Source organism: Kogia breviceps, chromosome 3 (genome assembly GCF_026419965.1).
Source record: "Kogia breviceps isolate mKogBre1 chromosome 3, mKogBre1 haplotype 1, whole genome shotgun sequence".
Taxonomy (NCBI): Eukaryota; Metazoa; Chordata; class Mammalia; order Artiodactyla; family Physeteridae; genus Kogia; species Kogia breviceps.
This window is the reverse complement of record NC_081312.1, coordinates 161,049,080-161,191,854: the sequence shown is the minus strand read 5'-3', so window position 1 is coordinate 161,191,854 and position 142,775 is coordinate 161,049,080. Positions and strand designations below refer to the sequence as shown.

At 49.9% G+C, this 142,775-nt stretch overlaps 2 protein-coding genes across 3 annotated transcripts; one reads left to right on the top strand and one right to left on the bottom strand.

Moving 5' to 3' along the window:
- Positions 1 to 25,455: 25,455 nt before the first annotated feature.
- PITRM1 (pitrilysin metallopeptidase 1) lies at positions 25,456 to 56,295 on the top strand. 2 transcript variants are annotated; one of them, XM_059056349.2, is made up of 27 exons: positions 25,456 to 26,099; positions 28,250 to 28,355; positions 30,313 to 30,419; positions 30,572 to 30,723; positions 31,265 to 31,379; positions 31,457 to 31,553; positions 32,211 to 32,371; positions 34,599 to 34,725; positions 34,978 to 35,066; positions 35,769 to 35,897; positions 36,426 to 36,539; positions 36,694 to 36,790; positions 37,304 to 37,438; positions 38,639 to 38,777; positions 47,177 to 47,293; positions 48,626 to 48,758; positions 49,491 to 49,611; positions 49,727 to 49,803; positions 50,042 to 50,207; positions 50,503 to 50,603; positions 51,938 to 52,058; positions 52,355 to 52,411; positions 52,891 to 53,003; positions 54,370 to 54,495; positions 55,294 to 55,439; positions 55,676 to 55,778; positions 55,861 to 56,295. In XM_059056349.2, exons 1-27 carry the CDS (start codon positions 26,047 to 26,049, stop codon positions 55,952 to 55,954), a joined length of 3,096 nt encoding a protein of 1,031 aa, XP_058912332.1. In that variant the 5' UTR covers positions 25,456 to 26,046; the 3' UTR covers positions 55,955 to 56,295. The 2 variants fall into 2 exon arrangements, 1 of the variants encoding a protein (XP_058912332.1); XR_010839875.1 differs by lacking the exons at positions 52,355 to 52,411; positions 52,891 to 53,003 and having other exon boundaries at positions 25,993 to 26,099.
- Positions 56,296 to 56,867: 572 nt separating this feature from the next.
- Positions 56,868 to 136,737, bottom strand: PFKP (phosphofructokinase, platelet). The gene is made up of 22 exons (XM_059056919.2): positions 136,348 to 136,737; positions 121,987 to 122,060; positions 103,477 to 103,554; positions 100,474 to 100,663; positions 98,821 to 98,986; positions 97,747 to 97,791; positions 97,452 to 97,560; positions 93,793 to 93,888; positions 92,404 to 92,496; positions 91,657 to 91,782; positions 89,895 to 89,959; positions 89,324 to 89,393; positions 88,884 to 89,030; positions 86,361 to 86,431; positions 84,722 to 84,809; positions 83,978 to 84,130; positions 63,450 to 63,614; positions 62,229 to 62,290; positions 61,794 to 61,905; positions 60,703 to 60,802; positions 57,286 to 57,388; positions 56,868 to 57,192 (listed from the first exon to the last, which is right to left on the bottom strand). The coding sequence occupies exons 1-22, from the start codon at positions 136,460 to 136,462 to the stop codon at positions 57,045 to 57,047; spliced, it is 2,376 nt and encodes a 791-aa protein (XP_058912902.1). The 5' UTR covers positions 136,463 to 136,737; the 3' UTR covers positions 56,868 to 57,044.
- Positions 136,738 to 142,775: the final 6,038 nt, after the last annotated feature.

Genomic DNA, 142,775 nt, shown 5'->3' with positions numbered 1-142,775 from the left:
CTATGCACCAGGAAGCAGCAGGTCCTCACCAGACACCACATTTTCTGGTGCCTTGATCTTGGACCTATAGGCTCCAGAACTGGGAGAAATGCACATCCGTCGTGTGTAAGCTGCCCAAAGGGACTGGGACCACAAGGTTACACAGGTATAGAAAGGCTACAAATGAGAATGAGTACACGACAGAAGGCAATTTTGGGGGCTGCTTAAACAGGTCTGCAAATACATGCAGCTAAGAGACAATAGTCATTGACGATGTTGTGCCACAAAGATTAGCATTTCAATGTTCATTAATTTTTTTCACCTGATTGAAAAAGCAGTGTTTTCAATTTTCTTATCATACACCAGACTTCTATTTCCTTAAGTCAGTATATCCGCTTGCCCATAGCCCAGGCGGTCCAAAGTATGTTTTAATAATGATGTAAACATTGCACAGGTCTGTGGGGTTGGCATGTGTATCCCTCCTCACAAGCGAAGAGGAGGATATCTTTTCTCTTTAGTGCTTGAAGCAAACCTGAACCACAGGTTAATATCTCTATTTTATGTTATTAAAGGTAATCTTCTTTAATTAACATAATCAGAGGAAAATAATATACCTTGGAGGTCAAAAAAGTGGCATATCTTAGATCAAAGATTCTTCCTGGTGGTTGTGTTTGATTATCTTTTAAAAACATGCATCGTAAGAGTTTCTAGATTGTGGTAATTTGATTCTTGGCTTTATTTACTTTCCATAGTACTTATTCTGATTTTTAAATCGTAGGACAACAGGGGGTTTCCTTTTATAATGTTTATATGGTTGGTAATTCAGAGGGGAAACTATATAAGCTGTACATTTTCTTAATGTTTATGGATAGAATTATACCTTGACCTGAAATTACTTTTTTGTGAACAACTTCACTGAGAAGAGAGCTTGCCCCCAGCTGCCCCTGTGTTCCTGGTGCCTCCCTTCCTTCCATCTGTGGGAGAATAAAAAGAAAAAGCCGTAGCTCCCACACTTACGATGCTCATGTGTGTCTGTGTCTGTGTGTCTCTGTGTGTGTGTGCATGTGTGTGTCTGTGTGTGCACACGTGTGTGTGTGCTTTGAAGAACTGCAAGCCCCAGTGCGGTTAGGACTTTGCACGTCCCATGGAAGATCCTTTGCGTGAGGCCCCTGCATAGACTGTTGCCTTTCAGAGTCCCTGAGCTGCTGGCCTTCCTGAATCTCAGTTTTTCAGGTGCGGCAGGTGCAGAGAAGGCCGTTGCTAAAATGAGATAACACACAGGAAGTGCAGGCGGGCCCCGGCTGTGTGCCATCAGAGTGCCTTCGGGGTGGTCCTGGTGAGCGCCCTCTTCCCGGCCTGGCCTGCAGACGGTGCCTCCTCGCTGAGCCCTGACCAGCGGGGAGCCAGCTCGCGGGTCCCTTCCTCTTGTTATAAGGGTCCTTTCAGATCAGGGCCCCACCCTCATGACCTCATTTAACCTTAATAACGCCCTAGAGACCCCATCTGCAAATGCCTTCACGTTGGGGGTCAGGGCTCAGCAAGCATGTGAATTCGGGGGGACACAGTTCAGCACCTAACAGGGGTCCCAGGGACTCCGTTGCAGCGTCCTCGTCTGTGTTTTGCTGACGTGCCTGTCCTGATGGGACAGTGGGAGAGGGTGTGTGGGACACAGAGACCCGACCTCAACTTGAGACCTGGGTCCCGCTAAGTGGGGCAGCGAACACTGAGGTGGTGACTGCTGGCCCAGCCAGGGTCTGTTCTGCACTGAAAATCCTGAGCACACGTGAATGCCGTCACAGGACACCACTCGTGTCAGCTCGTGCACACAGAGTCCTCGGGACCTCACAGGACACCACTCGTGTCAGCTCGTGCACAGAGTCCTCGGGACCTCACGATACTGGGGCTTTTCAGTGCACATTGAAAGAACTCACGAGGGGCTTCCCTGGTGGCGCAGTAGTTGAGAGTCCGCCTGCCGATGCAGGGGACACGGGTTCGTGCCCCTGTCCGGGAAGATCCCACATGACACGGAGCGGCTGGGCCCGTGAGCCATGGCCGCTGAGCCTGCGCGTCCGGAGCCTGTGCTCCGCAACGGGAGAGACCACAGCAGTGAGAGGCCTGCATACGCAAAAAAAAAATAATAATAATAAAGAAAGAACTCACGAAAAGAGCAAGGTTTTGGCAAAATCGTAATAGAGGGGGAAGCCTTGGCTTTGGAAGCTAAACCCGCCCTTGACTATAAGCCTGGGCAGTGTTTTCTGTTATGGGGTAACCTCGGGGCTACACGTCGTGGAAAACCCCGAGGTCCGACAGTGCATCCGTAATAAACAGGGTCACCACTGTGAGTGACCATGACAAAGCAAAGCACGTTCTTCCTCTCGCGTGAGACCAGGTGTCATTGCTGACGGGCCCCAGGTTTTCCTACGCACCTGTCCAAGGACGGGCAGCGCCGACCTACTGAGCCAGGCCATCGGCAGGAGCGGGGCTGCCGACCACCAGAGACCGCCGCTACACACGCCCATCTGGAAGCACAGCCGATGTGAAAGCATTTGAGTGAAAGCTTTGAACAGAGCAGAGTGCGAATGTGAGGAAGGAGGGATTTTATTTTATTTTATTTTATTTATTTATTTTTTGTGTGTGGTACGCGGGCCTCTCACTGTTGTGGCCTCTCCCGCTGCGGAGCGCAGGCTCCGGACGCACAGGCCCAGCGGCCATGGCTCACGGGCCCAGCCACTCAGCGGCATGTGGGATCCTCCCGGACCGGGGCACGAACCCCTGTACCCTGCATCGGCAGGCAGACTCTCAACCACTGCGCCACCAGGGAAGCCCAGGAAGGAGGGATTTTAGATTTCAAAGGTGGTTGGAGGAAGACCTTTCTGTGCCACAGAAAAAGGGTGAAATTTATTATCCCAGGTGTAACACAAGGTAAACATACAAATGTCCTGAAGGCGTCTTTGTGTAAGACAATGATTGCCCCATGACCGATTGCTGTAGGTAGGTAAGGATAGGTATTCCGAGGATGCTGGGCTGGACCATCCGCTGAGCCGTTGCCAAGACAGTCCTCTGCTGCTTTAGAGTCACGGCTGAAAGCAAACTGGTTCAGCTGCAGCTGTGTCTCTACTGTCACAATGAGACATGGTGCGTGAACTACGTGATCCCACATGACATATGAGCTTCTAACCCGTCCGATTCACACGGCAGTCATGTAGACGTGGGTTCATGATTGATTTGGAATGCATTAAATATTTCTTCTTCCATATATACTTTTTCTTCTTCAGCAAGTTCTCTCAATGTCCTCATTTATCTTTGGCTTGTTTTCTTTCAAAGGGGTTCTATATCCCGTCTTCCGTTTTCGTAATACTTTCAGTAGACGTGACCCCAGATTTGAAAGAAATAAAGAGGTAATCACCATCTGTCTTAGGGAGGGCTGCTTGGGGCCCTCCCTGTGCTGGCATTTCCAGTGAAGGGGTCCACTAGGAGAAAATGCTCTCCCTCTTCAACCATGGACGTGCCCTGAGTCCTTGGAACAGCTCTTCACTGCCCTGTCCAACCAGACAGCGAGGTTCCCAGGACAGTGGAACCTCCAGGGTTCTGACACAACCCCTACGATGCCTTCCTGGGAGGTCAGCACCCAGCGGCTAGTACACCTCTTAGCTGCTGTAAGTCTAGCCCTTGCTGGGGTTTGGCTGGGATGCACTGCAGCCTGCTTTGTCAGAAACCTAGTTTTCCTTTTATTGTCTGGAATTCACACTCTAATTTCCTGTCTATTGTCTACACCGTAGGGAGTCCTTAGAGCTCTGGGCTTTTTATAACAAAGAATGTGATTAAAGCTATTTGACCCTGTTCTTAGAAAAAAACGTGGATATAGATACATGCAAAAAAAGTTGCAGCTGACTTTAGAAGGTCAAAGTCCATAGAAGCTTGAATAACTCTTGAGATTTCCAGGTTGAAACAAGGTGAGCAAATAAATTCCAAACCCCACAAAACCATTAGGAAAATTTTGGCTAAGGAGTTTTTTGTGGACTTGGAGATTACAGTAAACTGTTCACTTGTTCCATCCACTAATTTACCCCCATTCCCAATGTACCTGGGAGGTCTTAGAACCACCCCCCTGTCCAGAATTACAGCCCTGAGCAATGTTTCAATGCAGAGTTATTGAAATGTTGTCTGGGGATGCTGGAGTGTGTGTTCTTTATTATGCTATGATACAGCATTTACTGTACGTCAGTCAGATCAGGTTGGCATCCCGGGGCAGTGCCCACCGGGTTACCAGTACCTGTCTGATCACACAGGGATTCCGGAAGCAGCCTGTTCTATGTTTTCTGCTGCCAGATCTTCTTCATGGCCACAGAGTTTTAGGTCTTCTATTTATGACCTTAAGATATTCTCAGATTGGGAGACAAAAAGATCACGGGGGTGGGGTGGGGTGGGGGGGAATTGGATCCCTGACTCTCGGGGGATTTGAAGAGTTCTTCTAACCTAAGAAAGAAGCCTTTAGTAATATTCTAGCACAGTTCTTACTTGCCTGGTTCCTGATAAGAAGTTAGGACTTTGTTTTTAAGAAAGGTGTTGAAGACTGCAGCTTCAGTTAGTAATATATTTGTTTTTAATAAAACTCAACAAAATGCATCTCAGCATCTCTCTAAGGACATTATTTTATATTTTGCTCTGTTTGGTTTCTTAATTTTCTTTTGTGGCGTGGAAGGATGGGGGAAAGCTTTCATTAGCAGAGAGAAAATTGGACAGATAATCAACTGCATTCCTGGAGGTTGAGTCATCTGACAGGCCTGACCTTTGAGGAGGGCACTCTTCATTTTGAGCTTATCTTCTTCAATTTCTGCCTCGTTCGTTAATAATGCCTGATTTTTGTTTGCTCCTGTGGGTGCACCGGCTCCGGGTCTTTACTGCGGTCAAAGGTTTCGGATATTCCATTGTTATTGCCCCAAAGAAACAGTCTCGCTATTGTGCCGAACTTGGAACACAGAACAATGAACATTTTTCAAAGAGGAAGAAATCTGGGAGATTTCTTTTCATTTCGCTAACTTCTTAGTGGCCATTTCAGGAAATGGAGTCTACCCAGGTGACAGGAATTCAAGGGAAAAAAAAACTTTTCTGAGAAGCAAGTAAAGAGAGTGTTTGGGATACAGGAGAGCTTGGCTGAAGCGAAGCCATGAAGATGTGTCACCAGGGCCCTGCATCCTCCATCTTCCATCAGGTGACGAGAAATTACCTGCAAGTGTCAAGAGTCACTCAGGCTGTTTGCCTGGGATCCTTTGAAGACCAAAGCATGAGTGCATTTCAGATGTCATGGCAAGTATTTCCAAAATTATTGTGCAGGTTCTCCCTGGGCTTACGTATCAGATATCTTATTCACATGTTGGCTTGAAAGCTTGTCGTGTAATAGCTGGATAAGAACGACAGGAAGGAATACATCCAGGATACCTGACAGAGGTGAGCACTGGACAGTGATTGCTCTGAAGCTCTCTGAATAGGCCACCTAGGATACTTTTCGTGGGATGGTATGGACCAGGCTCTCTGTGAAGCAGCAGCTGGCTCTTGCTGTCACCGAGTTACAGTAACCAGCACAAATAGGAAGGTCATTATCATTGGTGCTTTTTTTTTTTTTTGGCCACACCGAGCATTATGTGGGATCTTAGTTCCCCCAGGGATTGAACCCGTGCCCCCTGCAGTGGAAGCATGGAGTCCTAACCACTGGACTGCCAGCGAAGTCCCTCATTGGTGCTGTTTGCAGGGGTTTCAGCACAGACACTTTCTCCAGGTTAATCCCAACCTTCTCAGCTCCCAAAGCACGGAACACATACCTCCCACCTTCCCTCTCCTGCTGGGATACAAACCACCGCACCCCGGAACTAACCTATTTATGTCTGTATTTTCAGAGCTTCGTGCATGGCCTGACACACTAATTTCTATGCCCCGAACACGTGTTTATTGAGTGAATGAATAAACGAATGTATGAATGAAAACTAAGTGATTCGTTGTGTTTCAAAAGTACCTCTGCCACGTGTGCATTATTTAGAGGTAGAGGCACCTCTGAGGCAGTTCCTTTCCCACCCTTTACTGTAAACCGTGCACTAGGTCAGGCTGCAGTCTGACAGCTACCCTCTCTCCACTCAGTATCCTTCTCCCCACTGTGTCTGGCATCCTTCCTTCTTGAGTTGAACAGGTTGTGATGCTACATCTCCCTCAGACCATGTCCTCCTGTTTCCCACCTCTCCACGCCCCCCACCCCATACCACTACCCCTGGCACCAGCTCTGACCTGAAGTCACCAACCATTCAACTCACTCTGAGCTGTCACTGCTGACCTGATTTTCACAGCAGAGCAATGCAGCCTTGCTTCACGTGGTTGTGAGTCTCCGCGTGTTACCTGCCCAGCAGACCGCTGCCAAGGGGGACCAGATCTGTCTGTGGATCCCCCCTGCCCTCCCTCTGAAGTCAGTCTTTCCCATCTCGCTCTCCCCCAGCCCTTCAGAAGGTTCCTGTGGACGATGGGAAGGAGCTGCCGGCTGCAGGGAAAGTGAGGATTCCACATGGGATGGCTCCGCAAGAGTCTGGATCTTTTCGTTCCAGTTAGCTTCCATGTTCAGGGACATCAGGGATTGCCCCCATCTCCTGCCCCAGCCTCCCCAGTGCTGGGTCCCCGCTAGGCTGTACAGCCTGAGCCACGGCCAGGTACTCCCACTTCTGGGAGCCACAGTTGTGCTGGGATCACCAGGTGTGGTTCCTGTCGCCGCCTCACTTTGCCCTCAGGGTCACACAGGGTCACACAGGTCCTTTTTAGGGTTTGCTGAAGATGGCGGTATGTAGACTGGAGTAGCAAGGGTTCGTGAGGTTGATCGGGGTTTATCGGTTACAGAACAGGCTCCTCTAGAGGGGTATGAAGCACCGCCAAGTCCTTTGAGTTTCAGGCTGTTGCTAGTAGTACTCTGGCGAATAATCTTGTTCTATGTCTATTTAGGTTTACGGCTAAGCATAGTGGGGTATCTAATCCCAGTTTGGGTCTTAGCTATCGTGTAGTCAGACTGTATTAAAGTCACTTTCGTAGTCTATCTTGGTTTTGACTATGGCTTTTTACAGCTTAGTCAAAGCTTGGCTTTATTTTGTGTGATTCCTAGACACTCTTTACGCCGTACGCTTATTAGCTTGGGTCAATCGTATGACCGCGGTGGCTGGCACGAAATTTACCAACCCTAGTTAACATGACTTAGTCGAACTTTCATTCATGGCTTAATTTTTATCACTGCTGTGTCCCATGGGGGTGTGGCTAAGCAAGGTGTTGTGAGCTGCTGGTATAGCGTGCTTGATACCTGCTCCTTTTGATCTTTGTGATTTGGAGGGCATTTTCACAGGGGTGTGGATACTTGCATGTGTAAATCTGTTAAGAGCTAATGAGAAGGCTGGGACCGCCTGTTCTGTTGGTGTGTTACCTGCCTGCCTCTGGGAAAGTCGCTCTGGTTTCTGCTAAAACGAAATGCAGCCAGCTTTCCAGCAGGCGGGAGCGTATCTGGGGCTCTGCAGGAGTGGAGGGGAAGCAGCAGGTCTGGGGGCTTTGGCTCTGGCCCCCCAACCCCCTGCCCCTCACAGCCTTTCTGCTGCTTCTGTACAGGCTGAGAGATCCTCCTGCCGGGTTGGGGGCGGTGGGGAGTGACCTGTGTCGTGAGCTCGGGCGGTCGTTAACAGGTGCCACGTACGGAAGCTTGTAGAAGGCTGACATTTATCTCTCTCTCTCTCCTGGAGGCTGGATGTCCAAGATCAAGGTGTCAGCAGAGCTGGTTCCTCTGAGGCCTCTCTCCTTGGCATGTAGACGCAGTCTTCTCCCTGTGTCCTCACGTGGCATCCCTCTGTGTGTGTCTGTGCCCTAATCTCCTCTTCTTGTAAGGACACCAGTCAGACTGGATCAGGGCTCCCCCACTTGACCTCATTTTACCTTAATCACCTCCTTTAAAAGCCCCATGTCTGAATACAGTTACGTGGGTTTAGGGCTTCAGCATATGAATTTGAGGGGGTGTGAATCAGCCCATAACACAGGCACAGGGTTCACCACTGCCATGGACTGAATTTATCTCCCTGAAAATCCATATATTGATGCCCCAACCCCCAGTGTGACGGTGTCGGGAGGTGGGGCCTTTGGGAGGTGATGATGTCATGAGGATGGAGCCCCATCACGTGAGGACACAGGACACAGTGAGAAGGTGGCCGTCTGCAGGCCGGGAAGTGGGTCCTCACCAAGGACTGGATACACTGGCCCCCGGATCTCTGACTTCCTGCCTCCAGAACTGAGAGAAGTAAGTGCCTGTTTTTCCAGCCCCCAGTCGGGTATTTTGTTGTAGCAGCCCGATATGAGTGAGACACCGAGACCACCTTGTAAACTGGTTTCCATGATAGAACAAGTGCTTCCTGGAGCAGAGGTTAGCCCTGAGTCTTGTTCTGAAAAACTGGTTATTCCACTCCCAGATAATAGAGTTGACTCTACTTTAGACTGTGCTCGAATGCCAGAGAATAAACAAGGAAATGCAGTGTTTAAAAAGAAAATAAGGTTTGAGTTATATCAGTGACCCACATGTATCCAATTGACTGGGTTTTCACCTTCTTAAGTATGTATTTGCAGAGATGCACAAGGAAAACTGTATTCCTACGTGTCACCTGAGGAGACAGTTTGTGGGGTCTCATGACCTGCACAGGCTTTAGAGTCTCTTTGCTCAGTTGAACACAGAGCTCCCCAGCCCCCCAAGAGCGACCGGCCCTGTCACAGGGACAGGACACTGAGCTCTTTCCCGAAGCCCTTCTCCTTGCTGCTTCTCTCCAGTGACACCAAGCACAGACCTTTGTCCCTGATAAGCCTTGTTAGTCACAGAAATACCCAAACAGGGGCATGTCCCTACGTTACCGTGCTTTCGAGAAGATCCCAGAGGACGTGTGGAGCCGCGGTTGCTCCAGCCACTTCCTGAAGGGCCCGTGCTGACCTCTGGCCTTGTAGGAGGAACCCGCACAAGCTGGCCAAAGAGCAGCAGAGGTCCCACCGGAGAGCTTCCAGGCGTTTCCCTGCAGTCACCCTGGTCGGCACGTCAGCTGGGCCTCTGCTGCCACCCAGTGTCCCTCGGCTGCCAGGTTGATGGAGGTGGGGCTGCAGAACCTGGTCAGGGCTGCTGGGCTGTCTCCCCCGGTGAGGGCCCGGTGCCCCCAGGATGTGGAAGATTCACAGGAACCACTGAGCCCTCGAACTCCGGTTCTCCCTTCTCCCAGCACTTTTCTTTCTTGGTAAAACCAGGTGAAAAGAACCCACAAAGGCAGCCTTCAAGGTGGGAGACTGCAAACAGAAGCCTTGGAAGACAGTGTAAGGATTAACCCTTTATTCTCGGCTTTCTTCTTTCCTTCCACGTGCCCCTCAGGGGGTGGGACCTTCTAGTATAAAACACCAAGGACACCTGCCCCCGGGTGTCTGGGATTGAGACTGACCTGCAGTACCCTCTCCTCCGTGGATGAAAACGAGTCCACTGGGCCCCAGCGGGCAGGATGTCCCCCATCACTACAGATACAGTGCCCGCTATTGTTCCTGGACGAAAGCGTCCCCAGTGCTTGCCGGGGTGGGTCTTGGGAAACCGCCAGAAAGTCAAAGAAGGTTACGGAGACCACGCTGAGGTTGGAATGCCATACTCAGAGTTCACCGACCGGAGGAAACGTGACTGAAACGAGAATGGGAACCACACCCTCTTTGGAAAGCTGACCAACTGGAAAGCGCCCAGATTCTGAAGAAACTCAAGGCGCATCTCCCAGGGGAGAGAGGGCCGTGGTGGGCAGGCCAGGATGTGGCTGCACCTCAGGCAGGTGTTAGACCCACAAGACCGCGCTGCCTTCTTCCCCCAACTGGGGGAGCCCTCAGGGCACAGCTTTGGGGCAAGCAGATCACCAAGATGGGTACAGCCTGCGGGCCACCTCCCAGGCCCAGCCTGGGGCCTTGTCTGTGTGTCTTGCAAGTGTGGCCTTAAAAGATCAAATGTCAACGCCAGGCGGCCTCTGTAGCCCGGAATAGAGTATTCCACTTTGGGCGTGGTTGCGATAAACTGACTTCAGAGAAACAGTGCATCAGTAAATGGAGCAAATTGAGTTTTGGCAAAGTGGACATTCTAGAAATGGGTCAACCGTGAACTGATTTTTGGTGGGTTGTCCGGTTTCTGGATTCATGACCAGTGTCAGGGGTCAGGTGAGCAGAACCTGTTCTCAGTCCCACTAGAATTATTATGTCAAAGGGAGGACTTCCAGGAGCAGCGGAGGGACCCTGGCAATGGCGGGGGGGGGGGGTGGCATCCAGGCAGGGCGCGTGCAGGGCAGGTCACAGGAAGTGACAGACAGGAAACACACTTGGGAACCACTCACGGATCCTCACTCACCATCGAGGATTCACCCAGGACACGGGGACATGGCGGTTTCTGTGCCAGCTGTGGGGCTAGGGATAATAGTAACGGGAGCAAACACTTACATCTCAATTATTCTGTGCCGGGCACTTTGCATAAATTTACTGACTGATCTTCACAACAACCCTTGAGTTAGGGGCTGCGATTCCTGCCCTGTTTTGCAGAAGAGGAAACTGAGTCACGGGGTACGTGACTCCCCGGGGCCAAACTCTCTCGGTGGCAGAACTGGATTCCAGCCCAGGCAGGGGGCAGGCATCCTGGGAGACCACCCTCTTGAGCCCTCTGTCAGACCACCCCCTGCCACCCCCGTCTGAATGTCCTAGCTCAGTCTTGGACTATTTTAACAAACGTCTCTGCAGAATCGCAATAAAATCTCTCTTCAAGGGAATTTATGAGAGCTTCCTATTTCCTCCACCTGTTCTCTCAAGCCGTTTTCCCTCCAGTCACTAGCTTTTCCTGAGTCAACCAACATTTCTTTCAGGAAGGTATGAAATATATAGGAAAGATGCAATATTGATCCTTCTCTATGTGATTGCTTTGATAGGCAAACATAAAGCAATCAATAAATATTTACGGAAACCTGACGATAAGCATGGACCTACATGGCATGTTTGATAAGATCTTCGTGTAGCAGAAGTTCACAAAATGACGGTCAAGTTCATATGACCAAGTACCAAACACATGTCCCTACATTTTGTACAGGAAATATGTGGTTACTTTATAAATTTATTTATTATTTTTGGCTGCATTGGGTCTTTGCTGCTACGTGTGGGCTTTCTCTAGTTGTGGTGAGCGGGTTCTACTCTTCATTGTGTTGCACGGGCTTCTATTTTGTGGTGGCTTGTCTTGCTGTGGAGCATGGGCTCTAGGTGTGCAGGCTCAGTAGTTGTGGTTCATGGGCTTAGTTGCTCCGCGGCATGTGGGATCTTCCCAGACCAGGGCTCAAAACCGTGTCCCCTGTACTGACAGGAGGACTCTTAACCACTGCGCCACCAGGGAAGCCCCGAGAATCAACTAGGCTTCTAACTCTAATAAATTATAGAGTTTATTAATTTGTTTGTCTAAAGTAACCACGTAGGGACTTCCCTGGTGGCACAGTGGTTAAGAGTCCTCCTGTCAGTACAGGGGACACGGTTTTGAGCCCTGGTCTGGGAAGATCCCACATGCCGCGGAGCAACTAAGCCCATGCACCACAACTACTGAGCCCACGTGCCACAACTTCTGAAGCCTGCACGCCTAGGGGCCGTGCTCCTCAACGAGAAGCCACGAGAATGAAAAGCCCGCGCAGCACAACGAAGAGTAGCCCCCGCTCACTGCAACTAGAGAAAGCCCGTGCACAGCAACGACGACTCAACTGTCAAAAATAAAGAAACATAATTGAGGAAAAACGAGACAATAGTCATGGGCTAACATAAATTGAAGTGTTGTCAAACTCCATTTTCTACTGTAATAAGGATGAAAACCTGGAGATGGAAATCGCCACAGCATTTTCATTAATTGGGAACCCTTAAATACCAAAATGTTAACTCTATTTAATTTTACTCACCTAATATTCAATTCTTGTTATAATCTCCAGTCTCCTGGGAGAGGTTTCCCAAGTGTGATTTTGTAAAACAGTTCACAATTCACCAAGATATTCAACACAAAATCCAATCTCAAATTAATGTAAGTGCCTGAAATGAATTACCCATGACAAATGGAGAAATGAACCGAGAAATGAATGATGTTCTCTGACCAAAGAGAGCACGGGGTGCTGTTGTCAGCCTCCTGCCCCGGACGGAGGAGCTGCCTATGGTGGAGGATGTGTGGGCACCGCTTCTGTTTGCAGGTGAGGGTGCGGGGGCACCGTTCTGTCTGCAGGTGAGGGTGCGTGGGCACCGTTCTGTCTGCAGGTGAGGGTGCGCGGGCACCGTTCTGTCTGCAGGTGAGGGTGCGCGGGCACCGTTCTGTCTGCAGGTGAGGGTGCGGGGGCACCGTTCTGTCTGCAGGTGAGGGTGCGCGGGCACCTTTCTGTCTGCAGGTGAGGGTGCGCGGGCATCGTTCTGTCTGCAGGTGAGGGTGCGCGGGCATCGTTCTGTCTGCAGGTGAGGGTGCGCGGGCATCGTTCTGTCTGCAGGTGTGGTTCAACTTGTTGCCAGAGGTAAATCCATTCATGACTCCCTGTTAGCATATTTTCTCCTCAAAATAATTGCAATCTGAAGAGTTCTTTACTGGTAGGAAAAATCTCTTATGTTAGAAAAGCCAGTGGGAGCTTCCTAGGGTCATTTAAGGCTGTTTTTTAATATTCAAAGTTATATTGTGAATCTCTGGATGAGGGTATTCTAAGAGACAAACTGATATTCAGAAGTTCTGACAATGGTGATGTAGGAGAGGCAGGCAGAGTGTGAAGGGGTAAGTAGTCTGATTGTAGAATGGAATGCTGCACAGCCATTCAAGATTATGACATAGCAGAATATATAAGAGCATAGAAATACTAAGTATGACTGTATGTTTACAAACATGTACATAGAGAAGTACTGAAGCATATGGGTAGCAGGAAGAGAGGGGTCAGGCTTAGGGGTTGTTATAATTAAAGGAAGTCCCTACGGCTGGGAGAGCCCTGTACGGGTGAAGGAGGAGCCAAGGGTGTTTGGGAAAAGACTGTGCTGCGTGAGGGGACAGCGAGCATGGGGCCAGGTGCAGGGTGCGCTCCGAGTAAGATCCTGATGCACCTATCATGTTATTTTGAAGACCTGAGCTGGTACCAGGAAGTGTGAGTGCAGAGGGCGGTTTTCGGCTGTCACTCAACTGACAATCAAGGGCTTATGAGATAAAGACGCAAGACCCAGAAAACAAGCGCTCCCGTGTAGAGGATGTATTTCAGCCTCTGTACCCTCACCTCTCGACATCCCCCTCTTTTCATGGAATGTTAAGCTACCAGGGTGACAGGAAGAAGCCCTGCCTGAACCATCCTGAGTCCTCACACCCTTGGGTCGGAGAGATGGGCGTGCTGTTTCTTGAGAGCCGGCAGACAGAGCCGCGGCTACGAAGTCCGATGAGAAACTGTCGTCCCAACAAGAAGGCGCCAGGCTCTGTCCCCCAGCACACACCAGGGAACCTCAAAAACACAAAGTGAGTGAAGATGGGGTGAGGTGTATTTCCAACATCACAGCTAGAAAGCAGGTCAGAAAATCGACAAATGAATTTTGACTTTGTTTCTCCAGGAGTCTGGGCTGCCAGTAAAAGGAGATTGCTTAAAATCGGGAAACTGCCCAAACTCCAAGAACACAGAGCGCTTCGGAGCACAAAGGCCGCGCGGTCCCGCTTTGCCTCTGCTTCTTCCAGTAGGGACTCGGACTCTGTTCTCTTCCCCCAGGTGAAGAGTGCAAATATCCTTCCGTAGAGTCCAAAAAAGTTCTAAGAAATGAGTTAATTGCTTGAGTGTTTGGCCTATTCCTTAACCACTTTCTGTAGCTGGAGGCACAGAACGCTCCGGCAGGCCTCGGTGAGGAGAAGGATGAGTCCGTGCCGAGCTGGAGGGCACAGGGGGGAGTTCACGGATGCCCTGGCAGCCAGTAGTGCAAGACTTACTCCTCCATCATGAGGCACTGCTTATAATTTGTTTATTGTAAAAGCACATAAAGCACAATAGAAATTCCTTGTGGTTCTAAACTCCCTGTTACTTTTCATTTATTTACAGCGACCGTGGCTTGTCCTTTTAACAGTGCCAGCCAAGCAGGCTGAAGTGGTTCTAAGTGTGAATAACTGCCATGAAAGCAATTTCAGTGAAAATAAATAAACCGGGTAAAGGAGTATTTATGCAAAAGCAAGATCCTTGCCACAGGAACGGTGAAATTTAAGGAAAGGTCACCACCTAGTGGCTGCCTCTGTTCACACTGTCGCTGGAAACCAAATTGAAGGCTTTGGGAAGACAGCTCTGTTTGCGAGGAAATTATTTTATCTTTTCCGTGGATGAGAGTCATTTCCAGGTGGCTGAGGGACCCTGGAAGATGTGTCTCTGGCTGCACTGAAATCACTCCTCCAAATCACTGCTTCCCAAACTACCTGTGATGAAGGACAAGTTCTGTTTTTTTCAAGTGTCCAATCCTGATGGGCTGATGCTTTTTAAAAATTAAAAAAGGAATTATTTTAAAAGGGCAAAATAAATACGGAAGAGGAATCTTGAATTTTTTTATTTTTATTTTTTATTTTTTTTGCGGTATGCGGGCCTCTCACTGTTGTGGCCTCTCCCGTTGCGGAGCACAGGCTCCGGACGCGCAGGCTCAGCGACCATGGCTCACGGGCCTAGCTGCTCTACGGCATGTGGGATCTTCCCGGACCGGGGCACGAACCCGTGTCCCCTGCATCGGCAGGTGGACTCCCAACCATTGCGCCACCAGGGAAGCCCTTGAATTTTTAATATTAGATTTAAAGAAGCGTTTCTGAGTTAGAATGTTATAAAAGCTTCTAAACTTCCGAAACTCAATTTCTACACTTAATTTCTTCAGTTTCTAATCTCTTAATTTCAGAACGTTAACTTCTAAACTCTCAGGTTTTGAATTTACCTTATTTCAGACCAGAAGCAGCTCATGGAGCACAGTGAGTAGCCCAGAACGGGACACCTCTTTGCAGTGATTTGAACTTGGCAGAGCATGGGGCAGGTTCACGGTTTAATTCTGTCATGTCAATTTCATGAAAGTTACACAATTATATTTCATATCCTTAGAGACCAGGCCTACTGAATAAGAATAAATTAAAATTTTGAAGCCCAGTTTTATTTCACATGATCATGAACAAGCCATTGAATCCTAACCTGGTTTTCCAATTCAGTAAATTTATCTATAACCACTGCCTATTGATTTGGAGGCTAAGTCTTTGCAAAGCAATGCATGAACTCTGTTGGAATTCACTCAGAAGATTGTAAGGCAATTAATCAGATCACCAAGTAGTTGATCCGAATCATTTATAATGACAACCAAGACAGCAGGCTCACCTGGTTCACCCTTAACATATATTGTTTTCTCTGAATATTAGGTTTAATGTTCCCCTTCGAATATTCTAATAATTTGAATATTCAAAATGTCTCCTAAATGCCCGAATCTGTTTAAATCATTTATATATAATTTTTGTTGAAAAAGATAAAAATATAAATGAGAGACTTTAATTCAATGGTTAGATTATCTGATACAAATGAATAATAAACACACAACAATGAACATGATGGTTCATGTGATGGAATTAGTAGGGAAAATTACATATTTATTCCTAGTGGGAAATAAATGTACTGATTCTGGATAGCTTTCTAAATATGCCCTTCTGTAGTATCACACAATTAACAGCATAACTGTAGTGTGAGAGAATAATTCAGAAGCTTTGGTAAAGGTACTTATTGAGTGGATAATGTCCTGACAAACAGAAGTGCTGGAAGAAAGGGTGAAAACAATGAACGGTGAACTTTAAAAAAGAGCTTTACTCTTTTTATCAGAGTGACAAAATTATTACGAGAACTATTTGTGGGACACTTTGATGAGTGCTTCAGATACATTATCTCCTTAAATTTTAGCTAAATCCCATGAGATGAATTCTATTATGATCAGCCCCCGTTTCATTTCACAAAGGAGAGTAGTTTTACCTGATGTGAGTTAAAGGGCTAATCATACATCCCGACAAGTCCAGGGTAATCTATTCTGCTGGGTTAATTGAAACAATCTCTAAAATATCAATTTCCAATTTAAATATTTCCAAGCTAAGAAATCTGTTTATCACTTGTGAAGAAACAACAGATTGTAAACTCTTGTGTTCTGTTTGTATGTATTTTAAAGTGACATTTCTTTACTAAGGAGTAGACCCTTTAAGAAATGTGTTTAGAGTAAGTTAGATGATTAGAATGACGATTATCATTATAATGGTAGTAATTGGTAATGTCAACTTTAAAGCTTTTACGGTACCATTTATTCAGTTCCTACTATGAAAAAGACACTATGCTAAGTATTTTTATATTTTCTATGAGGTAGGTGATATTATTTGTCGATTACAGAACATTGAAATTTAAAGAATTTAGGTCATGTGCTGAAGGTCAAATGGCTGTAAGTGGTAGGACAGAGATCTAAATCCAGATGTTTCTAACTAAGAAACTGTATTCAATACAACAGCTTCCTCTCAACTTAAAGGATAATCCTCAGCAATTTGATGGAAATTATATTTTATGCAGGTTGAAGTCAGATGAAGAATTCTTAGGGGAGTAAAGGCCGCGTGATAGAATTGAGGCACAAAGATGCCTCTTTTCTGGCTGAAGGGAAACAGGAGAGAGAAAGTGAGTGACAGTGAAGAAATGATCTCCTCTGCAAAGCAGAGGCTGTAGAGGTAGGAGTTACTCACAGCCAAAGTGATGTTCTCAGGGATTGGCCAAAACAGCCACTAACAACAGAAAACACTCAGCACTGTCCACGTTCTAGAAATGGCATTAGGCACGGATGACATGAATATAAATTATGCACCACCCCTGCCTTCAAGGAGCCCCCAGACAAATGAATGAATATTGTTCTTTCCGGGGAAAATTAATGCAGAAAATCAGAAGCTGTGAGCAGCACACCTTAAATTCAGCCAGGAAAGGAGCTGGGTAGAAGCCTGAGGCGTTTCTGTTTAACGTTTTCTATTAATCTGTTGGAAAGCATATCGATGGCAATTGTACACATTCTTATTCATTGTTATTACTGAAGTAATATACAGTTCTGAAAAAAATAACCAGTTGAGAAAGGTGTAAAGTAAAAGGAAAATGTTCTCTGATCCCGACATTTCACGTCTACTCCTTTTAGATAACCATTATTCATGGATTTGTATGCTTCCAGACGTTTTTGATTGCTGTGAGGTCTGCGTCTGTTCCTATATTTTTATTTTAAACATTTTTATTCTAAAAAAGGATCATACTGGTGGTTTCTCAGAAAATTAAAAATAGAATTACCATACAATCCAGCAATTCTACTTCTGGGCACGTACCCCAAAGAATTGAAAGGAGAGACTCAAACAGATATTTGCATACCCATGTTCACAGCAGTGTTATTCACAATAACCAAAGGTGGAAGCAACCCAAGTATCCATGGACAGAGTAGTGGATAAACAAAATAAAGTAAATACAGACAATTATCAGCCTTAAAAAGGAAGGAAATCGTGACATTCTACAACATGGATGAACCCTGAGGACAGAATGCTGATTACAATAAGCCAGATGCAGAGAGATGAATATTGTATGATTTTATTCATATGAGGTACTCAGAGTCATCAAGATCATAGAGACAGAAGTAGATGGTGGGTACCAGGGGAGGGAGAATCGGGAGTCGCTATTTAATGGGTACAGAGTTTCAGCTGGGGGAAGATGAAAACGTCCTGGAGATGGATGGTGGTGATGGTTACACACAGTGTGCATGTCCTTAATGCCACATAATGTACACTTAAAAGTGGTTAAAATGGTCAATTTTAGGTTATGTATATTTTGTCACAATTAAAAGTTAATTTAAGAAAGTAAAGATACTTTTCAGAAGTTGCAGCGTTTACATAACACAGTGGATTGGCCATCTTGTCGCGTGGGCACAGGAAGCCCTGCCCCATTGTTATCGTAGGAGGATATTGATTGGGTTTTCCTGTCTCCTGAGAATCTGTAGGAGAACGTCTGTCCCATGTCAGGGAGATGACACACCGCCCACTCCCCCTCAGCAGGAGCTTGATGGAGGTTTCATTAGAGGAACATAAAATAACCTGTTGGAGGACATTTAGGCGTATCTGCATTTACAGCTTCCATGCATGTATATTTTTCCGCGATCTTTTGTGAATATATGCACGTGGTAAGCTGTGAGAGGTAAAACTGCCACTCTCAGGAACGTGTATTATCTTACCATTTGAGTAACATGCCAAGTACTGCTCTAAAATATTCTTAGCAATTGATATTCCCACCAAATTATGTGGAAGGAGTTACTCGAGACAGCGACCGTGTTCAAACCTTAAATCTTTGCCAACTGGATTGGCTAAAAATGGTTTCACATTTTAATTTTCTTAGTTCTGAGTCTGAGAGTCTTTCTTTTTTGTTGGTCATTTGTAATTCTGTTTTTGAACCAACTCTCCCAGTTTTTTGATTGGCATTGTTCTAAGAGATTTGTAAGAATTATTTGTATACTAAGGCCTTTTTCTGTCATGAAATTTGCAAATTTCTTTTATGGTTTGTTGGTCTTTTGTTTGTAATGATACTTTTGTTGCACACATATTTGAGAATTTTTACTGACAAATATACCAGTTTTTTCTTCATGGATTCTGCATTTTTATACCATACTTATAAATAATTCCTAAATTATGTTTTACATTTACTCATCTTTTATGTTTTCATGAGCCCATTTTATATTAAACGCATTGATCTATCTGGAATCTCTTCTGGTGTAAAGAATGGGTCAGTATTGAACTGATTTATCTCAACTTCGTTTCTTAAACAATCTTTTCCTCAATGATTTAAAATGCTTCCTTTATCATATATGAAATTTCATATGTTCTGGGTTTCTTTCTGGACACAGTATTCTGGGTCCCTGAGATCAATCTGTCTTTCCCCTCTTGAGCAGTAGCCATCTATGCTGGTTTCCTAGGGTCGCAGGGGGACAAATACAATACCCTAGGTTCTTAAACAACAGTCATTCATTGTGTCTTAGACCTGGAGGCTGGAAGTTCGAGATCAAGGTGTCGGCAGGGCTGGTTTCTCTGGTGGCCTCTCTTCTTGGCCTGTAGATGCTTTCTCCCTGTGTCCTCACATGGTCATCCCTTTTAAGGATACCAGTCAGCTTGGATTAGGTCCCAACCCCCCTAAACAAATTTATGTTAATCACCTCATTAAAGATCCCATCTCTAAGCACAGTTACACACTGAAGTCCCAGGTGGGGGGGCGGTCAGGGCTTTACAATATGCATGGGTGGGGGGGACACAATTCAACTTCTAACAGCATCTCATAACCATAGACAAAAGATGGGTCCAGCAGAAGCTAAAATCAGTTAGAATATAAACTCCTGTCTCTTTAATCCGTGGTGACTCGGGTCATTGTCAACTTTCAAAGCACTACTAAACGATCACAAATGGATAGTCTAACTTTTCGTTTCCCTAGAAATACATTAGACAAGAACACAAGGGTAGAAATGGGGCCATGAGTCACAGTGGACAGAATCTGCTTCCAGCTTATCTCTTAGGACCAGAGTCCCCCACTGCACACCATACACTTGCGGGGAAGCAGCACAGTGGAGAAGCACGTGCCGAGATCCCTCAGCAGCCTGTGCTTTGCCTCTGACCGACTTCTTTCTGCTCCAGTCGCTGAACTTTAGTTCTCTCTCTCCTTGGGCGTGGATTTCATGTTGGAATGTAGTCCTTCCCAACTTTGTATTTTCAAACTCAGGTGCCCTAAAAACCCTCACGTTAGAAATAAGACCGGTTCTGCTCTTCCCACTTTGGGAATATTATCAGTATTCCCCCAATTTGATATTATCTAACATTTGATAATTATCAGTTCCCAAATTGATAATATAGATAACATTATCAATATTATTGATACAAAAGTAATTTTAATGATTAGTACGTTAAGAGATCTGTTGAAATCAATCTACTTGAATGATGATATGGTCTCTGAGTTTAAAACAGGACCAATTGAGAATTAATTAAAAACAGCTTTTCCCCATTGAGCTTTTTATTGTATAAGTATCCTGTTGCCTCTGGCTTGTTTTAAAAAGCCATCACACTAATGAATATTTATTTCACTGCCACAAACAATAATACATTACAATGCTGTATAAATGCTATCATGTGTATTCTTTTCCGTCCTTCAACCTGCAATAGTACTCATCTATTCTTTCTCTGACAGATTTTGTATCAAAGCTCCAAAAAGTGATGTGTGAAAATTCAGTTACAATATATTTTTTTCTATTTCTGGTGTTAAAACTCCCCCTTCATACAAGTAAGCTAGAACGTTGTAGAACGTTTTGCTGAAAAAAACAACAATTTTGGAATAAACTTCACATTTGTTTCATGAAATAATGATTTTGACCAATAAATAAAGTCAAGAAAGCAGCTCTGGGGAAAAACAAAAAAGAGCGAATGGATATCAACAGACTGCCTCTTTTTAGGAATAGAAACCTGACAATTTTGTTCTCAAATATCAACAACAAATTAGTAATACATTAAGTTTTACAACTAAGTATTTTAAGACTTCTGGCATTTCATAATATAGGAGATGATTTATTTTAACATTGTAGTAGGTAGCATAATGGCCCCAAAACATGCCATTTCCCAATCCCTGGAACCTGTGAGTCTGCTCTGATTTGTGGCAAGGGGGAATTAAGGTTGCCAATCAGATGACCTTAAAATAAGGAGATTATTTTGGATTGTCTGGGTGGGCCCAGTGTAATTACAAGGGTCTTTAGATAAGGAAAAGGGAGGCAGAAGCATCAGATCCAGAGAAATGGCATCAGAAGAAAGACTTGGACCAGCCATTGCTGCCTTTGAAGTTGAAAGGAAGGTACCATGAGTCAAGGAATGTGGGCATCCCCTCTGGAAGCTGGAACAGGCAAGAAAAAGGATTCTCCCCAAAGCCTCCAGAGGAAACACACCCCTGCTGACACCTTGATTTTAGCCCAGCTAGACCAAAGTTCCCATAAAAGTAGGGGCCATGTCTTTAATCTCTGCCTGAAGAGCTAATTTCTAAAAATTTACCCAAAATTTAGCAGCAGAAAAGTACGTAGCCTGTCCTAGGAGCTGAAAAAAATTATCCAACAAGAGAGTGATTATGAACACATTGCACTCCTACCTTGGAAACCGATTATAAAATTATTATAAAGTGTTACAAGTATTGTAAAATGATTTATCACATAAAGCAAGTAATTCATGACCATGGAGCAGATAAAAGGTCAGACATGGAGCCTTGAACTGGATGGTTCTGTGTTGTAACCAACTGGGTAAACCGTGGTTTCGTTTCGCAAGTTACCAAATCGTTCACAAGGAAACAGTAGCTTTTTTTTTTTGCGGTACGCGGGCCTCTCACTGTTGTGGCCTCTCCCGTTGCGGAGCACAGGCTGTGGACGCGCAGGCGCAGCGGCCATGGCTCACGTGCTCAGCTGCTCCGCGGCACGTGGGATCTTCCCGGACCGGGCCACAAACTCGAGTTCCCTGCATCGGCAGGCGGACACGCAACCACTGCGCCACCAGGGAAGCCCAAACAGTAGCTTTTGAGTTGCTGTTAAAACATCTGAAACATAAAACGATTAAAATTTGAGTAATGGCTACCCTTAGAAAAGAAACATTTGAAGAGAATAAATGTTGTCTTTGGCAGTTTCTAGGTTATATATTTTTCCCTCTTCATTTTCTCATTTCCACCTGGCGATGAACCCTTTTCCCACATCCTTCGACATTCTTTCTGTATCCCGTCAGTCATGTTCCTTACACATGGTCAAGAAAAGTCATTCACTCTCAGTGTGATTTTAAGAAAATGGGTATTGCATTTTAAGCATTTTGCTGAATTTGGAACATAATTTTCTCCCACTGCGGTATTTCAGGCATCAGTGCATGAATAATGAGGATGATGGGGTGGGAGCGAAGGTCCTTTCTTGCTTCGACTCCAACTTAAAATTGCACCATGAGTCAGGGGGCCAACCTAATGACTCATTCTGCGGACATTTTAATCTTCAGGATTTTTCTATTACAGGGAGCAGAAACAAAATTCAAACTACATGTATTAAAAGCATAAGTGAGAAAAGTAAAACTTTTAAGCCCTTAGAAGAAGTATAATATCACTGTGGCCTTGAGGTATGTATAAAGTGATTTGAAGTAGCAATTCCACATTTTTCCCATGTAATTTACAAGATTTATTGAATCTGTTCTCCCGTGACCTATTCTAGGTGTCTATTCCTGGATTTTTCTAGATTCCTTCAGCCTCTTTGCCTCTCTCTCCCTCTGTGTTAATTCACACTATCTTATTTGCTATAGCTTTGTAGACTTAGTAAGTCTAAAAGTCCTTAATAAGACTTCTAAAAATTCCTGCTAAAATAAGTTTCCCACACTGTGCTTCAAAATTGCTTTGCCTGTTCTTCAGTCTTTTCTCCTTCATCTCTGTCTCAGGATCACCTTGTGCTCCTAATCTGTTGGGATTTTTATCAGAATTGCATTGCATTTTTGGAGGGGAATGACATCCTTATCATACTGAGCTTCCTGTCCATGGAAACAGAACCTCTTGCCCTTTATTTAGGTCTTTGTTAAATGCCTTTTGTTAAAGTGTTATATTAGGTTCACAATTAAGATCTCCTTTTTGACTCATTCCACTCAAATGCAAGTATATTTTCCCCACTCAAGTGAGAGCTTCAGCATGCATCTGGATTTTTTTTTCTTTTTTTTTTAACTTATTTGTGCTAGATAGATAGATATAGGTGTAGATATAGATATATGAAAGATAATGCATATCACATTTCTACTATCTGTGTAGTATTTAATTATATAAATGTGTTACATTTTATTTAAGAAAACTGTTGGTAGACTTGTACGTTGTTCAATATTTGTTGTGGTCAGAAAGTGCTGCAGGGAACATCTTTATTTATACATCATTGTGTCCATGTGAGAATATAGCTGTAGGGTAATTTTCATGAAGTGAAATTTCTGGTGAATGAGTACATGCATTTAAAATATGTATATGATGCCAAAGTGCTTTCCAAAAGGTAAATATATATAGTATAGCTCCCAGAGCATAAAGATACCTGATCCCTGTAACTTCACAGACCTCACTAGCCTTGAGTTTTATCAAACTGTTACATTGGATAGATAATATCTCATTGTTATTTTAATGTACCTTTTCTTAACCATTAATCCTGGCCTTTTTGTCTCATAGTTTTATGTAAATTTGTAGGGTTTTTTTAAAGTATTATTATTACGGATTTTAGCCAAGAGGAATCTCAACATCTTAGGTTTTCTAAAACAACTACTTAAAACACCCAAAGTTAAACTAATTTCAGGAGAAGAGGTGATGTGCATCAGGGGTAGACATCAGGGAATGTACCTAGAAGTAGAAATGAAATCAAAATCTGCCAAATTATGTGAATTTCTGAATGGGTCATTTTAAACAGACAAAATAAAACAGAAGGCTGAAGTCAGTGTGTGACCAACGTCAAAATTAAGACGTAAGATGAAAAAACTATAGGACCTTAGGGTTGAAAGTCAACTGGGAGAAAATTGGGACCTCTTTCTCTTTACAGACGATCCCGTTTTTACAGGCTCAACAGAAAGATGAAATGCTTTATGCAAACTTATCTGTAGAAATGTTCAGTGGTTGCAAACAGGTGACACAGAATAAACATTTATTGAGTGAAAAAAAATAAAGAGTGCTAGGATTGCAGTTTGGGTTTTAGTCTGAGGCTGTGTCCCTTTATTTCATGTTATCAGCACTGAGTCTATTGACATTTTATACCTTTCCTTCATGCCAACTTTGGAGACACTTACTTTGCATTTCCAGCAGTCATCACTTGATTGCTATTTATGAAAGATTCAGAAATAAGGGATTTGCAAAAGCATGCATTTTATCGATGGCATGCAATCCTGGAAAACAACATATTCAGTTAAACTACTTCATATTTTTCTTCTGGAGGTAAAAGAACCTTGACATCTTGGTATTAGTTTGCTAGGGCTTTGTAACAAAGTACCACAAACTGGTTGGTTTAGCACAGCAGAAATTTACTGTCTCATCATTGCGGAGTCCAGAATTTGGAGATCAAGGTATTGGCAGATTGGTTCATTGTGAGGCTGTGAGGGAGAATCTGTTCATAGCTCTCCCCCAGCTTCTGGTGTTGCTGGTAATCCTCGGGTACCTTGGCTTGTAGAAGCATCACTTCAATCTTTGCCTTCATCTTCACGTGGTCTTTTCCTGTGTGTGTCAAGGTGCCTAACTATCCCCTTTTAAAAGGACACCAGTCATATTGGATTATCATTTTAACTTGGTTACCTCAGTAAAAGCCCTATTTCTGAATGAGGCCACATTCTGAGGTTCTGGGGGTTAGAACTTCAACATATCTTTTTGGGGAGACACAATTCTATGCATGACACTCCGATATTCACTTGATTGCCTTTCTATGTCCCAGGCACAGTCTATTCAGAGAATGCTCACTTGCTAATCTTACTAACACAAAGTTTCATTATAACATAGCATTTTTTTTGTAACACAGGATATTGCATAGACAATTTTTGATGTTTCTTTTCTACCTCGCAAAGATTTGTGTTAATGTAAATTGAGATTACATATGAAAGTTAATATTATGTTGCTGCTGCTCAAAATAATTATGTATAAATTCTTAGTGTGTATTTGTGGGTCAGCCATCAGTGAGGTTTATCCTGTGGAAACATTCTACTAAGTGGCAATGACTGGATTTATGTAGCATTTATTCTTCAGAGATCAAAATTCTAGAACCTTCCAGGGCCTCAGTTTCCTGCACAATCACAGCAGGGTTAATAACACCCAACTGTCTCCCCCAAGATCACAGAGATGTTGTGGGTCTAACATTTATCACCCAAATTCTCATCAGAGGAAAGGTATTTGCACGGAGTATGTTTGTGTCGGTACCTTCTCATCATTACCCTTGTTTGTCCTGGTTCAGCTGGATTCTCCTCTGAATAACTGGTTAACTGCAGAATCCTCTGCATTGTGAAGAGGTTTTTGTAGGCTTTGGTGACTTTTCCTTGTCTTATTACCCTTTACGTTGCTGTCAAAGCGTTTCGTGTTCAAATCAATTGCACCTGTCTACTTAGTGTTCTTTCTTTAGAGCCTGGAGGAAGGGGCAGGGAGATATGAGTCCCTTTGAAGTCGTGGGATGGGGGAGGGGGTGGGTGGGATGCGGGAGTTGAGAATGGAGGAAACAAAAGCTCTGAGAAACTAAGGTCAGTCTCGGGTCCTGCATTCTTCCAAGTCCCTCCCATACCGTGCCCAGTTGTGTTTAATCCCAAATGCCCTTGACAGCCCACAGCCGCCTGCCGGCCCACCCACTCATGCTCTGCCCTCCTGGAGCCAATCCCTGAGGTTCGAGTAGGCCACGTGTGTAGTCCCCCCCAGGCACGAAATGCCGGTGGGGAGCTGCCCTGCGATTTGCTGGGGATATTCTGGTTGGGACCGTTCATAAGTAAGAGCATGGCATCATGGAATCGTGGCCGTGGAAAGCAGGTGATGCAGTCCTCGAACCTTATCCACGAAGCTACACAGCCCGGGTCTAGGGCACCGGGCAGGAGCCTGAAGCTGGACGCCCTTCTCACTTCACTGCCCGAGACCTGATAACGGACGCCCGAGTACGCACAACCTCCATTCCGGAGACCAGAGCCCACCTGTGGCCAGAGGACCATGCAATTCACCTGGCTCAGCGTAAATCCGCCCCTCCCCTGCGCAGGCCCCGCCCCTCCCTACGCCTGCCCGTGGCTCTTAGCCCCGCCCCTCCGTCTCCTCGCCCTCCCCGCCCTCGAGTCCCGCCCCGCCGCAGCTGGGCCCGCCCCCTTCCTCGCCAGCCTATTGGAAGAGCCGTTGCCCTGGGCGCTGACCAATAGGGTGGCGGCCGGCTCGTCCCGCCCCGCGCCGTGCGTTGGGTTAAGTGGGGTCACGGCCGGCGCTGCGCTAGTCATAAGCCATGTGGCGCAGCGGGTGGAGAGCCAGGAAAGCACTGCGGAAGCTGAGCGTCAGGTGAGAGGCGGCGGGGAGAAGGAAAGGGGGAAGTTTGTGGGGAGCGAGGAAGGGGAGGGGAAAGTGAAGCAGGGAGGGAAGGTGGGCGGCGAGGGCGCCGGCCGCCCGGCGGGCGGGCGGGTGGGTGCTGGAGGCCTCGGGGTCTCTCTCTGGCCTGGGGTGCCGCACCTCAGTTCCTTGTTCTGGGGCTTCCGGCGTCCCTCCGCCTGGGGTCTCCGGCACCCCGGAGCCCCTCTGCTGGGGCCTCCCGCACCCCCGGCCCCCTCGTCTGCTGGCTCGTGCACCCCGGGGCCCCTCGCCCGGGACCTCCCGCTCTGAGAGCCCTTCGGGATGGCAGAGCAGCCCCTCCAGTGGCCTCCCCCCAGAGGAAGGGAGTTCCTGTCTAGTTACCAAGGTTGGAGTGCTGCAGCCAGGAAAGACTGGGGTACAGCCGTCGAGGACCTGGCCTGACCCCACTCACTCCGGGCCTCCCAGAGCGGTGGCCTTGCGTGCAGGTTGTCGGGGCTTTTGAGGCGAAGACTGTCGTTGGTGTGGATTTTAATGCGAGAATAAAAGTAGACGGCAGTTACGGGTCTCATTAGGCGTTAACTCCATTTCCCTGTGTGTAGTTGTGGGCAAGGAGGCCTCAGGCTCCGCACCTGCGCTTACTTACCTGCGGCCTTGATGAGAGTGGCGCCTCCGGGAGTGGAGGAGTTTTGTAGGTTTATGGAAAAAGAGTGTTTAGCTGCAAACCATGAATGAGTATCATTTGTTTCGAGTTTGTAAAATAGGACAATATTTTTTAAACAAAGATAAATTGTTTAGTTTCATGCTACTTCACAGAATCTTGTTGAGTTTGTAAAATATCACATTTTGCGTTTTGAAGAAAGGTGAGTTGTTTAGTTTCACACTGATTCACAGAATCTTGTTGAGTTTGTGGTGGAGTTTAGCTGCTGTTAGCCCAGGGGAGGGAGCAGGGGTGTGTCTGTTGTTGGGCTGCCCTTATTGGTATTTTGGGTTAAAATCCTTTATCTCATAATTCTAAGAGTGGCTAAATCGGGGAGGGAAATGTTGGTTGTTTATAGAACATCCCCGTACTATTACCTGATATTGAATGAGTCAGTGTATTCTGTGCTTATCTTATATAAAAGAAATATTTTTGGGATACATCGTTAATGTAGAAAACACCATAAAATGTACAATGCAGTTGAGAGAAAAATTATTTAAAAATAAGCTGTGTCACCATTACCCAGTTTAAGATTACCACTTACCCATCATACGTCATAATTCTCCTCCCTCTTAAATGAAATCGCCCTTCTGGTTTACAGAAATAACCTCCTTATTTTTCTTTGTGTTTTTACCATCCACCTATACTCCCACGATACAGCGTTAACTGATTGAACAGTACCTGTTTAGACTAATATTGTGTCTGTCCTTTGTAATTTTTTTTGGTTTAGCATCAGGTGCCCACATCTTTGATACATGTAGTTGTAGTCCATTCATTCTTCAGACTAAGTTTATCAACTGAATAGTCCACAATTTATGTGTTCTCTGTTGCTGGACATCTGGGCCGCTGGGTTTGGGGCTCTTGGGAATGGTGTATTTATTTTGTGTGTGTTTGCGTGTGTGTGTGTGTGTGTGTGTGTGTACGTGTACACGGGCGCGCGGGCCAGGGCATGAGCGCAGGTCTCCAGGGCACATACATCCATGGGAATGAACTGCTAATCTGAATAAGGCCAGTGCTCTAACGCAGTCTCCATTCAGTGTGCACACCCAGCGGCTGTGTGTGAGTCCCTGGTAATAAATAGACTTCTTGGTTTTCACCCATTTGGTAGGTACGTAATGGGACTTTATTGTAGACTGAGTTTATTGGGATACTGTGATTTTGACGTGAGTTGTTTTTTACACAAGGGAAATGGGTGTCATAATTGTAGTTATTTATGGACATGTACAAATAAAAGCTTTTCAACATTTATTTATTAGTTGACGTTGCATGAGTTGAGGTAAAACTGAAAGAACTTTAATGGAAATTTCCTGGAATGTGTTTAGAAGATGCAGGTTTTCATTTTTCTTTGAATTCTTTATCCCATGACAGCGTTTTCATATGTTGCTGAATTATGTTAGCCAATCTCCCTGCAAATCATGTAACTTTGATTACTTTCCTTAAACAGCAGCGCCAGCCTCGGAGCATGGAGGTGGGCGAGCACCACGGCCTGTGAGAGGGCGCTGCTGCGGTACCGGGTCGGAGAGAAGATCCACGGCTTCACTGTCAGCCAGGTAGGCCCTGTGTGCTCTTCCTGTGTCAGGTCCCAGAGCAGAGACCTCAGGGGTTTTCATCTGTGTCGCCGCACCCTGGCTTCCTCCCGTTTCACAGCAGGTGCTCAAAGGAGCGGAGTTTGCAGATGAAGGGATTTTCTGACTCTTAAATGAGTACAGATCCCTAACCCCTTCTCTGAACCCCTAGACGCTTCATATCTTTTCAGAGCTCAGAAAGTAAATGAACGCATTTTTGTTTCTGCATAAGTCGTGACCAGTAATGAAGACTGAAGGCCCCACATCTATTCAGGTCAAGTTTCACCATCGGCTGAGTTTGCTCCAAACTTAGGCAAAATCTTTCTGTTTTTGAGCCGTTTGGGTTTCAGGATTATAGAAAAGCGATTGTGGGCCTATAGGTACTTAAGTTTATGTAAAAATGGATTTTATTTGGTTATTGCTTTGTTTGGCTTAAACTCTCACATTGTTTTTTTCTTTAATGCTATAATTGAAAACAATGTACATCATATAATTGACTGGTTGCTGGTTTCACACTGCGCTTGACACTAATGAAAACAAAGGCAAGCAGCTCACAATCAGAAGGACACGTGTGCAGCTGCAGGACAGGGAACAGCTTGCTGAGGCGCAGAGAGCAAGGGGAAGATGCAGGAGAGGGGGCTGCTGGGCGCTGGGTGGGGACGGGTTTGTGGAGCAGGAAAGAAGAGCCGCCATCTGTCTCCAGGAAACGGGAGTGGGCCCAGCGCAGGGGCAGGGAGTGTTCAAGGCAGGGTCCAGGAGCTTTGAGCCACTTAGAGGGGTTCACGACTGTGGGCAAGAGCATTTGTGAGGCCCCTAAAGACTTCTCAGGGGACTTGGGATTTCTAATACAGTTGTGGTTAATAATGCATTGTTCAGAGGCTGATTCTTTCCCTTTATGTTTCAAGTTTTGTAGAAACTTGGTTTATGATAAGCTATCGTGCTTTTTAGAAACACTTACTGTGAAATCTGTCTATGAGGCAGACTGGTTTTAAATTCATTGATCACATCTTACAAAGTACAGTTATGAACTCTGAGGTATAAATGATTTCGAGACATAAATGATTTCATAGGTATAATTTACGTGGGCATCAGTAGAACACTTGAAGCACATAGCTTTTGTGGCAGGGCCCCCAGAGCAGGCTCAGGACACCCGAGTTCTAATCTCTGCCCTGCCAGTAAGTTGTCAGCGAAGACAAGTCACTCTCATGGCTGTGTGGTGGTTACGATGACGTGGTGCCGCGGTTGAAGGAGAGGGGCCTTGACACAGTTGCTTTAGTACCAAGGACAGTGGAAGTTACGGAAGCACGCACGCTCACACACACAACCTCCACCAGGGGTGAGAATGGATTTGCCTCTGTGGGGAGTGATCTGTACCCTCATGGACCCTCCCACTAAGAACAAGTAACTGGTCATAGCCCCAGCTCACCGCCAGGAACTGATAAACCAGTAGAAGCAAAGTTTAGTCCCAAGAGCATCCTTCAGCTGCCCCAGGCTCAGGTCCGTCCCCGTGTTTACCTCCTGGCGGGGCTGTTCTGAGCATCCCCGGGGATGAAGTGTGCGAGAGACACCACAGACATTCCAGGCGAAAGCCTGATCTCCTTCGGGGCAGCCCGGTGTGACAGAAGGGGTCTCAATCCAGGCTCTGTGGTCTTAGCAAACTGTCTCATCACCCTGATGGGGTGGGAATGCTTGCTTCCCAGCGTTACCTGTGGCGCAGTCAGGAAATCCCTAGCCAACAGTGAGCATTGAGGAGAGAAGGTGTGCCTTTTCCTCAGCCCCAGGCCCCGCCTTCCTGGTCTGCGGGCTCTGGTCACGGTGGTTCCTGCCAGTACTGCCTTAGCCTCAGGCAGACGAGCTGGTCCCGCAGCCATGGATGCACTGTCACCGTCCTGGACACCGTTCCAGCCGAGTTGAGTTGTTTCTGTTTTCCTCGTTGGTTCAGGTAACGTCTGTTCCTGAGCTGTCCCTGACCGCCGTGAAACTCAGCCATGACAGCACGGGAGCACAGCACTTGCACCTGGCCAGAGAGGACAGAAACAACCTGTTCAGGTGTGTGCTGTGTCCTGAGGTCTCGATCTGGATGCTCTGTTTGGAGCATCTACTGCACCTTCAACAGTTTAACAGGGAGAGTAGAGGAGTTTCACTCCTCTGCTTCCCACGGCCAGGCGGTGGCTGACCAGGTGCGGACCCTGTCCCCGCAGTGTGCAGTTCCGCACCACCCCCATGGACAGCAGCGGTGCCCCGCACATCCTGGAGCACACGGTCCTGTGCGGCTCTCAGAGGTACCCCTGCCGGGACCCCTTCTTCAAGATGCTGAACAGGTCGCTGTCTACGTTCATGAATGCCTTCACGGGTGAGACGTGGTCTGGGGACACAGCCCTGCCTTCCCGCAGTTTCTGAGATGGCGGGAGGGGTGGGGTGTTGGCACTCAGGAGACTGGGGTAGATTTCCCATTCCCTGTCTGGAGGACGTTAAAAGCTTAATCATTTGGGAAAGTCAAATTGTGGTTGATTATTAAACCTGGAGTTTTAGGAAGAATGTCTGAGTTTTGTCTGGAAAAGGTGATAGCCATTTTCTTTGGGGAGTAATGTTATAAAGCTCAGCCTCTGGATCTTAGGTGAGCGGTGATGGTGCTGGTGTCTGGGTGGTGACTGCAGGAAGCCGGGCAGTGATGGGCTGGCGACGGGGGCGGCTGGGCACACACAGTGTGCTCCGTGGGCCAGGCCGTCCTCTGGGCCCGCAGTGACCCCGGCGCCAGACCTGCCGCCCAGAGTGGGCGCTGCTGCCTCTGTGCCCCTGCCAGGTCAGGCCTGCCTTGAGGCTGAGACGGGGATGAAGTGGAGGAGTCCTGCGGGAACTGCTGTATTTAAAATCGCCCTCTTCATTGTGTCTAGCTAGTGATTACACCCTGTACCCATTTTCCACACAAAACCCCAAGGACTTCCGGAACCTCCTATCCGTGTATTTGGACGCAGCCTTCTTTCCCTGCTTGCGGGAACTGGATTTCTGGTATGCTGTGATTGGTTAATTGATCTTTACCTTAGTGATAGAGTCACCATCCCATGTAATTGTTTGTTACTCTTTAGTCAGGAAGGATGGCGACTGGAACATGAGGATCCCAGTGACCCCCAAACGCCGTTGGTCTTTAAAGGAGTCGTCTTTAACGAAATGAAGGGAGCGTTTGTGAGTGTTTTCCTTTTTCATGTTGGGCTAAATTATCTTACTGTATAAAGTGTTGAAGTACAAATAGGCTCGATAGCTAGGTGGCGTCCTGCCATGTCACAGTTTTCTCACTGAGAACTGGAATTAGCGGGCACAGCGCCGTGAGCAGGGGCCACAGCACGGTGAGCTGGACAGCAGTTTCCAGCTGTGGTGTGGGTGCCACAGTGACCTGTGACCTGCAGGGCGTTAACCAGGTGAAGACCGCATTCCTGATGATCCTGAGACCGTGTCTTTTCCACTCTCTCTTGCCCGAGTATACGGTGGGGTTTACAGATCTAATTACAAATCAAGTTATCAGTAAAGACCACTGCATAAAGTGAATGTCTCGGTAAGGCGGGTCTCAGGGTTTTTTGGCTCCCGGTGCATGTAAAAGTTATGTGTACACTTTACTGTAGGGCTTAAAAGTGTGTGGTAGCACCATGCCTGAAAAAACCGTACACACCTTAATTAACATCACTTCATGGCTGAAAGATGCATCGGTGGGCGTCCTCATGTACCACAAGAACAGTTGTCCTTGCGGGATGTTGGTGGGTGTGCTCCCAGGACGTGGCTGATTTGTTGAATTACACGAACAGTGCCTCCGTTGGTCTTCACGTACACATGTACTTTTACTTGAAGACAGATAACGAGAGGATATTCTCGCAGCATGTTCAGAGCCGCTTGCTTCCTGACCACACATACTCAGTGGTCTCCGGAGGGGACCCCTTGTGCATCCCGGACCTCACGTGGGAGCAGCTCAGACAGTTCCACGCCACACACTACCACCCCAGCAACGCCAGGTGACTGCCTTCTTAAGCTCGGTGCCAGGTGTTTGCTTTCCTTGCACTGTCATGCTTCTCTCCAGTTCGGCTTGGAAAGCTTTGCTTAACAATTGTGTGCGTTTAGACACTCCTTCGGGTCTGCAGCGGTAACTCTCACACGCCCAGCACGGTGAGGGCCAGGCCTGCCTTCCCGCCTTCTCTGCGGCTCAGCTTTGTGCTGAGGGGGTGACGGGAGGCTGGCAGGTCCTCCTCGCAGGCTGACACGGGCCCTGGAGAGGTGCCCCCAAAGTGGCGGCTGCATCAGTAAACCTCAGAGATTTACTTCCTGATAGATTGCTTGTGTAAGATATCGTTAATAATAAAACGCTAATAGCCGTGTTTGCAAATACATTAAGCGTTCATGTAAAGTCATACTTGCAAGATTATTTTAAGTGCAAAATTTTTAAATTTAAATTATGAAAAGTCTAAAGCATCCAGGAGAGTGTAGAGAGTAGAACAACGAACTCCGTACACTTACCACGTAGCTTCATCCTTTGGACGTGTACGTAGGTACACGTAGATACACGCAGATATGTTCGAGGATGTTCTTTTACGTAAGATAATACCATTTTCATGTTTAACAAAATCAAAAATAATTTATTAAAACCACCTATACCTCAGCCCAAATTGATTTTCCAGTTGTCCCCGAAATGTTTGATCAGATGAGGCCCACAAACTGCCTTTCCCCGCCGTGTCTCCTAAGCACCCTTTCTAGTGGGACAGTGCCCCCTCCTCATTCTCATGGACCAGTTGAAGACGTTAGGCCAGGCCCCCTCTTGACTTTCTCACCTCCTGGGGTATCTCGCCGCTTCTCTGGTATCGGCAGACGTGCTCCCGTGTTTCCTGATAGCTGGACGTGGGTCCAGGGACTGCCTGCACCCTCGTAGGTGATGCCTGCATGCCTGCTGCACCCAGCGGGGATGCCAGGGCTGGTGGGATGGTGATGGCGACCTCGCTCCACTGAAAGCCCGTCCCCCCTGCGGACCCAGGCCGTCTGCTGGGTGGCGTGCTGGCCCTGAGAATATTCAGGCTCCTCACAGCCTGGGAGCGGCTCTTAGGTTCATTGATAATTGTTGCCTGGAGCAGTTCCTGGGCTAGGGTTTGAACATTTTCTAAAGAATTCTGTAATTCTATATTTACTGGCTGGGTTTCTGTAAAGAAGAGTGTACCCTAAAGTACGGTTCTCCTGGGAAGGGTGGGGGGTGGGCAGTGCGAGTGAGGTTTCCCTTGGCTGTCCAGTTTTGGGGGCTGACACTCCTCCAATGACGACAGAAAGGACTTTTTTTTAGTCTTGTTTGAATTATTTCATTTTTTAAAATATTGTTACAACCTCACGGAAACGTTTTCATATATGTATATATTTAAGGTGTGATCAAGTGAAATTAAAATAAATTTTAATGCTCAAATTTGCCCCACTGTGGCCTGAGGAAGTTCCTTGACAGTCATCCTGTCTTTCTGAAGGTCTTCAGTAACTTCATTGGTTTCTGCCCCAGCCCCAAATCCAGGCTCATCCTGCTCCCAGTCCGTAGCTGGCCTTTTCCCCAGGGAGTTCTGGAGCTAAATGCAGGCGGGCATATAGAGACTGTTTAGACGGCGCTAGGGGTGCTTGTTGCCACTGGATTATCACATTCTAAATTACGAGTGGGAAATGTGACGGGATCTTTAGGATGCTACTTCCGCAGCCCTTAATCGTAGCTCACACAGCATTCTGTTACAAAGATGAAGTCTGTCATTGTCCTCTTAATCCCCAGTGAATAATATGTTGTCTTAAAAACGTGTGTGACCTGAAACTTGTAGCCTAAGTTTGAAGTTTGTGAATTAAATTTTGTTTGCCAGTCTTAGGTGGATTATTGTGTTACTGTAGCTAAGGTCTTAAGTATTTTAGTGTGCAACTTATTTGGTTTTTGAAACACCTTTATAGTAGATTAAAAATGAGCAATTTTTGTCAGAGTACATTTAATTAATCCCTTTTGTACAATTAGTGTTTTGTTTGAACCACATCTTGTAAAAAGAGCAAAAGCCTCTTTGGTGTTTGTGGTTAAATTAAGTGAAAAACGGTGTTCCTGTGTGAAGTTCAGTTCAGTGTGGAAACTGGCTTGTCATCGGCTGTCATGTCTTGCACACCCTCCAGTTCATACAAAGCTGTCTGTGTTGATTTCTAAACTTTTAACCTAAAATAAACTAAGGTGTTCTCTCAAAATTTCAGGTTCTTCACTTACGGTAATTTTCCGCTAGAACAACATCTGAAACAAATTCATGAAGAAGCACTGAGTAAATTTCAGAGAATCAAGCCATGTACCGCAGTGCCAGCCCAGAAGCCTTGGGATAAGCCTGTAAGTGCTGGGTCCAGAGTCACCAGTGTCACCAGGCCTGTCAGATACATGATATGGAGGCGCGGGCATGTGTTAATAGGGTTTTCAGATGCCGTGGGCTGTGCCATGTACGTAACAGCTTCTCAAGCCTGAAGAGCAGTTATTTGTTTGGGAGGAAAGTTAATCTAGTGAAAAGTATCCCGTGGACCGTTTTATACATCAGGTAACCTGTGCTTGTTTGAAGCCCTTCACACACGCTCTGTCCTCTTCCAGAGGGAGTTCCAGATCACGTGTGCCCCGGACTCGCTGGCTGCTGGCTCCTCAGAGCAGATGACCATCAGTGTCAGCTTCCTCCTGCCAGAGTGAGTGTGCGTGGAGCTCACGCCACCGACCCAGTGGGGACGGGGTAGCTGGGAGGTCAGGGGTGGAGGACGCTCCACTTGGGCGTAAGTGAGTGGATGGTAAGCATTCGGGAGTCCAGCAGTGTTAGGTGTGAGGTGTTTTTAACAACGGGTGGGATGGTTTGGGTTTAGCGTTGGGGTCGGGGTTGCCTCTGCACGTGAGAAGAGCACCGTGAACTGTGGCCTTGAAAGAACATTGTTCACATGAGACTCTAATCCCAGAGGCCTGGGCCCGCAGGGCGTGTGGGCAGGAAGGGGTCCTGCCGCACTGTTGGTGTCTGCCCTCTGCAGCTGCACAGCCTGACCGAATGGCCCTGTTTCCTGTGTGTCTCTCATCTGCGTGTGGGCGGTACGGTTATACTGACACAGTGCACGTCAGAGTGCTGGGCACCCTGTTGTGTGACACCATGCGATGTGCAGCTGTGTTAGCCTCAGGGTTTGGGAGCCCCAGAATCCCAGCATATGAGAGCTTTGAATATCAAAAAATACTCTCTTTACCCATGTAACTGTTAAAATAGAGTTTGAAATGCAAGAATTTCTAGTAGAATTTAAGTTTTGGGGGGAAATAAGTGTCAATTTAGTATTGATTTTAATAATTTTGAAAACGTTTATAAGGACCATTTCCCTTTTTTTTACTCCCCCCTCCCGTTTTTATAAATGAAGCATCACTGACACATTTGAAGCCTTCACGTTGAACCTTCTGTCTTCACTCTTGATCAGTGGCCCCAACTCCCCCTTCTACAAAGCCCTCATTGAATCTGGACTCGGCACAGACTTTTCCCCTGACGTTGGGTATGTTTTATTATCAGATCAGCTCATTAGTTCACGATTAGGGGCAATTTTGACATTTCACAATGTCTGGACACATTTAAGGTTGTCACAACTGGCAGCTCATGGGCAGGGGTCAGGGGTGTAAGATGCTCCACATCCCATAGTCACACGACGGCCCTCTTCCCACCACAGCTATGGTTCCAGGACAAGCTGTTCGTGTCCCCTGCAGGGGACATTCTGCTTCCTGTTTTAAAAATCAGGCCATTAAATATTCTTTGAAATCTTAAGATTTTGTAAAACTCTCTAGATTTATTCTGCCTGAAATCTAAAATTTAAATTGTGGTGTATTTTAGAAATGTTAAAAGGACACGAATGTAAAAATGACCAGTTATATCTGAGCAGCAAATACCCGAGGATGCTGCTTTACTGGTTTCTCATGGGGGAGTCCTTGCCTGTGTCCTGTAGAGGATTTGATCTCAGTAAAGCATCTTATAAACAAGTGATGGAGGCTGTGTAGATCCTAACGCATTACCTGCTTTTGTGTCCTAGGTACAATGGCTGCACACGGGAGGCCTATTTCAGTGTGGGCCTGCAGGGTATCGCAGAGAAGGATATTCAGACAGTCCGGGACCTTGTGGATAGGACACTGGATGACATCATCGAGTATGTGTGGTGTCTGTGGGGCTGGGCTGGAGTCGTCCCCCCTCCTGAGTGCAGGGGGCACTTTACGTCACAGAACACACACTCCTTCATGGGAGCTGCCTTGTTCAGAAACATGGATTTCTTCTCAACATCTGAGTTCTTGATGTTTCTATAGGAAAGGATTTGAAGATGATCAAATTGAAGCATTACTTCATAAAATTGAGATACAGATGAAGCACCAGTCTGTCAGCTTTGGACTCGCCCTGACGTCTGTGTGTATTGCTCAAACACTTCATTTCTCTTTTTTTGTTACCTTTATAATTAGTGGTTCTCGAAAATATAGATTGTTATTCACAGCACCTTTCATTTGAACCTTGAAAGTTATGGTGTTTCGGATCAGATATAAAACTACTGTTAATTTAATTTTAATAATACATTGCTTGTCTTTTTACTAGCTTCTTTAGCTTTTCGATGTCTTATTTTTTAATAGATTTATGCAGAGTGCTTTAAACAGATAGGGATTTATGGTAACTATTAGTAATTATGTTTTCCAAAAAGTAATTTTTAAACCTGTGCTTTTTAATTTGTTAGGGAAAAAACTCAAATAAAATGAGTTTAATTTTCCTTCTTCTAGCCAAAGAATGACTTAATTTTTGTCATGAACAGTCATCTGTGGTATTTTTAAATATAGAAACTGAGTCTTAATGAAAAGACAGGCTTGGATGTTGGCTGAGCCAATGCAGAGTTCACAGGTAACATGCTGCATGTTGTGACCCCCGTTGCAGTACGTAGCTTCCTGCTGGAATCACGACGGGGACCCTGTGGAGCTCCTCAAGCTCGGGAGTCAGGTGGCTCGGTTCCGGAAGTGCCTGGAGGAAAATCCAAAGTTTTTGCAAGAAAAAGTAAAACAGTATTTTAAGGTAAGAAACTTGAAGGATTTACGTCTGTAGTTTTTAAGTTGAATTTTATAACAATTAAGGGAACATTAGGAATATAATCTACATTGTGTAAGTCCATTTCTGCTAATAGGTGACATAATTTCTTACTAATTAAAATTGTAAATGGTCATATTAGCTTTAAAAATTCAATTTTCCAGATTCTTAGGCAGGTTGGTTTTTATATGAATACGTGCATGTGTTTTTTTTACATAAGAATGCATGTAGGTATGTGTATAACAAAACATCTGCCTGTGTTTTTGTCGTGTTTTGTTAATAGGATGGATATACAGAATACAAGAAGAGTTGCCTAAATATGTAAATGTTCTGGTTGTTTTTACCAAGGTGTTGTCTGGTGCTTGCTTGTTTGTCTCCACAGGTTTGTGTGCTTTTGTGCTTGGTGTGTGTTCCTTGGTGGATGGTCACTGATAGGACAGAATGTCATCTACCTCCCTTGCCCCAGGGGTCGGGGGGTGGGGGGACGACACTGTTGTGCCATGAGTGGGAGCCACGTTCCTGTGCACCAGCATTTGGGGCCATTCAGCCATCAGTCTCTCTTGAGTTATGAGTTATTTCGCATGAAGTGCTTGTCGTGCTGTAATTCTCCCACTCTGTATAGTGTCTGATGAGCCTTTTGCGTGTGTGTTTCTAGTGGCTGCGTAAATCAGGGGCACATTAAGTCAGCTAACATTTATTTTCACGTTAGGGCAACATCTGTTTTGTCCTCATAATTTACAAAATACTAAGTGTAGAATTTAGTCCCAGCCTTTGAAAAGTTAACAGTATAATGAAGACTAGATAAAAATTAAATTACTTTATTCTACATTATTTTCGATTTAGACTAAAGCCAAAGTTTTATAATATTTAAAAGTGCAAGCAGTTTCTTTGTACAACCAGCGTGTAAAGGGAATGTTGAATGTCAACGCGTTTGTGGTTAAGACATAGTAACCACAGTCGTCATGTAACAGCACCGGCCTGTGTGGAGCACCTGGTCCCCGCAGAACACACGGACCTCGAGGATTGCGTGTGGCTCACAGGCTCTCCGCACACAGCCCTTTGGGGCGAGTTCTGTCATGACTGTGTAAAACGGGAAAATGGAGCTACAGGGCCAAGAGCGCCCTGCTCGAGGCTGGCTTGGTGCTGGACATGGTAAAGCCTTGTTTTAATTTGGCTTTTTTGTTGCAGAATAATCAGCATAAGTTGACTTTATCAATGAAACCAGATGACAAGTATTCCGAGAAACAGATGCAGCTGGAAACAGAAAAACTGAAGCAAAAGGTCAACTCTCTTTCCCCGGAAGACAAGCAGCAGATCTATGAAAAAGGTCAGGCCTGGTAATTCCCTCGCCTTCACCCAACCTCAGTGAGCTGTTTGGGGATAAGTGTCGTTTCAGCCAGCAATCCTTTGTTGGGTGCCTACGGAGTTCTCTGTTTGGTGCAGTGGGTTCAACCCCAGTAGGATTGACCCTGTTTTTAGAAAATCCACCCTGTGATTCTGCAGGAAAGGCAGGCATACTGGAAAAGAGGTGGCTTTATAAGGTTTATTCATTCACAGATTTTACAAATGCGTTTTCTATACCAGGGGCTGTAATAGGCCACTAAATGTGTGTTGTGTTGCAGTACATAGTTAACTGCAAACAGGCCCTATGGACAGTGTGAGCTGTGGATTCAGGAGAGGCAGGTCTCGGGGCAACACAGGCCTTGAGTTCCTCATGGAACCCCCCCACCCTGGTCCCTGTGGTTCAGGCGCTATGAGCACAGAAACGGGTCTGTGGTATCTTCCAGTGCTAACCTGCACTGCCTGTAAAGCCAGGTGGTCCTACTCCTGAGCGTTTACCCAAGAGAAGTGGAAGCATCAGTCCACACGGAACTTGAGCCAGCCTCATTTCCACCCACGTGGTGTCCACACAGGGAAATATCGTGAAATATCCACACAGTGAAGTGCTGCTCAGCCATAAATGGGACCAAAATACTGACACACTCAATATACATGAGTCTCAAAGCATTGTGCTAAGTGAAGTTAGGGGCACAAAGGAACACCTGTGGAACAGGTTCATTTACCTGAAGCCCTAGAAATGGCGATGCTCTAAATCGCGACGCTCTAGTAACAGAGGCTGGTGAGTCCAGGAGCGCAGCAGGGATCACCTGCGGAGAACCTTCTGGGGTGGCTGCACCTTCCGCATCATGATACCTTTGTCAGAATCCATTGGGTTGTATCTTTAAAGTTGTGAATTTTATCGTATGTGACATATGTTAATGAAGTCTATTTATATATGCATACATACAGTACACACAAATACATGTATACCCCCCAACCTCCCCCCCCAGAAAAAAAAAGTTGGTTGGGATTATATAAAGAATTTATCAGGCTTGTCAGGAGGTGGATTTGACTTTAAGTGAAAAGTAAGTAATTCCATTTGATCATGCTGAGTTGGAGGTGATATAATTTTATAAAGACACAACTCATGTCAACTTATAACCTTTTTTTTTTTTTTAATTTTTGAAGTACGTGGGCCTCTCACTGTTGTGGCCTCTCCCGTTGTGGAGCACAGGCTCCGGACGCACAAGCTCAGTGGCCATGGCTCACGGGCCTAGCTGCTCCGCGACATGTGGGATCTTCCCGGACCGGGGCCCGAACCCCTGTCCCCTGCATTGGCAGGCGGACTCTCAACCACTGCGCCACTGGGGAAGCCCATAACCTATTTTTAATCTCTGAATTCTTTAGACATACAAAGAGTTAGTTACTTTATGCTCTTGCATAAATTTTTTAAAAATTGAAGTATAGTTGATTTACAATGTTGTGTTAGTTTCTGGTATACAGCAAAGTGATTCAGATACAGCTATAGATTCTTTTTCAGATTTTTTTCCATTATAGTTTATTATAAAATATTATTTTGTGAATTTTTTTATACAGCAGGTTTTTATTAGTTATCCATTTTATACATATTAGTGTACATATGTCAATCCCAATCTCCCAGTTCGTCACGTCACACCACACCACCCGCCACTTTCCAGCCTTGGTGTCCATATGTTTCTTTTCCACATCTGTGTCTATTTCTTCCCTGCAAACCCGTTCATCTGTACCATTTTTCTAGGCTCCACATACATGTGTTAATATATGATATTTCTTTTTCTCTTTCTGACTTCACTCTGTATGACAGTCTCTAGATACATCCACGTCTCTACAAATTTCGTTCCTTTTTATGGCTGAGTGATACTCCACTGTATATATGTACCACATCTTCTTTATCCATTCGTCTGTCGATGGGCATTTAGGTTGCTTCCTTGACCTGGCTGTTGTAAATAGTGCTGCAGTGAACATTGGGGTGCATGTGTCTTTTTGAATTTTGGTTTTCTCTGGGTATATGCCCAGTAGTGGGATTGCTGGGTCATATGGTAATTCTATTTTTAGTTTTTTAAGGAACCTCCATACTGTTCTCCATAGTGGCTGTGTCAATTTACATTGCCACCAACAGTGCAAGAGGGTTCCCTTTTCTCCACACCCTCTCCAGCATTTGTTGTTTGTAGATTTTCTGATGATACCCATTCTAACTGGTGCGAGGTGATACGTCACTGTAGTTTTGATTTGTATTTCTCTAATAATTAGTGATGTTGAGCAGCTTTTCATGTGCTTCTTGGCCATCTGTGTATCTTCTTTGGAGAAATGTCTATTTAGGTCTTCTGCCCATTTTTGGATTGGGTTGTTTGTTTCTTTAATATTGAGTTGCATGAGCTATTTATATATCTTGGAGATTAATCCTTTGTCAGTTGATTCGTTTGCAAATATTTTCTCCCAGTCTGAGGGTTGTCTTTTCGTCTTGTTTGCAGTTTCCTTTGCTTTGCAAAAGCTTTTAAGTTTCACTAGGTCCCATTTGTTTATTTTTGTTTTTATTTCCATTACTCTAGGAGGTGGATCAAAAAAGATCTTGCTGTGATTTATGTCAGAGTGTTCTTCCTATGTTTTCCTCTAAGAGTTTTATAGTGTCCAGTCTTAATTTAGGTCTCTAATCCATTTTGAGTTTATTTTTGTGTGTGGTGTTAGAGAGTGTTCTAATTTCATTCTTTTACATGTAGCTGTCCAATTTTCCCAGCACCACTTATTGAAGAGACTGTCTTTTCTCCATTGTATATCCTTGCCTCCTTTGTCATAGATTAGTTGACCATAGGTGCGTGGGTTTGTCTCTGGGCTTTCTATCCTGTTCCATTGATCTATGTTTCTGTTTTTGTGCCAGTACCATGTTGTCTTAATTACTGTAGCTTTGTAGTATAGTCTAAAGTCAGGGAGTCTGATTCCTCCAGCTCCGTTTTTTTCCCTCAAGACTGCTTTGGCTATTCAGAGTCTAAGATTTTTGTTCTAGTTCTGCAAAAAATGCCATGCCATTGGTAGTTTGATATGGATTGCATTGAATCTGTAGATTGCTTTGGGTAGTATAGTCATTTTCACAGTATAGATCCTTCCAATCCAAGAACATGGTGTATCCCTCCATCTGTTTGTGTCGTTTTTAATTTTCTGCATACAGGTCTTTTGTCTCCCTAGGTAGGTTTATTCCTAGGTATTTCATTCTTTTTGTTGCAGTGGTAAATGGGAGTGTTTCTTTAATTTCTCTTTGCCATTTTTCATTGTTAGTGTATACAAATGCAAGACATTTCTGTGCATTAATTTTGTATCCTGCAACTTTGCCAGATTCATTGATTAGCTCTAGTAATTTTCTGGTGGCATCTTTAGGCTCTATGCAGAGTATCATGTCATCTACAAACAGTGACAGTTTTACTTCTTCTTTTCCAATTTGTATTCCTTTTATTTCTTTTTCTTCTCTGATTGCCATGGCTAGGACTTCCAAAACTGTTGAATAATAGTGGCAAGAGTGGACATCTTTTCTTTTTCCTGATCTTAGGGGAAATGCTTTCAGGTTTTCACCATTGAGAATGATGTTTGCTGTGGGTTTGTCATATATGGCCTTTATTACGCTGAGGTAGGTTCCCTCTATGCCCACTTTCTGGAGAGTTTTTATCATAAATGGTGTTGAATTTTGTCAAAGCTGTTTCTGCATCTATTGAGACGATCATATGGATTTTCTAATTCAATTTGTTAATATCGTGTATCATATTGATTGATTAGCTTGTATTGAGGAATCCTTGCGTCCCTGAGATAAATCCCACTTGATCATGGTATATGATCCTTTTAATGTGTTGTTGGATTTTGTATTGTAGTATTTTGTTGAGGAATTTTGCATCTATATTCATCAGTGATATTGGTCTGTAATTTAATTTTTTTGTAGTATCTTTGTCTGGTTTTGGTATCAGGGTGATGGTGGCCTCAGAATGAGTTTGGGGTTGTTCCTTCCTCTGCAGTTTTTTGGAAGAGTTTGAGAAGGATGGGTGTTAGCTCTTCTCTAAATGTTTGGTAGAATTCACCTGTGAAGCCATCTGGTTCTGGACTTCTGTTTGTTGGAAGATTTTTAATCACAGTTTCAATTTCATTACTTGTGATTGGTCTGTTCATATTCTTTTTCTTCCTGCTTCAGTCTTGGAAGGTTATACCCTTATAAGAATTTGTTTTCTTCTAGGCTGTCCATTTTATTGGCAGAGTTGCTTGTAGTAGTCTCTTAGGATGCTTTGTATTTCTGCAGTGTCTGTCGTGACCTCTTCTTTTTCATTTCTAATTTTATTGATTTGAGTCCTCTCCCTCTTTTTCTTATGAGTCTGGCTAATGGTTTATCAATTTTGTTTATCTTCTCAAAGAACAGCTTTTAGTTTTATTGATCTTTGCTATTGTTTTCTTTGTTTCTATTTCATTTATTTCTGCTCTGATCTTTGATTTCTTTCTTTCTACTAACTTTGGGTTTTGTTCTTCTTTCTCTAGTTCCTTTAGGTGTCACATTAGTTTGTTTATTTGAAATTATTCTTGTTTCTTGAGGTAAGCTTGTATTGCTATAAACTTCCTTCTTAGAACTGCTTTTACTGCATCTCATAGGTTTTGGATCATTGTGTTTTCATTGTAATTTCTCTGTAGGTATTTTTTATTTCCTCTTTGGTTTCTTCAGTGATCTCTTGGTTATTTAGTAACGTATCATTTAACCTCCATGTGTTTGTGGGTTTTTTTTCCCCTATAATTGATCCTGGATCATCTTCACTATCATTATTCTGAATTCTTTTTCTGGAAGGTTGCCAATCTCCACTTCATTAGTTGTTTTTCTGGGGTTTTATCTTGTTCCTTCATCTGGTACAAAGTCCTCTACCTTTTCATTTTGTCTTTCTTTCTGTGGATGTGGTTTTTGTTCCACATGCTGCAGGATTGTAGTTCTTACTTCTGCTCTCTGCCCTCTGGTGGATGAGGCTATCTAAGAGGCTTGTGCAAGTTTCCTGATGGGAGGGACTGGTGGTGGATAGAGCTGGCTGTTGCTCTGGTGGGCACAGCTCAGTAAAACTTTAATCTGCTTGTCTGCTGATGGGTGGGACTGGGTTCCCTCCCTGTTGGTTGTTTGGCCTGAGGCGACCCAACACTGGAGCCTGCCCAGCTCTTTGGTGAGGCTAATGGCAGACTCTGGGAGGGTTCACGCCAAGGATTACTTCCCAGAAATTCTGCTGCCAGTGTCCTTGTCCTCACAGTGAGACACAGCCACCCCCCCACCCCCACCTCTGCAGGAGAGCCTCCAACACTAGCGGGTAGGTCTGGTTCAGTCTCCTGTGGGGTCACTGCTCCTTCCCCTGGGTCCCAATGCACACACTACTTTGTGCCCTCCAAGAGTGGAGTTTCTGTTTCCCCCAGTCCTGTCAAAGTCCTGCAGACAAATCCTGCTAGCTTTCAAAGTCTGATTCTTTAGGAATTCCTCCTCCTGTTGCCAGACCTCCAGGTTGGGAAGCCTGATGTGAGGCTCAGAACCTTTACTCCAGTGGGTGGACTTCTGTGGTATAAGTGTTCTCCAGTCTGTGAGTCACCCACCCAGCAGTTATGGGATTTGATTTTACTGTGATTGCGCCCCTCCTACCATCTCATTGTGGCTTCTCCTTTGTCTTTGGATGTGGGGTATCTTTTTTGTTGAGTTCCAGTGTCTTCCTGTCGATGATTGTTCAGCAGTTAGTTGTGATTCTGGTGCTCTCGCAAGAGGGAGTCAGTGCATGTCCTTGTACTCCGCCATCTTGAACCAATGTATTATAAAATATTGAATATAGTTCCTTGTGCTATACATTAGGACCTTGTTGTTTATCTCTTTTATATACAGTAGTGTGTGTGCTAAAATTTGGTTACCCTTTGGTAACCAGAAGTTTGTTTTCTGTGTCTGTGTGTCTATTTCCGTTTTGTAATAAATAAGTTCATTTGTATCATATTTTAGATTCCACATATAAGTAATATCATATGATACTTGTCTTTCTTTCTTTTTTTTTTTTTTTTTTTTTTTGTGGTATGTGGGCCTCTCACTGTTGTGGCCTCTCCCACCGTGGAGCACAGGCTCCAGACGCACAGGCTCAGCGGCCATGGCTCACGGGCCCAGCCGCTCCGTGGCATGTGGGATCTTCCCAGACCGGGGCACAAACCCGTGTCCCCTGCATTGGCAGGCGTCCGGACTCTCAACCACTGCACCACCAGGGAAGCCCGATACTTGTCTTTCTTTGTCTGACTTCACTTAGAATGATAATCCAAGTCCATCCATGTTGCTAAAAATGTCTTCCATAAATTTCACATGCTAATTGTGATTAATATGATTAACTTCCGTTTTGTGAGTGCCAATTGACAAGTTCCATCTTCCTTTTTTTAAGTTTTTTTTAAATTGAGGAATAACTGACATAATGTATTAGTTCCAGATGCACGACATACTGATTTGACATATTTGTATGTTGTGAGATGGTCACCACAATTAGTCTAGTTAACATCCGTCACCACATGCAGAGTTTTTTGTCTTGTGATGAGAACTTTTAAATTTTATCGTCTTAGCAATTTTCAAATCTCCATACACTATTACTGACTTTAGTAACAGTACTGTACACCACCATGCTATTTTCCATAGTAGCTGCACTAATACACATTCCCACGAGCAGTGCACAAGGGTTCCCTTTTCTCCACATCCTCACCAACAGTTGTTATCTCTTGTCTTTTTTATTATAGCCATTCTGACAGGTGTGAGGTGATGTCCCATGTGTTTTGATTTGCATTTCCCTGAGGAGTGATGTTGAGCACCTTTTCCTATAGCTGTTGGCCATCTGTGTGCTTCTTTGGAGAAATGCCTATTTAGGTCCTCAACCCATTTTTTAATTGGATCGTTTGTATTTTGCTATTGAGTTTGTTAAATATTTTGGATATTAGCCCCTTACCACATAATATTTGATTTGAAAGTTTTCTCTCCCGCTGTGTACATGGCCTTTTCATGTTGACAGTTTCCTTTGCTGTCAGAATTTTTTTAGTTTGATGTGGTCCCACCCATCTTCTGCCTGTGCTTATAGCCATTTGTGGCACAGAAGGTAATTCCATGCCTCAGCACAGACCGTGTGTTCCCTGAGTTGTCAGGCGTCTGGCCTGGCCGTGGAGGTGCGTGTGACGGGATGTAGGGCCTGGTTAAAGAGCCTGTTTCTGTCTTCCAGTCCCTTAGGGAGGGACGCAGTGCTAGAGCATTTACCGATATGTCAGGTCAGTAAGTCCTGAGTGTGGACTTCAGTGCAACGGATCAGTGAGTCAGAGTCCAGTCTGGAGATGAACACCAATGAGAAGTGGGAATGGGAGATTAATTTACTGGAAATGTCAAACAGTCTTCCAGTCTGGGGGTCTGTGTGTATCGTGTGCAGGGCTGTGGCTGGGCCGTTGGGAGCCTGTGTCTGGTGGAGGAGAGTGCTCGCAGCCTCTGCTGCCCTGATGCCCGCCCCACACCCCGCGGCCCGAGAGGAGCAGCATCCTGACGGGAGCTGAGCCGCCGGGGCCAGTGGGCGTGTTCTCCAGGACAAGGGCAGGAGGCCCAACGCAGAGGATGAGGAAGCGTCTGAGGGGTGGCGTCGGGGTGCTCTGCTTGACTGCAGGGAGAGGGCCGGAGGGGGGCCTTGAAAGTGCAGGGGGTTCCTCAGCGTGGGGAGCCAGGTCCTTGGGCCTCCATGGGGCACAGGTTGGTGCCCGGGAGCAGCTGCACCGAAGCCCCTCACGGGCCCAGGGACCCAGTGCTGGGGACTCGGGGAGGCGGGCGTGGGGGGTGAGGTGACAGCGGGAGCGCTGACTTTACCCCGTGACATCCCCCAGCTACAGCCTGGGCCCCTCCCCGCGGGCTGCGCAGTCTGTACAAAAGGGACATCTACCCTCTGATCAGGCCCAGAAAGTGTATTTTACCCATTTTTGTGATTTGTGAACTGTATGTGATTACACAAGTATATTGCTGAGGTTTGTGAAAATGACATAAGAATAAACAAGCACAAAAGTTAGTAAGTTTCAATCCACTAGTTCAGTCTCTAGTAGAAAATTTAGGTTGAGGGCAGAGGGGAAACTGCTTGAGCGAACGGCTTCCCCCTTCCTCCAGCAAAAATCATTCTCTTAAATCGCTGAGAATGAGAATTAGGAAGAGAGCTGCCTGCCGAGTTGGTTATTATGCTTGTAAATCTGGTTTCCTGGGAAACCTCTGAACCCCAGTGCTGACGGGCTCCCCACACTTGGCGTGGGAGACGCTGAGTCTTAATATAAGTTAATAAATAGGAGCTGAACCGAGTAAGACCTTCTCAGTATCATCCTGGATGTTCATTCCCCTCTTAGGTTTGGAATTACAGGCTCAGCAAAGCCAACCTCAGGACGCATCATGTCTGCCCGCGTTGAAGGTGTCGGACATCGAGCCCCGCATCCCGTTCACGGAGGTGGAGGTGGCTCTGGCAGGTCAGTGGCGGGTCTTGGTGCCCCGGCTCAGGGTTAGGCTGCGTCTCAGCGTCCACAGGGGGAGAGTCACCAGTGGGTGTCTCCATAGGACGTTCAAGCCCCGTTCCTAGTCCAGCTCAGCGACGGCAGATGTGGACTCGAGGGCCTGCGTGTGGGTCCGACAGGGCCGAGCTGCCCCTGGGGGTGGGGAGGCGTCGGGTTCCGCTGTGTGTGTGTGTTCATGCAGTTCTCAAGGGCACGGGTGTCCTCTGGGCCACTTGCCCACACCCGCTCCTTAGCCCAGCCAGAGTCCAGAGGCCCACAGCACTAGGTGTCGCATCGTGGGGCACGGAGGGGGTGGCAGCCGCTCCTTCCTGGCATCCCCCCACGTCTGCGCCCATCGCTCGCTTCTGCTGGACACAGGAGACATGCCCTGTGGTGCGGACGCGTCTCTCACATGGCCGTGATGTGAGTTTGCTGCTCCTTCCTGAGCAGATCTGACAACAGCCTGACACCTTCACTGGTTCCCGCGTCTAGTTCAGGATTCAGGCTGTGTGCGAGCATCCCTTTGACTTGTGTGACGTGCCTTTTGTTGTCCCGGGGCCCGTCCCGTTTACCACACCTGATGTATTCATTTGCACGTGTAAATGAAGCCTCCTCTCTGGCCCAGGCTTCTGGGAAGCGGGGTTCACATCCCACTGATCATTTAACCCCCTGAGATTTGGTTTGTCAGTGAAGTTCATTGTGTTCAAGGAAGGAATCGGTGAAGTAATTCGTCATCAGTAGATGCCTTACTTCCTCTGCTGGTTCAGGACACTGCGCTCAGGATATAAAAAGTAGAACACACAGTTGTGAGGGACCTGGGGCCACAGAGGCCTGGGGTGTTGAGCGGGATGGGTTCCAGCGTGCTGTGGGTCGTGAGGGTCCTTGGATTTGGGGACAGGATTGTTAGGGGGTGAGTTGCGTTTGGGGTGGGTGAAAGTGAGGTCACCTGTTGTGGGAGTGGCCTGCCAGAGTCCCTGCCAATACCCAGGAGGGTCTGGGTACAGGCGGGGAGGGCGGCTGGACTGCACCTGGACCGTGGGGTGTTCAGAAAACCCCAAGAACGTTCATACTCTGCTCTCGTGTTTCACGAAGCGCAAGGGTTACTTAAGCGTTGAAGACTTTCAGCTTTTGTTGTAATGAAAGTACAAGAAATTTGTCTGAATTATGGCAAACGAAGTGTTATTTTGCTAATATAAAATGTAAATCTCCATCCTTGAAAAGCTTTAGCATTTAAAAAATATTAAATGATGGCTACATGGTTAAAACTTAACTGGTAAAAATTATAAAGAAGTGCCTTTGCTCCTGCAGCTGGGGACACACCCGTCCAGTACTGCACGCAGCCCACCAACGGCGTGATCTACTTCAGAGCCTTCTCGAGTCTGAACACCCTGCCCGAGGAGCTCCGGCCCTATGTGCCCCTCTTCTGCAACGTCCTCACCAAGTAAGGGGCTCCTTCTGGGGTGAAGACACGCATTTATAGAACTCTGCACGTCTTCGCATATTTATTAGTGGATGTTTTCTCTGTGTGTTGTTTCAATTGTATCAGTAATCAATTTTCAGTGAGTCATTTTAATTTTCAAATCCCGTAGTGTTACAAAAAGGTGGATGGTGTATTTGTTGAGAATTTTCCTTATGGTAATCATACTTTCTTACTAAAATACAGTACATTAAAATATTTATAAAGGTAGAGCACAGGGTAGTACAGATATAGCTATAATCTGAACAACTGAGTTCTTTTTAAGATTATGAAGAGATGACTACTTTCATCAAATGTAAGCCTTTAAATATGACGCATGGGCCTGGGGCCAGCCTGGAGGAGGTGACCCTTGTGACCCTTTCCCGAGTTCTCTGCCCTTTTATCAGTATGGCTCCCACCGCCTGCCCTTCCACGGCAGCACAGATTCGGGAAAAACTCAGTCATCACCTTGGCTGGAATTACTTCTTACATTAGGAACAGCGATTAGAATGTTTTCTACAAAAGAAGTTGAAGTGACTTTTTTTTCTTAAGACTTGTTCTTCAGATTTCACCCCCAAGACTACCTGACCAGAGCGGCTGCAGCCTGCAGAGTTTGGGGGGGTGGGCAGAGCAGCTGCTGGGCTGGCAGGCGGTGGTTGGGGGGGCGTGCCGCGTGGGAACCCGGCCCGCCCTGGTGACTCCGCGCTCCCTGCACAGGCTGGGCTGCGGCAGCCTCGACTACAGGGAGCTGGCCCAGCAGGTGGATCTGAAGACGGGGGGCCTGGCTGCCGTCCCCCACGTGCTCCCCGATGACTCGCACCTCGACACCTACGAGCAGGTAGGTAGCCGTTTCCTCAGCACAGGGTGGTGACGGTTGGCTTCTCTGGCGCCGTGTTTTCTTTTAAATTACATAATAATTAATTTCTTACTCTTTTTCTTCTGTTCTGATTTAGGGTGTGCTCTTTTCATCTTTCTGCCTCGATAGAAACCTACCAGACATGATGCATCTGTGGAGTGAAATCTTTAACAAGTAAGTATTTGCAAAGACGTAAATCCCCAGACATACCAGAGACCCGAGTCTGCCGGGTCCTGAGAGCGGAAGCTGCATGCCTTTGTTGGTTGTTGGTTTCTTTCCCCCTGTGACTCCTGTGGACTCATGACATCTCCAGGGACGGTTTACATCATCTAAGAACCTACACTTAGCAGATTTCCCTGCTGTTGAAGGGGGCATGACTGGGTCTCATTTACTACCCTTTCTTTCTCTGCAGCCCCTGCTTTGAGAAGGAGGAACACTTTCGAGTGCTGGTGAAAATGACAGCTCAGGAGCTGTCCAATGGGGTCCCTGACGCGGGCCACCTCTACGCGTCCATCAGGGCGGGCAGGACGCTGGCGCCCGCGGGGGACCTGCAGGAGACCTTCGGGGGGATGGACCAGGTGACACGCTCAGGGGTGACTGGGGCTCCAGGGCTCGTAATACATTGTTCGTGTCTCAGGAAGGCTAACTCAAACTGGCCACGTTTCATGGGGAAAAAGTTTTTTCACTCACCCTCCTCCTTCCAGCCTGCAGCCCCTCCCCCACCCCCAAGCCGAGCAAGTGTGTGTCCCCCGCGAGCACAGGACCTGGCTCCGCCGCCACCTCCCCACCCCGTGTCCCCGTGGGACCCTGTGTCAGGGAAGTCTGGTTCAGGCCAAGGCGCATCTATCTCTACCTGTCGGCTCTCTGGCTTAGGTGAGGCTCATGAAGAGAATTGCAGAGATGACGGACATCCAGCCCATCCTGAGGAAGCTCCCGTGCATCAAGAAGCATCTGTTGAACTGTGATAACTTCAGGTGGGGCTGCAGTTTGTTTCTAAGCAAAGACTCCATCCTCATCCTGTGTCACAAAGTGTAGTTTTAGATGCTTTCTAGAAAACGCTTGGTGGAGGCTACAGAATCGTTCTAGACTCCAGATGTTCTAACCGTGAAAGAGCTGTTTTATACAGAAGTTGAACAAGTGTGCTGGGAGGTGGGGAGGAGGGCAGGCTGCTTTAACCTGGAACCACAGGTGGACTCCCTGCTGCACGAGTCAACGGCGGATGTTCCGTAAATGAGCCTCAGCAAGACCCCACTGAGGTCCTCTTGCCCGAGGCCACGGTGAAAGCGCAGAGGTTCTCGTGAGAGTAATTGTGCACCACGTAATTGTGCCTCTGCACGTGGTTGGCCTTCAGCTCAGGTTGTGACATGAACGAGACTTAGAGGACGACGGCTGTTGAGCTGGCAGCACCCGCCTCACCACCAGCGTCGCTGCCTTAGATGAGCTTGCAGCTCCCTCCGTGGAACACACCCCAGGACCTTGGCCCAGCAGTTCTTGGGAGTCACTAGCAGGCTCTCCCGAACCATCTGGGCAGCAGGAGGTTGGGGGCCTCTGGCCAGCAGAGCCGGTGCCCAGTTGGTTCCTGGGCCACCCATGCACTCATGGCTGGTGTCTCAGGGAACTTAACCATGGGGACCTTCTCTGTTTTCTCCATGAAACAGTCCTTTGCAGATTTAGGGCAAGGAGGGAGAGCATGTTTGCAAAGCATTTGGTCTGGAGCCTAGAACAGTGTTGTTATCATGGAACCTGTTATTTCAACCAAAATAGACTTAGGATTTATGGCCAAAACCAGGAAGGATATAATTTGTCAGTGTACTGTACGTATGATGGTATCTGTGATTCTGTAGAGTTCAGAAGAGCCACAGAGAAATGTTTTTTCGGAGCGTGGCAGTCCTTTGCCTGCTTACACTTTTCTACTTTAATGACCGGGTTCGTTCTGTTCCAGACAATAATTACGTTTTCAGTCCTCTGATACTCTAGCCCTGAAGGCATTGTTGGATATCTAGTCTCTGCACCCTCCTTGTTCTCAGGAGAGCACAGAGTTTAGCAGAACTAGCTGTTTATTGTCTGTAACACACTGAGATAAGGGACAGGCTTTTTTGTACCTGGAAAACGTGGTGAAGGAAGATGGCTGTAGTGTTGCCTTGTTTGACTGCTGTTTTATTCGGTTTTTGTTTTTATGTTTACATGTAAATGTTTTTACACTTTTGAGCATTATTTTGTATGTGATTCATTTTTGTTTTAATTATGTGAAATGTAACATTTTATTTTTCATAGTAATGGTTTTCTGCACCTAGACTTTTTTAAACAGATGTTCCGTGAATGCTACTCCCCAGCAAATGTCTCAGGTGGAGAATTCGGTGGACAACTTCCTCAGGACCCTCAGCCGGAGTAAGAAGGAAAGGAAGCCTGCGCACCCGCACGTGGTGGAGGTGAGGTTGTGTCCCTTGGCCGCCCGCCTGCCTGCGGGGCCAGGAAACCCAGTGAATCTAAACCCTGTAGTTTGGCCTTCGATCCTGTGCTCCCCTGTAGCCACTTGAGCCTTGCAGTGAAGTCTCCTGATTGGAGGACCACTTAGGTTAGGGATGCAGCAGCCTCAGAGCTTGAAGCCTCAAGCAGATGTACCCTGATGCTTGTTGTGAGCTCTGTGCACTTCCTGGAACGTACCTTACCTGCTCACGTGAGCTTGGGCGTTTTCTCATTTCTCTGGGAAACATTTTACTTTCAGAAACCTGCACCTAAGGGGCCTGGCAGGCACTCCCCAGTCACGAGGAAGCTGGTGACGGTGAGTCCCTTCTGCTTAATGCCCTGCCAACTGCGCATCCATGGGCCCTTCCGTCACCAGCTGGGCGTCCGTCGGGTAGGACCGCCAGGTGCTGTCTGTCTGGATGCCTCATGTTCAGTCCACCTATGTTTAAACATCACTGCCACATGGGGGTCACCTCCCCTCCCGTGCGCCCTGCTGCCCCTGAGCTCTGGTGGCTGGCCTGGCTTGTCCTGGGGGAGTGACCAAGCAAGGTCACACACACTGCCCTGGGAATGGCATGGCATGAGACAGTCCCAGGGGAGTCTGGGTTGGGGGTAGGATACTTCATCTCATCTCTGAGGTGAGGTTGTGCGGGACGAGGTCATCAGTGCCTGACTGTTACATGTGGGGACGTGGCTGGTGCCGCCCAGGGCGTCGCAGTGCGGGGGTCTGGGTACTTGGGGGCATCTGCCCAGCTGGCCCCTGGGCCACACGGTAGTGATGGCCTCTGCCCCCAGGACCCCACCTTCAAGCCCTGCCCGATGAAGACGCACTTCCTGCTCCCGTTCCCGGTGAACTACGTAGCTGAGTGCATCAGGACTGCCCCGTACGCGGCCCCAGCCCACGCCAGGTGCAAGGGGGAAGGGTGCTGCTGGGGACGCTTGATGGTGGGTGCGGAGCAGCTCTGGAGCACGGCGCTGCTGCCGGGCTCAAGGGGGAAAGGGTGTCTGTGTGGGAAGTGTCATCACAGCTCATCTTTTCCGTCAGCTTGTTTCCGTGTTTACAGGAATCAAAACACGCTCTGCTTGGCCATCAGGAGTAGGAACGTGTGTTTCTATATTGAATAGAAAGATGTAGGTTCAGAAACAAAAACAAGAGGTACCTACTCCTGGGTGCTGGGATCGTAGGTGTTTTTTCCATTCTTTTGTATTTTATTTTATTTTTAAAAATTTATTTATTTATGGCTGCATTGGGTTTTCATTGCTGCATGCGACTTTTCTCTAGTTGTGGCAAGCGGGGGCTACTCATCCTTGTGGTGCGCAGGCCTCCCCCTGCGGTGGCTTCTCGTTGCGGAGCATGGGCTCCAGTAGTTGTGGCACGTGGGCTCAGTAGTTGTGGCACACGGGCTCATTTGCTCTGTGGCATGTGGGATCTTCCCGGACCAGGACTCAAACCCCATGTCTTCTGCATTGGCAGGCAGATTCTCAACCACTGTGCCACCAGGGAAGCCCATGCGTTTGTATTTTATAATTTCCCTTACATAACAGAAACAACAGAAGTTCCTGAAAAAAGATGCGTGGAGGGTGGACCCCTGTCCCTGTTAGGGATCAGGGCCTGTCTGCATGGGGTCCCCACCCTCTCCCGGAGCCTCGGGTTCGCTCCTCCACTCGCGTCCCCTCTGCCTGTGTCGCCTGCTCTGTTGTAGAAAAGACAAGTCGGGGCGGTGGGTGGGGTGGGGTGTGAGCAGGCAAGGCCCCCGTCGGGTCGGCCTGGCTGCTTTCCTTCTGGAACCACCTCGGCTGTCCTGGGGCAGCAGCTGTCACTGCTCACGATGGATGGAAGTCATGGGGACGTGGGACCCCTGATAGAAGCTCATGCTGTTGGAGTGTTTTCTGAGGGAGGGACGCCTCGTGCGCACATGCGTGAGCGCACAGGCTAACGCGGGGGTTTAAGTAAGTGATGGGCCACACATTCGCCTGCATCATGGAAACCACTCACCGCTAAACGTCCCGTGTGCCGCGGCTGGTCAAGCAGGAGGGACATTGCTGCCCCACCCCCGTCACCCAAGCCTCTGAAAGTTCATCTTCCTCACATTTTTCTCCTAGCTTCTGTTTTAAAATGAAGAAAAGGTCATGATGTGTGTGTCACTTTACTTGGTTCTAATCATGTTCTTACTCAGACACACTTGCCACCGTCTCGGGTTACTCCGTGTTATATATACGTAACTGCCTTGCAAGCCGCGTTCTTTTTAACTCGCATTTTTTTAATCTTTTCAGTCTCAAGATCCTGGCACGCCTGATGACAGCTAAATTCTTGCACACGGAAATTCGAGAAAAAGGCGGTGCTTATGGTGGAGGCGCCAGACTCAGCTACGGCGGGATCTTCACGCTCTACTCATACAGGTGAGTCGGGCCGTCTGGCCCCAGCGTCCTCACACGCGGAGCGAACTTCAGAAAAACACTTGTCCCGTTGTCACTGGGTCGGCATGTAACCCCACCCAGCAAGGTCCTTTCAGCTGCAGGCCTTAGGGACAGTGGGAGGGGATAGAAAATAGCTCTGGGGTTTGGTAACCAGGGTGTGTAAGGAGATGACCTGGAAGCTCTCCGGGGCTGGGCTAGGTCTTCAGGGCCAGACTGTTCTGCCCTTTTACGTCTCTGTTCTGTGGCCCTGCTGCCTCTCTGGCACCTCAGGGATGGAGGGTTTCTCTCTGTCCCCGACTGCTACATGTCCCGTGACATGAGCTGGTGTGATCATGTGGGGGCCGTGGGTCCTGAGGGACATGAAAAACGAGGCGTTTCCCACAAGATGCCCTCAGGACCACATGCACGTGTGAATGAGGGGCCTTGGAGCTCTTTCTGTTCAGGGGAGGACCCCGGAAACTGGCCTCTGAGGTGTGATCATTGCGCCGTCTGGGGGCATCTTATGAGCGTCTTCTGTTCCTTCCGGCCGGTCCCCCAGCTCTCCTGTCCTGGGTCGCAGCGGTGTAGTCTGATCAGGTGGCGAAGTGTGGGTGACAGGCAAGGTCTGCAGGGAGGGTGTCGGGGCTTCTGTGGCCACATGTCAATTTCCAGAGTACTGGGTTGTCTGGACTGTTAAAACAGCATTAACAACCCCCAAAGCACGGAAGAACTGAAGTCGTGCCTGGGTGTTCCCTATACTTTTTCTGCCAAACGTGCGAGTCTGACTCCTTGGGTCTCCAGGGACCCGCATTCCACGGAGACGCTGCAGTCCTTCCTGAAGGCCGTCGACTGGGCCAAGTCTGGGAGGTTCACGCAGCAGGACATCAACGAGGCAAAGCTCTCTGTCTTCGCCGCCGTGGACGCTCCGGTGGCTCCTTCAGACAAAGGTATCTGGCGTATGTAACGTGCCTTGAGCCATGGTGTCAACAGCTGGGACCACCCTCCATGCGGCTCCCCGGGCTCGCGCCCTCCCAGCCTCCACGAGACCGTGCGTCTCAGCCGAGTCGGGAGGAGAGTGCGCTGCGGGTGCGTGATGGGCAGCCGTGTGACCTGTGGTGGAAACAGGCTGTAAAGGGCCAAGGTGGCCACATGCCCCTCCATCCTGTCACTTGTGCTCACTCAGGCCTGGACTGCTTCCTGTATGGCCTCTCGGATGAGGTGAAGCAGGCACACCGCGAGCAGCTCTTTGCTGTCCGCCACGAAGATCTGGTTGACGTGAGCAACAGGTGAGTAGGAGCCAGGTGGTTTAGTGCCCAGACGCTGCGCCCCCCGCTGCTGCCTGAGTGACCCCCACCCGTCCACCTGCAGGTACCTGGGCGCCGGGAGGAGCACACATGGCGTGGCTCTGCTCGGACCAGACAATGCAAGCATCGCCAAGGACCCGTCGTGGATAGTGAGATAGCAGATAACCCTGAGTCCATGGGACTTGGCCCTGCCTTAGGCCTCCTGACAGGGCTCTGTGCTTTTCTGACCTTTAAGTTGTTATTTTTTTTGCAAAACTCTTGATCATATGAATATGTGATCATATATATGTATATATATGATTTTGCCTAAGGTATTGCCTGGCAAGTCAGACGAAAACTCTTCTGTCTGGAAGAAGGCAATAGAGTGATCACGAAGAAATTAATTGAAATCATCATGCAGTAAGTGGCAGAGATGCACAGATTATAGATTTTAAGACTTCCTATTTTACCTATTAATCCTAGAACATGTATTTTAAAAATAAAAGGTGGCTCTGACCCACCTATGCTTTATAGTCATTATTTTAAATCACTTTTTGTTAAAGCAGTTTTTAGGGACTGTATGGAGAAATGCACGAGCAAAGGGACAGAGGTGTCCTGACATCTGCTCTCCACTCACCCTGGTGGCGGGGCCGCAACAAGGCCGCAGGGTGGTGGAGCAGCGGGTGTGGTGGAAGGGCCTGGAGGACGTGGGGCCGGGGAACAGCATCAATTTTGACTCCGGGATCTGACTCCTCTGCCCCATCAGGCTGTCAGACAGAAAGGAAACTGCCGGCCCTGCTTGAAAGGAACTGAATCCCCTCCTCCGCCTCCTCCAGGCGCACAGCAGGGGCAGAGGAGCTCATGTCTAAAGATTCAGGTGCGCATCCACCCCCGCCCCCCCGGGGGATATCACCTTACCTGGCGCCCTGGTCCAGGGCCCTCCCGGTGCACTTGGCGAGTCACCCACGTGCCTGCCAGTCAGAGCGCCACCTCTTTCCTTGCCTATCTATCTCCTGGCTCCCAATTCCCTTGAAAACATGTGCCTGTATCTGCCCACAAAACCCTGAGAACCAAAGAAACCAGGCACTGTGGTTGGCTTTTAGCAAACGTTTAATCCGCAATTTGTGAAGGAGGACACAGAAGACAGCACAGCTGACACACCCCGTGCCAGGGGACGGGGAAGGTGGGCTGCGCTCAGGGTTCACTTACGATGCTCGCATGAAGTGCTCATAAATAACTTAAACGTTACAAAACGGGCAGGTGGGGCGTCTAGATGGTGGCATGCTCCTCAGGGCCGCGGGGCTGCACAGGCTCCAGCTGGCCCGCATCCGACACCTCGAAGCTGGCCTTGTACTTGGCCAGGATCTTCATGAGGGGCCGCAGCTTCAGCCACCACTGCTCCTTGGGGATCCTGTGCCTGCGGGAAGGGGAGGGGTGGCTGAGCAGGGCCTGGGCCCCCCACCCAGCGGGCCTCCCTCCCCCTCCCTCCGACAGGGCCCCGCGCACTTACTCGAAGTCCGTCTCCTCCTTCAGCTTGGCCACGGGCTGGAAGAGCAGGTTTCTTTTGCTTATTCCCAGCACACAGACGGAATCGTCACTTACAAATCTTTTTCCTATAAGACAGAAAAATGTAAGAAAATGAGGGGGTGAAGTCAAGGTATCGGCACAAATAACGTCTGGAGCGAAGGGAGGACGAAGTGCTGCAGGCATTGAAAAGAAAAGAGGGTATTACGAAGATTTTCATGCTGAATTTTCTGAAAATGTAGATAAATTTAGAATTTTGTGGAAGATAAAAGATTCAAGGAACAAACACAGCAGGTCTATAAACACTGAAGAAATTCAGCTGTCAGCTTTCCCTGCACAGAAAGCAGGGCTGGGATGCAGGTAGAAGTTTAGCAAACATCCAAAAATCAAAACAAAACTTGCCTTAAAAATGCTCTCCCCGGGGAACCCCCCCCCCCCCCCCGCCAGCCTCTTAGAAGCTAGAACAAGGCTACACCCCCTACAATGGACAGGGACAGGGCAGATGGGGCCAGCCTGCAGTGAGAAGAGCATGCACAGCTGGGGGTGTTGGGGGCGCATCCCAGGAAGGCGAAGCTAGCAAGTCGGCTGAAGGAAATTCAAGTGACCGTCTCATTTGACGCAAAAGTGTTATCATAGCCTTCAAAACTGAAAAACTACTGAATGAACATCAGAGGTATCCAGTAACTATCAAAGACCCTCAGCAAATAAGTTGCAGAAAGAAAGACTTCAGTTAAATATTAGTAAGAATTCTCAGTCATGAAACATTGAAGGCATTCCTTGTGCCATTAGGGTCAAGAACAAGACAAGAGTTCTGCTGTCACTATGTCAGGATTTCTCTGGAGGGAACACAAACACCCACAAAAAGTATCAAGGAAGAAACCAAAAGGTCGTATACAGATGCCATATGTGTGGATAATAAAAACCAAAAGAAGAAAATTGTATCTACAAATAATTACTAGAATTAAGCATGTGTAGAAAGTTACTGATTGCAAAAATCAGTGTACAAAAATGAGTTGTATTTCTGTACACCAGCTATAAGACTAATACCACTTGCGATAATATATTTTTAAATTACTTTTGGCTGCATTGGGTCTTCATTGCTGCTCGCAGGCTTTCCCTAGTTGCAGTGAGTGGGGGCTACTCTTTGTTGTGGCACGTGGGCTTCTCGTTGCAAAAGCATGGGCTGTAGGCGCGAGGGCTCAGTAGTTGTGGCTCGTGGGCTCTAGAGTGCAGGCTCAGTAGTCGTGGCGCATGGGCTTAGTTGCTCCGCAACATGTGGGAACTTCCGAGACCAGGGATTGAACCCGTGTCCCCTGCATTGGTAGGGGGATTCTTAACCACTGCACCACCAGGGAAGTCCCATACAATAATTTATTTTTTAAATCACTGAGGAATAAACTTACCAAAAGATATGCAAGATCTTTATGTAAAACTGCTTTAATAAGATAAAAGGTCTAAATATATGGAGATTAAATGTTCATGAGTTAGAAGTTCAATACTTTAAAAATGTCAGTTCTTCCTCCAAATGATTATTTAACTGTAACCACCCCCCCCCCCCAAAAAAAAAAAATCCAACAGAATTGATGGACCTTGACACAGAGGGCCAGGAATAGCCAAAACTGGAAGATGGCCCAGGTAGGACTTGCCCTACTAGGTATTAGTAATTGTTCACAAAACTGGAACATTGGCACAGATCGGTAACTGAATGCCAAAACATCAACCTAACAATCCAGAAATAGTGCCTTAAGTTTTTGGATACCTGGTCTATGATGGAGTTTATACTGCAGGGTAGGAAAAAAAAATGGACTTTTCAATGACTGGCACTCAACTGTACACATGGAAAATATTACACCTTAAACTGCATATCAGTTCAAGTGGATTAAATAACTAAACGTAAAAGGTGAATATTTTAGTAACAAAAAGCTCACATTTTTAAGGACAAAGTTAAAAAAATTGGGTACATTAAAATTAAGAGCACTTGGGATTTCCCTGGTGGTCCAGTGGTAGAGAATCTGCCTTCTGATGCAGGGGACAGGGGTTTGATACCTGGTTGGGGAACTAGGTTCCCACACGCCACAGGGCAGCTAAGCCCAGGCACCAAAACTTCCAAGCTTGTGCCACGTGCCGCAAACTACAGAGCCCACACACCCTGGAACCCACGCGTCACAACTAGAGAGAGGAAACCCGCACGCCACAACTAGAGAAGCCCACGTGCCACAACGAAAGATCCCATGTGCCACAGCCAAAAAAATAAAAATAAAATGAATGTTAAAAAAATTAAGAGCACCTCGTTAAAAGATAAACTTGCAGAAAATGACAGGATTTGCCACAAATGGGAGACATGTCTGCAACGTGACTTTGACAATATAAAATATGGACTTTATAAAATATTAAAAATTCCTCTAAAATAATCAAAACATTTTTAAATCCTAAGAAATGATATAGACAAAACAAGAAATCATCAGATAATATGAAGCAATAACAATAAACAAGAATGATCCATAGGCAGGAAGGGCCTGGCGTTTCCCTCATAACCTAGAGGTTTAGCCACTTACAGCCACGGGTGCCTGTCTCAGTCCCACCCAGCATCACAGCAATACTTCAAAGGTGACGGATCCTTTGGGTGTGGCCCAGGGAGGGAGGGGATCGAGCCCCCCCACCCCACAGGTGAGCCTGGGGTGGGTGAGACTGGTATGGAGAACCGGCCCACTCCCGGGTCAGGACAGGACCCAGAGGCCCTGGTAGGGCCGGGTGGCTGGTGGCGGGAGGGCAAGGGTGGGCCACAGCGATGGTCTCAGAAGCCGGCCCTACAGCGGGTCAGGGAAACACACTCTGTGCTTCTCTCACCTAAACCACAAAACCAGAGCCTTTGAAAGTCAAACCCTGAAGGAGAGCCGGAGAATGACATCACCAAATCCCAAGGTTGCTGCCAGTGGGACGGAGTCAAACGTGGAGAGAGGACAGAGGACCCACCAAGGAGGACGCAGTCCAGGCATTCCCCCGTCCTCTGCCATTTTCTCCAAAAAGAGAGGCCATAAGGAGTCAATGAAGAAGCCAAGTATCTTAAGTAAAAGCCAGTTCAGAGGGTCCACGAGGCAAAGAAACACAGCCAGGAAAGCTCCCATCTGGGGTCTTGCTAGTGGAGCCCTCACGAGCTGGCGGTTTTCCATTAAAGGAAGACAGATGTTGCCATGTGATTGGAACGCCTCGCTCGGTAATGAGCATTTTGTTTCATTAGTTACTTTTATTCCTAATGATAACCTGAGTCTTAAGCAGCAGCCACAGAGGTGAGTGAGAGCTGGTTCTGTCCAGTGCAGTCCAAGGCCGGGTGGAAGCCAGGGAGAAACAGGCCCAGAGCACGGCCCCCCCCAGCGCTGTGGCCGCCCCGCTGCCCACTTGGTACCTCTCCCTGCAGACTCCTTCAGCTTCTTGCTGATCCACTGCATGGCTCTGGCGGAAATTTTGGTTCCAAAGTTTCTATCAAATGGAGAAGGCGCTCCACCCTGTTGGTGGTTAGAATTACCTGAATGTTAGTTACACAGCGACACCTTTCTGACCGTTTTTTAAAAATGGAATAGAAATTAAAAATGACTATTTAACAAAATTCACATCACATTTCTGAGAGACTCAAATTTGTAAATATGGGTTTTGGGGGGTTTTGTTGCATATTTCTATCTCCTTGTATATGGCTGGGACCAAACAAACCAAAACAAACCCCGTAACTCCTGCAGCCAACGCCCAGCCCATCAGGCATCTCAGTGCTTCCCCGAAGGAGGAGGCTTTTAATCAACCAACTGGTCAACGAGCATCTTTGTTATTTTAGAATCTTTAGCAGGATTCCTTAACCTTGTTTTGGGGTAGGTTACGGGGGTGGGGAGGGGTGGTCACAGTTCTTTAAGAATCTGATCAACTCTGTGGGCTCGCTTTCACAGAGGCACACACGTGCCCACCAGTCCATCGTGTAGTTTCAGGGGATTTAGTGCATTAATGGGCCCTGAGCTACAAGTTCCTAAGACACAGGACTGAGCGGTGGTGATGGACAGGCCTGCTGTCAGGGGACCGGGTCCCTCCCACGCCCGCCCACCGCCTGCCTTGTCGGCTGGGTGCATTTACATGTGTACCCCAAGATTCTTCACAAATCGCTCCGATTTAATGCAAATCTCAAAGAAGTATCTGTCTGAGATTCCAATTTAAATGGGTAATAAGGCCTGAAACTGAATCAAATACTTAATTTGAATGTCCACTCAACTGGTGTCACTATTTTTATGAAAGTAGATGGTTTTCCTTAAAAAGCCCATCTGCCCAAATATCACAAACAGTGGAAAGGATTCCTGAGGCTGGTGATATCTGGTGTAACAATAACACAGTTCAGATGTTGATTTTAATCATCTTGGAATTTACCCTTGAATACACGTTTTTCCAAAATGGCTAAAATAGGACACCCATCTGAGAAAAGTCACGGGCATCTGGCCACCTCCCTAGCCCACGGCCCACCTGCTGCATGTGACCCAGCACGTTCTTCCTGCAGTCGAACACCCCCTTGCCCTCCTCTGAGTAGAGCTGGTAGATGAAGTCGGTGGTGTAGTTCTCACTGCAGCTCTCGTTCCTGAAACACACGACAGCTCGCTCCCATCCTGCCCGCCGCTGCACACGGCCTTCTCTATCAAGGTCAGCGGCTTAGTTAAAGAAATGACTTGCAGAATCTTAAACAAGAAAACTGACTACACGGCAAAAATGAATTTAAAAAAATTACCGTCCAATTATTTAAATGCCTGTAAGTCTGAACACAAAGCAGCACAGTGACTCCGCTCATTTCTCCAGGATTCAGAGTGAGGTCGTGCAGAGAAGTGGCCACGCGCGGGGGGTTAGGTGAAGCGGGTTCTTTCTAAGCAGCTGGGGCTCAGCTGGGGGCAGCCAGAGGCCCCTTACCTGAGCACGAGTCCCCTCTGGATGGTGGTCTTCATCTTCTCCGTCAGGTGCTCCACGTTGGACTAGGAAAGAGTGTTCCCTTAGGACACTTTTATTAAGTGCCTACTGTGTGCCGGGTACTGTCCGGCCCTGTGACAGTGGCAGCGGGGGAAGTCGGGGCAGCTGCTCCGAGTTCAGCTCGTAGCAGAGAGGACAGCAGATGAGTGACGTATCAGCTAGTGACAAACGCCAGGGAACCTGTAACCCAGCAGCCCACGGCCACGGCAGGGGGAGGAGGGGTGTCACTGAGTCAGTGCCACGCATGGCATCCATGGGAGACGCTTGCCCAGATGAACGGTTTCCCTTGAACACATCAGTGTGTGTATTCCATGTACTCGCCTAGAGCTGATACTTTCCTCCACTGGAAAGTATCCATTTCCATGACAGTGTTTTCTATCTCAGAGGAAAATACCTGTTAACTTGACTTTATACAGAAACTCGTAAAACTGCATACCAAGCATTTTCAGGCCAGGAGAAACCTAGAGACTCAAATCGGTGCACAAATTTTCTAAGGAAGGACTGTTGTGTCTTGAGAAAGGAAATGTGCAAGAAAGGGAGAGAGTGACACAAAAGCAAACATTTTTAGGAAGAAGCACGCTGCAGGTAGTGAGTGTATTTCCTGTCCTGGTTTTAGCTGAAAACACCTACTTTGCTGCGTCCCTGCCTGGTCAAGCCTCCCCGGTGGGCGCCGGGCAGCCCTCATTACGTCCTGCGGTCCCAGCGAACGAGGTGCTCCTCCAGGCAGGGGTGCTGTCCTCCAGCTGCTGCACATTTCGCCCCACTCAGCCCCACAGGGACACCCGAGCTCTGGCAGTGTGTGTACCCCACAGCCTGGACATCCATAGCCATCAGCCGGCAAAGCACCGGGCCCCCTGAACACGTCCGCATCCCTGTGGGTGTGGGGCCTTCACAGGAAGAGCGGTAACTGCTTCGTAGACAAGAGTGTAAGAGACAGAAACTTACAAGCTTGGGTTAGAGCGCAGCAGGTGCCCTGAAATGTGTCTGTTCCTGCTGTTACCCTGTCACCGCAGACAGAGCCCTAGTGCGTCACTGGCGTGAGTGCCGTCAGAACTGGGGGGGGGGGGGGGGGGGGCGGCGGGGGCGGGTGCCTGAACCTGGCGCATCACCAGCGCCTCTGTCGACCCATCGGGCGGCAGCGCCCGGGGCCCTGTGTCCGCGTACCTGCAGGTCCCGGATGTCGAAAGGCTCCTCGAAGATGTAGGCGGCATCGGCGCCGGCAGCCAGCCCCCCCATGTTGGCCAGGTAGCCGCAGTAGCCCCCCATGGTCTCGATGATGAAGACACGGCGCTTGGTCCCGCTAGCTGACTGTTTGATGCGGTCACACGTCTGCACAGAAGGACATGGTCAGGCCACGTGGGACACCACCCCACAGCCCGGCCCTGACCTCGGTCGGTGCGCTGGGGCCCCTTCGCCCTCTTCCCGCGGCCTCGCGGGGCTGCGTTGCCGGGCTTGTCGGGCTCTCGGGCAGCGGGCAAATCCCTTGCTTTATTTTCTCCTGGAAAGCCCCGTGGACGCTTGGATCTGGCTGTCCTCAGTCTATCCCTGGACTACCTCCCGTGGGGCACCGCACCTCAGAGCCAGACGATGGTTCCAGACCTGCCCCCGGAAGACTCGCCAATACACAGATGGCCGTGCCCCCCCCCCCGCCCCCAAGGAAACGCCTGCACTCGGCCCTCGAGGACACAGAAACCCGTCCAGCCGCCGTCCTCTCTCGGGGGAGCCTGCAAGGTCTGGTCTGTCCACCACATACGCTCGTGTCCGCATCTGGCCTCGCTCAGCCCTTCAGGAGCATCACACCAGTGCCCCCCCAGCCCGCCCCAGGGGCCTCTCACGGCCTGCTCGTGGGGGCTGGACTGCGGCCCCCAAAGACACCCAGGGCCTCGAGCCTGGAACCTGAGACTGAGCCCTTATGTGGGAATGAAATCCAGGATGCGTGGTTGCCAGGACTGCAGGTCCCCTCTGCCAGGGGCTCTGGTGACACCTCGAGGCCTCTCTCCACAGGAGCCACCACAGCGCAGGTTTCTGCAACTCAGTAATTCTCTGATTCGGGGGTGGGGTGCCTTCCTCACTAGACTGCGAATCCCATGAAGACAGGAATCGCACAGTCAGCGCTCAGTAAGTGTCTGACAACGAAAGAAAGAAAAGCAGGCAGCATCCTGCCCCATCCATCGACCAGCCACGGGTAACCGTACAGGGTTCCTTAAATCAGTCCGAGCAGCTCTGAGTCCAGAGGGAAATCTTAAATGGGGGGTGGGGGCTTGGGAGACCAGGGGTCACGTTTCGGGGAAAAGAGGTTTGTGCACCAAAGTATAACACCACCAATGTGGAGGCCCTCACTCCAGTGCTTCAGGTTAAACGTGAAGGAGCGTTCTGATGAACAAACACAGGCTCCCTTCCATCATTCCTGACTATACTTTCAATGTGTTTAATGGCTCATCACCCTCCCCAAATAGACTGATTTAATCAAAATTCAGTGCGCGCTTCAGCCGGTGGGCAGCTCTGCGTTCTCCAGGAGCCAAGATAGGAAGAAGAAATCGCATCAACGTGACCCATCTTGTCTTCCCGTACTTAGGCGGGGATGCGGGTTCCCGGCAGTGCAGGGGTCACAGGGGGCGGGAGGGTTTCCACGGGCTCCTTTACGTGGCCTTCGAGCACTTAAACCTCTCTGCCTGGTCTTTGTCTCAGAGGAATTCAGGGCTGGGGGGTGCACAGGCCCCTCCCAGAGCTGCAGGTCACGTGGGTTCCTTTCCTGACCCAGCTTGACAGTCACTGTCACTAACGCAGCGAGCAGCAATGTTAACCGCCTGACGGCAAAGCCCCTCTCCTGCGAGGCGAGTACCTGCGTCCGGGCCCCGACTCGGACGGTGAAGAGGAAGCCACCGCGGGCGCCTGGCAGCTGACACGGCCTGGCGGCTGGGGGCCCCGGGGAGCCAGGCGCTTAAACGCCTGTCAACTCTCTCATTCACCCAGGTTGTGTCTGAGGCTTGAGTTCACTTGATCTAAAAATAGCAAGTCCTCCCGGCAGTGTCTGTGTCTCATCCAATTGCCGAGAGCAGGGCTGGCATGGAAGAGGCCGCAGGACCGCTCGCCCTAGTCCCTGGTGGGTGGTACAGGGCCGGCTGGCTCTGACTTCTGGGCTGAGAGGAGAGCATCCAGGAGGGCCGACGCCCCTGCCCCACCCGGACCTGCCCTGACGCCATGGTCACTGCGGGAACATCCCCTCTCGCCCAGCGCTGGCGCCCTCTGGCGGGGACAGTGAATTCTCCACTGGAGGAAAATCCTCAAGTTATTCAAAGTCCCAGAACTGCTCACATTTTGCCACGTGGGTGTTGTAAACATAAAGCCCAATGTGAAAAGATGAGGTGGCGCTTGGAAGGGTGTTAAGATGGGAAAGAGCCCATGGGCTCGGGCACGAGGACACCTCTGCACCCAGTTACACACCCCCTTGGGGGTTCCCATCAACAAGGCGCAGGCAGCTGGTGAGGCCGGGTGGCGGGTGACACATGCCAGGTAGGGGCGGGAGGGTGACAGTGAATGCGGGCGTCTGGAGGTGCAGACAACGCCCTGCAGAGGAGTGGGGGGGGATGCCCGACCCCCCTCGGCATCCATGGCCGGGGCTACCTGATGGAAGCAGGAGGCTAAGAGCTGGGCCCACGGGGCCCCCATCTTGGGGAGCAGAATGCCCCCGACGTGCCTGTCGGCCTGGACGGCGGAGGTCCGGGTGACGGCCTCCCCACCTTGCAGTCAGAGCCTGCACTGAACCGCTCTTTCCCCGGGGTCTGTGCCCAGCTGAGCACGAGAACCCTCTAGCACAGAGGGCTCTGAACCTCTGCGTGGGTGGGGGGCTCGATGGGGCAGGACACGCCCCAGAGCAGAAGCCGGGTGGGCAGGGCTCAGAGGCGCTGGCCCCGTAGACAGAGAGCGGGTGACACCTGAGCTGCTGGACCCCAACTCGGATGGGGAGGGGAGGGCAGCGCCCTCACAGCACAAGGAAGGGCGTCTCCTCCCCGTGGCCTATAGTCGGCTGGACTCTCACGCCCCTCGGGACCGTCTACACTCCCCCGCCCCAACCTGCTCCATGTCCCGTCTCCTCCAGCGGGCCAAGCGGCCAGGTCGTCACCTGGGGACCTGGCAGCAGCCTCACCACACTGGGAGGTACCTCAGGCCTCTGGTCCAGGGGGTGCAGGAACAGGGATCACGCAGAGCACCCGAGGAACAGCCTATTTTTAGTCGGCACAGGCGGGCTCACCCTCCCCCAGAGACAGAGAAGCTGGGTGGGAAGTGACGCAAATTTGAGCTGACGATAAACTGGGCTCATTTGTCCTGGAAGATCGGATGGGATCTCCCTTCCGTTTCTCCCCGAGGGGGAAAGACAGATCCTACGGGTTCCACCTCATGGACTGTGTTCTTGCAGCAAAGAAACAAACCACGACGGCAAACAAAAAAGCTCTTACCTCCATGACCACGTTCAGGCCGGTGTCACAGCCCAAGCTCAGGTCTGTCCCTGGGACGTTGCTGCTAACGGTAGCGGGCATCACGCAAATGGGGACACAAAACTCAGGGTACCTACTGCGCTCCTTCAACAGCACCAGCGAGCTGTGGAGAGCCTGAAGCAGGGTGGCTATGGGGTCAAGGGAACGTGCATCCATGTGCTCAACGGGGACTCAGCAGTGGGGGATATGGGGTGCAGGAGGGGAGACTCAGAAGGGGGGGCCTGGGGTGTAGGAGGGGGAACCCAGAAGCGGGGAGACATGGAGTACAGGAGGGGAGACTGAGAAGTGGGGGGACCCAGCAGTGGGGAGCCTGGGGTGCAGGAGGGGGACCCAGCAGTGGGAGGACATGGGTTGCAGGAGGGGAGACTCAGAAGTGAGGGGACATGGCATGCAGAAATGGGGACCCAGCCGTGGGGGAAAATGGGGTGCAAAAGGTGGGACTCAGAGTGGGGGGCAGGGGTGTAGGAGAGGGGACACAGCAGTAGGGGGCCTGGGGTGCAAGAGGGGGGACACCGCAGTGGTGGGACAAGGGGTGCAAAAACAGGAACACAGCAGTGGTGGGACATGGAGTGGACGAGGGGAGACTCAAAAGTGAGGAGATATGGATTGCAAGAGGGAATACTCAGAGAAGTGAGGGGACACGGGGTGCAGGAGGGGGGACCCAGCACTGAGGAGACTTGGGTTGCGGGAGGAGAGACTCAGATGCAGGGGGCCTGGGGTGCGAGAGGGGAGACCCAGTAGTGGGCAGACATGAAGTGCAGGAAGGGAGACTCAGAAATGGGGGCCCTGGGGTGCAAGAGTGGTGACTCAGCAGTGGGGGGACATGGAGTTTAGGAGGGGAGATTCAGCAATGGGGGGCCTAAGGTGCATGAAGGGGGATCCAGCAGTGGGGGACACTGAGTGCGGGAGGGGGGACCCAGCAGTGGGGGGACATGGAGTGCAGGAGGGGAGACTCAGAAGTAGGGGGCCTCGTGTGCAAGAGCGGTGACCCAGCAGTAGGGGCACATGGAGTCCAGGAGGGGAGACTCAGAAATGGGGGAGCTAGGGTGCAAGAGTTGGACCCAGCAGTGGGGGAACATGCAGTGCAACAGGGGAGACTCAGAAATAGGGGGCCTAGCGTGCAGGAAGGGGAACCCAGCAGTAGGGGGACATGGGTTGCAGGAGGAGAGACTCAGAAGCAGGGGGCATGAGGTGTGGGAGGGGGCATTCAGCCGTGGGGGACATGGAGTGCAGGAGGATAGACTCAGAAATGGGGAGCCTAGGGTGCAGGTAGGGGGACCGAGCAGTGGGGAGATATGGAGTCCAGGAGGGGATATCCAACAGTGGGGGGACTTGGGTTGCAGGAGGGGAGACTCAGAAATGGGGGGTCTGGGGTTCAAGAGGGGGGACCCTGCAGTAGTAGGACATGGAGTGCAGGAGGTGAGACTCAGAAATGGGGGGCCTGGGGTGCAGGAAGGGGGACCCAACACTGGGGCGACATGGAGTGCAGGAGAGGGCACCCAGCCGTGGGGAGACATGCGTTCCATGAGGGGAGACTCAGAAGTAGGGGTCCGGGGGTGCGGGACGGGCGACCCAGCCGTCGGGGGACATGGAGTGCAGGAGGGGAGACTCAGAAATGGGGGGCTTAGGGTGCAAGAGTGGGGATCCAGCAGTGGGCGGACATGGAGTGCAGCAGGAGAGACTCAAAAATGGGGGGTCTGGGGTGCAGGAAGGGGGACCCAGGAGTGGGGCGACATGGAGTGCAGGAAGGGATTCATAAATGGGGGTCCTGGGGTGCAAGAGGTGTTACCCAGCAGTGGGGGGGACATAGAGTGCAAGAGGGGAGACTCAGAAATGGAGGGCCGAGTGTGCGAGAGGGGGGACCCAGCAGTTGGGTGACATGGGTTGTGAGAGGGGAGACTCAGAAGTAGGGGCCTGGGGATGCGGGAGGGGGACCCAGCCGTATGCAGACATGGAGTGCAGGAGGGGAGACTCAGAACTGAGGATCCTAGGGTGCAAGAGGGGGGACCCAATAGTGGGGGGATATGGAGTGCAGGAGGGGAGATTCAGAAATGGGGGGCCTAGGATGAAGGTGGGCAGAACCAGAAATGGGGGAACAGGGAGTGAAAGAGGGAAGACTCAGAACTGGGGACCCTGGGGCGCAGGAGAGGGGACACAGCAGTTGGGGGCCTGGGGTGCAAAAGGGGGGACACAGCAGTGGTGGGACAAGGGGTTCAGGAACAGGAACACAGCAGTGGTGGGACACGGAGTGGACGAGGAAAGACTCAAAAGTGAGGAGATATGGATTGCAAGAGGAAATACTCAGAGAAGTGAGGGGACACGGGGTGCAGGAGGGGGGACCCAGCACCGGGGAGACATGGGTTGCGGGAGGGGAGACCCAGTCGTGGGGGGACATGAAGTGCAGGAAGGGAGACTCAGAAATGGGGGCCCTGGGGTGCAAGAGTGGTGTCTCAGCAGTGAGGGGACATGGAATCCAGGAGGGGAGACTCAGAAATGGGGGGTCTAGGGTGCACGAAGTGGGACCCAGCAGTGGGGGGACATGGAGTGCAGGGGGGAGACTTAGAAATGGGGGACTGGGGAGAAAAAGGGGTGCCCCAGCAGTGGGGAAAATGAAGCGCAGGAGGGGAAACTAAGAAATGGGGGGCCTAGGTGCAAGAGGGGGGACCCAATAGTGGGGGGATATAGAGTGCAGGAAGGGAGACTCAGAAATGGGGGAGCTAGGGTGCAAGAGTTGGACCCAGCATTGGTGGGACATACAGTGCAATAGGGGAGACTCAGAAATAGGGGGCCTAGAGTGCACAAAGTGTGACCCAGGAAGGGGAGACATGAAGTGAAAGAGGGGAGCCTCAGAAATGGGGGGCCTAGGGTGCAGGAAGGGGGACCCAGCAGTGGGGGCACATGGGTGGCAGGAAGAGAAACTCAGACGCAGGGGGCATGAGGTGTGGGAGGGGGGACTCAGCCGTGGGGGGACATGGAGTGCAGGAGAGGGGACCCAGCAGTGGGGAGACATGCGTTGCAGGAGTGGAGACTCAGGAGTAGGGAGCCGGGGGTGCTGGATGGGCGACCCAGCCGTCGGGGACATGGAGTACAGAGGGGACACTCATATATGGGGGGCTTAGGGTGGAAGAGAGGGGACCCAGCAGTGGGGGGACATGGAGTGCAGGAGGGGAGACTCAGAAATGGGGGGCCTAGGATGCAAGAGTGAGCATCCAGCATAAGGGGGACATGGAGTGTAGCAGGAGAGACTCAAAAATGGGGGACCTGGGGTGCAGGAAGGGGGACCGAGCAGTGGGGAGATATGGAGTGCAGGAGGGGGCATCCAGCAGTGGGGGGACTTGGGTTGCGGGAGGGGAGACTCAGAAGTAGGGGGCCTTGGCTGCGTGAGGTGGGACCCAGAAGTGGGGGGGACATGGAGTGCAGGAGGGGAGACTCAGAAATGGGGGGCCAGGGGTGAAAGAGGGGGGACCCAGCAGTGGGGGGACATGGAGTGCAGGAGGGAAGACTCAGAACTGGAGGCCCTGGGGCTCAGGAGAGGGGACACAGCAGTTGGGGGCCTGGGGTGCAAAAGGGGGGACACAGCAGTGGTGGGACAAGGGGTGCAGGAACAGGAACACAGCAGTGGTGGGACATGGAGTGGACGAAGGGAGACTCAAAAGTGAGGAGATATGGATTGCAAGAGGGAATACTCAGAGAAGTGAGGGGACACGGGGTGCAGGAGGGGGGACCCAGCACCGGGGAGACATGGGTTGCGGGAGGGGAGACTCAGATGCAGGGGGCCTGTGGGGCGAGAGGGGAGACCCATTCTTGGGGGGACATGAAGTGCAGGAGGGGAGACTCAGAAATGGGGGGCCTGGGGTGCAAGAGGGGGGACCCAGCAGTGGGGGGACATGGAGTGCAGGAGGGCAGACTCAGAAATGGGGGAGCTAGAGTGCAAGAGTTGGACCCAGCAGTGGGGGGACATGCAGTGCAATAGGTGAGACTCAGAAATAGGGGGCCTAGAGTGCAGAAAGTTTGACCCAGGAAGGGGAGACGTGGAGTAAAGGAGGAGAGCCTCAGGAATGGGGGGCCTAGGGTGCAGGAAGGGGGACCCAGCAGTGGGGGGACATGGAGTGCAGGAGGTGAGACTCAGAAATGGGGGGCCTGAGGTGCAAGAGGGGTGAGCAAGCAGTGGGGCGACATGGAGTGCAGGAGGGGACACCCAGGAGTGCAAGGACATGGGTTGCGGGAAGGTAGACTCAGAAGTAGGGGGCATAGGGTGTGGGAGGGGGAACCTAGCCGTCGGGGGACATGGAGTGCAGGAGGGGAGACTCAGAAATTGGGGGCCTAGCGTGCAGGAGGGGATACTCAGAAGTGGCCTGCCTGGGGTGCAGTAGGGGGACCCAGCAGTGGGGGGACACGGAGTGACGGAGGGGGGACTCAGCAATGGGGGGACCAGGGTCCAAGAGGGAGGACCCAGCAGTGGGGTGACATGGCTTGCGGGAGGGAAGACGCAGAAGTAGGGGGCCTGGGGTGCGGGAGGGGGGAGCCAGCCATACGTGGACATGGAGTGCAGGAGGGGAGGCTCAGAAATGGGAGACTGGGTTGAAAGAGGGGTGACCCAGTCATGGGGGGAAATGGAGTGCAGGAGGGGGAACTCAGCAGTTGGTGGACGTGCTTTGCGGGAAGGGATACTCAGAAGTCGTGGGCCTGTGGTGCAGTAGGGGGGACTCAGCAGTGGGGTGACATGGGTTGCGGGACGGGAGACTCAGAAGTAGGAACCTGGGGGTATGGGAGGTTGGACCCAGCCGTATGCGGACATGGAGTGCAGGAGGGGAGACTCAAGTGAGGAGATATGGATTGCAAGAGGAAATACTCAGAGAGGTGAGGGGACACGGAGGGCAGGAGGCAGACTCAGCACTGGGGAGACTTGGGTTGCGTGAGGGGCGACTCAGATGCAGGGGGCCTGGAGTGCGGATGGTGGGACCCAGCAGTGGGAGGACATGGAATGCAGGAAGGGAAACTCAGAAATGAGGGGCCTGGGGTGCAGGAAGTGGGACCCAGGACTGGGGGTACATGGAGTGCAGGAGGAGAGCCTCAGAAATGGGGGGCCTAGGGTGCAAGAGGGGGGATCCAGCAGTGGGGGGACATAGAGTGCCGGAGGGGAGACTCAGAAGTAGGGGGTCTGGGGGTGCGGGAAGGGCGACCCAGCCGTCGGGGGACATGGAGTGCAGGAGGGGAGACTCAGAAATGGGGGGCTTAGGTTGGAAGAGAGGGTACCCAGCAGTGGGGGGACATGGAGTACAGCAGGAGAGACTCAGAAATGGGGGTCCTGGGGTGCAAGAGGTGTTACACAGCAGTGGGGGGACATAGAGTGCCAGAGGGGAGACTCAGAAATGGGGGCCCAGGGTGCAAGAGGGGGGATCCAGCAGTGGGGTGACATGGGTTGCGGGAAAGGAGACTCAGAATTGGGGATGCTAGGGAGCAAGAGGGGAGACCCAATAGTGGGGGGATATGGAGTGCAGGAGATTCAGAAATGGGGGGCCTAGGGTGCAGGAGGGGGGATCCAGGAGTGGGAGAACTTGGGTTGCGGGAGGGGAGACTCAGAAGTAGGGGGCCTCGGGTGCAAGAGCGGTGACCCAGCAGTAGGGGCACATGGAGTCCAGGAGGGGAGACTCAGAAATGGGGGAGCTAGGGTGTAAGAGTCGGACCCAGCAGTGGGGGAACATGCAGTGCAACAGGGGAGACTCAGAAATAGGGGGCCTAGCGTGCAGAAAGTGTGACCCAGGAGGGGGTGACATGGAGTGCAACAGGGGAGCCTCAGAAATGTGGGGCCTAGGGTGCAGGAAGGGGGACCCAGCAGTGGGGGGACATGGGTTGCAGGAGGAGAGACTCAGAAGCAGGGGGCATGAAGTGTGGGAGGGGGGATTCAGCCGTGGGGGACATGGGTGCAGGAGGAGAGACTCAGAAATGGGGAGCCTAGGGTGCAGGTAGGGGGACCAAGCAGTGGGGAGATATGGAGTGCAGGAGGGGGGATCCAGCAGTGGGGGGACATGGAGTACCAGAGGGGAGACTCAGAAATGGGGTGCCTAGCGTGCAGGAAGGGGGACCCAGCAGTAGGGGGAGATGGATTGCGGGAGGGGAGACTCAGAAGTAGGGGGCCTGGGGTGCAGGAGGGGGGGACCCAGCCATGGGGGGACATGGAGTGCCGGAGGGGAGACTCAGAAATGGGGGGCCTGGGTTTCAAGAGGGGTGACCAAGCAGTGGGGGGACATGGAGTGCAGCAGCGGGGACCCAGCAGTGGGGGGACATGGGTTGCAGGAGGGGAGACTCAGAAATGGGGGGCCTAGGGTGCAGGAGGGGGGACCCAGCAGTGGGCGGACATGGGGTGCAGGAGGGGGGACGCAGCAGTGGGGGGACATGGAGTGCAGGAGGGGACACCCAGGAGTGGGGAGACATGGAGTACAGAGGGGAGACTCAGAAATTGGGGTCCTGTGGTGCAGGGGGGGAACCAGAAGTGGGGGGACATTGAGTGCAGGAGGTCAGACTCAGAAATGGGGGGCCTAGGGTGCAGGAAGGGGAACCCAGCAGTGGGGAGACATGGAGTGCAGGAGGGGAGACTCAGAAATGGGAGACTGGGGTTAAAGAGGGGTGACCCAATACTGGGAGGATATGGAGTGCAGAAGAGGAGACTCAGAAATGGGGAGCCTGGGGTGCAAGAGGGGTGACGCAGCGGTGGTGGGACATGGAGTGCAGGAGAGGGGACCTAAGCAGTGGGGAGACATGCGTTCCACGAGGGGAGACTCAGAAGTACGGGTCCAGGGGTGCAGGACGGGCGACTCAGCCGTCGGGGGACATGGAGTGCAGGAGTGAAGACTCAGAAATGGGGGGCTTAGAGTGGAAGAGAGGGGACCCAGCATTTGGGGGATATGGAGTGTAGGAAGGGAGACTCAGAAATGGGGGGCCTAGGGTGCAAGAGTGGGGATCCAACAGTGGGGGGACATAGAGTGCCAGAGGGGAGACTCAGAATTGGAGGGACCAGGGTTTGAGAGGGGGGACCCAGCAGTGGGGTGACATGGGTTGTGAGAGGGGAGACTCAGAAGTAGGGGCCTGGGGGTGCGGGAGGGTGGACCCAGCCATATGCAGACATGGAGTGCAGGAGGGGAGACTCAGAAATTGGGAACTGGGGTGAACAGAGGGGTGACCCAGCAGTGGGGGGAAATGGAATGCAGGAGGGGAGACTCAGAACTGAGGATCCTAGGGTGCAAGAGGAGGGATCCAATAGGGGGGGGATATGGAGTGCAGGAGGGGAGATTCAGAAATGGGGGGCCTAGGGTGCAGGAGGGGGGATCCAGCAGTGAGAGAACTTGGGTTGCGGGAGGGGAGACTCAAAAGTAGGGGGCCTGGTGTTCAGGAGGGGGACCCAGCCATGGGGGCATATGGAGTGCCGGAGGAGAGACTCAGAAATGGGGGGCCTGGGGTGCAAGAGCGGTGACCAAGTAGTGGGGGGACATGGAGTGCAGGAGGGGACTCAGAAATGGGGGTCCTGGAGTGCAAGAGGTATTACCCAGCAGTGGGGGGACATGGAGTGCGGGAGAGAAGACTCAGAAATGGGGGGCCCAGGGTGCAAGAGGGGGGACTGAGCAGTGGCGTGACATGTGTTGTGGGAGGGGAGACTCAGAAGTAGGGGGCCTGGGGGTGCGGGAGGGTGGATCCAGCTGTATGTGAACATGGAGTGCAGGAGGGGAGACTCAGAAATGGGGGAGTGGGGTGAAAGAGGGGTGACCCAGCAGTGGGAGGAAATGGAGTGCAGGAGGGGAGACTCAGAATTGGGGAACCTAGGGTGCAAGTGGGGGGACCCAATAGTGGGGGGATATGGAGTGCAGGAGGGGAGACTCAGAAATGGGGGGCCTAGTGTGAAGCAGGGGGGATCCAGTAGTGGGGGAACTTGGGTTGCGGGAGGGGAGACTCAGAAGTAGGGGGCCTGGGGTGCGGGATGGGGGAACCAGCCATGGGGGGACATGGAGTGCAGGAGGGGGGACCCAGCAGTGGCGGGACATGGAGTGCAATAGGGGAGACTCAGAAATGTGGGGCCTAGGGTGCAGGAAGGGTGACCCAGCAGTGGGGGGACATGGGTTGCAGGAAGAAGAGACTCGGAAGCACGGGGCATGAGGTGTGGGAGGGGGGACTCAGCCGTGGGGGGACATGGAGTGCAGGAGGGGGGATCCAGCAGTGGGGGAACTTGGGTTGCGGGAGGGGAGACTCAGAAGTAGGGGGCTTGGGTGCGGGAGGTTGGACCCAGATGTGGGGGGACATGGAGTTCAAACTCAGAAATGGGGGGCCTGGGATGCAGGTGGGCGGAACCAGAAGTGGAGGAACAGGAAGTGAAGGAGGGAAGACTCAGAACTGGGGGCCCTGGGGCACAGGAGAGGGCACACAGTAGTTGGGGGCCTGGGGTGCAAAAGAGGGGACACAGCAGTGGTGGGACAAGGGGTGCAGGAACAGGAACACAGCAGTTCTGGGACATGGAGTGGACTAGGGAAGACTCAAAAGTGAGGAGATATGGATTGCAAGAGGAAATACTCAGAGAAGTGAGGGGACACGGGGTGCAGGAGGGGGGACCCAGCACCGGGGAGACATGGGTTGCGGGAGGGGAGACTCAGATGCAGGGGGCCTGGGGTGCGAGAGGGGAGACCCCGTCTTGGGGGGACATGAAGTGCAGGAGGGGAGACTCAGAAATGGGGGAGCTAGAGTGCAAGAGTTGGACCCAGCAGTGGGGGGACATGCAGTGCAATAGGTGAGACACAGAAATAGGGGGCCTAGAGTGCAGAAAGTTTGACCCAGGAAGGGGAGACATGGAGTAAAGGAGGAGAGCCTCAGGAATGGGGGGCCTAGGGTGCAGGAAGGGGGACCCAGCAGTGGGGGGACATGGGTTGCGGGAGGGGGGACTCAGAAGTAGGTGTCCTGGGGTGCGCGAGAGGGGACCCAGCCATGGGGGGACATGGAGTGCAGGAGGGGAGACTCAGAAATGGGGGGCCTGAGGTGCAAGAGGGGTGAGCAAGCAGTGGGGGGACATGGAGTGCAGGAGGGGACACCCAGGAGTGCAGGGACATGGGTTGCGGCAAGGGAGACTCAGAAGTAGGGGGCATAGGGTGTGTGGGAGGGGGAACCTAGCCGTGGGGGGACATGGAGTGCAGGAGGGGAGACTCAGATATTGGGGGCCTAGCGTGCAGGAGGGGATACTCAGAAGTGGCCTGCCTGTGGTGCAGTAGGGGGACCCAGCAGTGGGGGGACACGGAGTGACGGAGGGGGGACTCAGCAATGGGGGGACCAGGGTCCAAGAGGGAGGACCCAGCAGTGGGGTGACATGGCTTGCGGGAGGGAAGACGCAGAAGTAGGGGGCCTGGGGTGCGGGAGGGGGGACCCAGCCATATGTGGACATGGAGTGAGGAAGGGGAGGCTCAGAAATGGGAGACTGGGTTGAAAGAGGGGTGACCCAGTCATGGGGGGAAATGGAGTGCAGGAGGGGGAACTCAGCAGTTGGGGGACGTGCGTTGCGGGAAGGGATACTCAGAAGTAGGAACCTGGGGGTAAGGGAGGTTGGACCCAGCCGTATGCAGACATGGAGTGCAGGAGGGGAGACTCAAGTGAGGAGATATGGATTGCAAGAGGAAATACTCAGAGAGGTGAGGGGACACGGGGGGCAGGAGGGAGACCCAGCACTGGGGAGACTTGGGTTGCGTGAGGGGCGACTCAGATGCAGGGGGCCTGGAGTGCGGATGGTGGGACCCAGCAGTGGGAGGACATGGAATGCAGGAGGGGAGACTCAGAAATGAGGGGCCTGGGGTGGAAGAGGGGGGACCCAGCAGTGGTGGGACATGGAGTACAGAAAGGGAGCCTCAGAAATGGGGGGCCTAGGGTGCAAGAGGGGGGATCCAGCAGTGGGGGGACATAGAGTGCAGGAGGGGAGACTCAGAAGTAGGGGGTCCGGGGGTGCGGGAAGGGCGACCCAGCCGTCGGGGGACATGGAGTGCAGGAGGGGAGACTCAGAAATGGGGGGCTTAGGTTGGAAGAGAGGGTACCCAGCAGTGGGGGGACATGGAGTACAGCAGGAGAGACTCAGAAATGGGGGTCCTGGGGTGCAAGAGGTGTTACACAGCAGTGGGGGGACATAGAGTGCCGGAGGGGAGACTCAGAAATGGGGGCCCAGGGTGCAAGAGGGGGGATCCAGCAGTGAGGTGACATGGGTTGCGGGAAAGGAGACTCAGAATTGGGGATGCTAGGGAGCAAGAGGGGAGACCCAATATTGGGGGTTATGGAGTGCAGGAGACTCAGAAATGGGGGGCCTAGGGTGCAGGAGGGGGGATCCAGGAGTGGGAGAACTTGGGTTGCGGGAGGGGAGACTCAGAAGTAGGGGGCCTCGGGTGCAAGAGCGGTGACCCAGCAGTAGGGGCACATGGAGTCCAGGAGGGGAGACTCAGAAATGGGGGAGCTAGGGTGTAAGAGTCGGACCCAGCAGTGGGGGAACATGCAGTGCAATAGGGGAGACTCAGAAATAGGGGGCCTAGAGTGCAGAAAGTGTGACCCAGGAGGGGGGGCACATGGAGTGCAGCAGGGGAGCCTCAGAAATGTGGGGCCCAGGGTGCAGGAAGGAGGACCCAGCAGTAGGGGGACATGGGTTGCAGGAGGAGAGACTCAGAAGCAGGGGGCATGAGGTGTGGGAGGGGACATTCAGCCGTGGGGGGGACATGGAGTGCAGGAGGAGAGACTCAGAAATGGGGAGCCTAGGGTGCAGGTAGGGGGACCAAGCAGTGGGGAGATATGGAGTGCAGGAGGGGGGATCCAGCAGTGGGGGGACTTGGGTTGTGGGACGGGAGACTCAGAAGTAGGGGGCCTTGGGTGTGGGAGGTTGGACCCAGAAGTGGGGGGACATGGAGTGCAGGAGTGGAAACTCAGAACTGGGGGGCCTGGGGTGCAGGAGAGAGCACACAGCAGTTGGGGGCCGGGGGTGCAAAAGGGGGGACACAGCAGTGGTGGGACAAGGGGTGCAGGAACAGGAACACAGCAGTGGTGGGACATGGAGTGGACGAAGGGAGACTCAAAAGTGAGGAGATATGGATTGCAAGAGGGAATACTCAGAGAAGTGAGGGGACACGGGGTGCAGGAGGGGGGACCCAGCACAGGGGAGACATGGGTTACGGGAGGGGAGACTCAGATGCAGGGGGCCTGTGGGGCGAGAGGGGAGACCCATTCTTGGGGGGACATGAAGTGCAGGAGGGGAGACTCAGAAATGGGGGGCCTGGGGTGCAAGAGGGGGGACCCAGCAGTGGGGGGACATGGAGTGCAGGAGGGCAGACTCAGAAATGGGGGAGCTAGAGTGCAAGAGTTGGACCCAGCAGTGGGGGGACATGCAGTGCAATAGGTGAGACTCAGAAATAGGGGGCCTAGAGTGCAGAAAGTTTGACCCAGGAAGGGGACGTGGAGTAAAGGAGGAGAGCCTCAGGAATGGGGGGCCTAGGGTGCAGGAAGGGGGACCCAGCAGTGGGGGGACATGGGTTGCGGGAGGGGAGACTCAGATGCAGGGGGCCTGGGGTGCGAGAGGGGGGACCCTGCCGAGGGGTGATAAGGAGTGCAGAAGGTGAGACTAAGAAACGTGCGGCCAAGTTTGCAAGAGGGTGGACACAATAGCGGGGGGACATGGAGTGCAGAAGGGGGGATCCAGCAGTGGGGGGACTTGGATTTCGGGAGGAGAGACTCAGAAGCAGGGGGCCTGGGGTGCGGAATGTGGGACCCAGCAGTGGGGGGACACGGAATGCAGGAGGCGAGACACAGAAATAGGGGGTGTAGGGTGCAGGAAGGGGGATCCAGCAGTGGGGGGACATGGAGTGCAGGAGGGGAGACTCAAAATGGGGGGCCTAGGGTGCACGAAGGAGGACCCAACAGTGGGGCGACATGGAGTGCAGGAGAGGGGACCCAGCAGTGGGGAGGCATGCGTTCCACGAGAGGAGACTCAGAAGTACGGGTCCGGGGGTGCAGGACGGGCGACCCAGCCGTCGGGGGACATGGAGTGCACGAGGGGAGACTCAGAAATGGGGGCTTAGGGCGGAAGAGAGAGGACCCAGCATTTGGGGGACATGGAGTGAAGGAAGGGAGACTCAGAAATGAAGGGCCCAGGGTGCGAGAGGGGGGACCCAGCAGTGGGGTGACATGGGTTGTGAGAGGGGAGACTCAGAAGTAGGGGCCTGGGGGTGCGGGAGGGTGGACCCAGCCAGATGCAGACATGGAGTGCAGGAGGGGAGACTCAGAAATGGAGGACTGGGTTCAGCAGTGGGGGGAAATGGAATGCAGGAGGGGAGACTCAGAACTGGGGATCCTAGGGTGCAAGAGGGGGGATCCAGCAGTGGGAGAACTTGGGTTGCGGGAGGGGAGACTCAAAAGAAGGGGGCCTGGGGTTCAGGAGGGGGAACCCAGCCATGGGGGCACATGGAGTGCCGGAGGGGAGACTCAGAAATGGGGGGCCTGGGGTGCAAGAGCGGTGACCAAGTAGTGGGGGACATGGAGTGCAGGAGGAGAGACTCAGAAATGGGGGGCCTAGGGTGCGGGAGGGCGGACGTAGCAGTGGGGGGACATGAAGTGCAGGAGAGCGGACCCAGCAGTGGGGAGACATGCGTTGCACGAGGGGAGACTCAGAAGTAGGGGGCTGGGGGTGCGGGACGGGCAACCCAGCCGTCGGGGAACATGGAGTGCAGAAGGGGAGACCCAGCAGTGGGGGGACATGGAGTGGAGGGAAGACTCAGAAGTGGGGGCCCTGGGGTGCAGGAGAGGGGAAACAGCAGTTGGGGGACATGGAGTGCAGGAGGGGGGACCCAGCACTGGGGGACATGGTTTGCAGGAGGAGAGACTCAGAAGCAGGGGGTCTGGCGTGTGGGAGCACGGACTCAGCCGTGGGGGGACATGGAGTGCAGGAGGGGAGACTAAGAAATGGGGGGCCTGGGGTGCAAGAGGGGGGACCCAGCAGTGGTGGGACATGGAATGCAGGAGGTGAGACTCAGAAATTGGGAGCCTAGGGTGCAGGAAGGGGGACCCAGCAGTGGGGAGACATGCGTTGCAGGAGGGGAGACTCAGTAGTAGGGGGCCCGGGGTGCGGGATGGGCGACCCAGCCATCGGGGGACATGGAGTGCAGGAGGGGAGACTCAGAAATGGGGAGCCTAGGGTGGAAGAGGGGGGACCCAGCAGTGGGGGGACATGGAGTGCAGGAGGAGAGACTCCGAAATTGGGGGCTTGGGGTGCAGGAAGGGGGACACAGCAGTGGGGGGAGATGGATTGTGGGAGGGGAGACTCAGAAGTAGGGGGCCTGGGGTGTGGGAGGGGGGACCCAGCAGTGGAGGGACATGGAGTGCAGGAGGGGAGACTCAGAAATGGGGGGCCTGGGGTGCAGGTGGGGATACTCAGAAGTGGCGGGCCTGGGGTGCAGGAGGGCGGACCCAGCAGTGGGCGGACATGGGGTGCAGGAGGGGGGACGCAGCAGTGGGGGGACATGGCGCGCAGTGGGGAGACTCAGAGAAGTGGGGGGACATTCATTGCAGGAAAAGTGTCACAGCAGTGGAGGAACATTGAGTGAAGGGGGTGACTCAGAGAAGTGGGAGGACATGGGGTGCAGGAAAGGGGACTCAGCAATCGGGGGACATGGGGTGCACGGGGGAGACTCAGAATTGGGGGCCTCAGGGCTCAGGCGAGGGCTCCCAAACTGGCACACCCCGGGGCCAGGCAGGAGGCCAGCAGAGCGGGGTCGGGCGGCACTGGGTTAGGGCTGGAGACACAGCCTGTCCCTTCCTGGTATCTGGGAGGAGGTGAGGACTGCCACTGGGGGTGGGCACTGGGGGAGAACTTAGGGGCCGGACCAGTGTGCCGGGACCCACATCGAGACGCAGTGCCAGCTGCCAGAGCCGTGAAGGCAGAGCTTGGGGAGCCCCCTCCCCTCGGGGCCCTGTGAATCTCACACAGAGCAGCGCTGGGTGCCCTGAGCCCCGAGTTGGTTGGGACCCCAGTGAAACCGTTGGGCTCAGATGTCAGAGAAGCGGGCCTTCTCAAGCACACATCTGGGGTCCGGATCCGCCCCCCTCAGTGTTAGTCAAAGTGGCTCATTAGTGACCGGGGTCCCTGAAGCCACAGCTCCAAACACGGCCAGATGCTCAGCAGAACGTGTGCCCGATGGGCCTCCGTCCCGTCTGTCTTTATTCCTCCCGCCTAAAACCACCTTGGGGTGCCTTCTGCAGGAAAATTCACAGGCAGGATGGACCCAGGCCTTCTGGAGGGCTGTGCTCTCTGCCCACCCCCTACTCCACCTCCCATCCATTCCCTAGAGTCCCAAACAGGCTGGGTTTCGGGGGGCTGAAGCCCAAGGACGCGTGGATGGAGGACGCGCGGTGGGTGAGTCCAGGGAGTGCCGGGGAGGAAGGTGAGGGGCTCCAGGGGGTTGCTCACCTGCCTCTCACTCCCTCCACCCGGCCTGGCTCCCAGTCCCCACACGGACCCTCCTCCACCCCAGCGTAGCTCAGGACCACTGCAGGGCCGCCCACATCCGGATGTGAGCCCCACAGTTAGATGGACTCCTGGGCCGTCTGAACCTCCACCCCCGGATACTCTGCGTCAGGGGGCGCACGGCGTAGGGGGCGGACAGGGGCACCGGCACCTTGAAATCTGACGGCGGTTCCACACCTGCAGGTACTCTCCACCCTCTGGTCGCCATCACTCCACTCCTTTTTCCTCTAATCTCCAAGAAAACAGGAGGGACACTGTGGCCCCAGGGAAAACCCTGTCCAGGACTCGAGCCCGAAGCCCTGGGGCCGAAGCTGAGCCACCCACACCGACGTAATTCAGGGCCACTAGCAGAGCTGCAGCCACGGCCACCTCCCGGGGCCCGGGCAGCACCGAGGTCGCCTCAGCTGTGGTTCTGAAGGGGACGAGTGCGCTGGTTCTGAGGAGTAGATGCAATGCACAGCCTCACCCTGTGGAGTCCCTAAAAACCTGCCCTGAGGCGTTAACTCTGCCCCAGAGACGCCGGGACCTTACGAGGCATTAAATCCCCCGGGATCTGTTTCAGGTGACATGTCTGTAAGCTCAGCGCACAGGCTGACAAGGAGGTGACATGAGGACAGTGGTTAAGGGTCCAGAGGATGTGACAGCTGACCACATGAGGCCACCTCGGGGTCCTCACCCTAGGCCCTGGGGACATTCTGGCCACCTCAGGCCCCTCCCCCAGCACGGTCCTGTCTGCTGCACCACTCCTTGCAAGTGTCCGGCGCAGCCGAGGTCCAGCCCGAACCCAGGCCTCCTAAGAGACTCAGCCTCACTGTGGCTTAACACACACAACCCTGGGAGAAACCCAGCGACTTCAACACGCCAGCCCGGCCTTCTGTCCCCCCAGCTCCAGGATCCACTGAGCAGGCCTGGGGAGGGTCATCCCGACCACCCCCTGACCATCCTTCATGAACCAGAACAAGACACCCTACTTAGGCCCTCGGAGCGTCACTTCCGCCCACCTCGCAAGGACGGCCCTGGCCCAGTCTCGGACAGGCACTGCCCGCTTTACAACTGTGAGCCCGGCTCAGAGAAACTTGAATGAATAAAAACCTGAATGTAAAGCATTGCATAATAATCTCAAAATCCCTTGAATGGAAGCAGGATGGATCATTCGGAATTTTCCCTGGACTTATTCTGGTTTTCAAATTTTCAACAATACACGTAAGCAATCTTTTATCGCCTGGAAAAATCATGCTTTGTAGCAAAGGAGCCTGGAATTGTAAAGTGGGAGAATCCTGTCCTGCCTGAGAGCGCGTGAAACATCACAGGGCGGGAGCACCGACCTTGGTCAGGACCCACCAACGACCGCTCCCAAGGTCCCCGCCACCCCAAGGGGGTCTAGTTAGGTGACAACTAGGAAATGAGCTTCCGTTGCTTCTACTGCAAGCGTGGAGTGAGCAGATTCAGATCCAGCTATGCAGGAGAAGCAGTAACACAATGATGGCATTCATTTTGCGACAGACATGACCTTTCAACTCAGAGCTTGCGCATCGATCAGGAGCTGAATTTGCCCCACAGCAGCAAAAGCACAAATGGTGTCACCGGGGAGGCACAAGCAGCGGCAGGCAAGAGGGCAGGGACGCGGGTCAGGAGGTCCAGCGTGGGGACACAGGCGACACTGGAGGGCTTTTTAGTAAAGAAACTGCGGAAAGCTTAAGAGGCTCAGGAAAACAAGCATTGCTTACCAGGTAAATTCTATTTTTAAAGCTTTTCTTTTATCTACCGGCACTATAGAGACAGATTTGATGCCATGGGTTTAAGGAAAAATGCTTAGAAAAACAGTCACAAGATCTACGTCTTGCAAGGAAAATAAAATATGAGAATTTACTGAAAAGTTTTAGATGCCGAATTTTTTAAAAAAGGAAGTGATGCATTCTGTGTTAAATACGGATCTTCAAACTCCAATGTGATCTCCCAAGCGTGATTTACAAATACAATGATTAAGAGGTATTTCTAGGTTTTGTTATGGCCTTTTGGCTAAAAAAAAAAAAAAACCACATTCAAATAACATCAATGTTATTTTAGATGTGTTTTATCATCCCAGTCCACAAAGGGGAAGATGAGGATGAGGCTATCGGCCGAAACCAAAACTAATACGATTGTTTAAAAGAGGATTCAAGTCAATGAATAAAATTATAAAATCTTTAGTCCAGCTTCTACCCTCGAATATCAGACAACGGGCCAGTGGACCCAGGATTTATCACAATAATGTGTTTTAGGCTTTTGGTAAATTTCGCTCAGCCAAAAAAAAAAAAAAAAAAAGGCATTTAAATGAATATTCACTTCACTGTGACCCAAAACTACCCGCGCTACAGATGATGTCACCTTGGCCGCGGCACAGGAAAACGGTGGTAAAAGATCTTTGGAAGCCGAATCAGTGATTGTCAGATTCTTTTTTTTTTTTGGCTGTGTCAGCATGTGGGCTCTTAATTCCCCGCCAGGGATCGAACCTGTGTTCCATGCATTGGAAGCGCGGAGTCTTAACCACCGGACCTTTTTTTTTTTTTTTTCTTTTTTTAAACTTTTCAGCAAACCACCCTAGCACCCTGGCTCTGCCTCGAGTGCACAGGTAGATAAAAGCGGGCCAGGCGCCCTGGGTTAGTGTCCGCGGCACCTGCTCTGTGGCCAGCACTCACGTCGGTGATGGTGTTGAGGGCGGTGTCTGCCCCGATGCTGAAATCGGAGCCGGGCACGTTGTTGGAGACGGTGGCGGGAACCATGACCATGGGGACACAGAACTCCTTGTGCTTCTCCCGGGCGGCCGACAGCTCCAGCAGCCCCAGGTAGGCCTGCAAGTGAGTGTGTGCAGTTGTGAGGGGCAGGGAAACGCATCGCCATCACGGGCAGCGCTGCGCCCAAGGTGAGGCTGTGGCATCGTCCCGTCGGGGTGAGACTAAGCCGCTCACGGGTGGGAGTCTGAGGTTCTCACGTTTTCTTTAAGGAAACAGAAAGGTCATCATGGGACTGATCTCGGCTGAATATTAAAAATGAAGGTGGGCAGTCCAACATGTAGTTAAAAGATAATGATCTGGCCCCATCACTTCCCTCCTCTCGGATAGCCAATGGGCTTCCAGTTCAAGAGAGAAGGTCATCTCTACAGACTCGACAGAGGTGAGAACCCCCTGAGAGGACGGACCCCAGACATGGAGTCGAGCTTTCGCTTCCCGATCGAGTCCCTTTACGTAGCTGGGCCAGTGTCTGTCCCCGAGGGCTGCCACCTCTCATTCTCTGCATCACCATTACTCAGTGGCCGCTGGGCCCGAGGCTGCATGACTCCCCGGTCACACCGAGGGGCAGACGGCACGATGCTTACGGGAGCCGGCACGGGGTCCCCACTCAAACCAACAGCGCTAGCCAGCCAGCAGGGGAGCAGAAAGTACCTCGAATCCACCGATGATCAAGAGCGCGTTGATGCCGTGGGTGTGCATCTGAGCGGCGATGTCCTCCAGGTACTTCCCGGGGAGGGTGCTGGGGACGGTTCAAGGGAGGGGCGGTCAGGCAGGACCCCCTTGGTGCGCCACCCTCTGAGGCTGAGCTGCATGGCACCAAGGGGCAGGGGGATGTCCGCTCCCTTATCCGCGTTGCTGGCGGACAGAGGGGCTGGGGACCCACACGCAGCAAAGTGGCCAGCAGTCAGGTCTCAAAAGAGGGTCTTTTCAAAAGAAAAGGGGAAGAAACTTTGCAGCTGTCCAACACCTGGATCTCAAGGAACCCTGCTGCCTGGTTAGGAAAAAAAATGAACCACAAAAGCTTTCAAGTGTTCACAACGATAATTGGATGGCAACTTCCAGTTTCTGAGTCACGTACAGAGCACATGTACCTTACCCCATCTAAGCTCATTTAAAGTCACCTCCAAGCACACTTGCTCATGTTGTCCCGTTTTCCCACCTGTTCAAACATGGCCGGCAAGTGGAAGAGACAAACGACAGTCAGCCGTGCCCATCCGGAGACCAGCACCCACCCCGATCTTTCCCTTGCACTGTCTGGGGAGTCAGGGGTTTATACTTGGGGTGGATGTAGAGAAGTCATAGGGCCTGGGTGGCCAGGGCACATGAGTGGTCATGATGTCGACTACAGGGTCCCTCCCAGCGTCTGAGCATCGTGAGAATACGCTGCCAGCTGGCCCCTCCAGCCAGCCCAGGGCAGCCCCGGGGTGGCGCTAGTGAAGCCGACCGTGCTGAGGCATCACAGTTGGTCGGAAGAGGCCTAGGAGGCAGCCGATAGAGCCCTGGCTCCTAACTGGAGCTCCGCTGTCAGAACACCATCCCCCAAGGGCGCTGGGGGGTGACGGGACCAAAAGAGCTTTGGAGAACTAGGCCAGCTCCACAGATTCCTGGGCGATGCGGGCACCCAGCTTCACAGCAGGACAGAGCCTGGGACGATTCCCCTGGATAACACACAGGCTAACACTCACAGGGAGGGCAACACTCGTTAGGCTTAAGTACCAGCTACTTCCTTTCCACATTATAATGTGCCACAGAGTGACGGCTGCACCCTGAGATCAGAGAAGAAACAGCTTTGTATTAAATCAGCGCCTCGGGGACATACCCCATCCCCGGCTGTGCCCGAGAACGGAAGCGGCCGCACTTCAGAAACGGGTGGTTCTGTGTGGAGCCCCCCAGGTCCTCCCTCCGGCTGTGGGGCCCTGGCGGCTCAGGCCTGCGGTCCCCACGACACTGAGCCACCATCAATCCTGTCTACACAGCAAGGTCACCGCAGCTCAGACAGCCCTGTCTTCATCACCTCGAGCGAGATGAGGGGTTTCTGCCCCTACTGGGTTCTTCCAAGCAATGGAAACAAGGAATTATCAGAGGAAGCCATTCCCAGGTCCCCTGCTGTGTCTCTTCTTCAGGCCACAACTCATCAACTCCCCATAAAACAACCCGGGTCCCTCCCAGACCGGAGCCAGGACGTGAACCAATTCCTCCTGGGCTCCTTTACAGGAACTTAAAGCTGCAGCAGCTGCACCAGCTGCTCCCCGCAGGAACGTTCAGGTCAGAATCAAGACAGGAGAATTACCGTTTCGTCCCAAGAATGGAGCCGCCTTGGCCGGTCCAGCCGCCGACATCTGCCCAGCCAATTTCCTTTATCTAATATGCAAACAAAAAGAAACAGGGGTAGCGAAAAAGAAAAAGGAATTAGAGAGCTTTAAAAACAGCTCAGATGTCTGCACCTCTGACAGCCTTCGTTTCTGTAAGGATTTGAGAAATGTTAGGAAACGGCTTTCATTTCAAGGCTGAATGAGCTGCGGCCTGAACCAGATTCTAAGGCTCAACAGTTAGGAACACGGACAGGCAAAGCCCCCCGCATGTAGGAAGGACCCTGCATCTTATTCCCCACCACGTCTATCAGAGGCATGATTTAGTTAGCCAAGCCCCACCATTGCGAAGTAAAAGAAAAATTAATATTACAGTTTTTTTTTTTTTTTTTTTTGTGGTACGCGGGCCTCTCACTGCTGTGGCCTCTCCCATTGCGGAGCGCAGGCTCCGGACGCACAGGCTCAGCGGCCATGGCTCACGGGCCCAGCCGCTCCGCGGCATGCGGGATCTTCCCGGACCGGGGCACGAACCCGTGTCCCCTGCATCGGCAGGCGGACTCTCAACCACTGCGCCACCAGGGAAGCCCCAGTTTTCTTAATTAAACTAAGATTAAAAAAACAGTTCTTAAAAACTGAGAACCACCTATGAGCACCGATAAACGCCCACTAAGGTGTTTGCACAACACCCCACGGCCATAACAGCAAAATGCTTTCCCTTCCCCGTCCCTCACACACTCGGGGCGGCCACAGTTTGGAATATCACAGGCCTCCAACCATGCATCTTCGCCCAGGTCTCCTGAAGGCCCCGCACGGGGGGTCACCTGCTCACTGGGCACCTCCCACTCCATCCAAGTCCCAGCGCCTCTCAGATCTCCCATGTCCATCAGCTGCAACTCATTCCTGCCTCCTTTCTTCACACCTCTGCATACTTAGTACTAGAGCAAATCCTATTGGCCAGGCCTTCAAAATGCACCCAGACCATGGAAGACCTCTCACGGATTCCGCCGTCGCCAGATTGGACCAAGCCCCCCGCATCCTGCCTGGGCTATTGCAGCAGTCCCCCAACTACTCTTCTGCTCCCCTACTCCTGCCTCTTATGGAAATCTGTCAGAATGCACCATGCCCCTGCTCCAAACCCTCCCGTCTTTTCAAAGCAAAGGCCAGACCCCTTAGGATCACCTACAAACCATCCGGCCCTCGTCAACTTTTCCCTCAACCCCTTCCTCCTTCCCCCTCGCTCCTCTGCTGCAGTCACGTGAGCCCCTCCCACCCCACCCCCCAACAGCTCAGGGCCTTTGCACCATCCGCCCTGCCTGGGACCAAGGTCCGGTGTCCCCAAGGGCACTTGCTCAGCCCTTCACACGTTGGTCAGGGGTCACCTCCCAGCAGCACTGGCTGGAGGGCCTCAGCGAAGATGCCCATGGCACTGCAACCTCCCCCCCTGCGTCTTTTTAGCACCAGTCACGTTCTGATACGCTGGAGAGTTCACTACATCGATTTTTACCTCTGTCATCTCCCTCCCTGAGATGCAGGGAGTCTTGTCTGCGTTCTTCACTAATTTGGCTCCACAGCCTAAGAACTCAGTAAGTAGCTGCTGAGTCGCTGGGTGAATAAACACAGTCGCCCCCTTATCTGCAGGGAGTATGTTCCAAGACCCCCAGCGATGCTAGAACCCTACGTATCCTTCTTCCCCTATACATACATGCCTAGGATAAAATTTAATTTATAAATAGGCGCAGTAAGAGAATATCCAGATTGCCAGCATCACCCGTCTTGCACTTTGGGGACATTATTAAGTAAAGTAAGGATCACCTGAACTTAAGCACTGCCATACCATGAGGGCTGATCTGATCACCAAGTGACTCATGGGCAGATACCCTGGGCGAGAGGATGATTCATATCCCGGGAGGACAGAACTGACAGTTGGAGATTTCATCATGCTACTCACAACGACACGTAATTTAAAACTTACAGATTGTCTATTCTGGAATTTTCCATTTAATATTCCTGGACCACAGGTAACAAACGGCAGAACTGAAACCTCGGATGGGAGGGGACCAGGAAACACCCGGCTAAGAGAGTAGCGTCTGTAGCGTCACCACGTGTTTAGCACCCTGCATCCTATGACCTTGGTCTTGTGAATTAAGTCTCGGTGCCCCAGCTTTCTCATTAGGAAAATGGGGATAATATCTTAGATTTTTGAGAGATTTAAATGGGTTAACGTAATAAGTAAATCGCGGACGCGCAGTAAGTGTAGTCAGGAAGCACTCGAGCAGTTAATCTTTTCCCTCGGTTTTTATCGGAGTCGGTGCTCAGCGCGCCGTACTAGCGCATCACCGACGGCATCCCATGCACACCTCACTGCAGCCTCGTGCGTACGTGCTCCCTTCCCACCTAATGCCCGGGTCCTCGGACCCCAGAGAGGCCCTCCCTACCACCTTTGAGAAATCCAGAATCTGCCTTCTCGGCAAGGACCTCCCTCACCAGGCGCCCCCGGGACTCACCTGGCCTTTGGCGAAGCCCTCAAAGCCGTCGTACACAGCGAACACCTTGTGTCCGTCGGCGATGCCCACGCGCACGGCCGCGCGCACGGCTGCGTTCATGCCGGCGGCGGGCGCACCCACGTTCACGACGCCCACATTGCAGTTGCTCTGTAAGTCGGGAGGGGGTGGGGGGCGTGTGGGTGTGTGCGGGTGGCGGCGGATACGGCTCGCACCGCTGCACCCTGGAGCCAGAGCGTACGGGCTGAGCGTGGGGCCGAGGCGCCTGAACTGAAAAGCCGAGTCGCCCAGGTGGGAGGGGGCAGGAGGAAAGGGTCGGCGGGGCGCGGGGTGGTCTCTTGGGAGCCAAGACCCGAACTGGCCAGGGCAGAAGGGCACCCAGGCCAGAGCAGGACCCAGGCATTGCCGGAGGAGGGGACGTGGCTCACGGTAACGCCTCCTACCTTAGGGATCTGGGAGTCCGGCAGCTTGATGGCGAGCCGCTTGTAGGTGTTCAGGTTGTTCTCGAAGCTCCTAGAAGAAAAAAAAGGACGGTGTTAGACCAAAGGTTAGAATGTGAACGGAGCAGTATGGGCTCATCTGGGGAGAAGGGGCCTCAGAGGACGCTTGTGTCGGACGCAGATGGCCCACAGGTGCCAGCTTTGTGTCCGGGCTCTCAGGGAAGGCAGCCTCGAGTGTTCCCAGTGACTGGAATGGATGTCCTATAAGGGGCTGAGGGGCAGGGGCGTTTAGGATGCAGCAAGTTTCTTTCCCCAAATGCTAGCAGCCACATGCCACTCTCTATCCTAATTTCATCAGCTTCCAAACGATCCCCCCTCACCCTGCCAAAAAATAAATTTCTCTGTAAGTAGTCACCCGGACCATCGACCTTTAGGAACGGTGCCTTGACTGCATACTGTCTTCATTTCTGACTTCTTATGTTGATACGGAACAGGCACCGCCTGTAGGCACATTCTAACACCAGGCCTCATGAACAAAGGCTCCCAGTAAAACAGGTTTTTTCAGAAGACGCACCTTCCTCGGAGTTGCACAGCGTCCTTAAATCTCCTCTCATCCATGGCCTTTTGTACTTCCTGGGTCTTTAAGGAAATAACGAAAGGAAGAAAGAACATGTCAAGACGGTGCACCCTCAGATCCAGACTAGGGACCCGAAACCAGCTTGGTCCTTGCATCCGGGTCACTTCACGTCCAGCCTTGTAGCCAGCAGCCTGGGGTCAGTGAGCCTGCACTGCCTGGCTACGGGGGGAAACCTAGGCCGCCCACCCAGGCTGCTTCATAGAAAAGGACGAGGTGGGACCACCGGCCTTGCCAGAGTAAGCGGGTCCTGAAATCTTAGGGATTCCGGCCCATGAGAGCGAGGCCAGAAGGAAGCGGATCTCCCAGGCCAGGCTCTGAAAAGTTCCCATTTGACGCTGGTGAGGAGAGAACAAACAGAAGCACCCCTGTCCCCGGGGAGCGGGGGACGCAGGTGACGCTGTGGCAGGGGCGGGGGGCGGGCTGTCCTGGGGGGCAGAGCGCTTTGGGACCAGCACCGCCCCCCCCCACCCCCCCGCCGCCCTTCAGCCTCAGGATCCCAGGCAAGTCATGCGTCGCTCTGGGCTTCAGTTTCCTCCTCTGTGTGGTGAGAAAAGTGCCCCTACTTCCACCGTCATTGTGGTGGTCAACGCTGCCAGGCCCTTAGGGAGACACCTGGCAAGCAGTGGTCAGCGAGGGGCTGGCTGTGGCCTTGTGAACAGTCTGGCTGAGGCAACACGACGTACGGTCGTTCAAGGACAAACTAGTGGTACCTACTGGCTGTCTGTCTCAAAACGGACAGAGAGACACTGGACAGAAGAAATGTGCTCACAATAAACTGCTGCTCATAATTCCACGTTCTGTTCTGAGCCACAGCCTCACAGTACACACCCCCTCGTACAGACACACACGCACACACCCCCTCATACAGACACACACGCACACACCCCCTCATACAGACACACACGCACACACCCCCTCATACAGACACACACGCGCACACCCCCTCATACAGACACACACGCGCACACCCCCTCATACAGACACACACGCACACACCCCCTCATACAGACACACACGCACACAACCCCTCATACAGACACACATGCACACACATGCAGAGACCTCCTTTACTGCCGTCGGCTTTTGGAAAGTATGTTTCTAAGGGGTTACTTTCAACCAGTCCTGTGACTTAATTACCTCTCTGTACATGTAATAAAATGCATACACCTCAGAGCCACTGGGAAGACCAAATAAAATGAGAGTCGTGAATAGACTTTGCAAAATAAAAAATAGAAACAATTCCTAACGCAACTGCACGGCCGCCGCAGCTGCTGGACGGTCAACTGGAAAACCATCCCCCGCTTCCCCGCAGCCACCGGCCTGCGCTCCACACCCGGAGGAGGAGGCGCACGTTGGGGTCCCCCTAGTCGGCCATCCCGGTGTCACATCACAGGTGTGAGGGCCTCGGGGACGGGAGGGCGGGAGCAGCTGACCCTGGAGAGGCTGGATGGTGCCCTCCGCACCCCGAGAATCTCCCTGGTCCCTGCAGAGCAGTCTCCGGCCTCTCTGACCCACCCACAGGAAGCGCCCGGGCACCCCGAGGACACCCCCTCCCGACAGACTAGACTCACGGAGGGGGCCCGCGTGCTCGGTGTCACGGGCCCGGGGAGGGGGACCTGGGTCCCGGGGAAGGCCGTCCACCCGTGCTGGGGGAGGTCCCCACCCCCCTGTGCTGGGCAGGGCCCGGCCCCGCGCTCACCATCTGCACGCATTCCATCAGCGGCAGCCGCACCGCCTGGTTCCCGCTCAGCGACACCACGCAGGCTGGGGTCTCCGGGGTGGCCTGGAGGAGGGCGACCACGGCCTCCACCCCCATGCGGCTGGCCTGGTAATGACATCACGATGGTCGGAGCTGGCCCCGGGCCCGCCCGGAGACCAGCCCGGTGCCCACAGACAGAGGCCCCCCTTGTTCAGACGGGACCAGCCGCGTTCTCAGCTCCTCCGTCCTCAAGTCCCCCTCGCTTCTCCTGCACCGAGTCCCCGTTAGTTACTCAGAGCCCTTCCCGCTTACTTCTAACCCACCTCCAACAAGGAGATCAACTCCGCTAGGAACCAGCGTGCCTGGGGGTGGGGCGGTCAGAGACCTGCAGAGCAGGAAACTGAGAATTGGACTCTGGGTCTCTGTGGTCCCTGGGTCCATCTCTAGAAACCTGCCTGTGGACACCCCCTTTCCACCTTTTGGGTTTGTACCCCATGTTTGGCGGGGTATCTCAGTGTCTGGGTCACCAGGGGTCTATAGAGGAACCCCCCTCGGCTAGCAGGTCTCCCTATGAGACTACGGGCCGTAGCATCCTAGGGACAAGCCACCCGGCGCTGTGGGCAGAGATGCCCTTTACCGATGGCACCACTCAAGATCACCCAGTCTTCGTAGCAGACTGGTCCCTTTGCAATCCCAGAAGTGTTCCTTTCCTTGTGACGATGCCTGACCATTTCCAGCCTCACTTACCAGAATCCTGTCAAAGGCTGAAGGCGTCCCACCTCTCTGCACGTGTCCAAGGATGGTCACCCGAGTGTCATAACCCAGCTGTGTGACCACGAGCTGAGGGGAAACACAGGACACGGCCGGGCACATCAGCTTGTCCTAGGGATGGGGCTGGAAGCAGGGGAGGGTCTCTCTCTCCTTTCTACACATCTATGTTGAAGAATGTTCTAGTTTCTAAATTTCACTTCCTGAAAGAATGTTTAACGGCTTGTTGAAATGAATATTTTTTAAAGAATACTTTTATCATCAGATAAAAGCTTTGTGCTCCTACCTCACAAGTGAACATAAGTAACACGATTTTTAAAAATCACTGTTTCTATAGCTTGTATTTCAAGCATATACTTTGTAAAAATTGAAACATTTCCCTGAAATCACCTTGAATTTGTAAGGTTGTCTTTGAAAGGCATGACACAGTCAAATCAGAGCGTCCCCTCAGTCCAGGGCCCAGGTGAACCCAGCCGGGTGGCCGGGACAGGCTACCTGTCTTGACTGGCCCTCATTTACTTTATAAAAATGATGGGGCTGGGTCACAGGAATTCCATGGTCCCTTTTGGCTCTAATATTCCACAATCCAATCTCAACTTCAATTAAGTGGGAAGGAATATCTTTGCCCTGACTGTATTGATTACTTCTATAAATACCGGCAGATGACTTTGACAGATATTTTGATAATCAGGTGAAAAGCTGGTCAGGGAATACGTAAAAGGCATCAGAGAAAGCAACTTGCAAAGCCAAGGTGATGATGTGCTTTGCCCTGACAGGCGGCTTCCACCAGAGCCTCAGTCTGTCTCCCCAGCACTGTGTCCAGAACCTGCCCAGTTACCTAGACAACCGGGGAGCACAGCAGATCCCTCCTGGGCCAGACAAGCCAGCATCCGCCGACCAAGCCCGACAGGACTCGGGCAACAGGACTGTGGGGTCGGCCTCCGTGCAGGGCGGAGGAACAGTAACTAGGCCAGCCGAGCGGCTTTCTCTGTGAGTAAGGCCATGCTCAGCTGATGCTCCGGTGGGAGAGGGAACTCTGCTGACCTCCCAGCTCCTGGGCAGCCGGCACCCAGAGCTGGAACCTTCCAACCCCACCCGATCGCATTTCCTCCGTCTCTGTCGGGGGAACCCGGGGCCTTTGGGAATATTCCCAACAGCATTCCAGAGGCAGGGGCTCACCAGAAGCCAGGAGCTGTATGAGTCTGATGCCAATAAAGTTATGAGTCATTATGAAAATATTTTTAACGAGCAAGAAGAACAAAAAGTATTTAAATAATAGCGCATGGTTCCAGACTCCCGTCCTGCCCGGGGTGTCTAAATCTCCCGTTTCTAGACAGGCTTGGGGCGTGAGAAGCATGACACACTCACCTCCTTGATTTGCTCAGAGGTGATGGGTTTGTTTTGGGTGTCGATGGCTCCTTCGGCCACAATGATGATGTTCAGTCTTTTTTTCCGGGCACGGTTCTAAGGAAACAAAAGATGAAATCCTCAAATGCCTAAGCCATGCTTCACGACACAACAGGGGCCTCTGCCCCACCTGAACTGGCCTCTCTCCAGGGAGAAACGGTCACCTGCTTTCACACGTGGTGTTTCCTAAGGACACAGGCAGGTCAAGGTGCCCTAGGTGAGCAGGTTGGACAGGCCTGCAGATGCAGAAGCTGCTGTGACATCACCACAGGCAGAGGCCGGCCCCCGGTGCCTTTGACCCAGACCCCCGGACGGCGATGAGCTCTGAGGCTGGGCTCTCCGGGGAGGGGGGGTCTCTACTGCAAACCAGGCCCGAGAACTCCCCCGGAAGGCAGAGTTTCCTGCCACCTCACCTCAAGGAGGTTTGCACGTAAGACCATACAGTTACAGAAATAACGGAGAATAAAAATCAGTGCTTAAAAACCGATTCTCGCCTTTGTGATGGGCAGTGCCAGCCCCAGGCCTGGGCAGGGGGGACACAGAGGGGAATGTGGGGCCCAGGTGGGGTCGGAGCCGCCCTTGCGGGAACAGCCAGGCTGTCAGCGTCCAACACTGGGGGCCACGTGCTCCCGGGCTCACGGCCAGCATCCTGCAATGCCCCAAATCACTCTCAGTGAGTCTGTTCTCCATCAAGTCCCCAATCAAGGACCCTCCTCTGGGGGGTGTGAGCTGTGTGGGGCGGTGAGCCCGGAATGGGCAGCACCTGAGGATGTCAGCCAAGGGGGCTTGGCCCGACCTGCATCACAAACACACATGCTGTCTTGTTGGTTTCTGATAGATATTAAATGTGCTACACTTTTTTTTTTTTGGCCATACCACGTGGCATGCGGGATCTTAGTTCCCCAACCAGGGACGAACCAGTGCCCCTGCAGTGAAAGGTCGGAGTCTTAACCACTAGACCACCAGGGAAGTCCCCAAATGTGCTACACTTTGAAGAACTTGTTAATCAGAGTACTTTCTAAAAGGTATAAAGATACGACAACAAGAATGATTATTTTGGCATCACTTGAAAGAGCAAAAATGGAAGTAATGACTGGTCCACAAATATGGAATTGGCCAAATAGCCATACTTCATCCATAAAATACAATATTCCAAAGTGGCTAAAAAAAAATAATGGGGTAGGGGTCATCACTGGTGGCGCAGTGGTTAAGAATCCTCCTGCCAACGTAGAGGACGCGGGTTCAAGCCCTGGTCCAGGAAGTTCCCACACGCCACGGAGCAACTAAGCCCGTGCGCCACAACTACTGAAGCCCGCACACCTAGAGCCCATGCTCAGCAACAAGAGAAGCCACCGCGATGAGAAGCCCGCACACCGCAACGAAGAGTAGCCCCCGCTTGCCGCAACTAGAGAAAGCCCGCATGCAGCAACGAAGACCCAACGCAGCCAAAGATAAATAAATAAATTCATAAAAAAATAAAAAATAAAAAAATAATGGGGTCCCCTATCCATTCAGGTGGGAAGACAGCCAGCTAGTCTGTGTAGTTCACTGACTGCCTCCTGGGCCCCCAGCCAGATGGAGTCACTCATTCACTGAATCCTCACAAAATCTCCAAAGAGCAGCATCATGACCCCGAGTTACAGCTGAGGAACTTAGGACACGAAGGGGAGGTTGTCTGTCCAAACATCGTTTGCCCCATGGGTGGCAGAGCCAGGATCCAGCCCTGGGACTTCTTTTTTTTTTTTTTGCGATACGCGGGCCCCTCACTGCTGTGGCCTCTCCCATTGCGGAGCACAGGCTCCGGACGCGCAGACCCAGCGGCGACGGCTCACGGGCCGAGCCGCCCCGCGGCATGTGGGATCCTCCCGGACCGGGGCACGAACCCGTGTCCCCTGCATCGGCAGGTGGACCCTCAGCCACTGCGCCACCAGGGAAGCTCAGCCCTGGGACTTCTGATGCCCCTGAGTCCTTTCCAACTTTATACCGAAATGCCCATGATTGGGGGATGCTCTGGGGCTTGTTTCCCGGGCCAATTATCCAGTAAGGTGTTTAGAGAAACTCTCACAGTGCTACACTGATAACCAATAAAAATTAATGACAGGCAACAGGCACTACAATATCAAGTGTTTCCACCCAAGTGAGCTTAAGCCATTAGTCCTAACTCTGCCAACGCTTAAGCGGGGTGGGGGCGGGGATCCAAACACGTCCTAGCTGACGGGGCACTTTACAATGCCCGAAACTCAAGGAGGTTTGCAGATAAGACCATACAGTTACAGAAATAGTGGAGAAACCTAAAAATCAGCCCTCCGGCCTCACTGCTGACCTTCTGACCGGCCAGGCGCTTCCTCACAACCAGGGTGCTTCTGGCTCTCTAAGGGCGTTAGACTTCGGCCTGTGTGGTGTCATCATCAATGAGGGCAGGGACTCGGGAGGACAAGGGACAGATGCAGGGACAGGCACGTCCCTCAAGGAATGCCCCGTGGAATGGCAATTAAGTGGATGTCCTCAGCGCCACGATGAAGGACCTGCTTCACAGGAGGACCAGTGCTCGACTCCTGCAACCAGCCACGTACCTTCCCACACCAGCTGGCACAGCATGCCGCCCAGGTCCCCAGGTCAGAACCAAGAGATGATGAACTCGTTTGTTACTTCAATGGTCATAGTCACCCCCCCTGGGACGTGCCCCTGGCCTGCTGCAGCCTAGAGCTCCAGCCTCAAAAGGGTGCATGATTCTTCCTAGTAAAAGGACAGCTATACCAACAGTTTCTTACAGAGGTTCTGGGTCAGCAAAGCTTATTTGATTTGTTGCTGGAATTCCTTTCTTGGAACCCATCACCTTGAAGGCAATGGTCATATCTTATGAAACGTGGGGCCTGGTTGTATGCAACACTTATGTGTTCGCTGAATGCAACGATAGTTAACATCTGCCATATGTTTACTTTTTTTGCCTATGGAACAGCGATAAGATGGTTATGAAAATAAGAGAAGGGAAATTCCATACGCATTGGGATTTCTGTCCTGAAAGCTAAGCATTGTTTTCTACGAGGCCTCGCATGCCTTGGTTAGAAGCCTTAACTAGGGGAAATCTGCCCGACGCTGATAGTCCACAGGGTGAAACACAAGCCCAACCCGCAGACAGAAGGAAGGAAAAGCCTGGCTCAGAGGAGACAGCAGGCCAACCCACAGCAAGGCCAGCACGGTGGGGACCCCGCAGCGGAAGCAGCTGTCACCACGTGTACCACACGGCAAGATGGGGGATTCGGATGGAGTCAACACACAGGTCTCCTGTCCCTGTTACGTGGGGTCAGGGAGGCACCATGTTCCCCAGACCCTGGGCTCTCACCACACCTCCTCTGTTTACAGCTGTAGCTGCTGCTTTGCGCGAGAAACACAAAAGCTTCAGCTGTTTTCCCTCGAATCACTCTTTGCAACAGTGGGAGGTGGATGGACGCGTGAGGGGTCGAAGCTCCCAGCAACCAGCCTGAAGCCACTTTGAGCAGAAAGCTGTCACCTGTCTAAAACTCCGTCCAAACCGAACATGCTAACGGCCACCGCAAATCACAGCCGGGACGGCGCAACCAGAATCGCTGGCAGTTAAGAGAGGCAAAACGTGGGTTTACCTCTGAGAGTTTGATGCACATGTTTTCCTGCCAACCTTCTTCTGGTGGAGATTCTGGAAGGAACACCCAGTCGGCCCCACAGGCCAACGCACTCACCAGGGCCAGGTACCTGCATGGAGACAGCAATGACCTCGTGGGGCTGCGCTGGGCTCCCCGAGCTCAGGGCCGGTCCCAGCAGACAGGATGCCGCTGGCTCCTCGGGAACCTTTCCTGGCACCTTCGAGCTAGGGTGCGGGGCCCCGCAGGGACTGTGCTAGGGGTCCTCTCCATCCCAGTCGCATCCGCACGTACGTACCCGCAGTGCCTCCCCATGACCTCCAGGACGAAGGTCCTCTGGTGGCTGGAAAAGAGATAAAGAAAACATCCACTTAGCACCACCGGGAAGAGCAGGACAAGCAAATAGAAAAGCCTGCTTTGTATCTGCAGCAGGTACCTGAGCTGCCCCGCAAATGACCCACTTTCTACACAAGCAAACGCTATCGTGAGTGTGTTTCAAGCTCTTTTGAGCAAAGGGGCTGCAGCAGAGAGCGGCACCTCCCGGTTGTGTTTTATAGCAGGTGTGCTCGTGCCAGACGTGCTCACGCTACCAGGACACGTGTGTGTGCTCTTTCCAAGACAACGGCTCTGCTAGGCAGCGTCAGCTGCTTCTCGGGCCACAACCGTGGGTTGGAGACCGCCCGCAGCAAGGCAGGACACGACAGTCGCAGAGTCAGGCCCACACCCGGGGACCACAGCCTTTCCACAAACGGGAAACTAACCGCCACGAGTGACCCTGGGAACCCCAAGGGGGCACGGTTTGCCACTGGTCACAGTTCCACTGGGCGTGGCCCTGACACAGTGGCAAGGGCCTCGTCCACGAAATGGAGGCACGCGTTCCATTTTCTCTCTCACGTGGCTTTCGTGAAAGTGCTTCGGAAACCCAAAGGCTCCACAGAAGGCATTACGGTAAAGGTTCCGCCGTGAGTCTACAGCACGGGGACAGAAGGTCTCTGCCTCATCTACATGCTGGGAAATCCACAAGTGAGAAGGTCAAACAGGCGGGATGCTCGCCCAGCTCTGATGACAGCTGTGCAAACTCGGGGCTTTACTCTCTGCGATTCCTGCAGGAGAGCTTTGGGTGGGACTTTATGTAATGCTGACTTTGTCTTTTTCTTTTTTCTAAATTCTCTCCAATGAACACGTTTTCCTTTTACAATCGGGAAGCAGTGACTTTTGAAAACTGAAAATAAAAAGTAAACCAATACAAAATTGTTTCTAACATCAAGTGACAAGCCTTGTGGAACCTTCCCGAGCGGGCACTGAGGTCTCCGCAGCCCGTGTCTCAAGCCCAAGGCCGCCCGCCCGCCCGCCGGGTCCCCCGAGGCACCACCTCTGGGCGGTCGTCACGATGGCGTCCACCACCTCGATGATGCGGTGCAGGGCAGAGTCCGTGCCGATGGTCATGTCGGTGCCGCAGAAGTCGTTGTCGATGGAGCCCACCATCCCCACCACGTTGAGGTACCCGTGCTCCTGCACCTCCTCCGTGTTGATCTTGCCTGTGGGGGGAGACAAGCCGCACGCCCAGGATGACACGGGTAGTGCGGAAAGCACGCTTCAACACGGGTTTCCTACCCGCTGCATCAGATCTGTACGCGACCTGATCCTGCACACTGACGGAGAGAAAAGCCACACAAAGCTGGAGCTAGGGATAAGCTAGGCGCAGTCATTTGACACCCAGACAAGAACACCGACCCAGGTGTAAAAATTAAAGGTAGGACTGCACGCTGCCATCGGTGGATACAATCTGACTTCTGTCTGGCAACGGCCTTGGAAAACGGCCTGGCTCCGAATCAGACACGTCACCACCCCAGATCTAAGTCTGAAAGAATATTGTACAACTGGTATATTGATTCCTTACAGGCCCAAGGGGGCTAATTAGTTGGTAGAGATCTACTTAGCGGTCTCAGGAAAGACCACCGGGGATGGTAGAGCTGCTTAAATGGGACCAGAAAGGTCAAGGTCAAGGGGGAGACAGCTATCCCTCTCCTAAGTTACCACCCCACGCGCCTGCCTTACACCAGAGCACGGTGCAGAGACATCGTTAGGTCCTTTGCTGCTGGCGTCTGACAGCCCCTCTCCATTCCCCAAACAGACGTCACAGACATGGGGTCATCGCTTTAGTGCAAATTTATGCTTTTCATAAGGTTGCTATTAGTTCAATTTGCTTCCACTGGCCACATTTTATATTAAAGTGGAATTTTGTAACCACATGTTTAAAAGACAAAAACCACAGAATATATAGGTTTCTCGAAAATCCTTTCCTACGATAAAGGACCATCCAGCAGCAGGTCGTTACCATCTAAATGCAAGTCTTGCAACAACTGATAGAAAGACCCCAGGGGAGCTGATGGAGGGCAGCCACGCGTGTCTGAGTACAGGTGTGAGCCAGAGCCACACTCATGGCTGTCTGGCTTCACCTCAAGCCCCTGACCCTCCTCTGTAAAATGGCTATCGATACAAACCCTCTCAGATGGTTGTCACGAGCAGTGCACAAAACCACCTATGTCAAAAGTGGAGCCGCGGGCTTCCCTGGTGGCGCAGTGGTCGGGGGTCCGCCTGCCGATGCAGGGGGCGCGGGTTCGTGCCCCGGTCCGGGAAGATCCCACATGCCGCGGAGCGGCTGGGCCCGTGAGCCATGGTCGCTGGGCCTGCACGTCCAGAGCCTGTGCTCCACGACGGGAGGGGCCGCGACAGTGGGGGGGGGGGAGGGCGCGTACCACAAAAAAAAAAAAAAAAAAGTGGAGCCGTGCCTGGCACGTAGGATGGTGGAATGTTATTCTTATTATCGTTATTGTTATTATTTGAGGCACGAATATAAGTGCTGAGGTGGCGACTGTAAGATCTGCATCGCCACCAGCAGCAAATACCTCTGGGACGGTTAAGCAGGCAGAATGTATGAACTCAAAGCTCTCTGAGGGGATGGGGAGACAAATGGGGGAGACAGAGCCCCACGAGAGTAATGTGTGTGGAGACAGAGACACACCTTCCCGGGCCAGCTCCTCTAGCAGCCCACTCCACTCCTTCCGGAAGATATTGGCCCCGGTGAGACTCCCGTCCCCGCCGATCACACACAGGTTGGTGATGCCCAGCTGAACCAAGTTATGAGCAGCCTTCAAGCGGCCTTCCCGAGAACGGAAGTCCTTGCAACGCGCGCTGCCAATAATGGTCCCTCCCTGGAAAAGAAAGAAAACCGTGTTTATCCATTTCCTCCCATTTGGACAGAAAGATGGATAGATTGGTGCATGTGAGCGCTGATGTAAAAACACGGGACTTTCAAAGCATAGGTTTCCATCCTTTTCATCTTTTGAGCCGATCAACTGTGAAAGTTTAGAGTTTTCCCGTTTTTAGCTCCATCCCAGAATTCAATGGCTAAAAACGCTGCATCATTCCCAAGGGGAACAGAGTAGGGGACGGAAACAAGGATGAACGGCAGCCATCAGTTAAATGCCTGGAGCAGAAGAGTCTGCAAGGTAACAACAGCTGCCCCGTGGGGAAGCCGCGTAGCACAGGGAGGGCTGGACCCTGCACACTCTCTGAGCCTAAGACGGGCCCGAGGCCGGTCAACAGCCGCAGCCAGAGAAACACTGTGTCCAGCGGCCCCAGGTAATAGGACTCCCCTTCTGTTAGTCAGGGCTCCCCACAAGTGCCAGCAAAATAGAAATCTGTGAGCCAGAGGGATTTATTTTTGCACGAGATCTGTCCCACCCCTCCCTGCCCATACCGCCTTTTCAAGGTTAAATCTTAGTTGCATTATCCAAACTTCTGGGAGAGAGAAATTATGATTTTTTCATACTTTGTTTTTCAAAAGCAAAGGATCCCTAGCTGTATTTAGAAAAATTTAGGATGCCTTTACACAAACCCTGCACACACTGATAAACTTCAGTTTGTGCACGACCTTCCAAGGGCACGCCCGCTTCATAAAGCAAGGTGCCCATCAGCAGAAATGATCCTGGGTTAATAATGACGGTCAGCGTGACGGGGCGACGTCAGGACCTGGCACAGCACCAGGAAGCCTGGGTAGAAGGTGCAGGGTGCAGAGCAAAGATAAGCCAGTCCTCTGGACTTTGATTTGACCAAGAGCAATTAGAGGGTCACATAATTTCTATCAACAGGAAGTCAGCAACCCATAAACATTGAGGAGATAACATGGACAGGGCTCCAGGAATGAAACCCAGGACCGGGTGGGTTGAGAAGAAGTGGACACCAGTCTCTCTCTCTCTCTCTCTCTCTCTCTCTCACACCCACACACACCCCAACCATACTTGTATTTCCTATCTTCACAATCACCATAGCAAAGTGAAAATGCTCTCCTCACACGTGGGTTTCCTGTCTGGAATTCAGCTGACAATGTCCTGAATTTTTGCAAATATTACTCTACCTAAGTATCCATGGTTGTCCAACTTTCCTTCAGCCTCTTCCCAAGAGTAGTAGAGCAGAAAGCCTCAAGTGCAGACTTATGAGTCTGTGACTGCCATCTCAACTCACACCCCACTAGCATCCGCCCCCGGCCCCCGCAGCTTTACTGAGATGCAATTGACATACAACATTTGTAAGTTTAAGGTGCACACTGTGATGATTTGATACATGTATATATTGTGAAATGATGACCACCATAAGGTTAGTTAATACATCTATCGATCCACATAGCTACCTTTTTGTGGTGAGGACTTTCAAATATACAGTACAGCATGGTTAATATTTTTAAAGGTATAGAACGTGATAACTCAGTATTGGTGCACATTGTGAAATGATCGCCATGATCAAACTAATTAACACCTCCATCACCTCACCTGGTTACGTGTGTGTGTGTGTGTGTGTGTGTGTGTGTGTGTGTGTGTGTGTGTGTGGTGAGAACATTACTCTCTTGGCAACTTGCAAGTATATAATACAGTAGTGTTAACTACAGTCACCACGCTGTACATTAGATCCAGAACTTATTCATCTTATAACTGGAAGCTTGTGTCCTTTGACCAGCACTTCTGCAACACCCCCAAGTCCCTAGCGACCACCATTCTACTCTGTTTCTCTTGAGTTTGCCTTTTTTAGATCCATGTATCAGTGAGATCATGCAGGGTTTGTCTCTGTGTCTGGCTTGTTTCATATAACATAATGTCCTCAATGTTGTCCTACATTGCCGGACTTCCTCTTTTATGGCCAAATAATATTCCATTTCTATCTATATACCATATTTTTTCATCCCTTCTTCTGTTGCACTAGCACCTTCAGAGGGAATGGGACCGATCTCTTTTCTTTCAATTAAAAAAATACTCAACATGAGTCACACATGAATGCATACATTTCAAAAGATCAAATCGCAAGTAAAGAGCTTTTCATGAAATCCATTCCTTCCATGTAATCTCTTTATTTCTCAACTGACTTGGAGTCTTCACTAAGCTACATTGTTCCAGGAATTTATCAGGCATGAAATATTCAGACAAGAGTTTCCTTTAAGTTCCACGTGAGCAACTGTTTCGCCTGAAGTGGTGATTTCTTCATCCTTGTGCACATCAAGGAAATCAGCCCTGTCTGGGTCAGGGCAGAACAGAGATGCTGTGTTCCCACTAAATCCACAGCCCCTGGAGGCTGCCAGTCGGGATCTTTCCCATGCTTTGTTACACTGATGCCAAATGACTCCCAAAACCCAACAGGCAAGATTTGCCACTAAACACACAGCACCAACAAACCAAAACTGCCTGCCTCAACTTTAATCTGCTCTAAAAAAAGATACCAGATCCCCTTCAAGCGCCACTAGCCATCACATGTAACTTCTTCTTTCAAGGATAATTCCTCAGTGTGCATGATGTAGAGCTTCTTAAAAAATTTAATTAAATGGCAAATTAAGAATGTTTTCTTTCCATGCGAGTAGATAAGAATGATGCCAGGCAGCACTTTAATCTGTTGTAGGTATTACTGGAGCATAAGCACAAGAGGTTTCAAACCAAAGAGTTACTCAGAGAAAGAAGCAGGATGGAAGCTCAGCACGTACCACTTGCAGGATGCTGGAGACACTTTCCCAGTCGGCTTCCACAATGTTGCTGCCACCGTCCACCATGCCCTGGTAACCCTGGGGGAGGGAAGGAACACCTTTTTAAGACTGGGTTCAACTGTGTTGAGACATTAACTGATCCATGAGTTACGTAAAATGGAAACTCCGATGACAATGAATCCAAATTCCTAAGACCCCGGTGGTGAGAAGACGCAGCGTAATACTAGTGCTCCTTCCAAGTGGTACATTGTGGGAAAGCCTCTTAAGTTTCAATTCCAACACTGGGAATTTCCACCCAGACTCATCCAGAGTAGCACAGCAAGTCAGAGAGCTTGCCTGGTGTCTACTGGCTCCTGGGAGATTGAAAAGGGATGTATTTACCCTAACACTGTTGGTGACTCAACACAAACTCACGGAGGGCACTGGTGTCAATCACACCGCGTACAGGAAAGCATCTGCCGGGCAATCCACGACTCTCCACACACATGAAATAGGGTCTAAGAGCACAACTGGATGTCACCCCACCCTCATCTGCCTTACCTTCCAACTAGTGCCAGTTTACTACACTGAGGGGAGACCCTGAGTGAATCTGGACGGCGATGCACATTTGACCAAACACAATTACATTTCAACTCTAAATGCATCTCATTCTCCCCACAGATCGTACAAGATCAAGAATGATCCTGCGCCAACAGCTAAGACTTGGCACGGCCAAATAAATACTTTTTTTGTTTTCGTTCTTTTTTTTTTAAAGAATGACAGAAATGTTCATTGGCATCTCTATCTATGTGACTCACCTTCCAGGGCATGTACCCCTGAAAAGGAGTAGGCATTAGCCATTTAGAAAAGTTTATCGTAATAGATTATTGTTGTGGAATCCTATCTCCTGCCTAGTGAAAGTCAAGAGGGAAGGAAAAAAAGGAATATAGATTTTAAAAAATGAAACGGCCCCTGGAGTATGGAGCAAAAATTAATCAACAGTGCAGCCACCTTTATGGGTGATCAATTTGCATATTTATAAGTGTAAAATTTCCAACAAAATATAATACATATTATATATGATAGATGACATTATAATTCTTATGTTTAACACTGTTATATAACCTAACACTAGATTATAGACATATTTATTATTTATATATTTCATATATAAAATACACATATATCATAAACTTCTGTACATTCTATAAATGAACCTGCTCTCAGCTTCTTCCTTTTCTATTTGATTCCATGCTCTTTCCCTTTCCTAGCTGTCACACATATTAACACAAGACTATACACACATGCACATATGTATTTATATATTGATACATTATATATAATAAATATCATACATTACATACAGTATAATTATATTACACATTATATTAATGACAATACAATACATATAATATCCATATTGTATAGAAATACATCTATACCCGTGTGTGTGTACAGTCTAGTGCTACACACGTGACAGATGCTCCCTCGGCCTCAGGACGGGCTGGGACAGGGACTCCCATGGCCTGGCCTTCACGGAGAAGCAGAGTGGAACTTCCTCCAGACACACCTCGGTCCAACTCTAAGATCACTTTTATCTTTTTGTCCCCATCTCCCTTCTTTCTGGAAACCGTAGACGGTGTACATTTTTAGCCTGTTCCATTTAAAGTACCGAGCCTGGTGTGGCTGTTACCGTGGAAGGCAAGGGTGACAAGCGTGAGTGTGATGTGATCCAGCACCCCCATCCCCCCGAGAGGGAGCGCTTATCGGAGGTGTTGTTTAAGTTGCATCCCGGCAGGTAAGCTACCTGGGACAGGCTGGCCCGCAGACCACGCCGCTGTTCCAGAAGCGGGCGCAGAACAAGGACCTCTCCTCTTCTAAGTGGCCCCCAGGGAGCTTCTTTCCACAGAATATTAAAAATAGGTAGACAGACAGATGATAGGCAGCTAGACAGCAGCGGACAGATAACCGACCGATGGTAGGTGACAGGTGACGCGGATCAGAGATACTGGCAGAGGATAGACGGGAGAGAGGGGGAGAATGTGGCCTTAGGGCTGCCCTTTCAACGACCTCTCCCTCCTCCAGACTCCCAGGCCTCTGCTCAACCTGCGCCCTGCGTACACAGGGCAAGTGAACAAACCACAGTCAGTGGACTTTTGTTTCTAAGATGCCTGGGAGGCAGGGAAGGAGAAGGCGAGCAGCCCCGGGGCTGGGGACCAAGTTTCAGACCCTCGACCCCCTGTGCTGACATGCACCCTGAGGGGAGGGGTGATGTTGAATCATCCAAACCCAAGTGCTTCTGAGAACGAGAGGAAGCTTGACGGTAATTCAGTCCGAACGGTCGGCATGAACCCAGACCGACTCTGGCAGAGCAGGATGGGGAACTGGGCTGACCGAAGGCCTTGACAAAACAGATAGTGAAAATCTTCTAGAAATGCCCTCGCACTGATAGCCACCGGGGAGATTTCTGCACACTCAGCCACTAGGTAAATAAAGAGACTAGGGAACCAGTGCCCTAGTCTTTTACAAGGATGACGTCGACATAGCTACAGGGTCAGGAACTGCCGTGGGGCTGTGTCAGTCGTGCAGGTGACAGCACCAACTTTGAGACAATTCCTGCAGCACCTACTCCTCAGCCAAACACCACGGACGGTGAGCTGCTTAATACCTGCCCTATGGGGAATGGAAACATTTCCTTTCCCTTGATTATTTCTGAGAATTTAAATACGGATTTAATAAAAACATTTGCAAATCCCTTTCCTCCTACAGTGAGAACATGGCAAATCGTTCTACAAACCATAACGCTTATTCTGAGAAGTAAAATGTTCTCCAGAAAGAATCTGCTTATTTTGTGTAGCCTAAATACGTACCATAAAGAAAGTGACTAAGAAAGTGGATGATTTTGCGAGTGTTGCACTCGAAGCAGCTCTCTATTGTGCCCCTAGGCTGGGTCGTAGGAAATTACTCACTCACTCTGTAATTTGTGAAGTTGTTACGCCCATGGAACATCTGAAGAATAACTACCAGCTACAGTTTTAAGTTGTCTTTTGCTAACCCAGAAGATGTTACTAAGTGAGGGAGACTAGTTTTACACAAATGTACGACGATTTATAAATTCAGAGGAGATTTTTCAAGTCTCCTTAGGAGGTTGAACACTCATTCTGACGCAGCCAGAGCCCAAATTACTTTCTCAAATTCTGTTTCAGGATCTGCCTTCCGAGCCAGTTCTATGATTCACACAAGAAAGGCAAACCATAAAACCTTGGAAGCCACGCTTAGTTTTGGACCAAAAGTAACACTGTCTCGTTGGTCCTGGTTCATAAGGTGACCCCAGGAGACCCTTGGCTGGTTATATCAAAACCAGCGCTGATCCGTCTAAGAACATGCCAGAGGCTCTGAAAACATCTTGACTTCTTGTCTGGGATTGTTTTGAGCAAAACAGGCACAGTCTCCCAAATGATTATGTAGGAGACGCTGCCACATGTAGGGGTATTTATAGGCATTTGTTAAATCTGTCCTAAATAGGGTAAGAGTTAGTCCACCTGTGGGTGGCTTTCTCTTATAAGAAATCTCAAGTGTATTGTTTAAAATTAAAGACCCAGAGGGAAATTACTATCTTGTGCTATGGCAAAGTTGGCTTTTTAAAAAAAATTATTTTAAATTTATCTCATTTTTATTTTTTTCTGAGAGAGAAATTAGTTTTATGCTATAACAAAGTTGGCTTTAAAATAAATTTTAATTTCTTATTTTCATTTTTTCTGGGAGGTATATATCTGTATATAATTATGGTATCACTAGTGTTTGCATTTGTCCAGACTCAAACCGTACATATTTACTATGTACAGTCCTTTGTATATCGATTATACCTTAATAAAACTTAAAAAAGATATTTGCAATATATACCAATTGAAGACAAAGGTGAAGTTGAAAGAAAATTACTGGTACTTTAACTCTGCCTGATGGCAACCTTGCCTTCATTTTTCTGATTACTTTCAAAGAGACAAAGTCTCATAGCCCGCCTCTAGTACTTTCTACTTACAGCCCACTGAATTAGTTGAATTAAATACAGAAGCTTTAAGGCCAGTTCTTGCCCTGAAGCCAGGTAAGATGCTCTGCTCCGTTCAGTCTTGGCTGTTTGTTTCAGAAAAGTGTCGGATGGGTCCCCATGTCTTCTCAACTTAGTGATGCTTTTCCCAAATCCTGGATTCTTCAGTCAGTAACTCCGTTTGAATGTCAAGCATTCCAAAGACCAGAGGAAACAATCGCTAAAAAGATAACAGTATCTAGAAAACACTTTTGAAGTGTGTTATCACTGACATTCAGCGACTCCTCCAGGGGTTCCAAGTAAATACCTGTGTTTGTTTTCTACAGAATGAAGGTTTTTCCAAGTTAATTCCTTAATAAATAAACTTTTCACTTATAGGATTTAAGAGACAGCTCGTAGAGAGGTTGGCTCTGAAGTGCTCAAGGGTTAGTAAGTACATCGTGCAGAGCCAGGGGTGGGTGCAGGAGAGACAGGTGGTGACGGCTCTCCATGTTGATGGTTTTCAAGGTTTGGGAATCATGAATTTATTCAGCGCATAGGAGACTCATGTGCAGAACCTCAGATCACACACTTCGTCCCTCACCCAGAGCCTGCTCAGCCCCCACTAGGTTCTAAATGCACAGTCGCTCTGGTCCAGGGAACCAAGTCTCCCCTGCTCGCTGATTTCACAGCTTTGGGGAAAATGCCTTTGGGTTTGTCCTTGGTGAGACTTGGTCAACTCCAAACTTCTGCACGGGTTACAACACTACGAGTCATGGTACAGCCCTGAACTTTGTGCTTTTGGAAACCCAATGACTTATTGAGCCCTCTGGTGCTATTAGATTTCTTTAAGCCAAAGCTCATAATACACAGTTCCTGGTATGTTATAAACCTTAAGTCACAGCAGGACAAAGCCAGTCGCATAAGCCAGCCCTCTTACCTCACAGTGAATTATGTACTTAATTAGTGGTATCAGCTGGTAGGGCAGAGGCAGGGAGGGAGATGATCTTTTTTGCAACTTGGGCACTAAAATGGCACCTAGAACTAGATGGTCTAAGCCCAAGGCAGATGCTGACGGTGTGAGGATCAAGCCAGATCACATGGGAAGGATTCAGCTGGACCTGGCAGGGAGCAGGCATGCGGTTAAAAAGGGTGCTCGGGGCCGTAACAGTTCACTCTTTCAGGCGTGCACAAGCCAGCCTGCCGCCGAGAAGGTAGGTCTCGCCCTGCCTTCCCCAGGTCATCCACCTTTTGTGAATTAATTTAAAGAACTCAACCAATCCAGCAAGGGGCACGTCAGCCAAAGGGGCAGGCGGCACCGCCTCTCTCCCAGCTGCACAGCAAAGCTTCTACCTATACCTTCCGGCATCATTGTTACTATTTTTAGACAGGCGGTTCGTGGTTAAGGAGTTCTGTCTTCAAAGAAGTTAAAATGCAGAAATGGTACGTGTAAAACCTCAAGGAAATAAGACAGCGTGATTCTGGTCACCTGTCTTGGCCTTCACGGAACTATTGGGGGGCAGGTGAGGGCGGTGACTGCAGGCGAGAGCAAAGGGGTGACAAAGCCAGACATGTCCCCAAAGTTCACCTTCTAACCTGCTCTCTGTACGGGTGGGTGGCTTCACCATCTGTCCTGCCCACACATCCCAGGATCACAGGACACCCAGCAAAGCTACCTGCGTCTCCCTCCCTCCTGCTCGAATCCCCTGCAGGGACCAGCCCGGGGTTCTGACAGAAGAGCGGAGGTGGTGCTGTGATGAACTGGGAGATCGGGACTGAGATATATACACTAATATGTATAAAATAAATCACTAATAAGAACCTACTGTATAAAAAATAAATAAAATAAATTTCAAAAAAAAAAAAAAAAAAAAAAGAGCGGAAACTTGGCTTCTGGACAGGACGGCCCATGCTGCCCTCGCTGGGAAAGTGGGTTTTTGTTGTCGTTTGGTCACAATGTGACACTTCTCACTTGAAAAACTGTGAAAGCGGGCAGTTCACCATATACAAGAAGAAAAATAACGTGCCTTTGTGGCAAACAGAGGCAAGGAAGGGAGACAGGGTACCAGTCTATTAACTGACAACTAAAGCATCGTAGGATGCCAGGCTGGGATGCTCGGGGCCCTGACCAAGTCCAGGCTGGTCAGAGAGGGACCCAAGGCTCCCGTGAGAAAGCCACTCACTGGACCTCCTGTGATGGCCGAGGAGACCAGAATGTCAGCTCCCGATCTTGTTCTGATGTCCCTGTTCTTTTACAGTAGGAAGTCCCGACTCACCTCACCCATTTAGAATGTGTTGTTTGTAATAAGATTAGCTGCTGAAAGTGATGCTACTTCTAGCCTTTCTTCAATAGGTGACGATGGGTGGGCCTGATATTCACAAATGCTGGGCTTGAGGAGGGCCAAGCCTTTAAGAGCTCTTTTACTTCGTCACAGCTTACCCTTCCCCCTCCCCATATCCTCAAGTCCATGTTCTAGTAGGTCTGTGTTTTATTCCCATCCTACCCCTAGGCTCTTCATGACATTTTTTTCCCCTTAGATTCCATATATATGTGTTAGCATACGGTATTTGTTTTTCTCTTTCTGACTTACTTCACTCTGTATCACAGACCCCAGGTCCATCCACCTCACTACAAATAACTCAGTTTCATTTATTTTTATGGCTGAGTAATATTCCATTGTATATATGTGCCACATCTTCTTTATCCACTCATCTGATGTTGGACACTTAGGTTGCTTCCATGTCCTGGCTATTGTAAATAGAGCTGCAGGTGAGAGAGTGGCAGGGACATATATACACTACCAAACGTAGGGTGGATAGCTAGTGGGAAGCAGCCGCATAGCACAGGGAGATCAGCTCGGTGGTTTGTGACCACCTAGAGGGATGGGATAGGGAGGGTGGGAGGGAGGGAGACGCAAAAGGGAAGAGATATGGGAACATATGTATAACTGATTCACTTTGCTGTAAAGCAGAAACTAACACACCATTGTAAAGCAATTATACTCCAATAAGGATGTTAAAAAAAAAAAAAAAAAAGTTCTTTTAAAGAGGAAAGACCTTTAAGTTAGTCATAGTTAAAGAGCTATAGTAAGAATAATGACTTCTCTTAATCTGCAGGAAAATCTGCACCCAATAGGATGTTGAATGTGCACATTAAATGAAACACATCTAGACTATTTCTGTAGCTGAGATCAGAGCAGTAGGTAACTTAAGGACTCTCCCCACCTTGCTTCTCATCCACCTAAGCCTGGGACAGTCCGCCCTGAGCAAAGTCTTTTGCAAAAGGTATGTAATGTACTCACCCTCACTGTCTCCAAGAAGCTGAAGGCACCTGTAAGTTTCTAATGAAAACCCCTATCTTAAAAGGAAAAAACAGAAATAAATCTACAACTGGCTTGGTAGGTGGAAAGAACTGCTTAATCCACACCCCGCCTCACCCCTCCCCGGAATGGCGCCCAAGGGCTGGCATGTATCATATGTAGACTTGTCCCAGATTTACAGCAGGCCCGGTGGCAGCCAGACAGAACAAATCCAGTGCCAGACCTTTAGCAGAAATACCAGTGTTTTCCAATCAATATGCTTCCCACATGATTTCTACTCAAGAAAAAGCCAAAAAACCTCCCTTTAAATAATTGATGCTGACCTGTTTAACTGTTTTGATGTTGGTAACCTGGAAAGCTCTAGCTGAACTTAGAAACTAGACTAGGGATGGACAAATGTGTTGGATAAATCACCAAATGATTCTTTAAAAAAAAACCACACAAAACCAAACCTCTTCTAAATTTGAGCGCCAGTGGGTATAGGATGGTGGTCCCAAACTAGAGGACATCTGCTGATGTCTGGAGACATTTCTGGCTGTCACTGCTGTGGGCTCGGGGGTGGTCCTGGCTTCTGGTAGGCAGAGGCTCTAACCAGGGTGCACAGCCCAGCACCTGCACCCCCCATATCCTCCAGCTGCAGGTGCTAACACTGCTGCGGCCAGGAAGGAAGCCTTGCCCAACGGGACGTAACCCAGACCGCACACGTGTGGATGTCCACAGTCCTGAGACGGTCCACAGGGAAATGATTCACCTGAGCCCCCAGTTCTGTGCCTGGCAACAACCAGAGGAGTCAAAGGCACCTGTAGCATCATGGCCCCCTTGCCCGGTTTGTGCACAGATTTTATTCAAGTGCAGGAAGGGCAAATATGATTTTCACCAGACAGACGAGGAAGCAGGGCCAGAAGGTTAACGTGTTGATTTCCAGCCATCGGCTACATATGTGGGTCCACAAACCCTAGGGGCGGGAGGTGTGCCAGAATTAGGAAGGCTGGGATTTTAAGAAGCAGTACGGCCATCACGTGTCACCTGGCACTGTCAGCAGCGTGAACAAGCCCCCCCATTCCCCTCCTCCCCGCCTCCGCCGCCCCAGGGACAGTCACACTAGAAGGCGCATCCGGGTTACATGCAGTTCCACCAAGGATTGCTGCCCAAATGAGTTGGGGAAAAACTGGCAGATTTTAGAGATTTTTGGATTCCAGAATTACAGATGCAGAGTCGTTACACCTGTAGTGAAGGGATGATTGGATTTAGGGAGATAATGTTGATACTGTCAGTGCCCAGGCCCTGGGTTGAGTGAGCCCTGAGGCAAGGCTGACACGAGGACCCCCTTCCATGGGGACGTAAACAACAGGCCCCTTTCATTCACTAGAATCACTCTCTTTTTGGGGGTGGGGGAGGGGTGTCATGAGAAGCACGGCATCACCTCTTAACAGGCGATTTCCGTTCAACCGTGTCCACCTCAAGGCTGTTTCTATTTCCCTCCAGAACATACGAACCTCAAAGTTCTGACCATTCCCAGGGCCGACCCACAAAGGCTGTGCTCAGCTGGATGTCCTGAGATGCCCATAAAGCGCTTATCATGAGAATCAGAATTATCCCAAAGCTGCCCACACAAGGCTTCTCTTTGGCATCTTCCTGACGGCGGAACCACAGAATTCCCTGCTCCCTTAAAGGGGGTGTATCTGTTCAGACTCAGGATGCCTTGCAGCCCACCTGAGGGAGGGCAGGAAGCGGGGCCCCCACCAGCCAACCGTCTCCTCACCCCCACTCACCCTCATCCTGAGAGGACGTGAAGAGTGCGGCCCCAGGACATCAGGAATAAGATCCCCGTTACCCATGAGTAAAGTGGGCCCAGGAGCCCTTTCTTGTTGGCAACGTGGGAATAAATCTGGCTTCTCTGTGTTGAGATTTCTCCAAAGTGAGCCCAAATGTTCTTAAAAGGGAGTCCAAGTGTTGGTAGGCTCAGGCCCACCTGATATATCCCCCCTCAATTCCTTCATTTTGAAATGTGCAAAGTCTGGTAGGTATGAGTCAAAATACACCAAAATGTCCCCAGAATACAGACACAGCCACAGGACACAGTGCCAATAAAGAACTAAAACCGGGGCTTCCCTGGTGGCGCAGTGGTTGAGGGTCCGCCTACCGATGCAGGGGACGCGGGTTCGTGTCCCGGTCCAGGAGGATCCCACATGCTGCAAAGCAGCTGGGCCCATGAGCCATGGCCATTGAGCCTGCACGTCCAGAGCCTGTGCTCCACAGGGGGAGAGGCCACAGCAGTGAGAGGCGCGCGTACCACAAAACAAAACAAAACAAAAAAACACCCTAAAACCAAAACAAAACAAAAACAACAAAACTCTTTGATCTGAGAAAAATGATGTAAAGTTGACCAGGCACTATGTTGGTTCCAGTACCCACAGATGCCCTACCCCCCCACCCCTCCCACCAACTTTCATGCCAAACACAGATGCGGCCCTTGGTTTAAGTCAGGGTATCACCAACTCTTGCCATCCCTGATGAATCCCGCGCGATGCAGCATGTTGAGCAGCATCCCTGGCCCACGAGACGCCAGTGGCACCACCAGCCCCCTAATAACGGGATGATCAAAAACTGTCTCCAAGGCACCAATGTCTGGGGGTGAGACATGCCCCCATCACTGGTTTGATGGGGATGTGAGCTCCCCTCTCAGCGCAGCCAGTACTGAGGAGTGACACAGAGAAACTGAACCGCCAACAACCAGTCCAGTTCTTCAATGAAGTAACTCAACCGACTTCCTTCCCTTCCCTCCTGAAACTGCAAGGTGGTCTTGAAGATCAAGTGAATCACTGTAAGGATGGAACCGCACCCCCGCCAGGGAGGCGACAAGAAGGGCAGTGGGTTAGGTGATCAAAGGTTTCCTGGGGAACAGGCTGCAAAACGGAAGCCTAAGGACATTCATCTACTGAGAGTCTGAAAGCATTTTGTTACTCGGAAAAGAAAAGCCTGATCTAAGGGTGCTCCACCCTCAGATGTTTAAAGCAGGTTCACTCATCAGGCCAGCCTGGGGTGCCTTCTCTTAATTTCTAAGGCAGAGCAACCCCTCCCCAAAGTAAAATAAAACAAAAAGGCAGAGGAAACTGTATGCCAGGCACACTCTCCAGTAGCAGCAGGAAAAGAATCAGCTTCAAGGTTAGAGGAAGAGGAAGAAGCAAGGTACACGAGCTCATCACGGCAGCTAACGTGCTTCCTCCATGTTAGTGGTGGGGACATGGCTGCCAGGCGAGGCCCAGAACAGATGGGTACGAGGGCAATTTGACCCTAAACACATCCCAATAGAAAATGACAAAACTATAGCTCTAGAAAGGTTTTGATAAGACCCACTGTTTCAACACTGTCCAAATCAGGTGACTACAAACTCCAAGCCCACAGAAACACAGTTTTAAAAAGTAAACCAAGAGGAGGAACCAAGATGGCGGCGTAGAAGGGTGTGCTCTCACTCCCTCTTGCGACAACACCAGAATCACAACTAGCTGCTGGACAATCATCGACAGAAAGACACTGAAACTCACCAAAAAGGATACCCCACATCCAAAGACAAAGGAGAGGCCACAATGAGACAGTAGGAGGGGCGCAATCACAGTAAAATCAAAGCCCATAACTGCTGGGTGGGTGACTCACAGTCTGGAGAACACTTATACCACAGAAGTCCACCCACTGGAGTGAAGGTTCTGAGGCCCATGTCAGGCTTCCCAACCTGGGGGTCTGGCAATGGGAGGAGGAATTCCTAGAGAATCAGACTTTGAAGCCTAGTGGGAATTGATTGCAGGACTTTGACAGGATTGGGGGAGACAGAGACTCCACTCTTGGAGGGCACACACAAAGTAGTGTGCAATCAGGACCCAGGAGGAGGGAGCAGTGACCCCAGAGTGACCCCAGACCTACATGCTAGTGTTGGAGGGTCTCCTGCAGAGGCTAGGGGTGGCTGTGGTTCACCATGGGGACAAGAACACTGGCAGCAGAAGTTCTGGGAAGTAGTCCTTGGCGTGAGCCCTCCTAGAGTCCGCCATTAGCCCCACCAAAGAGCCCAGGTAGGCTCGTGTTGGATTGCCTCAGGCCAAACAACCAACAGGGAGGGAACCCAGCCCCACCCATCAACAGTCAAGTGGATTAAAGTTTTACTGAGCTCTGCCCACCAGAGCAACTGCCAGCTCTACCCACCACCAGTCCCTCCCATCGAGCCTCTTAGATAGCCTCATCCACCAGAGGGCAGAGAGCAGAAACAAGAACTACAATCCTGCAGCCTGTGGAACAAAAACCACATTCACAGAAATATAGATAAGATGAAAAGGCAGAGGGCTATGTACCAGATGAAGGAACAAGATAACACCCCAGACAAACAACTAAATGAAGTGGAGATAGGCAACTGTCCAGAAAAAGAATTCAGAATAATGATAGTGAAGATGATCCAGGACCTCGGAAAAACATTGGAGGCAGATAGAGAAGATGCAACAAATGTTTAACAAAGACCTAGAAGAATTAAAGAACAGACAAACAGAGGTGAACAATACAATAACTGAAATGAAAACTACATTAGAAGGAATCAATAGCAGAATAACTGAAGCAGAAGAATGGATAAGTGACCTGGAAGACAGAATGGTGGAATTCACTGCCAAGAAAAAGAATAAAGAAAAAAAAATGAAAAGAAATGAAGACAGCCTAAGAGACCTCTGGGACAACATTAAACACAAAATTTGCATTACAGGGGTCCCAGAAGGAGAAGTGAGAGAGAAAGGACATGAGAAAATATTTGAAGAGGTTATAGTAGAAAACTTCCCTAACATGGGAAAGGAAATAGCCACCCAAGTCCAGGAGTGCAGAGACTCCCAGGCAGGATAAACCCAAAGAGAAACACGCTGAGGCACCTAGTAATCAAATTGACAAAAATTAAAGACAAAGAAAAATTATTGAAAGCAGCAAGGGAAAAATTACACATAACATAAAAAGAACTCCCATAAGGTTAACAGCTGATTTCTCAGTAGAAACTCTACAAGCCAGAAGGGAGTGGCAGGATATACTTAAAGTGATGAAAGGGAAGAACCTACAACCCAGATTACTCTACCCATCAAGAATCTCATTCAGATTCGATGGAGAAATCAAAAGCTTTACAGACAAGCAAAAGCTAAGAGAATTCAGCACCACCAAACCAGCTCTACAACAAATGCTAAAGGAACTTCTCTAAGTGGGAAACACAAGAGAAGAAAACGATCTACAAAAACAAACCCAAAGCAATTTAAAAAATGGTCATAGGAACATACATATCTATAATTACCTTAAACGTGAATGGATTAATGCTCTAAACAAAAGACACAGTCTTGCTGAATGGATACAAAAATAAGACACATATATATGCTGTCTACAAGAGACCCACTTCAGACCTAGGGACACATGCAGACTGAAAGTGAGGAGATGGAAAAAGATATTCCATGCAAATAGAAATCAAAAGAAAGCTGGAGTAACAATACTCATATCAGATAAAATAGACTTTAAAATAAAGAATGTTACAAGAGACAAGGAAGGACACTACATAATGATCAGGGGATCAATCCAAGAAGAAGATATAACAATTATAAATATATATGCACCCAACATAGGAGCACCTCAATACATAAGGCTACTGCTAAAAGCTATAAAAGAGGAAATCAACAGTAACAGAGTAATAGTGGGAGACTTTCACACTTCACTTACACCAATGGACAGATCATCCAAAATGAAAACAAGGAAACAGAAGCTTTAAATGACACAATAGACCAGATAGACTTAATTGATATTTATATGACATTCCATCAAAAACAGCAGATTACACTTTCTTCTCAAGTGTACATGGAACATTCTCCAGGATAGATCACATCGCAGGTCACAAATCAGGCCTCGGTAAATTTAAGAAAATTGAAATCACATCAAGCTTCTTTTCTGACCACAATGCTATGAGATTAGAAATCAAATGCAGGGGAAAAACCGTAAAAAACACAAACACATGGAGGCTAAATAATACGTTACTAAATATCCAAGAGATCACTGAAGAAATCAAAGAGGAAATCAAAACATACCTAGAGACAAATGACATTGAAAACACACTATCTAAAACCTACGGGATGCAGCAAAAGCAGTTCTAAGAAGGAAGTTTATAGCTATACAAGCCTACCTCAAGAAACAAGAAAAATCTCAAATAAACCATCTAACCTTACACCTAAAATAACTAGAGAAAGAAGAACACAAACAAAACCCATGTTTGTAGAAGGAAAGAAATCATAAAGATCAGAGCAGAAATAAATGAAATAGAAACAAAGAAAACAATAGCAAAGATCAATAAAACTAAAAGCTGGTTCTTTGAGAAGATAAACAAAATTGATAAACCATTAGCCAGACTAATCAAGAAAAAGAGGGAGAGGAATCAAATCAATAAAATTAGAAATGAGAAAGGAGAAGTTACAACAGACACTGAAGAAATACAAAGCATCCTAAGAGACTACTACAAGCAACTCTACGCCAATAAAACGGACAACCTGGAAGAAATGGACAAATTCTTACAAAGGTATAACCTTCCAAGACTGAACCAGGAAGAAACAGAAAATATGAACAGACCAATCATAAGTAATGAAATTGGAACTGTGATTTAAAATCTTCCAACAAACAAAAGTCCAGGATCAGATGGCTTCACAGGTGACTTTTATCAAACATTTAGAGAGGAGCTAACACCCATCCTTCTCAAACTCTTCCAAGAAACTGCAGAGGAAGGAACACTCCCAAACTCATTCTCTGAGGCCACCATTACCCTTATACCAAAACCAGACAAAGATACTACAAAAAAAGAAAATTACAGACCAATATAACTGATGAATATAGATGCAAAAATCCTCAACAAAATACTAGCAAACAGAAACCAACAGCACATTAAAAGGATCATACACCGTGATCAAGTGGGATTTAACCCAGGGATGCAAGGATTCTTCAGTATACGCAAATCAATGTGATACACCGTATTAACAAATTGAAGAATAAAAACCATATGATCATCTCAACAGATTCAGAAAAAGCTTTTGACAAAATTCAACACCCATTTATGATAAAAACTCTCCAGATAGTGGGCACAGAGGGAACCTACCTCAACATAATTAAGGCCATATATGACAAACCCACAGCAAACACCATTCTCAGTGGTGAAAAACTGAAACCATTTCCTCTAAGATCAGGAACGAGACAAGGATGTCCACTCTCACCACTATTATTCAACATAGTTTTAGAAGCCCTAGCCACGGCAATCAGAGAAGATAAAGAAATAAAAGGAATACAAATTGGAAAAGAAGAAGTAAAACTGTCACTGTTTGCAGAAGACATGATACTATACATAGAGAATCCCCAAAATGCCACCAGAAAACTACTAGAGCTAATCAATGAATTTGGTAGTTACAGGATACAAAATTAATGCACAGCAATCCTTTGCATTCCTACACATTAATGATGAAAAATATGAAACAGAAATTATGGAAACTCTCCCATTTACCATTGCAACAAAAAGAATAAAATATCTAGGAATAAACCTACCTAGGGAAAGAAAAGACTTGTATGCAGAAAACTATACAACACTGATGAAAGAAATTAAAGATGATACAAACAGATGGAGAGATATATCATGTTCCTGGATTGGAAAAATCAATACTGTGAAAATGACTATACTACCCAAAGCAATCTACAGATTCAATGCAACCCCTATCAATTACCAATGGCAGTTTTTACAGAACTAGAACAAATCATCTTAAAATTTGTATGGAAACACAAAAGACCCCAAACAGCCAAAGCAGTCTTGTGGGAAAAAAAACGGAGCTGGAGGAATCAGACTCCCTGACTTCAGACTACACTACAAAGTGACAGTAATCAACACAATATGGTACTGGCACAAAAACAGAAACATAGATCAACAGGACAAGATAGAAAGCCCAAAGATAAACCCACACACCTATGGTCAACTAATCTATGACAAAGGAGGCAAAGATATACAAAGGAGAAAAGACAGTCTCTTCAATAAGCGGTGCTGGGAAAACTGGACAGCTACATGTAAAAAGAATGAAATTAGAACACTCCATAACACCATACACAAAAGTAAACTCAAAATGGGTTAGAGACCTAATTGTAAGAATGGACACTATAAAACTCTTAGAGGAAAACATAGGAAGAACATTCTTTGACATAAATTGCAGCAAGATCTTTTCTGATCCACCTCCTAGAGTAATGGAAATAAAAACAAAAGTAAACTAATGGGACCTAATGAAACTTCAAAGCTTTTGCACGGCAAAGGAAACCATAAACAAGACCAAAAGACAACACTCAGAATGGGAGAAAATATTTGCAAACAAGTCAACGGACAAAGGATTAATCTCCAAAATATATAAACAGCTCACGCAGCTCAATATTAAAGAAACAAACAACCCAATCCAAAAATGGGCAGGAGACCTAAATAGACATTTCTCCAAAGAAGACATACAGATGGCCAAGAAACACATGAAAAGCTGCTCAACATCACTAATTGTTAGAGAAACGCAAATCAAGAGTACAATGAGGTCTCTCCTCACACCAGTTAGAATGGGCATCATCAGAAAATCTACAAACAACAAATGCTGGAGAGGGTGTGGAGAAAAGGGAACCCTCTTGCACTGTTGGTGGGAATGTAAATTGATACAGCCACTATGGAGAACAGTATGGAGTTTCCTTAAAAAACTAAAAATAGAATTACCATATGATCCAACAATCCCACTACTGGGCATATACCCAGAGAAAACCGTAATTCAAAAAGACACATGCACCCCAATGTTCATTGCAGCACTATTTACAATAGCCAGGTCATGGAAGCAACCTAAATGCCCATCGACAGATGAATGGATAAAGAAGATGTGGTACATATATACAATGCAATATTACTCAGCCATAAAAAGGAATGAAATTGAGTCATTTGTTGAGACGTGGATGTATCTAGAGACTGTCATACAGAGTGAAGTCAGAAAGAGAAAAACAAATATCGTATATTAACGCATGTACGTGGAACCTAGAAAAATGGTACAAATGAACCGGTTTGCAGGGCAGAAGTTGGGACACAGATGTAGAGAACAAACGTATGGACACCAAGCAGGGAAAACCGCGGTGGGGTGGTGGTGGTGGTGTGCTGAATTGGGTGATTGGGATTGACATGTATACACTGATGTGTATAAAATTGAGGATTGATAAGAAACTGCAGTATAAAACAAACAAACGAACAACAACTAATACTAAACTTTCTTTGGGTTATTTCTATGGAAATATGTTAATATAAATGTTTCAGACATATGAAATTTCTAAAAATCTTATATGTTCTGGTATAATGTTATTATGTCATAACTAGTTATTGCTTTAAAATGTATATCTCAGAAAACTAAATTTCCTTGTCAATTGCATTATTATGAACTTTCATCAAATCTTTAACCGTGGTCAGTTTTAAGTCTTTTGTCATTTACAGACAGTTCTGGGTGTACTCTGATGCTTTTGCAAAAATGTTCCTATAAAAGGGTTTTTCTTCAAGGAATTCATGGAAAAGACTCTGACAAGTACAGGTTTCTGGTAACTGACTATACCGCTGAACTGAATGAATAAGCATTTTCAGAACTCTAATGCAAAACTGATGAATTCATAAAAGTGCTAACAAAAGATCAAGATAAAAAAATTGTTAATTACATGGGACTGAGTGAACTGATGAGGATGATTATAATTTTTGTGACTTTCTGTTTGAATAATAATAAGTAAATAAATAAAATGTTAAAAAAGCAAACCTAAGCCCAGGAAAAACCATCTTTCCCGTAAACGATAAACACATGGTCATTCGGACCAACGAGCAAAATCTGTGAGCAGCTACTTCTCAAGTAGAGAAAATGACTCAGTAAACAGACTCTGGAGCCCCGGCCAGCTCTCAGCAAGGTGGGCCTCACACACAGAACTGGCAGGGTTGGTGCCACCGGTGTGCCTGGCCTGGGATGGAACAAAGAAATCACTTTGGTGAGACACACCGAGACCCGTTAGGACGACCCCCCGCCTTTTAACTCGGCGGATGCCGTATCCTGGGATCACAGCGACGATACAAAGCATAGAACAGCTTCAAATATTAATCTAGAGCTTGCTGTGTTAGGATAGTTGAGAAATGGGCAGTGACCTAAATATTTCCGGTGGCATAGGAATGCAAGGATCACGTAGCTGAGGGGTCAGGTAAATGATGAGGCATCAGGTTGATGGAATTTTACAGACATTTACGCGATAGTTGTGGAATGTGAATGTACGTTAACACATACAAAATTGTCATAACATACTGGCAGGTAAAAAACACAGTATACAAAATACATTTGCTATGGTGCTAATAATGTATATATTTCCTTCCAGTATTTCACATGTATTACACTGGGAAGAATCAGAATAAAACACTAACAGTGATTTTGGAAGAATTAAGCAATTAAAAAAACCATTCTCTTATTTCCATTTTTTAAGCTTTATTCTGTTTTATAAATTTAAAAACTAAATATGTTATTTTTTCTAATAGTTTTTGAAATAAATCATGTGGTCCAAGCTGTATGGGTGCCTTCCCTCCAAACACAACTTACTTCTAAGCTGCCAGGCCCTCAAAAGCAGGAGATAATGGGCCATCTGTTTGCTTTCAGATGCTTCATTTTGAAGTTAAGGCGTAAAGAGATACTAGGGAGATGGTCTGGGTTTTACATTAATGATGAAAAGCCCAAAGTGGCCGCTCTTCCCCGCATTCAGATTAATCTTTATTCAAATTCAGCCCCCATTTTTAGTGACTATATCAATTCTATAAGGAATGAGAACTACAAATAAATACAACCAGTTTGATATCATTAATCCTACAAGAACACTAGGTGGATATCAAAATGGCATTTTGAGCCCCGTTTCATCACCTTTCTCCCCTTGCTCCCTAATACAAATCTCACAGACGTGCATCTAGACCGGGGATTGTAACCTCTCCTGGTACCTGGGCTCCTCGATTGGTACCCAAGTGTGTCCGTCACCTGCTGCCTCTCGCCTGCAGTCAGCAGACCCAGGCAGGCCCGAGGCCCCCAGTGAGTATGAGGCAGCGATTCCTAAGAGCCAGAGAAAGCGGGAAGGGGACGTGACACTGACCTCGTAGATAAAGTACACTTTGGCCCCCACGTATATTCCCATGCGCACGACAGCTCGGACAGCAGCGTTCATACCTGCAAAGGAATAGGGACAGTAGTTATTGAGGAGTTGGGGGAAAATCTAGTGATGCCATTTAATTAGCTGTGATGGTGGGAAAACCGTGTAACCTCTCGGACGGCCCCTCCTATGAAAAGTGGTCACAACACAAACCTCCAGGATTAGTGCAGGGAGGAAGAGAAAAAAGTACAAGGCAGGGACCAGCATGTTGTGGCCTAGTCCACAGATGAACGGAGCCTGGTGCACTGTTCGTTTAGAACATCACTGTAAACACACTTGGAATATGAGCGACCTCAATTTGGTGTGAATTCACAGGTTGATTCCATCCAATTGCAAAACAACACAGAGGAGAGATGTTTGTTTATAGGTAGCCAAATTCAAAGAAAATAGGCCTGAAAAGGCCATTGGTCTGGGGAGGAGATGAAAAATTATTACCAGCTACTAGTGTAAAAGAAAACAATTTAGTCAGTGGCCTTAAATATAAATCATGCAAGTTTATTAAAAGAAAGATCAAATTAAACCAGTATACTATAAATAATACCTAATCAAGATAAATCTAGGCCATTTTCCACACTTCCCCAGAGGGCCTTGAAGGAAACTAAAAGTGCAATGTATTCTTGTATAAAACTGCTACACCTCATTTTGCTTTCCACTGAAGCCCCGTTTTGGGGCAGCCAACTGTGCGATGGACCATAGTCTAGACCTACGTGAATAGGTCAGGATTTCACCTCTGTAAAACCCTGTATCATCCTATCAGCTGATGAGCAAGGCAATCAGGAGAGCAGTGAGAAGGGAGGAGCGTTCCTCTCATTAGAGATGTAGCCCTGAGCCTCAGAATATGCAGCACCTGGGCATCCAGCCTAACTGCTCCTGGGCCCTCAATAGTTCCAATCAGCCTCCTTCGTACATTTAAATTTGGGGAACAAACATCAGGACTAAAGGTGTTGGAGAACGTGGACCATACAGTAAGTGGTAATTCTGGTAAGTAAATAAACAAATGAAGGCACCTTGGGTCCCAGGGAATATACTCCACAGACAAGGAGATTAAATTTGTATGTATTTGGATGGTAAACCTGCTCGGAAGATGGTTACAAATTTTCAAATTACATTGAGCCAGGTCTGGAAATCTGGAATGAGATTGTTGCCTCTGAAAGGTGACAATTTTGCAAGGCTACCATGTTCACGGAGCCGGAAAAACTGGAAATAAATCCATGTTAAGTGTAATCTGGTCCGGGAAGATCCCACATGCCGCGGAGCAACTAAGCCCGTGAGCTATGGCCGCTAGGCCTGTGCGTCCGGAGCCTGTGCTCCGCAATGGGAGAGGCCACAACAGTGAGAGGCCTGCATACCACAAAAAAAAAAAAAAAAAAAAAGTGTAATCTAACATCTGTGCACACGTAGACATTATGTATTTGGTAGTCTCACAACTTCATGTTCAAACTTGATTATTACACCAAGGATTTTTTTTTTTTTTTTTTTTTTTTGTGGTACGCGGGCCTCTCACTGTTGTGGCCTCTCCCGTTGCAGAGCACAGGCTCCGGACACACAGGCTCAGTGGCCATGGCTCACGGGCCCAGCTGCTCCGCGGCATGTGGGATCTTCCCGGACCGGGGCACGAACCCGTGTCCCCTGCATCGGCAGGCGGATTCTCAACCACTGCGCCACCAGGGAAGCCCACACGAAGGATTTTAATGACGACCGATTCATTGGTGGCTGTCTCTCATACCCTCAAACTCAGCATTTCAGGATGCAATAAATCATTTCACCTGCATCATTTTCTCCTCCTTTTCCTGTATTCTCTCACTTGGATCAGCAAAACTTTTCACTGTTGCACAGGCTGGAGACTCCTGATACCCTCCACAGCTCCTGCCCATTAAACTGACATTTATTGCCCCCCCAGATTTCCCCTGAATACACCATCTCCCTCTAACATTATTCACGTTATGGCCAGAATGAGTAAAGCAGCTTTTCCTCTTCTGTTATTATACAAGTAATTTATAAATATATTCTTATTAAAAACAATTACGTACGTCAGACAAGGCAAAGCTGTGGAGACAGTAAAAAAAAAAAAAAATCAATGGCTGTTGGGGGAGGGGGACGAAGAGGTGGAGCACAGAGGATCTTTCGTGCAAGTGAAACTACTCTGTATGACATTATAATCATGGATACACCTCGTTATACATTTGTCCAAACCCACAGAATGGGCAACACCAAGAGTGAACCCTAAAATATCAACTATGGACTCTGGGTGAGGATGACGTGTCCATGTAGGGCCGTCAGTTATAACAAATGCACCATCTGGTGAGGATGTTGATGGGGGGGGGCGGGCCTGCATGGGTGGGGGCAGAAGATAGAGGGGAAACTCTGGCCCTTCCCCTCAGTTTTGCTCTAAAATCTAAAACTCTGAAAAACACGGTTAAAAAAACAAACACAGGGCTTCCCTGGTGGCGCAGTGGTTGCGAGTCCGCCTGCCGATGCAGGGGACTCGGGTTCGTGAACCCGGTCCGGGAAGATCCCACGTGCCGCGGAGCGGCTGGGCCCGTGAGCCATGGCCGCTGAGCCTGCGCGTCCGGAGCCTGTGCTCCGCAACGGGAGAGGCCACAACAGTGAGAGGCCTGCGTACCGCAAACAAACAAACACACACACACACACAGATGAGGCCGTGTCTTGCTTTCCCATGCCCGCCCCTTTGGAGCCCAGTGCATACACCCTGTGGGCGCACTCTCCTTGTGCCAGCTGTAATCTCACACACTTTTTTGAGATGTTTTCTATGTTAGCATCAGCGTTCTCTTTCTCAAACTCAAAAACGCCCAGGTTCCTTCCTCCCTGGATTCCCCAGGGCCTGTGCTCGTAAAACCAAGCTCTTCAGGTGAGATCTCCAGCCCCTCAGGCTCTTCCTACCTGCTCAGTCCCACCAGGATGCCCCGTCTACACGTCAGGACTGCAGCTCCCCCAGAACTGCCACCACGTCCCGGAGCGGCCCTCTCTCTACCTCCAGGAGGGACGGGGCTCCTGCACCTCCAGGAAGGCTTCCCCACCGGCCTTTCCTCGCCGGCCTTCACTGCTCCCACCTGGGTGACACACCTGCATCTCATGGCAGGCAGCCTCAGCTCTCAGGCCTTAAGCGAAAGGATAAATGAGCTCCTCTCGGCCCCTTCCCACAGACCCCGCGATTCTAGAACTTTATTCTGTGGCCCTCGAATCGAGAGACTGACCTCCAAACGCTGGAACCCTCCCAACCCTCCATCACCAGGACGCAAGCGCACGGTTAACACCGACTCCCTGGCCCCCGCCCTCCCCCACGTGCTTCTGAAGACCTCATTTCTGGCGGGTCGGGGAGGCAGGCTTTCATAAAGGCGTGAATAAATGGCAGAAGGAACGACAAGTGGGACACAATCCAGAGGTGACCCCAGAGGGCCCCGTGTAGAAGAAAAACATGCCCAGGGTGACCCCTGCCTGAAAGTTCCGACGACCTTCACAGCAGGCCTGGGGCCTGAACTCGTCCCCTGCCCCATGGGGTTGACCTGGACTCACCTGGGAAAGCAGCCCGTCCCCTCGGGACTGGTTCCCCCTCAGCCTGCAGCAGGCCTGGGGGTGGGGAGGTGTCCCAGGTCAGGGAGGGTCCCGAGCACCGCATTTCTCCCAAGTTTCCAGGAGAGGAGGCTCCGCGCGTCTGAGCCTCAGGGCCAACCCCCCAAGGCTTTTATTCCAGGGTCGGCTTTTATTCCAGGGTCGTTAAGGTAACTTGGCTACACCTGCTGCCTTTCCCTGAGCAGCCCGCAGCTAGCCGCCTTCTGATTGGGGCCTGAGAGGAGCTCTTCTCAGTGGTAACCAGGGCTGAGTGCTCTGAGCACCTGAGCTGAGGCTTCCAGAAAGCCTGCGGGGCCTGGGTCCTCCTGGGAGATGAGGAAGTCAGGCTCTAAGTGGATAAATTAACAGCGAAGGGAACAAAACTCGTAAAAGGCAAAGCTGGAGGGTAAACCCTACTCTTCCTTTTATTTTAACTTAAAAGCCATTATAATTCCCTCTAGTAGGAAGGAAACTTGGAGAAAAAAATGCCCATGGGGCCCCAGTTCTTGTGTAATTGTTTGGGGAGGGGCCGGCTCTCCACTTGAATTTGGGAAGAACAGGACAGAGCTGCTATATGGTGCTGGGCCCACAGGTGGGTGCCTTCAAGGAAGGGTCCAGAGGACAGAAACCAAGAACACAGGAAAGGCCCAGTTTTCACCGACAGCCTCTTTGACACATGCTACTGGGATTCAGACATATGATTTGGGGTCTGAGGGCCTCCTGTGTGAGAATGCCGGTTTTCGGGTTCTGTTGGATGCTGTCATGTCCTGGACCGTCCACAGAGAGCACAGGGCACTCCAGCTGCTGTTTTCAATAAACGTTCAGACATAGTTGGGTTCCTTCCTTTTGTTTTTGGTTTTGTTTTGGCAGCCAGGCTCGGGAGTTCAAACAACTTCCATAACTGTTTCCATGGGAAACCATCATCCTGCCACCAAGAAAGAATCTTAGTATTTGGAAAGTAACCTCTTCATCACTTGCAAAAATTAAAACCTTCATCCTCAGGGAATGTGCAGACTTGCTACGGGAACCAAAAATAAACAAATCTTGAAAGAACCAGGGAGCAGCTAAGTGGAAAATGTGAGAAAATTACTTTAGGTGCGCTAGAAAGAAGAGACTTATACTGTTTTCTTGATGTGACATATTCTCAAATAGGTTTTTACTAAAGCATCATGCGCGTAAGATAGTCATTAAGATAACTTCTTCCTTGAAGTCAGGGAGGCCGTGGACCCAAAGGTTTCCTGAGATTCTGTTCTGGTAACATTCATTCATTCATTCATTCGTTTATTTATTTATGGCTGTGTTGGGTCTTCATTGCTGCACGCGGGCTTTCCCTAGTTGCGGTGAGCGGGGGCTACTTCTCGTTGCGGTGCGCGGGCTTCTCATTGTAGTGGCTTCTCTTGTTGTGGAGCACGGGCTTCAGTAGTTGTGGCTCACGGGCGCGAGAGTGCAGGCTCAGTAGTTGTGGCACACGGGCTTAGTTGCTCCGCGGCATGTGGGATCTTCCCAGACCAGGGCTCGAACCCGTGTCCCTGCACTGGCAGGAGGATTCTTTTTTTTTTTTTGTAACATCTTTTTTGGAGTATAATTGCTTTACAGTGTTCTGTTAGTTTCTGCTGTATAACAAAATGAATCAGCTATATGCATATGTATATCCCCGTATCCCCTCCCTCTTGTGTCTCCCTCCCACACTCCTTATCCCAGCCCTCTAGGTGGTCACAGAGCACTAAGCTGATCTCCCTGTGCTATGCAGCCGCTTCCCACTAGCTATCTATTCTCCATTTGGTAGTATGTATATGTCCATGCCACTCTCTCACTTTGTCCCAGCTTACCCTTCCCCCTCCCCGTGTCCTCAAGTCCATTCTCTATGTCTGTGTCTTTATTCCTGTCCTCGCAGACGGATTCTTAATCACTGCGCCACCAGGGAAGTCCCTCTGATAAAATTTAAACTTCAAGTAATTTGTAAGAAACGAGGACTGTGTTGATTCTAATAAAATAACTGGGGTTTTGTTTTACTTCCTATGTGGTCTGAAGAGTCTAATAAACCTTACTTAGCCCTTTATGACCGCGTTGAGCTGTTTCCCCTGCATATTTCTCAGTGCTCATAACCACTCCCTGACTAATTTCAATATTTAAATTCCCTTTTGAAAAATAAGACCTGGTGCTTAATCCTCTTACTGGTTTCTCCCTGACTATATGGAATTTTCACCTTTGTACCAAAGCAAGGATGTTAGCATAGGTCAGAAAACAAATTTAAAGCGCACCTTATCTTGCTCTTGCTACTGACGTTCTCCATAAAGCTTCCTTGTTTAATAATTCAGGTGTGGGAGGGGAAAAAACGTCCTCAGGAGAAAGTGTTGGGATGCTGGATCCCCTGTGAATCAGTTACCAGCCGGGGGTTTCTCATCATCCTGCAGCATCCAAATCACTGAGTCTTGTCTTAGATGTCAGTGACATAAATCTCTGAGCGGGTTCAATCATTCATTTATTCATCCATCCGTCCATCCAGGACACATGGATGGGGTGTCTTTTCTCTGCCGGCACTGCCGTGCGATGCAGTGACAAAAGAGGGGAAAGTCGTGGCCCTGGTGGGGCTTGTTGCAGCCGGTAAACAACACACACATTTCACCCAGAGGCGGAGGAGAAAGAAGGAAAGCAGAGCAGGGCTGGGGGCTGCCATGGGGGTGTGCAGAGGGGCGGCAGCCACCTTGAGACGCGCCATTTGGGAGAGAATGGAAGACGGTGACGGAGCCTGGCCAAGTGGCCATCTGCACGTCTGGGAAGGAGGACTACGGCAGGCCCAGGGCCACTGCGGGCACCAGACCGCTGCCAGAGGTCCCCTGCGTGGCCCCTGACTGTGACATGAACACGCAGGAGGGACCGTCTGAACCTGAGCGCCTCACACACCCCTCCCGCTAGACCCCCATCCACTGGGATCCCCACCGACCACACCAACACGCACTGGGGCAGACGCACGCTGGATTTCAAAGGCTCGAGATGGAAAAAAGAATGTGAAACAGCTTATTAATAACCTTTGTATTGACAATGGGTTGAAACACTGGACTGAATAAAACAGAGGCTTAAATTAATTTCACCTGCCTCTGTTACATTTCCAAACGTGGTGACTAGTTTAAAATTACACAGTCACACGTAAGCCTCGTCTCTGCCCTTTCCCTTGACCTTGAACCTGCTTTTAACCCCCAGCAACGTGTGTCTATCTTGCCACACCTACCAGCGCGAAGCGATGCATATTCCATCTGGGATCCTAATGCAGCTCATTCCCTGTGATGAGTTTCCGCTGTTGTCCCACTATTCACCGGTATGAACATTGTGTCAAGAATGTCCTTCTGCCAACCTGCCTGTCCCCACCTGGGCTCCTCGCTCGGCCTTTCTTCCTGCTGCGTGGACCAGCTCCAGCCTGAGGGCTCCACTGACACAGCCCGCCCCCCAACTCACCCTCCACGGCCCAGTCCGGCTCCTCAGGACACTGGGGCCCCCTCCCCAGCCCTCCCCTCCTCTCTCCACAAAGCCGCCCTCATCAGAGGCAGCTGGCACCCAGGTGGCTTCCAGGTCACACGAGGGAAATCCAAAGTCCTCCCCGTGGCCCCTCCTGGCCTCATCCCCGCCCCCACGCTGGCCCAGCCGCTCTCTCCCAGCCCTGCCTGCTCCTGGCTACTTCCTGCTGGTCACCCCTTCCCCCTCCCGTGGCAGGTGGGGGGGGCCGTCCCTGGGAGAAGGGGCTCACCGGCAGCCTAAGGCAGGCCGAGGAGGCTGTCACTCATCTGGGGGACGATTTAACCAGAAAGAAACCAAAACCTGAGAATATTCGACCAGAGCTGAAAAAATAAGGAGGGACAGCAGCTCGAGGTCCCCCTGGCCAGCATTCAACACGTGTAATCAAAAGAACCCTGGCTCGACCACTTGCTCGCACCTTTACGCAAGGGGCCTCCATTCGCTGATCTCCCCGTCAGAATCCTTACCAGAAAACCATCACAGGAAACATCAGATGGTCTGAACCGCCACCTGGACCCAGGACTCCAGCGGGGTCCTCGGCCGACCACAGGGACCCATCGCTGCGGGTGTGATTGTCAGGCCTTCCCTGGACGCACAGAATCAGAGTCTGCATCTCAGCCAGATCCTCGGGCAGCTGTCTGCACCCAGAAGGAGGCTAAGGGCCCTCGGGGGCAGCAGGGCCTCCCTGGGCCTGAGTAGTGCTGTCTTTTCTCTCCAGCAGGTCCTGCTTAAGACTCAAGGTTGTCTTAGGGGAAGGGGAAGGGGGGGGAAGGGGAAAGGGAGAAAAAAAGAGGGGGGAGAAGACAGGGATTGCATGATTCCACTCTGTGTTGCAAACCAACAATCGCAGGCCCTGTCCCACCAGGACTGGAGAGCAGAGCCAGACCCTGTAAGGAAGTCCCTTCATGCTCAGGACGCCGCTCGGCCACACACGATGCTGCCTCTTCTCCTGACAGCACACGGCTGTGATTCCCAACACACTAAGTGTGTGGTGGTGGAGACATGCGGAAGAGAGGGTGGGAGGAAACTGGGACCCAGAAGATGCTTTCTCACAAATAAAATACACCACCGTACCGAGCTCGCCGCAAAGAATAACTCGAAAAGGTGACTCAGCTATTTTCTTAACATAAAGCCATCTGTTCTTTACGTTGACACCTTCCAACATGATTGCAATCATGGCGGGTGTACATCTGTGCCCTTATGTCTGCCTGTAACATGTCACTACCCTATCCCCATATTTCTACTGTAACTGCTTCTGGCACCCCATCAGATCCGTGTTCAACCAGCCCCAATTCTCCCAGATAAAAGGTTTGAGTCCTGTATCAAAGCTTTCAGTTTTCGGGAACCGAGGGGGAAAACATGCTTTTTTGGAAAGATGACAAAATGTCCAGTTTCTAAAGGTCATCTAAGTGTGTCACACAACGGTATTTGCACTCCTAGAAAAGGGTGCAATTGCATGGATTTTCCACAGTACCCATGGGGTGAACACTAGCATTCTAGTGCATGGCCTCCTGGACCCAATAATTTTTGCTAAATTAATGATTACATTGTCAGTGGGAAAGATCCCATTACAGAATATAAGTGCTCAGAGCCAGGGCAGGAAGGGCCCCAGAGCTGTGTGAGGTGAGATGTCCACTCTTCTCATCTTACTGGGCTCTCAGGCCCTCAGAGTTTTGGGTGGGCATGGAAGGAACCCACCCAAGCAGGGCTCAGATGCTGTGTTCAAGAAACACGTGTCCAGGGGAGAACCAACCAGCACCCAGGTCTGGTTGACTAGTACTTCACATTTCTGAGGATGGTTTTTAAGTTCTAATCTTGAGACATTAGTTGTTCCCAGATACAGCTCTGCAGATAAAAGAGTGCTTTTGTGTGGGAGTTCCCTGGTGGCCTAGTGGTTAGGATTCCAGGCTTTCACTGCCCTGGCCCAGGTTCAATCCCTGGTTGGGGAACTGAGATCCCGCAAGCCACTCGGCGGGACCAAAAAAAAAAAAGAAAGAGTGCTTTTGATTAGTGAAGGTTTAATTCGTCAAAATGACTCCATGAGAGGGCTTCCCTGGTGGCACAGTGGAAAACCCACCTCCCACCTGCCAATGCAGGGGACACGGGTTCGAGCCCTGGTCTGGGAAGATCCCACATGCCGCGGAGCAACAAAGCCTGAGCGCCACAACCATTGAAGCCCACGCGCTTAGAGCCTGTGCTCCACAACAAGAGAAGCTACCGCAGTGAGAAGCCCGCGCACCGTAATGAAGAGTAGCTCCAGCTTGCTGCAACTAGAGAAAGCCCATGCACAGCAACAAAGACCCAATGCAAACAAAAATAAATAATAAATAAAATAATTAATTTTTAAAAAGCATATTAAAAAAAAAGACTTCATGAGAAAAGACAGCCAGAACATCTAGTTGCCCACCGTTTTGCAGAAGGAAGTGGTCCACACTCCGTGAGATCCCAGGAGGGAGACATTCAGCAAACATCTGGGTACCTGCCGAGTGCCCTGTACTGTGCTGGGTCACACCCTGGTGAATGGACATATGTCCTGGGCCACCCCTTCTCACTGCAGCCACGTGTACTGGCCAGTTCATCTCAAAGCTCACTTGCTCATGCGTGAAACAGATGAGCCACTGCATGGAAGCATTAGTGCCTACTGCTAATCAAATGGTCACCCGATGTTAGTCACTCTTTTTTTTTTTTAAATTTTATTGGAGTATAGTTGATTTACAATGTTGTGTTAGTTTCAGGTGTACAGAAAAGTGTATCAGTTATACATATACATATATCCATTCTTTTTCAGATTATTTTTCCCATATAGGTTATTACAGAGTATTGAGTAGAGTTCCCTGTGCTATACAGCAGGTTCCTGTCGGTTGCTTATTTTATATATAGTAGTGTGTTAATCCCAAACTCCTAATTTATCCCTCCCCCCGCCTCCACGTTTCCCCTTTGGTCATCATAAGTTTCTTTTCTAAATCTGAGTCTGTTTCTGTTTTGCAAATAAGTTCATTTATGTCATTTTTAAAAAAAAATTAGATTCCACATATGAGTGATATCATATGATATTTGTCTTTCTCTGTCTGACTTACTGTACTTAGTATGATAATCTCTAAGTCCATCCATGTTGCTGCAAATGGCATTATTTCATTCTTTTTTATGGCTAATTCTTCCTATTAGTGGAAAGGCTTATACAAACTCCATCTATGTGAGCTTTCTGCAAACGATGTCTTCATGCTTACTTTGCCATAGGCCAAAAAGGACTCAGCTTTCCTGTTCAGTCTACCCTCTGGGTCCATTTCTCTGCATTCTCAGCTGCACCGGGCCCTCCAGAAGCCCTCAATTTGTGTCTAGGACAATGAGTCATTTTTGGCGTGTGACATAGTGTTGCTTGGGGGTGGGTACCTAGTTATGGTTAAGTCTGTCCACTGACCTGGAACTTATTTTTAGTTAAAGTGAAAATCAATTTAAACTTGCAGACATTCCTTGTGACAGTGGAAGCAACCCAAAGAATGAAAAAAAACAATTAGTCTTAGAAATAGTCTTCCTTAATGGCCAGGGCTGGGGGATTCAGGAATATAGCTGGGAGATTTTCATTTTGTTCAATAATCATATTATACAAATTCCACTGGAAAACAAGCATTTCATCACTTTGGTATCAGGTGTTACATCAATTTAGCCACCCCAATGCTCTTACTGTACAAATGCGTTTTCTGTTATCAAAGCCTCTGTGAAAATCATCTGTATGATCTATGTAATATCTTCCATTTCTTTTGACTAGTAAGTAGGGTAGCTATTGTCTCATGTTTAAATATCTATCTGAAATTTTAGGTTCACTATTTGTTTTAGATGATTATAATTTACCTCTTCATTAACTTAGTGAAGAAATCATTAAGGCATTTTTATACCAATTAAATAGTTTATGTATTTTTAGTATGAGGAATTTCACACAGTGGTCCTGTTTTCCAATGTAATTTGTAAAGCACAATCTTAAATTCCACTTGAGTTTTTTAAAAATTTAAAGTTTTTTTTGCCTCTAATTTGAGAAAAAAATATTTGATTTGGGACAAATTATTTAAATACTTCTTGATTTTTTAATCTGCAAAATGGAAAGAAAATGCCACCCGCCTTACCAAATAAAATTCTGGTGTTATGAAAAAAAATCATCTGCATAATTTTGAGCAAACCAGGCTTTGCTCCTCTGAGTATTAATTAGTTGTTACAACCGTAAAAGCAGGGCTTACTGAAAAGTGTTTGGGGTTGAGACCTCACAGAACTTCATTTAAATCCTACCATGGGCCACCTATGAGCCTGCCACCTTAATGAGGTTACTTTTCTCCCCTTGAGCCTCTCTTGTCACCTCTGAAATGAAGATGTGTGTGTCTTGGAGCCAGGTAATCAGGCCTGGAGATAAGAACCATAAAGCTCCTAGAGCATCAAGTGAGCTCAATAACTAGAAGCTATAGTCATCTCAACATGGAATTTTACCATAATTTCACATCTGATTAGAAAACTATCCTGAAATTAAGACTTGTGATTCTTCTCCTTGGTCTTTATTAGTTGTGAGCAAAACTCTCTTATCTCAGGGAAAATCAAGCACTGATACCATTTAGAGTCAAGATAAGATGGTAAAAGAATAAGGGTATAACAGACAGCATCTCTAGGAATAACCTCCTCCAAGGGGCTGTAAGTCTGCTGCTGCCTGCGGAGACCAGCCCCTGGGTGCACATCTTAAGGTGAACTTTCTTAGAAAGAAATGCATTCAATTTTTCAGTCAGGTCTCAGGTAGGATCAAAAGAGGAGGTGGCTCTTGGCATGAAGTCCAAGAAGAAATGGAGACTACAGCCTCAGCTCTGCCTGAGGGAAAATGCCCAGACGCCCAGCCATGGTGGGCTCTCCAGGGACCGCCCAGATATGTCAGTTCAGAGCATCAGGCGATCTCGAATTAACCTGACAATACACTGACCAAGCCATGTTCTCATATAATTTTGATTCTCAAAGTATCTTTTCCACTGACAAGAAAAGGTGTGAACTTACTGACCTCTATTATTCATAACTGCTCACAAGCTGCAGAGATAAGTAGCAGGTAAGTATCAGTAGCAGAAAAAATGCTGGTTCTGTCTATTGCATCATTACCTCAGTTGCCTTTGCACCAGCTACCAGGTAGTTGAGCAGACTTTTGGACAAGAACTCAAAAGAATGACCTATATTTTTTTCAACAGACAGAGCACCTTAATTCTAAAATGACCTTGAAACTCTGACCTTGAAGCCTGGAGGGTTTAGAGACCAGTTCCTCTTCCTGTGCCAACAATTTATTCTCTTTCCAAGACCGGGGTAAGAGTCACTCAAGATGCTTCCTAATTTGGGCTAGCCCACCTCTCCAGAGGCACGTGCTTTTGAAGCCCTTTGACGGGGAAGCCTCTCTCAGCCACACCGCCACCCTGCCAGACCCCATCTGACACATCATTTAAGTAACTTGGGTGATGTCATCTATTTCACTCTGCCAATTCCCCAACCCCAGCCTTGTTTATATCACAACATTTTCTCTCTTCAATGTTTATACCAGGGGCCACTTTACTAGAATCCCAAATTAGACCATCCCTGCCTCGCGCTGACGCAAAGGCAGGCTTGTGGGCCTGCGACAGTGACTGATGTCGCGAGCGCCACCTTCAATAGGACAGGGAGGGGCTTCCAAGGGACCCACGCGCCGCGCCGGGGACCCCCATGCCTACTGCCCGCTGCAGGCGGGGTGCCCAGGGTCGAGGGCGCGGGGCGCACGGGCGGTGACTGGCCAGGCATCACGTACGCGCCCGCGGCGGGCGGGGCTGCAGCCTCAGCGCCCCACCTGCCGCACCCCCCAGGCCCCGCCCGGCTCAAGGGCGAAGGGAAGGTCACGGGCAGTGTGGGCGGCAGGCGAAGGCGCCGGGCCCAACACTTAAGCATCCCTGCACCATGTGTGGTGAAAAAGAGGCATCAGGGCCTTTCAACTCATCCGGGACAGGAGGAAGAAGGCAAAATAAAAACCAAAACCTAGCTCGAGAGGCGTCTCCGGCCTGCGATCCTCAGGATCCGAGGACGCAGCCGCCTGAGCACAGCCCTGCTACTTTCTAGCGGTTGGCTCGCCCCACCCAGGGATTTACCGGGATCAGGAAACACCAGCGTCCGGGAACCCCTGCGCCCTCATGTGCGCCCAGCGCTAGGGGCCCGGGGCACGTCTGTGTCACCCTCGCTTTACATTGAAATAATCTCTTCATGTGTCCGCGGGCACCGAGCCTGGGTCCCCTTCTCCCCGAAATCAGCTTCCACGCTTGGGGGTGGGGAGCGGCTGCTGGAGTCCGCGCTTACGGGACTGGTGACGCCCCGGAATCCCCGCTTCCTGTTCCTTCCCATCCAGGGGAGGCTGGCGGGGAGGGCCCAGTGACCCATTTCAGCGTTCAGTTTGGTGACGAGCCGGAAGGGGACAAGAGATTAGAGCGGAGGAGAACCGTTTTTAAAATCTCCCAGCGGAAACGCGAGGCGATGCGGGGCCGCCGGGCAACCCCGGGCAGGGACCCCCGTGCGTCCCCCGCAGCGTCCCGCCGGACAGCAGCGGGGACACCGCCCGCGCCGCGCGGGGGTCGCGAGGCTGCAGACGCGTCACAGGGACCCAGAGGTTTTTTCCACGACATTGGGGGTGGGGAGTGGGTGACGGAGCTGGGGAGGGAGCCGCGGCATCGGAAGTGGCCGCGCTGTAGCCAAGCTTTGGAGGGGAGTCTGGCTTCATCCTACGACTCGGAAGAGAAATGACCTCCGAGCGCGGTCCAGGCGGCCCCGCAGCCAGTTGAAATTTAAAAAATAAACGTGAAGGTGGAAAATTGACCTTCCTGGTAAGGGATCCTACTGCCATATCCCTCTCTCCCCCCCTCCCCCGACTCCGCAGTGACTCCTTCTGAGGCTGCACGGCCCGCACCCGCTCCCGCCACAGGAAGGTACCCCCGAGGTTCCTGGGCGCGGGGCTTCTCCCCCACCCTTCTCTTATCCCCGGTATCCGCTCTCCTCCTCTCTTCTCTTTGCTTCCCTCATCTCTTCTCCCTGGAGCCTCATCCTTTCTCTCTGGTCCTTGCTCCCCATCCCTTTTCCCCGGTACCCCCACCCTTTCTCCCAGGTACCCCCATCCTTTCTCCCGGTTACCCCCACATCCCTTCTCCCTAGTCCCCTCCCTTCGCCTCCTGCCCGGGACCCGTGGGGGCGGTGGCGCACCTTGGGCATCCCCGCCGCTGGTCAGCACGCCTATGGCTTTGCCGGCCCCGGAGAGTTGCTCCAGGAACTTCCGGAAGGAGCCCTTGGGGTTCGGGGAGACGTCGTGGTCGCCCATGGCGAGCAGGCCGGAGATCGCGCTCGGGAGGGTGCTCAGCAGGCACTGCGCCCCTCCCGCGCCGCCGCCACTGGAACCTCCGGCCCCGCCCGCGCAGCGCGCGCCAATGGGCGGCCAAGGGCGGGCTCAGGGGCGCGGGTAGGCGGGGCAGGAGGGACAGGGGGCGCCAGCTTTCAGGGAGCCACGCGGGCGAGGGAGCTTGGCCTGCAGGGGAGCACCACTGGCGGGGGTTGCATCGCAGGTGGGAGGAGCGTTAGGAGCCGGAAACACCTCACAGGGAAGGAGAAGAACCGCAGGTGGGTGGGGAAATCACCGCAGGTGGGCGGAGCATCCCTGGTGGGGGAGGGGAAAGCACCCTAGGAGGGTGTGCAGGAAGGTGGGAGGAGCATCGAGAGGGGGAAGCGCGGCAGGTAGGGGGAAAGCACTGCAGCTGGGTAGGAGCGTCTCTGGGGAGCGCAGCAGGTGGTGGGAGTAGGGGGAAGGCGGGACGCTACAGGTGGGCTGGATCACCATAGTTGTGGGAGCGTGGCAGCATCACGCGCGGGGAACGCAGTAAACTGGGGGGGGGGGCGGTGCGGAGCGCCGCAGGTGGGAGCTCCGGGCCCGCGGCAGTTGGGGGGACCGAACCGTCGCAGGCGCACTCCCGCTCCCGCAAGATTCCTTCTGGGGGCGGCGTTCGGAGCCGCGGGCACCCCAGCTTTTTCCTCAGGCCTGAGGTGAGGGAGGAAAGACACACCAACGGATCCTCCAGTCGGTGGGCGAACGTGGGCGTCGCTGGCTGGCGACGACGAAGCGCCGGTTCCGTCCCCAGAGAGGCTCTGGCCGCACGAGGAGAAGGAACGTGGCCGTAGAGGACGCGCGGGGACCCTGGCGACACCTGGCGCCAGGCCGGGCGCTGAGAATGGAAGGGGCGGGAGAAGGGCAGGAAAGTCCTGGCGGGGCGATAAGACCCGAGTGCTTGCGAAGGAAACCGCGGTGTCCTTTGTCGCCAGCCAGATGCTCGCAGCTCCGCTGGGAGCTCCGGGACTGAGGCGCTCACGTCCAGTCCGTTGGGTGATGGATGAACAAGGAGCCGACTCTTCCGGAAGCTTAATCTAGGCTGGTTTCCAGCCGCGGATGTGCGGACGGATGCTTCTCCGGGCGCGGTCTTGCGGCGCACACAGCGCTGAGCTTGGGGTAGGGGTCATCCCCAGGAAAGAGTTTCATAAGCGGCCGCATCAGCAGTTCCTGGTGGGGACGGCACAGTATCCCCTACTACCTGCGCAACGGATGTGCGTCAGGTGGATACAGAGGGAAAATAGGTTAATTCAAGGCTGTCCCGTCCGCCCGGAGCAGACTGTGGTCGGCTGACAGCTGTTTACTGCGGGCCACCCTGGACAGAAGAGGGCGGGGGGGTGCGCGCACTTAAGCCGGGCTCTTTCTTACCTTATCCTCCTGTTCATCGCTCTGGGCATCAAAAATGTATTGCAGTAGATAAACAAATACCTATTGTGGACAAGGCCAGAGGTCTGATCTCTGCCCTGGGCCGGAGGTAATGGAGCAACTTCTAAACACCCGTGGTCATCTGAATCGCCTGGCCTGGTTTTTCCCTCTCCACCAGAACCACGGAAGTCCAGTTTCTGGGAGTGCTGCAGAAAAGGTGTATTTTTAACAAGTTCCAACGCACTCTGATGACTGCAGAACCTGAGAGCACCTGTTCTAACGGGTTGAGCCTGAGCGAGTGATGCTGAAAAGATACTGGGCATCTTGAAGGTGTCCCTGGGGTGCCCTTCACTCTTCCGGCGCAGGAGAGCGGCACCAGGCTGTGCAGCTCCGCCCAGAGGTGTCCCCGGCCCAGGATTTGTGCTGTAGAATCATCCATCCCTTTCTAGGGCATTCTACACTTTCCAGAGTTGGAGCACACTGAATTTTATTTTAGCCAAAAGACCTTTATCTTCTTATAAAATTGATATTTTTGTAATTTAGAGGATTGGCCATTTGTCATCGAGTTGTCTGTCATATAGAAAACAATAGATACAAACTAAGAGTCCAAACAATGGATTAAGTAAATTTTGATACAAATATGTAAGTAGTTTTCTATTGCTGGTATGGTTATGAAGATAAATATCCATTTACATGGAAGTATATTCAGGATATATTAATAAATGAAGAAGCAGGGTCAGAAATACCATGAACCTGTGTGTGTGTGTGTGTTTGCGTGCGCGCGCGTGCACGTAAATTTAGATGTAAATAAATTTAGATATTTTAATTTCCTTTCTTATTATTATAGGTATTGTCTTTTTCTCCAATGAGCAAGTATTGTTTTTGGAATAAAATATTATACTTCATTAAAAACTATGAAATTTATAGTTGTCAGATCGCCAAGGTTATGTCTGTTTTGCAAAAGCTGAGGTCTCTTTAGGCAGCATTGTGGTTCAGACAGGTAATTCCTTGTTCTTTCCAGTTAGACCCATAAGCTCTGATCCATCGTTCAGTCTATCAGGGTATAAAATACAGACGGCTGCAGCAACTATGGAAAGACATGGCCATCTCTCCCTTCTTTTTCTTTTGCAGTACATGTATTTTAGTAGTTCTTCAACTGTTGGTGGGGTTATTTGTTTATTTGTTTTAACTTTAGCCTTAGAAGAGGCTTCTCTGATACAAGAGGGAGAATTGCAGGGCATGTGGAGGGTACAGCTTACCTCCAGCAGGACATGACACATGCCTTAGTTCTCCACTGCTGCCTAAAAAATTACCCTGAGCTTTTGTGGCTTATAAGAGCATCCATTTACATCACAGGAATATCATCCCAGGGGCTTTGCTGGACTCTCTGCTTCTTGTCTCAGAAGCTGCAACAAGGTATCCGCCTGGGTCCGAAGTCTCATCTGAGCCCTCATCTTGGCAGTTTCCTTCCGTCCCAAGCCCTGAGCTGACTTTGAGCTAATCTACAGCCACAGCTGCATAACCATCTTCCCTCTTCCTGGTGCCTCCTCTTCCCTGTCCTTCTTCCCTATACTTTACAAAGCCCAAGAACAAATGCAACCACTTGCTAAACAAGGAAACGCTGCCTTCAACTCCCCCCACCCTCCAGTTGTCTTTCAGTGTCTTTGTCCAGACTGAGAAATAATTCTGCTTTATATCTAGCAGCTACACTTTAAATTATACATAAAAGAGTTGGTTGCCCTCCAAGACCTTGACTCAGGATCTTGTTGTCCTGAACCAATTAAAGTCAATATTTAAACACTTTCCCCCAAAAAATGGGAAGAAAGCCCGTCTCATTTTTTCTGCAAAGTATGTGGCCATTAAAAGTTTTAACCCCTCCAGGAAATGTCATCGGTGATGTGAACTGGACCCTCTCACAGCACAACTATTTCCTTCTACTGTGTTGGTGAAAGTTGATTAATGGAGACTTCCTCAAAATTCTAACACTTCTCTCGTAACAGGAGAGCTGATAAGGTGCTGATAAGGCAGAAGAAACTGACCTGTTCTTTCAGAGGAACTTCTGTGATTGCGGTTATTTCAGAAAACAAAGGATAGGAGAGATGGCTGGCTGTTGAAAAATTGAGTTGAGTTATACAGGAATTTCCCAGTTAGGAAAGGAAATTATGATGATTTTAGCAGTGTGCCATGTGATGGTTAATTTTATGTGTCAACTTGGCTGGATCACGGGTGCCCGGATAGCTGGCAAAACATTGTCTCTGGATGGGATGGTGAGGATGTTTCCAATGAGATTAACATTTGAATCAGTGAACTGAGTGAAGCAGATCCCCTCCCTGATGTGGAGGTGTGAGGCTCAGCCAGCCTGCTGAGGGCCTAAAGAAGGGTGAATTTGTCCTCTTTCTCTCTCTCCATGTATATATATATATATATATATATATATATATCTCACTGGTTCTGCTGCTTTGGAGGAGCCTGATTAATACATACACTCAGGTTAAACATGCTCATTCTATGTTTTAGTTGTGAGATGCTAAATCTGAATACCAATTTGCATATGGTCTATACAGAGTCCTGTGTCCCTGATGGCATTGACACGTTTGAATTTGTAGTGACGACAAGTTCTCAAAGCTCCCTTACTTCTGTATCAGAATCGAAGTGCTTCATGGCCAGCATTCAAGGGCAAACATGCTGAAATATCCGAAACCAAAGCTATAAACAATAGTGCTTTTTCAATTCGCAGACGGGCACACGTGGACCATGTGTGCGTAATTGGCAATGCCAGCATGTAGCAGGAGTTTTGAACGTTTTTGGGTGTAAAACTTCTAAGATTCCCATATAAGCCACAGACGTCTTCCTCTACCCGAATGTGCATATATATACACACACACAACCCCCTGCATGTTGCATACAGTTTAGGGAACTCATGAGTCTGGTGACTGACCAGGCCACAGCCGAGGACAGAGGATGGAGCCTGGTCACAGGTCCAAGCGGCGGAAAGCTGAGTGCTCCCGAGCAGCCTCCCTCTGGCTGCTCACCGTTCACCATTGGTACCTTGTCTTATCTCGGAGCCCAAGCCGACCCCAGGCCAGATGGGGACCGGGGGCCGGTTCCCGGGGAAGCACTGGGGTCTTAGTCCTGAGTCTGGGGGAACAACCCTCCCCTCCCCTGGGATGCTGTTTGGAAAGCATCCCTTTAAGAGCTCCAGCTGTCTCTCCACTGATGACGTGGTCCTTTGATCCTCTTTAGGAGCAGATTATTCTTTTGTCTATAAAACCTTTTTACCAGCATAGGCCACTCACTTAGAGCCATATTTCCACAATCATGAGGCATTTCTGCAGCAGTCGGGGCTGATCTTTTTGTCATGTGAGATGATCTGAGTCACTTCTGCCCTGGAGTCCATGGCCCTGCTCCTCCCTCATCCCCCAGGGCCCTGGGGGCAGCCGGTCACTGGAGCTGCTCTCCAGGTCACTTAGGGGGCTCTCTCCTTTCCTCTGTCCAGGTCACCAAGGGTCATAGGATGAAGGCCCTCCAGGCACTCCCACCCCAGCCTTTAGTGCCAGAGCCCATGGGAAGGACCCTTTCTGGGCTCATTGGATCATCAGGTGGAGAGAGTTTGCACAGCGAGGACAGAGAGATGAGAGATGGGGGGAGAGAGACTGAGACAGACAGACAGAGCCAGAGAGACACAGAGACAGACAGACAGAGCCAGAGAGAGAAAGCAAAATCACAACATTCCTTAAGTTTGCTCCTCACTCAAGCTACCGTCCTGCTTCTGTGCTACGATAACCACCAAAAATGTTTAAAATTGCCAATCCCCCCCTTCCACATCTTTCCCACTCCCTCAGACTCCCTGAAGTCCTCTTTCCTCTACTACAGCTTCTCTGAAACTTCTGAATGTCACCAACTGTCTGTCCAAACAACCAGCCAATAAAACGCTTTTGAAACCAATTACTCGGTTGCTTCTTGTTGGTATTTTTCTAAACTCTATGGTGCTATTTCCTAATACCTCCTCCTAAAACCCTCCGTAGGTTGGATTTTTTTATTTGTTTTTTGGTTGTGATTTTACATGAATTAACATTAAAATAGAACACAAATAATGGTGGTGAATGTAAATGAAGAGAAGATCAAGCACTTCAGGAATGATTTCTGTTCGTGGGCTCATGCTCTTTAGAAAGCGTTGGGTCTCCTTCCCTCACGGTTACAATGAGAACCTTAGCATTTAGACTTGCTGTGTGGATAATCAAATGCCAGATAATAAGCATGAATCTCAAGGTTTCACCTGCCTCCAAATTTTTTTTGTTTTAATTTTCATTACACTGGGTTGGTGCCTCCTGTGTCCTGTGTCCCAGAGATTCTGGAAGAAAGAACATTTGGGAAACCCTGGTTAGTCCCATGCAATCTGTTCCGTGGTGTTTAACATATTCTAACTCAGAATTACTGATTCACAGGACTTGAAGCCCCTTCTGGGATGCACCTTGCCCTGCCATGTTCTCATTCACTCAGAATACCTGTGGGCTTGGAGTTTAGACCCAATAAGTAGGGCAGGAAACAGCCTGAAGGAGGACTGCTATTAGCAAGGAAGACAAAATTATTCTGGAGACAAAGTAACTGGTCACTAGAAACATGAAGATAGTTCTCTAGCTATGGGGGTTACTGACGATTCGGTTAAGTACCAATATTCAAAATAGCATCTTCAATATGCCAGCACTCACAGGGCAGATGTGGGGATGAAGGTCTGCCCTGCTCAGTGGGTCAGAGTCTCAGATTCTCCCACGAAGGGAATCGAGTGGATCCCAGCTTTCACTCCCCCACCCTGTGGGCCTCAGACCCCGCCCCCAGGTGGGCAAGGAATGAGCCCATTCTGTCATCGCCTCACCTGACCTCGGCCTCTTTG

Bases quoted from the DNA above. Each gene is read 5' to 3' on its own strand.
- PITRM1 (XM_059056349.2), top strand. From the start codon at position 26,047: ATGTGGCGCAGCGGGTGGAGAGCCAGGAAAGCACTGCGGAAGCTGAGC. The intron at 31,554-32,210 runs GTGAGTGTTTTC...TTTTACTTGAAG, and splicing joins ACGAAATGAAGGGAGCGTTT to ACAGATAACGAGAGGATATT. The intron at 55,779-55,860 runs GTGAGTAGGAGC...GTCCACCTGCAG, and splicing joins CTGGTTGACGTGAGCAACAG to GTACCTGGGCGCCGGGAGGA.
- PFKP (XM_059056919.2), bottom strand. From the start codon at position 136,462: ATGGGCGACCACGACGTCTCCCCGAACCCCAAGGGCTCCTTCCGGAAG. The intron at 97,792-98,820 runs GTGGTGCCTCGG...TCTCTTTTCCAG, and splicing joins ATCGTGACGACCGCCCAGAG to CCACCAGAGGACCTTCGTCC. The intron at 93,889-97,451 runs GTAAACCCACGT...TTGTTTCCTTAG, and splicing joins TGTGCATCAAACTCTCAGAG to AACCGTGCCCGGAAAAAAAG.